The sequence below is a fragment of the Chanodichthys erythropterus genome, chromosome 20 (assembly GCF_024489055.1).
Source record: "Chanodichthys erythropterus isolate Z2021 chromosome 20, ASM2448905v1, whole genome shotgun sequence".
NCBI classification, from domain to species: domain Eukaryota; kingdom Metazoa; phylum Chordata; class Actinopteri; order Cypriniformes; family Xenocyprididae; genus Chanodichthys; species Chanodichthys erythropterus.
The window spans coordinates 38474150-38618328 of record NC_090240.1 but is presented as its reverse complement, the minus strand read 5'-3'; the positions used below and the strand labels follow the sequence as shown (position 1 = coordinate 38618328).

The 144179-nt window shown below is 37.9% G+C and overlaps 9 protein-coding genes and 1 long non-coding RNA gene across 19 annotated transcripts; 5 read left to right on the top strand and 5 right to left on the bottom strand.

The window, feature by feature from the left end:
- Positions 1–6512: 6512 nt before the first annotated feature.
- On the bottom strand, positions 6513–6956 carry LOC137009600 (uncharacterized). Its single transcript, XR_010892932.1, has 3 exons — positions 6863–6956; positions 6730–6789; positions 6513–6634 (listed from the first exon to the last, which is right to left on the bottom strand). It is a non-coding gene; the product is annotated as an uncharacterized lncRNA (long non-coding RNA).
- Positions 6957–7293: 337 nt separating this feature from the next.
- LOC137008829 (uncharacterized) lies at positions 7294–15994 on the top strand. The gene is made up of 2 exons (XM_067370546.1): positions 7294–15894; positions 15981–15994. Exons 1-2 carry the CDS (start codon positions 10281–10283, stop codon positions 15992–15994), a joined length of 5628 nt encoding a protein of 1875 aa, XP_067226647.1. The 5' UTR covers positions 7294–10280.
- Positions 15995–16004: 10 nt separating this feature from the next.
- On the top strand, positions 16005–21133 carry LOC137009597 (zonadhesin-like). The gene is made up of 2 exons (XM_067371933.1): positions 16005–16465; positions 16748–21133. The coding sequence occupies exons 1-2, from the start codon at positions 16017–16019 to the stop codon at positions 18783–18785; spliced, it is 2487 nt and encodes an 828-aa protein (XP_067228034.1). The 5' UTR covers positions 16005–16016; the 3' UTR covers positions 18786–21133.
- Positions 21134–27026: 5893 nt separating this feature from the next.
- LOC137009765 (complement factor I-like) lies at positions 27027–37905 on the bottom strand. The gene is made up of 12 exons (XM_067372253.1): positions 37778–37905; positions 36231–36831; positions 35414–35564; positions 35141–35325; positions 32317–32424; positions 32054–32164; positions 31324–31380; positions 30566–30705; positions 29413–29516; positions 29052–29332; positions 27708–27809; positions 27027–27362 (listed from the first exon to the last, which is right to left on the bottom strand). The coding sequence occupies exons 1-12, from the start codon at positions 37826–37828 to the stop codon at positions 27145–27147; spliced, it is 2109 nt and encodes a 702-aa protein (XP_067228354.1). The 5' UTR covers positions 37829–37905; the 3' UTR covers positions 27027–27144.
- Positions 37906–46190: 8285 nt separating this feature from the next.
- On the bottom strand, positions 46191–56327 carry LOC137009766 (complement factor I-like). Of its 2 annotated transcripts, XM_067372255.1 has the most exons (13): positions 56102–56261; positions 55316–55631; positions 54474–54624; positions 54201–54385; positions 53718–53825; positions 53370–53480; positions 52885–52941; positions 52122–52261; positions 48554–48657; positions 48193–48473; positions 47637–47738; positions 47269–47321; positions 46191–46229 (listed from the first exon to the last, which is right to left on the bottom strand). In XM_067372255.1, the coding sequence occupies exons 1-13, from the start codon at positions 56150–56152 to the stop codon at positions 46206–46208; spliced, it is 1683 nt and encodes a 560-aa protein (XP_067228356.1). In that variant the 5' UTR covers positions 56153–56261; the 3' UTR covers positions 46191–46205. The 2 variants fall into 2 exon arrangements, with proteins under 2 accessions (XP_067228356.1, XP_067228355.1); XM_067372254.1 differs by lacking the exon at positions 46191–46229 and having other exon boundaries at positions 46921–47321; positions 56102–56327.
- A 1224-nt stretch (positions 56328–57551) lies between these two features.
- On the bottom strand, positions 57552–75173 carry LOC137009762 (tetratricopeptide repeat protein 39B). Of its 3 annotated transcripts, XR_010892957.1 has the most exons (20): positions 74779–75160; positions 71692–71726; positions 71505–71609; positions 71282–71413; positions 71127–71203; positions 70965–71032; positions 68265–68329; positions 67658–67763; positions 67460–67525; positions 67279–67387; positions 65590–65657; positions 65436–65495; positions 65201–65362; positions 63757–63848; positions 63555–63675; positions 63335–63446; positions 62911–63028; positions 62693–62809; positions 59369–60514; positions 57556–57895 (listed from the first exon to the last, which is right to left on the bottom strand). XR_010892957.1 is itself a non-coding variant. In XM_067372250.1 (19 exons), exons 1-19 carry the CDS (start codon positions 74821–74823, stop codon positions 60418–60420), a joined length of 1755 nt encoding a protein of 584 aa, XP_067228351.1. In that variant the 5' UTR covers positions 74824–75160; the 3' UTR covers positions 57552–60417. The 3 variants fall into 3 exon arrangements, 1 of the variants encoding a protein (XP_067228351.1); XM_067372250.1 differs by having other exon boundaries at positions 57552–60514; XR_010892958.1 differs by lacking the exons at positions 57556–57895; positions 59369–60514; positions 62693–62809 and having other exon boundaries at positions 63233–63446; positions 74779–75173.
- Positions 75174–76719: 1546 nt separating this feature from the next.
- psip1b (PC4 and SFRS1 interacting protein 1b) lies at positions 76720–90475 on the bottom strand. Of its 3 annotated transcripts, none has more exons than XM_067372246.1 (16): positions 90386–90475; positions 89928–90020; positions 89779–89840; positions 88359–88497; positions 85956–86432; positions 85672–85867; positions 83808–83906; positions 82614–82712; positions 81405–81607; positions 81085–81323; positions 79960–79997; positions 79791–79870; positions 79610–79711; positions 79369–79540; positions 77732–77801; positions 76720–77598 (listed from the first exon to the last, which is right to left on the bottom strand). In XM_067372246.1, exons 1-16 carry the CDS (start codon positions 90464–90466, stop codon positions 77574–77576), a joined length of 2175 nt encoding a protein of 724 aa, XP_067228347.1. In that variant the 5' UTR covers positions 90467–90475; the 3' UTR covers positions 76720–77573. The 3 variants fall into 3 exon arrangements, with proteins under 3 accessions (XP_067228347.1, XP_067228348.1, XP_067228349.1); XM_067372247.1 differs by having other exon boundaries at positions 90283–90425; XM_067372248.1 differs by lacking the exon at positions 90386–90475 and adding an exon at positions 89134–89223 and having other exon boundaries at positions 89928–90005.
- Positions 90476–90855: 380 nt separating this feature from the next.
- LOC137009759 (coiled-coil domain-containing protein 171) lies at positions 90856–106747 on the top strand. Of its 3 annotated transcripts, none has more exons than XM_067372245.1 (24): positions 90856–90990; positions 91390–91541; positions 94889–95039; positions 95358–95532; positions 95928–96118; positions 96195–96341; positions 96564–96656; positions 96750–96910; positions 97887–98067; positions 98280–98391; positions 98694–98767; positions 100252–100341; positions 100502–100660; positions 101621–101788; positions 101863–102006; positions 102098–102617; positions 102728–102900; positions 103202–103336; positions 103483–103668; positions 103904–104049; positions 104193–104238; positions 104330–104455; positions 104705–104833; positions 106344–106747. In XM_067372245.1, the coding sequence occupies exons 2-24, from the start codon at positions 91420–91422 to the stop codon at positions 106464–106466; spliced, it is 3552 nt and encodes a 1183-aa protein (XP_067228346.1). In that variant the 5' UTR covers positions 90856–90990; positions 91390–91419; the 3' UTR covers positions 106467–106747. The 3 variants fall into 3 exon arrangements, with proteins under 3 accessions (XP_067228346.1, XP_067228345.1, XP_067228344.1); XM_067372244.1 differs by having other exon boundaries at positions 94874–95039; positions 102734–102900; XM_067372243.1 differs by having other exon boundaries at positions 94874–95039.
- Positions 106748–113203: 6456 nt separating this feature from the next.
- LOC137009763 (zinc finger protein basonuclin-2) lies at positions 113204–118958 on the top strand. Its single transcript, XM_067372251.1, has 5 exons — positions 113204–113404; positions 113674–113736; positions 114522–114624; positions 114769–115004; positions 117660–118958. The coding sequence occupies exons 1-5, from the start codon at positions 113372–113374 to the stop codon at positions 118803–118805; spliced, it is 1581 nt and encodes a 526-aa protein (XP_067228352.1). The 5' UTR covers positions 113204–113371; the 3' UTR covers positions 118806–118958.
- Positions 118959–119239: 281 nt separating this feature from the next.
- si:ch73-168d20.1 (NLR family CARD domain-containing protein 3) lies at positions 119240–137217 on the top strand. 3 transcript variants are annotated; one of them, XM_067372242.1, is made up of 17 exons: positions 119240–119330; positions 122779–122861; positions 124154–124252; positions 124974–125034; positions 125779–125983; positions 126457–128179; positions 128589–128762; positions 129400–129573; positions 129718–129891; positions 131573–131746; positions 132652–132825; positions 132953–133126; positions 133641–133814; positions 134481–134654; positions 134757–134930; positions 135173–135346; positions 136072–137217. In XM_067372242.1, the coding sequence occupies exons 2-17, from the start codon at positions 122824–122826 to the stop codon at positions 136199–136201; spliced, it is 3996 nt and encodes a 1331-aa protein (XP_067228343.1). In that variant the 5' UTR covers positions 119240–119330; positions 122779–122823; the 3' UTR covers positions 136202–137217. The 3 variants fall into 3 exon arrangements, 2 of the variants coding, with proteins under 2 accessions (XP_067228343.1, XP_067228342.1); XM_067372241.1 differs by having other exon boundaries at positions 124968–125034; XR_010892956.1 differs by lacking the exons at positions 135173–135346; positions 136072–137217 and having other exon boundaries at positions 124968–125034; positions 133641–133795; positions 134757–134896.
- Positions 137218–144179: the final 6962 nt, after the last annotated feature.

Genomic DNA, 144179 nt, shown 5'->3' with positions numbered 1-144179 from the left:
CTACGAATTACTTGAGGCATTAAACCCATCTCTACTTGCATTGCTGATATTGGGGAGGATCTAAACGCTCCACAACAAATTCGCATTGCTTGAGACTGAATTGCCTCTAGTTTTACAAGTTGTGTTTTGGATGCAGTGCAATATACCATACTGCCATAATCTATTGCCGATCTTATTAGAGCACAATATATTATTTTAAGGGACTGGCGACATGCTCCCCAATCAACTCCTGCTAAACACCTCATAATATTTAATGCTTTTTTGCATTTGTCAATCAGTTTCTGTATATGTGTACTAAAATTCAATTTCAAATCCATCCATATACCTAAAAACCTCACAACTGCTGTTTGTTTCACTTCTTGTCCATACAATTTAATGTTAATTGTAGGGTTACTTTTCCTTTTTGCAAAACAAATTACCTGGGTTTTATCTACTGAAAACCGAAACCCCCATTCATTTGCCCAGTTTTCTACCATTTCAACGGCATTCTGCAAACATTTTTCCACATACTTTACATTACGCCCTCTTTTCCACAGTGCTCCATCATCTGCATATAAGGATCTTCCAATGCCCCTATCTACCTTTGTAAAGATGTCATTAATCATAATGTTAAACAGAATTGGACTGCTAACGCTTCCCTGAGGTGTACCATTGTCTATTGTGTGTATCTGGGAAAAAGCAGTACTTACTCTTACTTGTATAGTTCTGTTAAACAAGAAATCCCTGATCCAGTTATACATTCTTCCTTTAATCTCCATTTTTTCTAACTTAATTAAAAGTCCCTCTTTCCACATCATGTCGTATGCCTTTTCGACATCAAAAAATACCCCAACTAAAGCTTCCTTATTTACCTGAGCCTTTCTTATTTCAGATTCCAGGCACAGTACTGAGTCCATTGTATTACGTCCTTTCCTAAATCCACTTTGATAAGGTGATAAAATATTATCCCTTTCAATGACATACACTAGTCTACTCATAACCATACGCTCCATTATTTTGCATAAATTAGACGTTAAAGCTATAGGTCTAATAGTTATTTGGCTGTGTATGATCCTTGCCTGGTTTTGGAATTGGCACTATGACCCCATGTTTCCAGTCATTTGGTAACTTTCCTGACTCCCAAACCTTATTAAAAAGCCTCAAAATTGGCTCTAATGCTGTCTCTGATAAATGTTTTACCATCTCATAACAAATGTCATCTCTGCCTGGAGATGTTTGCTTAACCCCTGCAAGCGCTTTTTTCACTTCATACATGGTAAATTCTGAATCCAACGTACTACCCGAAAGTCCTTTTTCCTCCAATAAATGAGGATATTTACTTAATATCTGGTCCCTAGCTTTCCTCACATCCTCTGATAAATTTGAATTACTATGAACTTTAACGAATGTTTCTGCAAACACCTCTGCTTTACCGCTTTCAGATAAAATTTGTCTATTATTATATTCTAATACAGGTATGTTGTAATCTCTTTGTATCCCGCCCATCTTTCGTATCATATTCCATAACTCACTTATTTCAATGTCTTCCCCTATTCTATTACAAAATTCCCTCCAATAATTTCTTTTAGACGTCCTAATAACTCTTCTCACTATAGCTTGTGCCCTTTTATAACTAACTAAATCATTAAAGTTAAGTGACCTTCTTACCCTCTTGAGTGCTTTATTTCTCCTTTTTATTGCCTCATTACATTCCTCATTCCACCACGGCATAGCTTTCCTCCTGCTGCCTGCCTTCCTCTTACCTATTATTTCTTCAGCTGTACTCTGAAGAACTTTGCATATTTCATTATTAAAAACATCTACATCTTCTATACATTCACTTATTTCCTTCATTTTGCTTTCACATAACTCCTTATACTTATCCCAGTCCGCTGACTTGAACCTCCACCTAAGCATTCTTTCCCCCACTCTTTGTTCTATATCTACTCCAACTTTGCTGCAAATAGGAAAATGATCACTTCCTATTGTACTTTGTTTTAGTACCTTCCATTCACATTTACTCGCTAAGCTTTCAGATACTATTGTCAAGTCTAATGCTGAATGCCTTCCCTTATACAAATCAATTCTAGTATGACTTCCATCATTAATGCACACTAATCTTCCCCAATCTAGCATATCTTCGATGATCTCACCATTATAATCTGTTTTTGCGCTTCCCCATATTGAACTGTGAGCGTTAAAATCACCACACCACACCGTTTTTTTGATTTCCATTTCCTCCTATACTTTCTAGAATATCCTTGCTTAACCTATCACATGGATTGTAAAAATTAATTATTCTAATACACCGTGATCCTTCCCATATTTCCACCACCACAACTTCTATTTCCCTATCTACCTCAACTGTTTTGTACCCAATTCCTTGTTTTATAAAAGTAGCTACTCCACCTCCATTCCCTTGATGTCTATCCCTCCGAATAGTAATATAACCCTGTATTAGAAAGTTATATTGTGATTTAAGCCAAGTTTCCTGAATACATATAATATCTGGACCCTTCTCTTGGTTTGCTATAAATTTCTTAAACTCCTGTCCATTTGCTATCAAACTTCTTGCATTCCATTGCAAGATAGATAACACCATTAAGATCCACCACATGTTATCTGACTACTGTTTGGCTATTTAATGTTGGAATCTTGAGCCTTTCATTTATCATGTCAACAGTAACATTCCCCAGATCCAAGTACTTTTCTGCGGCTCTGACAATGATTTTGATTCTTTCAGTCCTGCTTTCAGTTTGAGCTGAACAGTTCACTACTTCAGCAATAAATGCTACAAATGCCACCTTATCATCCACTACTACCTTTTCATCTCTTTGCTCTTCCCTCTGTTGTTTTGAATGAATTTCTTCCTTCCTAGTTTCATTTGTTTTAGGAATCTGGTTTACTTTCTTCAATGCCTCAGCGTATGTTATCCCTTCTGTCATTCTAACATTCTGAGCCTTGACTGCTTTTTTCCGTATCTGACAACCACCGTATCCTGCACTATGTTCCCCACCACAGTTGCAGCATTTAGGATTTACACCTTGCCCACACTTGCCGTACTCATGTTCGCCTCCACACCGCGCACATCTCTGTTTACCTCTGCATACTGCCGCTACGTGACCGAATTTTTGACACTTATAACATCTTAGCGGTGGAGGAACGTATGGTCTTACCGCATATCTTACAAATCCTAAATAAACTTTCTCTGGCATTTTATTTTCATCAAAATGTATCATTACTGAGAGGCTGTCTATCTTTTCGTTATTTCTAACACACTTGAGCCGTCTGACAAACTTTACCGCTGCTCCTGTGATATTCTTTTTAATCTTCTCCTCCGTGACATCTGTCGGAATCCCTGATACAACACCTCTAACCCAATTCTTTTCGTCTGGTATCGAGCATATCACCTTATGTCCAATCATAGATTTTATACCCAGAGCTGATTTTTGCTGCCTACTGTCTTTACAAAACAGCATCAGATTGCCATCCCTCAAAGTCTTAATGCTTTCGACCGTCCCTATCGTTTCTTTCAATGTTTTCGTCAGCTTCAACGGATTAATCACATTTACTGAATCAACAAACTTCAACAGTACCTTATACTCTTCTTTCCTTCTTCTAGCCTGGAGATTTCCTTTCTCACTGCCCGAGTCCCAGTTTTTCTTTCTTTTCCGATTTTCTACTACACTCCACTTACTACTTTCATTCTCGCCGCCTCCACTATCCACATCCTCCATTTCCGGATCACTTTCGGAATCTACGCTACTTCCTTCCATCAGCGCTCCAGTCACAATCCAGCTGTCGCCCTTCCACAAACTCCCCTGAGAAGCACCTCGTTGCAACAACTCCCCCCACGGTAGTCACCCAAGCTAAAGTTCAAACCCAACCAGGTCTTTTAAAGCCAAACAGAAAACTATTTGTACCACCTGGATGACTCGTTAGTGAGCAACAAAATCTGATTGGTCACAGACCAGGTTGAAGAGACATTTGAATAGACCTTTTTCACAAGAATCGGAAATCACGTGACGACGGGTAAAGTTAGTTCCGCTACGGCTATTAGATTGATATGCTTTTTCTCAAATATCGCTTCTTACCTTTTCTGTTTTCCAACCTGCTGTTGTATAATCTACAAAGAAATTATTTTCTACTGGTTTTTAGCTTATACGGCCACTCAGACCGTTGCTCGTATTTACCGGCAGGTGGATTTATATTACCAGCTGTCTTACAGTAAAGGCTGCAAAGCTACTCATTCAGCAATTTCCACGATCGTATCACGTACTACGAACATTATTTATATAATTAATTAATAAAAAAAAATAAAAAAAATCCCAATAGGCTATACTTCAGTGGGGGATATAAAGTCGAGATACATAATATTGTCGTTTAATATGTTTTAAAAATATATAGCATGTAATCTCATATGGCATCACATCCCACATTCAAGCATATGTTATAATTAATCATTTTAATCGATCAGGATTAAACTAAGACATCATTAATTTCCAACACCACACTGTACAACTATCAGTCTTTGCATTAATGTTGCAACAGCACAATACTGTGCATAATACACACTTTATGATGATGACGACAGGAAAATACGAGTGAGAGACTGAAGTGTTTATATCCAGAAATATCAGGGTGCGAGCGGTCCTGTTTCATGAATCAGAGGATCAGGCTTGTGTGATAAGGGAGCTGCCATCTGATCATTTCCCCAGCACGTCGCTAAAAACAATCTATATAGCCTACATCCCAATGTGCATATCCAACCTAAACAGTACTGAATATTACTAATGTCACATAGACTACTATTTAGGATGGATATGCACGTTGAGAAGCAGGCACTGTCTTTAAAGCACATGGAGCGCGATAATGCACAGCCGCGCCAAACAGACACGAATAATTTAACCAGTTTAACCGCTATCACTTTGAATTATTTATTAAATGTAGCTCTTAATGAGAGCTCTGTAGTCTCACCAATAATTCACCAAGAACGTTCAAACATTTTCATGGCATTTAATTCGTAAAACGACTTTGATTCCCGAGCTGGTTCTGAACAAGGCTATCTATCACTGCAACCGGAAAAACTTTTACACAGCGAGGGCCATTCCGGAAGCCAAAAACCCGGAAGTGTGAAAAAGGTCTATTCAATAAGTTTAACCACTCAACATATTTTTTCGCATTACTTGTGCTGCTCGTGTGTTGTTTAATATAGATTTGTGTGTACGATTTTAAACTGATTCTGCCAGTGTAAACTTAAACATTTACACATATTTGGAAATTGTATAGACTACACTGCATATATTAAATGGGCTTTTAATGCATTCATACTGAAATAAATAAGCACAAGTAATATAATGAATTCCAAGGATGAAGTAGTAAATTTAAAATATACTCAAATTTAATATTAGATACACTACAACTTCAGGATATTAAATAATGTATTTTTTTAAATATACTTTCAGTGCATTGTTTACAATGATCATTTTCAGCACAGTTAAAATATACCTCAAATATATTTTTATAAAGTGCAAATACATACTTTTAAAAAATAACCTGAACTTAAAATTTTAGAAAAATACACCTTTAGAAAATATACTAAAGAACAATTATTTTAAAGTGTTAAAAGTTGTATTGTGAAAAATATGATACTAATATACTTTATTTAACGGTCGTACATTTTTTGTATGTATATTTGCAGTGTATTATAGAAAAAGGGAATATATTTAAAATACGATAAAGTATACTTTCTCACTAGAGCAGTCACCTCAAGCTTGTTTAGTTAACTTAATATTCAGTATTTTTGATCTGCATTTACACCAGTGTATGAGAACTAAACGATGACACTTTTCTCCAGCGCTGCTATATAGATAAACTAAAATGACTTTTACAATCAATACTGAAGTTAATCCGGACAATGAATGTTTTCTTCTAGAGCTGCACAGACAAAGTTCCCGTTATCACTGTAAAGCAGCTCTGGCAACCTGCATTCTTAAAAGGTGTTTTTTTTTTAAGCAAACCTAAAAGATGGAGTTAACAAAAACCAAGCAACCCATTAAAAAAAAGGAAGTGGTTTTATTTTGTTACAAAGAGATCTTGACTTGTGCCAAAAGTCAAAGAGAACCAGACAATTCTTCAGCATCGTCCTCGCTGAAGGGGAGTTTGACAGAACCAGACCAGTCAGCATCGTCCTCGCTGAAGGTGGCGTTGACTGAACCGGACCCCTTAGCGTTACCCTGGCTGAAGGTGGCGTTGACAGAACCGGACCCCTTAGCGTCACCCTGGCTCAAGGTGGTGTTGACTGAACCGGACCCCTTAGCGTCACCCTGGCTCAAGGTGGCGTTGACAGAACCGGACCCCTCAGGGTCATCCTGGCTGGAGGTGGTGTTGACTGAACCGGACCCCTTAGTGTCACCCTGGCTCAAGGTGGCGTTGACTGAACCGGACCCCTTAGCGTCACCCTGGCTCAAGGTGGTGTTGACAGAACCGGACCCCTCAGGGTCATCCTGGCTGGAGGTGGCGTTGACTGAACCGGACCCCTTAGCGTCACCCTGGCTCAAGGTGGTGTTGACAGAACTGGACCCCTCAGTGTCACCCTGGCTGAAGTTGCTATGCAGGTGGACTGAGTTAGAACTGGATACACCACCCACATTGTCTACAGAGAGAGAAAGGAGTTATTGTTATGAGAAAGTCATTACTTTAGTACAACAAGGGTATTTTACATTAAGAATCAACAAGAAGTCTACAAACCTTTTTGTCCATCACTCCAAGAAGAATTTAAGGATCCACCTTCAACTGGGGAGCTGAATACTGAGAAACACATAGACATTAAAATACACAAATAAGTAAACTTACTGAAACCAGACAAAAAAAGTAAACTTACCATGCCATACCAATTGGTGATAAAGAAGCACCAAAACAGTAATTTTAATCAAACCCATTCTATACTGCAAACCAAGCCACTAAGAACACCAACCTAACCAAGCAAGCTAAAGTTTAAACCCAACCAGGTCTTTTAAAGCCAAACAGAAAACTGTTTGTACCACCTGGATGACTCATTAATCTGCTAATTAATTAATCAATTCATTAATTAATTAATCACTCAGCACACAAGCTGATGTTATATCTCCCATAGAACTAATGGGTACTGAACAAAAGTAAGATAAGGGATTAAGCTGGGATTTTCCAGTTATCCTGGCTGAATTTAGCCCTGACTCAGTTGCATGAAAGTAGGTTTTTACAGTCACTCCATAGTCTCCTGTAAATATGTTGCATCATTTTAATTATCCTGGATTAAAATACTAGATATGCTGTCATTCATCTAATTATGGTTACTGTTATAATGAAGACTGCTCTTCATATCGCTGTCAGAGGTTTGATATATTGCAGTATGTTTTGATTTAATAAAGAATGTCACTCTTTCATGTATACATGCATTTTATTTTGCATTAGTAGTATTTTATCTTCTCAAATTCTAGTTCCAGTTCACTGGATCAATAACTAGATAGTGTATTGGACATTCACGAGAAAGGTAGGAGACCACAATGTTTTTGGAATTTTATTTTAATTCACTTGTCAGCTTGGAGCTTTAAGGCTGGTTCACACTGTGTGATTTTGGCCAAGATTTGGTCGTCTGAGACAAATTTTGCAAATCCTAAAAGATTCCTATAATCCTAGCCTAAAATCTGTTGTCTTTGATCGCTAGTTTGACATGTTCACCGACCGCCGGTTAATGACCGTTGCGATCAAATTTTACCTCAGACGAAATTCTGGCAGTGTCAGAAGATTTGGCGCACAATCCTCCAGTGTGACTTCTCCTACGACGAACGTCAAATTTTCTTCTTTTTTCAAGACAAGCCGTGATCAAAATTAATGATAGAGATGTCGTTGTTAGCCACCATTTCAGTCCCGCGTGTAATGCAGCTCACTGTCAACGAATGTGTATGTTTTGATGATGTAAAACTCCGGACAAGTTTTCATGTGAGCGTCCGTTTTTAACGCGTTTTGACTGTCGTGCAGTCTGACATAATGACAACTGAGATCCCACAGTGTGACATGAGGATCATGTTCGTACAGTCTGACAAGTAACCATCGCAAAGGACTATTATAAATCGCGCAGTGTGAACCCGGCTTTAGAGAGAAAAATTACAATCATTTATACATTGTGTTACAGTCATCCAGGCTTTCTATTAAATGTTCACAGTTTTTGTTAGTTAGTCAAAGAACAACACCATCATGTCAAATGTAGTACATTTAAGAATGGACTGTATATTCATATTATATCTGCAAAAAATATGGAAAAGCTCTGTTGCAATTTATATATGAGAAATATTTTGGGTTGCACAGATTTAGTTTATGAAACATGAAAACAAAGAAAGAAAGAAAAAAACAACAGAAAAAGTAATCCGCACAAACAAATGCAACGTTCAAGGTCCAAACTACTTTACTGAAGATTAACATAGAAAGTGACAACAAAATACACTGATTTTACACAAGAACAAAGAGCAAATGTTTAGATCTATCTTCGCTATAACTAGCATGGCATTTACATGCTGACATTGATAGATTTGGTGCGGTTTACCAGGGTGCTTTAACATAACTTCCAAAACACAATGACAAATGACAAAAAAAACATAAAATTACATATTCATCAATAACACCCCTAAATAGTTTGAAGGAATTGTTCAAAACAGGACACTTCTGAACAGTCACATCCATCTGAAAAACATACACTTATAACTGCAAGGACTTCAGAAGACGCTATCTGGATCAACATGCATTCCCAAATTTCTATATATCCTAATTATTGTTAAAATGTAATTCATTTTCCCAGGAGCTTGTTGCTTCTACCTTCAGTTAAACAGTCAGTTAAACTGTTTGTAAATTAATTGCCTAAATTATTACATTATTTGCTCACTGCATTCTTTAAATTGTAATGTTGACATGCATTCTCTGTAAAGCTGCTTTGAAACGATATGTATTGTGAAAAGCGCTATACAAATAAATGTGAATTGAATAACTTATTTAGATTCCTTTTAATCCTGTATATCTGTCAAAACTGTATTTGTAAACTGAATATCACAAGTGGTAAACAGAGTAAAGCAAAATCCATCAGCTGCATACGTTTAAACTGTGTGTTAATGATGAAACAACGTCACAATTGTTCGTTAATGGGGAGCCCAGGTGATGCAAATCAGTGCCAATGCTCGTTTTTAAAATGCCTGGTTGCACTTTCAAACTGAATGGTTGAACCTGTGGCCAAAATGTTTTCTTTTAAACTCATTATTTTATTGTATCTGTATCATTCATGTAGTGAAGGTAGTTTGATATGTTTAACATTGTGATGGGAAACCGAGGCTTTCTGAAGCGTTTGAGGCTTTCATCAAATTACACCGAAAAATGGTTTATTACTCGAAGCTTTTAACAGTGCACATTAGCGACATCTGGTGGTCAGACTTGTTTTCTTCACCATATCTAAATCATCGCGCAGCAGATCTGTGGTTTAAAAAAAGCATGTGACCAAATGAAACGTCGGAAGTCTGACATACGTAATCACTCTTGTCTTGGATCAATACATTTCTGTCTAATCTGATCTAATCTCGTCTAAATTAATTTGACAATGAGACCACAACTCGTGTCATTTGAAGCCTGGTCAACGGATTCACAAATTGATCTATAATATAATTGACGTGAGTAGTTGAAAAAATATTTTGGTTGAGCTGTTTAACCCTTATGTTCTGTACGGGGTCTCTGAGACCCCAGCAATAAAACACGATTAAATGCATTTTCTATTTATGCATCAGGTTAAGCGCCCTTTTTTTTTTTTTTTTTTTTTTCAAAACGGCTGTCTAGACTTTCCCATGCTGCATGATGTTCGAAGCTTCAAACATCATCAATCACTTGGTATTGTCATTTCGACACAAACATTGGTACAGTGTGTGATACAATAGTGCTTTAAAAACTGTGTGGAAGCATTGGAGCCCCGGTATAAACCGTCCCATCACTAGTTTAACATGACATTTTAATATATGGGTATTAAAATTAGTTTCTCTTGTTAATGGCAAGTTTTTCTCTTTTTCTTTTTTTTTTTTTTTTTTTTTTTTCCTTCAGTTTTCTGTTCCCCAATCGAACGTGATTTGCATGTGTCTGACTGGAGTGATGCTGGGAATGTACTACAAGAAAACAAAGGTTTGGTTGAAAATTATCTATATTAATTAGCATAAAGATGTATGAACTTGCATGCTAAAGTTTTTAACTACCATGTTGTATTGAAATTGAAGACCATCTAATTCCACAGTAGTATGTTGCCATCTGTTAAATTTAAGTTTATTCAAATGCTCTTTTTAGGACATACTGAACATGATGACAACTCAAACCATTTTGAGAAGTCTAATTCTGAAATGGAGAAACCAAGTTTTAACTCCTCTGAGAAGTCCAGCTCTAACCTTGAGAAATCTAGTGCTCCCATGGAACCTGGATTCTCTCCATCTGAGAAGTCTAGCTCTCACCCTGAGAAACCCAGTACACCCATGGAACCCAGTTTATCCCTCCCTCCTGAGAAACCCAGTTCTAAACCTGAGAAACCTAGTGCTCCTATGAATCTCCGTTCATCCCTCCCTTCTGAGGAACCCAGTTCTAAACCTGAAACACCTAGTGCTCCTATGAATCACAGTTCATCCCTCCCTTCTGAGAAACCCAGTTCTAAACCTGAGAAACCTAGTGCTCCAGTGGAACCTGGTTCCCCTCAATCTGAGAAGTCTACCTCTCACCCTGAGAAACCCAGTTCTAACCCTGAAATACCTAGTGCTCCTATGAATCGCAGTTCATCCCTCCCTTCTGAGGAACCCAGATCTAAACCTGAAACACCTAGTGCTCCTATGGAATCTGGTTCCCCTCAATCTGAGAAGTCTAGCTCTCACCCTGAGAAACCTAGTTCTAACCCTGAGAAACCTAGTGCTCCTATGAATCACAGTTCATCCCTCCCTTCTGAGAAACCCAGTTCTAAACCTGAGAAACCCAGTACACCTATGGAACCCAGTTTATCCCTCCCTTCTGAGAAACCCAGTTCTAACCCTGAGAAACCTAGTGCTCCTATGAGTCTCAGTTCACCCCTCCCTTCTGAGAAACCCAGTTCTAAACCTGAGAAACCTAGTGCTCCAATGGAATCTGGTTCCCCTCAATCTGAGAAGTCTACCTCTCACCCTGAGAAACCCAGTTCTAACCCTGAAACACCTAGTGCTCCTATGAATCGCAGTTCATCCCTCCCTTCTGAGAAACCCAGTTCTAAACCTGAGAAACCCAGTACATCTATGGAACCCAGTTCATCCCTCCCTTCTGAGAAACCCAGTTCTAAACCTGAGAAACCCAGTACAACTATGGAACCCAGTTTATCCCTCCCTTCTGAGAAACCCAGTTCTAACCCTGAGAAACCTAGTGCTCCTATGAATCTCAGTTCACCCCTCCCTTCTGAGAAACCCAGTTCTAAACCTGAGAAACCTAGTGCTCCAATGGAATCTGGTTCCCCTCAATCTCAGAAGTCTAGCGCTCACCCTGAGAAACCCAGTTCTAAACCTGAGAAACCCAGTACACCTATGGAACCCAGTTTATCCCTCCCTTCTGAGAAACCCAGTTCTAAACCTGAGAAACCTAGTGCTCCTATGAATCTCAGTTCATCCTTCCCTTCTGAGGAACCAAGTTCTAAACCTGCAAAACCCAGTTCTAAACCTGAGACACCTAGTGCTCCTATGAATCTCAGTTCATCCCTCCCTTCTGAGAAACCCAGTTCTATACCTGAGACACCTAGTGCTCCTATGAATCTCAGTTCATCCTTCCCTTCTGAGGAACCAAGTTCTAAACCTGCAAAACCCAGTTCTAAACCTGAGAAACCCAGTACATCTATGGAACCCAGTTCATCCCTCCCTTCTGAGGAACCCAGATCTAAACCTGAAACACCTAGTGCTCCTATGGAATCTGGTTCCCCTCAATCTGAGAAGTCTAGCTCTCACCCTGAGAAACCCAGTTCTAACCCTGAGAAACCCAGTGCTCCTATGAATCTCAGTTCATCCCTCCCTTCTGAGAAACCCAGTTCTAAACCTGAGAAACCCAGTACACCTATGGAATCCAGTTTATCCCTCCCTTCTGAGAAACCCAGTTCTAAACCTGAGAAACCTAGTGTTCCTATGAATCTCAGTTCATCCCTCCCTTCTGAGGAACCCAGTTCTAAACCTGAAACACCTAGTGCTCCTATGAATCACAGTTCATCCCTCCCTTCTGAGAAACCCAGTTCTAAACCTGAGAAACCCAGTACAACTATGGAACCCAGTTTATCCCTCCCTTCTGAGAATCCCAGTTCTAACCCTGAGAAACCTAGTGCTCCTATGAATCTCAGTTCACCCCTCCCTTCTGAGAAACCCAGTTCTAAACCTGAGAAACCTAGTGCTCCAATGGAATCTGGTTCCCCTCAATCTGAGAAGTCTACCTCTCACCCTGAGAAACCCAGTTCTAACCCTGAAACACCTAGTGCTCCTATGAATCACAGTTCATCCCTCCCTTCTGAGAAACCCAGTTCTAAACCTGAGAAACCCAGTACATCTATGGAACCCAGTTCATCCCTCCCTTCTGAGGAACCCAGTTCTAAACCTGAGACACCTAGTGCTCCTATGAATGTCAGTTCATCCCTCCCTTCTGAGAAACCCAGTTCTAAACCTGAGAAACCCAGTACACCTATGGAACCCAGTTCATCCCTCCCTTCTGAGGTACTCCGTTCTAAACCTGAGACACCTAGTGCTCCTATGAATCTCAGTTCATCCCTCCCTTCTGAGAAACCCAGTTCTAAACCTGAGAAACCTAGTGCTCCTATGAATCTCAGTTCATCCCTCCCTTCTGAGGAACCCAGTTCTAAACCTGAAACACCTAGTGCTCCTATGAATCTCAGTTCATCCCTCCCTTCTGAGAAACCCAGTTCTAAACCTGAGAAACCTAGTGCTCCTATGAATCTCAGTTCATCCCTCCCTTCTGAGAAACCCAGTTCTAAACCTGAGAAACCCAGTACACCTATTGAACCCAGTTCATCCCTCCCTTCTGAGGAACCCAGATCTAAACCTGAAACACCTAGTGCTCCTATGGAACCTGGTTCCCCTCAATCTGAGAAGTCTACCTCTCACCCTGAGAAACCCAGTTCTAACCCTGAAACACCTAGTGCTCCTATGAATCGCAGTTCATCCCTCCCTTCTGAGAAACCCAGTTCTAAACCTGAGAAACCCAGTACACCTATGGAACCCAGTTCATCCCTCCCTTCTGAGGAACCCAGATCTAAACCTGAAACACCTAGTGCTCCTATGGAATCTGGTTCCCCTCAATCTGAGAAGTCTAGCTCTCACCCTGAGAAACCCAGTTCTAAACCTGAAAAACCCAGTACACCTATGGAACCCAGTTTATCCCTCCCTTCTGAGAAACCCAGTTCTAAACCTGAGAAACCTAGTGCTCCTATGAATCTCAGTTCATCCCTCCCTTCTGAGAAACCCAGTTCTATACCTGAGACACCTAGTGCTCCTATGAATCTCAGTTCATCCTTCCCTTCTGAGGAACCAAGTTCTAAACCTGCAAAACCCAGTTCTAAACCTGAGACACCTAGTGCTCCTATGAATCTCAGTTCATCCCTCCCTTCTGAGAAACCCAGTTCTAAACCTGAGACACCTAGTGCTCCTATGAATCTCAGTTCATCCCTCCCTTCTGAGAAACCCAGTTCTAAACCTGAGAAACCTAGTGCTCCAATGGAATCTGGTTCCCCTCAATCTGAGAAGTCTAGCTCACACCCTGAGAAACCCAGTTCTAACCCTGAGAAACCTAGTGCTCCTATGAATCTCAGTTCATCCCTCCCTTCTGAGGAACCCAGTTCTAAACCTGAGAAACCCAGTACACCTATGGAACCCAGTTCATCCCTCCCTTCTGAGGAACCCAGATCTAAACCTGAAACACCTAGTGCTCCTATGAATCTCAGTTCATCCTTCCCTTCTGAGAATCCCAGTTCTAACCCTGAGAAACCTAGTGCTCCTATGAATCTCAGTTCATCCCTCCCTTCTGAGAATCCCAGTTCTAACCCTGAGAAACCCAGTACACCTATGGAACCCAGTTTATCCCTCCCTTCTGAGAATCCCAGTTCTAACCCTGAGAAACCTAGTGCTCCTATGAATCTCAGTTCATCCTTCCCTTCTGAGGAACCAAGTTCTAAACCTGCAAAACCCAGTTCTAAACCTGAAACACCTAGTGCTCCTATGAATCACAGTTCATCCCTCCCTTCTGAGAAACCCAGTTCTAAACCTGAGAAACCCAGTACAACTATGGAACCCAGTTTATCCCTCCCTTCTGAGAATCCCAGTTCTAACCCTGAGAAACCTAGTGCTCCTATGAATCTCAGTTCACCCCTCCCTTCTGAGAAACCCAGTTCTAAACCTGAGAAACCTAGTGCTCCAATGGAATCTGGTTCCCCTCAATCTGAGAAGTCTACCTCTCACCCTGAGAAACCCAGTTCTAACCCTGAAACACCTAGTGCTCCTATGAATCACAGTTCATCCCTCCCTTCTGAGAAACCCAGTTCTAAACCTGAGAAACCCAGTACATCTATGGAACCCAGTTCATCCCTCCCTTCTGAGGAACCCAGTTCTAAACCTGAGACACCTAGTGCTCCTATGAATCTCAGTTCATCCCTCCCTTCTGAGAAACCCAGTTCTAAACCTGAGAAACCTAGTGCTCCAATGGAATCTGGTTCCCCTCAATCTGAGAAGTCTAGCTCACACCCTGAGAAACCCAGTTCTAACCCTGAGAAACCTAGTGCTCCTATGAATCTCAGTTCATCCCTCCCTTCTGAGGAACCCAGTTCTAAACCTGAGAAACCTAGTGCTCCTATGAATCTCAGTTCATTCCTCCCTTCTGAGGAACCAAGTTCTAAACCTGCAAAACCCAGTTCTAAACTTGAGACACCTAGTGCTCCTATGAATCTCAGTTCATCCCTCCCTTCTGAGAAACCCAGTTCTAAACCTGAGAAACCTAGTGCTCCTATGAATCTCAGTTCATCCCTCCCTTCTGAGAAACCCAGTTCTAAACCTGAAACACCTAGTGCTCCTATGAATCGCAGTTCATCCCTCCCTTCTGAGAAACCCAGTTCTAAACCTGAGAAACCCAGTACACCTATGGAACCCAGTTCATCCCTCCCTTCTGAGGAACCCAGATCTAAACCTGAAACACCTAGTGCTCCTATGGAATCTGGTTCCCCTCAATCTGAGAAGTCTAGCTCTCACCCTGAGAAACCCAGTTCTAAACCTGAGAAACCCAGTACACCTATGGAACCCAGTTTATCCCTCCCTTCTGAGAATCCCAGTTCTAACCCTGAGAAACCTAGTGCTCCTATGAATCTCAGTTCATCCTTCCCTTCTGAGGAACCAAGTTCTAAACCTGCAAAACCCAGTTCTAAACCTGAGACACCTAGTGCTCCTATGAATCTCAGTTCATCCCTCCCTTCTGAGAAACCCAGTTCTAAACCTGAGAAACCTAGTGCTCCAATGGAATCTGGTTCCCCTCAATCTGAGAAGTCTAGCTCACACCCTGAGAAACCCAGTTCTAACCCTGAGAAACCTAGTGCTCCTATGAATCTCAGTTCATCCCTCCCTTCTGAGAAACCCAGTTCTAAACCTGAGAAACCTAGTGCTCCTATGAATCTCAGTTCATCCCTCCCTTCTGAGAAACCCAGTTCTAAACCTGAGAAACCTAGTGCTCCTATGAATCTCAGTTCATCCCTCCCTTCTGAGAAACCCAGTTCTAAACCTGAGAAACCTAGTGCTCCTATGAATCTCAGTTCATCCCTCCCTTCTGAGAAACCCAGTTCTAAACCTGAGAAACCTAGTGCTCCTATGAATCTCAGTTCATCCCTCCCTTCTGAGAAACCCAGTTCTAAACCTGAGAAACCTAGTGCTCCTATGAATCTCAGTTCATCCCTCCCTTCTGAGAAACCCAGTTCTAAACCTGAGAAACCTAGTGCTCCTATGAATCTCAGTTCATCCCTCCCTTCTGAGAAACCCTGTTCTAAACCTGAGAAACCTAGTGCTCCAGTGGAACCTGGTTCCTCTCCATCTGTGAAGTGTTGCTCTTGTCCTTCTGAGAAACCCTGTTCTAAACCTGAGAAACCTAGTGCTCCAGTGGAACCTGGTTCCTCTCCATCTGAGAAATCTAGCTCTCGCCCTGAGGAACCCAGTTCTAAACCTGAGAAACCTAGTGCTCCCATGAAACCTGGTTCCTTTCCATCTGTGAAGTGTAGCTCTTGTCCTTCTGAGAAACCCTGTTCTAAACCTGAGAAACCTAGTGCTCCAGTGGAACCTGGTTCCTCTCCATCTGTGAAGTGTAGCTCTTGTCCTTCTGAGAAACCCAGTTCTAAACCTGAGAAACCTACTGTTCATATGAAACCCAGTTCATTCATCCCTTCTGAGAAACCCAGGTTGAAACCTGAGAAACCTAGTGCTCCTATGAATCTCAGTTCATTCATCCCTTCTGAGAAACCCAGTTCTAAACCTGAGAAACCCAGTACACCTATGGAACCCAGTTTATCCCTCCCTTCTGAGAAACCCAGTTCTAAACCTGAGAAACCTAGTGCTCCTATGGAACCCAGTTCATCCCTCCCTTCTGAGGAACCCAGATCTAAACCTGAAACACCTAGTGCTCCTATGGAATCTGGTTCCCCTCAATCTGAGAAGTCTAGCTCTCACCCTGAGAAACCCAGTTCTAAACCTGAGAAACCCAGTACACCTATGGAACCCAGTTTATCCCTCCCTTCTGAGAAACCCAGTTCTAAACCTGAGAAACCTAGTGCTCCTATGAATCTCAGTTCATCCCTCCCTTCTGAGAAACCCAGTTCTAAACCTGAGACACCTAGTGCTCCAGTGGAACCTGGTTCCTCTCCATCTGAAAAATCTAGCTCTCGCCCTGAGGAACCCAGTTCTAAACCTGAGAAATCTAGTGCTCCAATGAAACCTGGTTCCTTTCCATCTGTGAAGTGTAGCTCTTGTCCTTCTGAGAAACCCAGTTCTAAACCTGAGAAACCTACTGTTCATATGAAACCCAGTTCATCCCTGCCTTCTGAGGAACCCAGTTCTAAACATGAGAAACACAGTTCTAAACCTGAGAAACCTAGTGCTCCAATGGAACCTGTTTCTTCTCCATCTGAGAAGTCTAGCTCTCACCCTGAGAAACCCAGTTCTAAACACGAGAAACCTAGTGCTCCCATGGAACCTGGTTCCTCTCCATCTAAGAAGTCCAGTGATAAACCTGAAACCTCAAGTGCTCTTCCAGTGAAAACAAGTATTTTTTTCTCAAAGCCATGTTCTAATTCTGAGAAACCTAGTGTTGCTATGGAACCCAGTTCATCCATCCCTTCTGAGAAACCCAGTTCTAAACCTAAGAAACCTAATGCTCCAATGGAACCTGGTTCCTCTCCATCTGTAAGGTGTAGCTCTTGTCCTTCTGAGAAACCCTGTTCTAAACCTGAGAAACCTAGTGCTGCCATAGAACTTGGTTCCTCTCCATCTGAGAAGTCTAGCTCTCACCCTGAGAAACCCAGTTCTAAACCTGAGAAACCTAGTGCTCCAATGGAATCTGGTTCCCGTCCATCTGTGAAGTGTAGCTCTTGTTGTTCTGAGAAACCCTGTTCTCAGCCTGAGAAACCTAGTGCTCCAATGGAACCTGGTTCCTCTCCATCTGAGAAATCTAGCTCTCACCCTGAGAAACCCAGTTCTAAACCTGAGAAACCTACTGTTCATATGGAACCCAGTTCATCCCTGCCTTCTGAGGAACCCAGTTCTAAACATAAGAAACCCAATTCTAAACCTGTGAAACCTAGTGCTCCAATGGAACCTAGTTCCTCTCCATCTAAGAAGTCCAGTGATAAACATGAAACCTCAAGTTCTCTTCCAGTGAAAACAAGTATTTTTTTCTCAAAGCCATGTTCTAACTCCAAGAAACCTAGTGTTGCTATGGAATCCAGTTCATCCCTCTCTTCTGAGAAACCCAATTCTAAACCTGAGAAACCTAGTACTCTTATGGAACCCAGTTCATTCATCCCTTCTGAGAAACCCTGTTCTAAACCTGAGAAGGATGAGGGTGCTGCTATGAAACACAGTTCTTCTCTTCCATCTGACAAATCTAATTCTCTACCCTCTAAGAAATTGACTTCTAAATTGGAGACACCCAAGTCTATAGCCACAGTGAAATCCAGCGTTCTTGATAAATGCAACACTTCTGTGAATGCCAGTTCTTTCTTTCCCTCTGAGAAGTCTTTGTCTCTTCCAAGAATTTCAGTGAACTTCAGTTGTAAACATAAAAAACCCTCTGGGCTAATGGAATGCAACACTTTCACCTTCTCTAAGAAGCCAAGCTTAAAAAATGAGAAACCTAGTGCTTCTCCTTGTAAGAAATCCTATCTTGAACCAGAGTTATCTGTGAAATCCTCTGGGAAAACTGTTTTTAGATCAAGGCCCGTTAAGGAGTTCAGTTCAAGCAGGAAATCTCTTTTTTTGCCCTCTGAGAGAGGTTCGTATTTTGAATCCAGTTCTGTCTTCTCCAAAACCTCAAATTCTGTTCTCTCTGGGGAAGTCAATTTTAGATCTTCAAAGTTATCTGATTCTTTGCCATCTAGGAGTGCTTTACTACTGGAGGATTCCAATTCTCTTACCTTACATAGCACACTCCTCCTTGAAGAAACCAAATCTCCTTGTGGTTCAAGACTATCTGTAAAATCCAGTTCTTCCTGTTCACCCACATGATTCTGGAAGAACAAACCACTTGTGTTGGTCATCAAATGTGACTTTGCCTAATTTTTGAATGCCACCATAAATAAAAGTTTTTTTTCTTTTTTTTTTTTTTCTGGAAAGTTTCATTGTGATTGATCCTTTTCTGTGTTCAAGACATAAAATCAATAGTATGATAAATTTTTAAAAATGTAGCAGTGAATTCTATGGTTGGCTGCGCAATTGTCTTGATTGGCCATAATATCTCCAGGTTGCTGCTAATGAACATGCTTCTCAGTGTGCATCCTCATTAAAATGATCATCAGAGCATACCACTTCAAGTAAATTAACTAGGATGAACTGATTAAAAAAAAAAATGCTACTTTAAAAGATGTGAAAATGTATCTGAAATAATCCAGGATATTTTCTGATATAATGTAAACTCTAATGTCTAGCCTGAAAAAAGACATTTGCATTTCCATTAATTTATCCTATTGTATAGCTGTACAATTAATCATTAAAAGATTGTGATCTTGATTCAAATACCCAAGTGATCTTTTACTGAAATGAAACCCTCCATTGACGATCCATACAAATGAGACAAGATCACTTTATATAATGAACAGATTGAATTTAGGCTTTTATTCATATATAAACATTTATCAACACGCACATCTGATAAGGTAAATGAAAGCTCAAGCATGAGAACCAATGACGTTCATTCTCATGTTACGCAGCACGTTTGAGCTTCAGGAATGGATTTGTTCTCACGCTTCAAGCAGGTTCAGTTGAGCTGTTCAGATGAGATTAATAATACTATATAAAATAATGTAATATTGTTGCAGTCTAGCTACACTAGTGTTTGAAATATGTAGAAATAGTAAATGACTACAAAACTAGTGAATTTGTAAGTTAGGGGAAAAAATAGGCTTGAAGTGTTTTTTTTCTTTTAAGTTTCCAAGCATTTGGTTAAACACACGTTTCATTTGCAAGAAAATAACAGAATCTAATTTTTGCAAATTAAAACATTTATATGTAGTTTCAAATCTGATTCTGGTTGTACCTAGGATATCTAAGTCCACTAAAGGAGGGAGAGTGTTTTCACATTTGGCTCCGAAACTCTGGAATAGCCTTCCTGATAATGTTAGGGGCTCAGACTCGCTCACCCAGTTTAAATCTAGATTAAAGACGCATCTCTTTAGCCAAGCTTTCACATAATGCATCTCATACCAGATCAATTGCACATGACTATCTTTGCTTAATGTTATGAACAGCAGCTACGCTAATTATTCTCCATTTGCTTTTCTGTTTTACCTCGGGACACCCGCCCTGAGGCGACTAGAGAGTACATCAGCTTCAGTTTGGATCCAGCCTCTTTAAGAAGACCTCAGATGACCAACACCAGTGAAGAGATGGCGCCAACTCCTGCGAGGACTTCAGGAGACGCAATCATCTAGATCAACATTCACATTGCCCAATTTCTATATTGTAATCCTATTGTTAATGAAATTCATTTTTCCAGGAGTTCATTGCTTCTACCTTCAGTTAAACTGCTAACAGTGATTGTAAATTAATTGCCTAAATTATTACATTATTTGCTAACTGCATTCTTTAAATTGTAATGTTGACATGCATTCTCTGTAAAGCTGCTTTGAAATGATATGTATCGTGAAAAGCGCTATACAAATAAATGTGAATTGAAATGTATTGATTTGGAAATTCACCTCAGAAATGCAAAAAAACATTGTTTTTTTTTGTGTTCTGCTCCAAGTTTACTTGTCACTTGTATAGTATGTATAGCTATGTAGTTTTGGTGCCCCCCAGTGGCAGTTCTCCAGAAAAATAAGTGACGACATTTCTCATGCAGTCAGCTCCTCAATCTTCAGATACCATTCTTTGTTTTGCGTTTGTAAAAGCATCATCTGTAAGTTAATTCTTCTTTACATAATACTTGATGATACATATTTCCATATATTTGTGATAAGTTTATTCAGAGCTTTGATTTAATGTAATTTTTGTGATGATAGCCTTTAGCTATTAGCCTAGCCTTTGTTTGACAGCACTCAATGTGTTAATTTCAATCTACTATGATAAGATAACTTCTGTATGAGTCGATATTTGTATTTGTTGCCAATTTCTTGGTCATCTGATAATCCCATTTAAGTAAATTGATGACATTGATTTAATTTGGGCTATTTTCAGATATACTTACATGAATGCTCTTTCGTCATTGGTTTATTTTCCTGATTGTTGTTTATTTGCTGTTTTTGCAGTTTTACTCTTAATTCATAATGTACCTGGCATCTTATTAAACGTGAAAGACTAAGATGAATCCTGACTCGTCTGTACTTTATGGATGGAGTTTGGCTGGCTGTTAAATTGCATTGGTAGATGCAAGGAGAACAGTACAGTAAAAAGATGATAATCCTACATGCAAATCAAGTTACATGGCAGAAGATCGTAGTCACATTTGTACAATGAATCACGACAAGAAGCTTACAGCCTCTGCAGAGGAAACCATGAGCACAGTAGACCGAGCATCCAAGGCGGGCTCAAAACGCTCCCATTCATCACGATCATCACGATCGTCACAATTCTCACGATCATCGCAGTCATCAAGAATGTCAGCTAGCATGGCAGCAGCCACTGCACGAGCTCAAGCAGAAGCAGCACGAACTCATGTATTGTTTGTAAAGAAAGAGAATGCAATCAAACTTTACAAGATTAAATTAGAAATGTCCCACAAACTGGACAAAGCCAAAATGGAGGCAGATTTGGAGGTGCTCCAACATGAAAAAGAACAAGCTGCTGCTCTGGCCCAGGCAGAAGTGTTAGAAGCAGCTGTGGCAGCAATTGAGGGTAGTATTTCAAGTGCTAGCTTTTCTGTGTTTTCACATAGCAAAGTGGAGCGCACCAAAGACTATGTTGAAACGCAAAGTGGGGTGGACCTAAATAGGCCAAAAGAAAAAGACATTCAGAATTCAAATTACAGTAACAAGCTGTACTCTGGGACCTCAGACCCCAACTGTTCTTAATAAGGACTTTATCAAGTTAAGAGAGTTAGGTGATCTCCTGACTGAACTACAGGCGGCTAAGCAAGATGGCTATCTGCCTGGCCTAACATATCTGGATACTGCTAGAGGAATAAATCCCATAGTGGAAAAGCTACCATACTTCCTTCAAGAGAAATGGCTCTCTCATGGCATGAAATATAAAGAACAGTATAATGCCACCTTTCCTCCTTTCTGGTATTTTGTTAACTTCGTCTGTTATGAGGCAAAGGCCAGAAACGATCCAAGCTTCACAATTGCTGGTCCTCCTAAAAGTGACAAAATTCTTGAGCAAACAAACACAGAGGATGCCCATTTCTGTTCATAAAATTGACATCTCTCAAAGGACCTACCCCAGTAAGGACTTGAGCACCAGTGATGAAAACCCTAAGATCTGCCCGATACATAATAAACCACATCCACTGAAAAAGTGTCGTGATTTTCAAATGAAGACAATGGAGGAACGAAAGGCCTATTTGAAGGAACATGGTATCTGTTTTCGATGTTGTGCCTCTTCTTCCCACATCGCACGCAATTGCAGAGTTGTAGTGAAGTGTACGGAATGTGACAGTGAAGACCACACCACTGCTCTCCACCCAGGACCAGCACCATGGGTCTCCAAAAGCTCAGTCATCTCTTCAGATCATGGCGGGGAGGAAGAACGTTCATCGCCTCCTGTGAACAGTGCCTGTACTAAAGTCTGTGGGGAAGGTTTGCCAGCTAAATCTTTTTCTAAGATATGCTTAGTTAGAGTGTATCCTAAGGGCAGTCCAGAAGCTGCTGTCAAAATGTATGCGATGCTCGATGACCAGAGCAACTGGTCATTAGTAAGATCAGAGTTTTTTGAGTTTTTCTGCATAAATAGTCAGGCTTCTCCATATCTCCTCAAAACTTGCGCTGGAACTATTGAAGCTTCTGGACCGAGAGCCGATGGATTTCAGATAGAGCCTGTTAGTGGTAATATTAGCCTGGCACTACCTACTCTAATCGAGTGCAACAATATTCCAGATAACAGGGCAGAAATACCTACTCCAGAGGTCACTCGAAATCATCCTCATCTTAGAAGAATAGCCTTTGAGATTCCAGAAATGGATGATAGTGCCCAGATCCTCATGCTGTTGGGTCGTGACGCTCTGAGAGTCCATAAGGTGAGACACCAGATAAACGGGCCTCATAATGCTCCTTTTGCGATTGAAACTGATTTAGGCTGGCTTATAATCGGAGATGTATGCTTGGGTAATTCTCACAAGCCAAGTGTGTTGAGTTACAAGACACATGTGCTGGATAATGGTAGAACCTCATACTTTCCCCCATGTCAAAGTCACATCAACTTCAAGGATAGCTTAAGTCTCACAGCTGAAGTACAAGGTATCCCTCATATGTACAAGGGTGCATGTGCATTCAGAGAAAATTACCTAGGCTGTTCAGTGTTCAAATGCACAAGGGATGACAACAAACCTGCTCTGTCTGTTGAGGATCATCTCTTCCTGGAGGTCATGGACAACAAGTTTTTTAGAGATAGTGACAATAGCTGGGTGGGTCCTCTCCCCTTCAGACACCCTAGACCTCTTCTTCCCAATAACAGAGAGCTTGCTCTTACTCGACTCTACTCTCTTCGCCGAGCCTTGCTGAAAAGCCCAGAGATGAATCAGCAGTTCACAGACTTCATGCAAAGGCTGTTTGAAAATGATCATGCAGAGTATGCTGCTCCCTTAGGCATTGACCAGGAACGCTGGTATTTACCGTTCTTTGGGGTTTATCAACCAAAAAAGCCCAACCAAATTAGAGTGGTGTTTGATTCCAGCGCTCAATATCAGGGTCTCTCACTGAATAGCGTCCTTTTAACAGGACCAGATTTAAACAACAGCTTGTTAGGTGTGCTGATTCGGTTCAGAAAGGAGCCTGTTGCTGTGACTGCCGATATACAGCAAATGTTTCACAGTGAGAGAGGACCACAGAGATTATTTGAGGTTCCTGTGGTTCCGTGACCATGATCTTGAAAAGGATGTGATTGAATGTAGGATGAAAGTCCATGTGTTCGGAAATAGCCCCTCCCCAGCAGTGGTGATTTACGGACTTCATCGGGCTGCCAAAGAAGGAGAGCTTATGCATGGAACCGACACCTACAACTTTGTGGAGATTTTTTCCCTGGCAGAATCGAATCTAAGGCTCCACAAGATAATGTCAAACAGCCCATTAGTTTTGGCAGCCTTTCCTCCTGAAGACTCCGCTAAAGGTGTCAAAGACCTTGATTTCGGAGATGAAACCATACCAGCTCAACGTAGTCTCGGCTTGCACTGGGAAATATCAACAGACACCTTTACATTCCACTCACCAGATAACAGCAATCCTCTGACTTGTTGTGGCATTCTCTCCACTGTTAACAGCTTGTATGACCCTTTGGGCTTTGCAGCGCCTGTCACAATTCATGGAAGATTCTTGTTAAGAGAGCTATCAAAGGGAATAGAAAACTGGGATGAGGCCCTCCCTGAAGAGAAATGCAGGGAGTGGGAAATGTGGAGAAATTCATTGCAAGACCTGGAAAGAATTCATGTTCAAAGGACATATAGCTTGAAGTCACTCTCAAAGGCAAAATGTACGGAGCTGTGCATATTTTAAGATGCCTCCTTCAAGGCTATTGGAGCGGTAGCATATCTTAAGACAATCCATGAAGATGGACAAATCAACATTGGTTTCGTCTTGGGTAAAGCTAAATTGACACCTCCAGAAGAACCTACAATTTCTAGATTAGCAGCTGTGTTAGCTGTCGAGATATCAGATCTAATCTTGGATGAGATTGATTTCAAACCAGACTCTGTGAAGTTTTTCTGCGACAGCAAAGTCGTATTGGGTTACATACACAATGAAAGTAGGAGGTACTATGTGTATGTGCACAATCGTGTTCAAAGATACAATCCCGCCGACTGCTCATCCAGGTCTGTTCTCTTCTTACGGACTCCATGTGGTTGACAGGACAAGACTTTCTTTATAGACCTTCAGAAAGTGAGCTAGCCTCGCAAGAGACCTTTGAGCTGGTGAATCCAGAGACGGATTCAGAGGTTCGTCCTTTACTTCAAGTGAGCACTGCTGTCACTAGTATCATTGAGAAATCACTTAACCCAGAACGCTTTGACCGCTTTTCAACATGGAAGTCACTGATGAGAGGAGTGACATGCTTGATCCATGTTGCCAGTTCCTTTCACTCTGAGTCTGAAGGACAGACATGCACAAATATAGGTTGGCATAAGTGTCATCAGCCTTACTGCCTGAGTGAGTTAGCCCAAGCCAAAAAGGTCATTCTTCTTTCTGTCCAAAAGTCTGTTTTTCCTGAAGAGTACAGTGCTCTTACGAGACATGTTGAAATCTCTCAGAACAGTCCTCTAATCAAGTTGAATCCTGTTATGGGCGAAGATGGACTAATCAGAGTTAGTAGTCGTCTAACACATGCACCTGTGGTCAGTGATGAGAGAAATCCCATTGTCTTGCCTGGACGACATCATATCTCCACCTTATTAATTCGTCACTTCCATGATCAAGTGAAGCATCAGGGCCGCCTTGTCACCGAAGGAGCTTTGCGCACTGCAGGATACTGGCTAATTAATGGAAAGAGATCTATTAGTAGTGTCATACATAAGTGTGTTGTATGCAGGAAGTTACGTGGGAGTACAGAAATTCAAAAAATGGCTGACCTTCCAGAGGAGCGTCTCAGTACATCCCCACCTTTCACTTATGTTGGCTTGGATGTGTTTGGTCCTTACCCAGTTTCAGCTCGTCGTACAAGAGGAGGTCACGCAGAGAGCAAGCGCTGGGCCATTCTCTTCACTTATATGTCCACACTGTTCACATAGAGATAATTGAATCCCTTGATACCTCCAGCTGTATAAACGCACTACAGAGATTTTTTGCCATTAGAATGCCATCTTGGGAGCGTTTGATAGGTGTAGTAAAAAGGATTCTGGACTCAATGTTGCGGCAGTACGAATCTCGACCCCTTTCACATGAAGTTCTATGCACTTTCATGGCTGAAATTTCTGTGATAATTAATGCAAGGCCCTTAGTTCCAATCTCCTCAGACCCTGACTCACCTCTTATACTAACTCCTGCCATGCTTCTGACTCAGAAGGTTGGTGTTCCTCCATCTCCTGGAAACTTCTCAGGTAGTGACGTTCAGGCAACAGTGGAAGCAGGTGCAGAGCCTCGCTGACAACTTTTGGTATCGCTGGAGGCGCGAATATCTCCCAACACTACAAAGTCGCCGCAAGTGGAAAAGTACTCAACCTGACATTAAAGAAAGCGATCTTGTACTTCTAAAAGACAATCAGAGCCCTCGTAACACGTGGCCTAGGGCTCTTGTGTCCAAAGTCTTTCCAAGCACTGATGGGAGAGAAAGTTCAGTTGAAAGTTACAAAAAGTGGATCTGGAAAGGATGTAAAGTATCTTAGACCAATTACAGAGGTTATTCTTCTGTTGTCTAACGAAAATTAATACTTAAATAAGACATCCTTAGGATGTCTGGCGGGGAGGGTTCTGCTCCAAGTTTACTTGTCACTTGTATAGTATGTATAGCTATGTAGTTTTGGTGCCCCCCAGTGGCAGTTCTCCAGAAAAATAAGTGACGACATTTCTCATGCAGTCAGCTCCTCAATCTTCAGATACCATTCTTTGTTTTGCGTTTGTAAAAGCATCATCTGTAAGTTAATTCTTCTTTACATAATACTTGATGATACATATTTCCATATATTTGTGATAAGTTTATTCAGAGCTTTGATTTAATGTAATTTTTGTGATGATAGCCTTTAGCTATTAGCCTAGCCTTTGTTTGACAGCACTCAATGTGTTAATTTCAATCTACTATGATAAGATAACTTCTGTATGAGTCGATATTTGTATTTGTTGCCAATTTCTTGGTCATCTGATAATCCCATTTAAGTAAATTGATGACATTGATTTAATTTGGGCTATTTTCAGATATACTTACATGAATGCTCTTTCGTCATTGGTTAATTTTCCTGATTGTTGTTTATTTGCTGTTTTTGCAGTTTTACTCTTAATTCATAATGTACCTGGCATCTTATTAAACGTGAAAGACTAAGATGAATCCTGACTCGTCTGTACTTTATGGATGGAGTTTGGCTGGCTGTTAAATTGCATTGGTAGATGCAAGGAGAACAGTACATTTAGTTTTTTTTAAATACAACAAACTACGAAATAAAGGGGAAAAAAGAGACAGAACTGAGCTTTTAAATTGCCTGATAAATGTATAATCAGCATTTTAATAGCAACAACAAACAAAGGTTCAAAAGCACGTATAGTAACATCAGTCAGCAAATGTTAACAAATTAATTTTACTGGTTATATTTGGTTACAGCCGCCCAGCCTGTGTTGAAGCGGATCCAGTCGAAATAATGTGCTACTTTAGTGTAGACACCAGGATAATTGGCTTGGCCACATTTATCACCCCAGCTGACTATTCCCCACACATACGACACGCCAGACGCATCTTTACACACCAGCGGCCCTCCGGAGTCACCCTGACACGAGTCCACCTTCCCCTCCAGGTCACCTGACATAGAGCACAGCCAATGAGAAGAGTCACCAAGCACATCCTACAAGGCTTAAACATTAATTACAGGAATACAGGCCAACAGTACAATCTTTAAAATCTTGTAAAATCTTTATGAAATGCTTTGCTACTTATCTACTCATTTACACTGAAAAAAATATTGCTTTGCAACATTTTCGCTCAGAAATTGCTAGCAAATTTGACATAAAATTGCAAAGAATTTCCTGATAAGGAATCTTGTATTTTCACAATGATTCTGATAGCATGTGAAGGCAGCATTATATGTTGCGTATGATCAAACATTTTAGTGTGTAGTCAAACACAAACACACACACACACACATACCTGCACACTCCATTCCAGGGAGGAAACGGTCCTTGTAATAATTCTTGCAGTCACTAATAATCGTCACATTTGCCCATTTTAGAGTTGACTGTGACATCCCCGCTTCAAACAAACAGACAGAGACAATAAAACTCCAACCGTAACCCCACTGGAGTAAAAGAACTCAATCTAAAAGCCTGTTCACATCAATAATGATAACTCTATCAGCATCCAAATGGGACAACACCATTCTGATTATTGTAAGTGTTAACCTCTACCCAGGTCCTACTCGCCTCGCTCTGTGCGAGCCTCGAACCTGGGTTTCTGGCGTGGGAATCAGACTCTAAGAAGTAGGCTAAAGGCTGCAACTTCTAGTGTAAGTTGCTAGAGCACCTCTTGAGATCAGAGGAGTGAGGTTTACTCGCACAGCGGGTACTAGCCGGCCTCTGTTACACTCACCCCCTTAAACTTCACTCCCATCTGGGTCATGGCACCAATATAGCCCCTCTAGTTCGCACCTGCCCGCTTCAAGCGGAACACAAACCCGGGCCCGGCGTGCATGGAAGTCGGACGCTCTAACAAAGATGCTAAAGGCTGCAACCTCTAGCGTCAGCCGCTTGAGCACAGCGGGTACTAGCCGGCCTCCGTTACATAAGCATGGTGCAGTTTTTCGTCTTTTGCTTTAAATGATCAAGCTCTTTAAAGCAGAATGGATTCTGATTGGCCATCAGTGTTTTTATCAGTCATAAGCTGGAAACAAATAGTTCTAAAAGACTGAAAGTGCTATCATTCCTCTGTGTCGTTATCGTTGTAGTAGTGGTGTGGACTCTGCTATGCTTTTATATTTAGACAGATTTTTTGAACTATTATCATTATCGTCCTTGGTGTGAACAGGCCTTAAAGTCACCATGAAATCTTTTTTATTATTATTAAACACAGCAGTGCTTGCAAAAGACATGACTTGCATATGAAATCAAGTTTTTTCTCTCTCTTTGATCACTTCATGTGTGAATATAGGAATGCGAATCAGGTACTGGAAAGAAACATAATTTATTAAAACTAAACCTATAAAATGATCCCGTGATGGAACCCATTAAGGGTTTTATATATGAAATGCCTGATGGAGCCCTTTAAGGTAGCGATGCACTGATGTATTTTTTTCACTAAAAGCCATTGGCTGATTGTCCTGTCAATCATCAAACGTGTTGGACTGTGACTAATACTGTCTTTGAAAAAAATCTCTTGTGTGTTGAATTTAGAGCTGTCAAAGTTAAATATTGAGTAGTAGAGTAATTGGCTATTGGAGAAATACAGCATCTGTGCATCTCTAACTTTAAGGTTCCCTAGAGAAGCTTAAAGCCGAACCTCTGTCGCGGCCCCAGCCGGAGATGGTGCAGGTGTCGTTGGGCTGGAACTGTTGGGTGGACCAGGGCACGCAGACGGATCGGACAGCGGGGTTGTCCTGCATGCACTTGTCCGAAAGATTCAGCTCCTCTAGCTGCACCAAAGCGATGTCGTTGGCATAGGTTTGTGGGTCATATTCATGATGGATGATGATTTTCTTCACTGGGATGCTGTCGGTCGTCGACTGCTTGCGATGCTTCTTCCAGAGGGAGAACTTGATCCGGTAGGACTTTGGTTTGGGCCTACAGACATGCATATTCACAACTGTTTCTCAGTAGCTGTTCTGGTCAGGCTGATCAAAATGTGTGCTGATTGGTTGTACCTGACGCAGTGGGCGGCGGTCAAAACCCAGCAGCCACCCAGATACGCCCCTCCGCAGTGGATTGAGCCTTCGTCCTGTATGGCCACCTGCCACTGTATCTGAGTCTGCAGGGGCAAAGGTCACATACAGAGGTCAAACCAAAACAAAGAGGCATTTTACATTTCATTATGTGCTGCCTAGTGAAATTTTGTCAGTTTACTACATTGTTGACATTGTTCCAGCTAACAGGTGACATTCTCATTCTCCTAGTATTTGTTTAAAGATCAGGCATAACATTATGACCACATTCCTAATATTGTGTTGGTCCCAAAACAGCGCTGACCCGTGGAGGCATGGACTCCTCTAGACCCCTGAAGGTGTGCTGTGGGATCTGCACCAAGATGTTAGCAGCAGATCCTTTAAGTCCTGTAAGTTGTGAGGTGGAGCCTCCATGGATCGGACTTGTTTGTTCAGCACATCCCACAGATGCTCGATTGGATTGAGATCAGGGGAATTTGGAGGTGAAGTCAACACCTCAAACTCGTTGTTGTGCTCCTCAAACCATTCCTGAACCATTTTTGCTTTGTGTCAGGAGCATTATCCTGCTGAAAGAGGCCACAGCCACCAGGGAATACCGTTTCCATGAAAGGCTGTACATGGTCTGCAACATTGCTTAGGTAGGTGGTACGTGTCACAGTAACATCCACATGGATGGCAGAAATAATGTTTTTGTGCTTATGTTTTGAGAACATTATTAAAGACCAGATAAGTTTGAACGAATGTTCTATTAATGTTACTGGAAGAACGTTTGTTCATAACTTTGAGAGAACCTTGCCAGAACGTTCTATGAGAACATTAGTTGGGTCAACATGTGTTCAGTTGTAAAACCATTTTAAAACCTAATGAAACAGATTTGTGTCACTTTGCACCAAAACAGATTGTATATATCTTTATATGTGGATGGTTACGTGTTTGCATAGTATATAAAACACTCCTCAATCATGATCAGAAGCTTGTCTGCTTTATCAACCAGATTCAAGTTTAAGTTCTTTGGCAGTCTGGTGTCTTGCATCTCTTTTTGAAGGAAGAGATTGGCTAGAAGGCGGGAACCACAATATATATCATCATATTGCCCTGCCCTGGTGTTTCTGAAGTTTGCTTTTTTAATACTGACCGGTAAGGCCTCCTCTCCTCCTACTAAACGTTTCCTGCGTGAATGGGAAGTCGTATCGTCCTTTTGTTTGTACTCATACTCCATATTGGGAATGCCACACTCCAGCTGGCTCTCGGTAGATGAACGTATTATTCTGATCTCTGGAACAATGTGACATAGCAGATGTGTTGATTCAGCCGTGTGAATCCTGTGGAGACACTCCAGACACAAACTACAACTGCTAAACATTTGACATTTGCCCAGCTAACAAAAATATGTTCTAATAACGTTTCCATTAAGTTACGAAAAATGTTATTTCTGAATGTTCCCTGAACTTTGAAAATGTCCAGTTTTTTAAATGTTTTAAAATCCTTTTTTTTCTTTTCTTGATAATATGAACGTTAAGGGAACATTCCATTATATCATTCTTCAAACATTGTTACTTTTGAATATTCTCTGAACGTTTTGAAACAAGTATTAACAATTAAAAAAACGTTAGATGAACATCCAACTAAAACATTTCAGGAAAAAATGCTCAATTAATGATTTATAAATAATGTTTTGTGCCAATGTTTTGAGAGCATTATTTAAGACCAGATAACTTTGAACTAACGTTCTATTAATGTTACTGAAGAACGTTTGTTCATAACTTTGAGAGAACCTTGCCAGAACGTTCCCTGTTATCTGTGAGATCAGATCATGAAGAGTCTCTTCTAGAGGTTTTTGTTTGCTGAAGTGTCAGACGTTGGATGTTCAGCTTCATTTCAGTGTGTTCTTACCAGACACTGGATCAGAAAACAAGTCTGTCTGATTTTTCTCTACTGGTTTGACGTTTTCTGAAACACAAAGAAAAGAAAAGGCAGTTATTCTGTTACAAAAATGCTTCTAACATGTTTGAAGTCTGCAAGTATGACTGACTGAACCTTCATTGGTTGGGATTCCTATGGAAGCTTGTTTTGTCCACGGAATAAAAAATAAAAAAGGTGAGATATAAATTCACATTTGCAAGAAGAAAGTCTGAATTTTGAGATAAAAAGTCTTAATTACCTTTTTTATTCTTTTATTCAGTTTCCATAAGATTCCAGCAACACAGAACCACATGAACCAATTTGCAAACTGCTGAATTCATAACAAAGAACCACCAGATAGCGCAAAGAGAAATTAGTTGCGGTGCTCAATGAAGGTCAAATAAGTAGAAGCATTTTGTAAAATATATCTCAATCAGAGACACATTCAGATGGGTTTTGATTTCTCAGAGGATGGCAGGGCTGAAAAACAGTAAGTCATTTGAACCATAATTGCTCATATATTACTAATAAATCGAACTGTGTGAAGAAAACACAGATGTGGTTTGAATGTTTTGAAATGTTGCAATTGAATTCACAAAGTGTTCTCGCCTCAGGCAATCTAGTCCTGTCTGAGTAGGACTTTTGATGACTCTGAAGATGAAAATAAATCAGACACTGTTTCTGGAACTGATTCCAGCAGTAATGAAATAAATTCACTGACCATCCAGTTCATCTTCTCCTCCCAGACAGTCCCTGATTCCATCTCGGACGGCGTGACGAGGAATACAGACGTCCGACTTACAGTGGAACGCTTCGCTTTCTTTATTACAGCCTTCACACAACAGAAACGGTAATATTAGGATAGTCATGGGTTTGATACTGTGTTTTAAGACAATACATAAGGTATTCGAACAACAGATGGATTGTGGAAAACAGGAAGAGGAATGATGATGTCACAGACAGAGGCAGGAAGTAGAGACTCACTTTGGCAGCACATCTCGTCACTGTTGTCTCCACAGTCATCAACACCATCGCAGGGTTTTCCTTTGCTTAAACACTTCCCGTTCACACAGAGGAACTTCTTACATTCGCCTACACAGAGAGTGTGTGTGACGTGTCAGCAGATTATAACTCAACGTGAATTTACATGAAACGATACCTTTTGTTCTATTGGGGTAAATCATGCAGTAACATGGTTGCACAGAAAATAATGCTTACCTTTTCAATAAAAATAAAAAAACTCTGCTGACGATGCAAATTAAGTCACTTTTATGTTAAATAATAGTTAGATAATAACTATGGAAGCTTGTTTTCACCATGGAATAATTTTTTTTTAAAGGAAATTCATACTTTATAACTCATAATTGCAAGTTTATATCTCAAAATTCTGAGAAAAAAAGTGGCTTTATTTTTTGCACTTCTGAGATTATAACTTGCAGCTGTGACATAATTTTGAGTTTTAAACATTGCAATTGTGAGAAAAACATTTTTTCTGTGTTGGAAATAAGCTTCCATATAGATAACGTTTTGGTTACTAATGTAACTTTGCTTCCCTGAGATAATGGGAATGAGCATTGCACCTGTTTTTGATGACGCTATGGGGAAACTCTGATTCTCTAAATACTGAAGCCTGATTGGATCACGTCTGTGCACCTGCACTGACAAATGGTATTTTAGCCCACCAAAACGGGCAGAGCCGACTGCCTATACAAGTCCAGCTGGATGCCATATCCTCAGAATCTTTCAACTGAAGAGCAGCAAGCGGCAACACATGCATGAGCATAGTAGCATGACAAGCTACGCAATGCTCGTTTCCGCTGTCTCAAGGAGCTGAGGTTACATTAGTGTAACTGGTCCTACTCAACCCGCTCTGAGCGGGACTCAAACCGGCATCTCCAGGGTGGGATGTGGGTGCACTAACAAGGACACTAAAGACCGTAGCCAATAGCATCAGCCGCTAGCATCAGCCGCTAGCGTCAGTCGCTAGCGCACCACTCAAGGCCAAGGGAGTGAGGTTTACACGCACCTCTTACTGGCCTACGTCCATTACACTCACCCCCCTAAAGCCCCGGGTATACTTCACTTTCCACGCCCGGATGTGTCTCGCGCGCAGTCGCGCATCTTTCAAAGTATACTAAACCACGGATGTACGCGGTTGACCGAGTTCGACACATGCACAGTACAATTTTTTTCTATAATTTTACCAGTCATTGTGCATCCAAAATAGTGCATCCACCATTGCAACATAGTTCAGAAGATACACCAAGAGAACAGGAATCAAAAACAATGGAGAAAGCATGCTTCTGAGTTTACTCGTCTTGTTTTTGAATCGCTCTTTACACACTCTTCTTTGACGACTGCACATTGCTCAAAATTTGGGCTTCATGCGAATGGGGTGTGCGGCCGGCCGCAAGCCCTCCGCATAATAAAAATGACATCATGCGGACGCGGACGACCAAAGTATAACCGGGGCTTAAACCTCACTCCCATCCGGGTCACGGCACCAAATGCAATCGGTCCTACTTGACCTGCTCTGAGCGGGACTCAAACCGGTGTCTCCAGGGTGGGAGGTGTGTGCGGTAACAATGACACTTAAGACCGCAGCCACTAGCGTGCCTCTTGAGTCCAGGGGAGTGAGTTTTACACGCACAGCTCTTACTAGCCTAAGTCCGATACACTAGTAACTGGAACATTCCCTTTCAATATGGTTCTCTCGCATTGCGCTATGGGGAACAAATCCAATGGCGCCATGCTACGAATGAAGAATAAAAACTCGGGACTTCAAGGCTGGAGATCTGTGAGGCATGGTACTTTAATTGGACAGGACCCTTCAGGGGCCAGGGACTAGTTTTAAACAGACAAAAGCCGTACTTGTAAAGCAGGGACGTCTAGGTTATAAAACCTGGCAAAGGTGGACGGTGAGGACCAGTCGGCTGCTGCACAGATGCCACCAATGGACACCTCACTTTACCATGCCCAGGAGGAGGCTATTCCCCTGGTGGAGTGGCCCTTCACTCCTACAGGACACTGCAAGCCTATGCAACTATAGGCCAGTGCTATTGCGTCCACTAGCCAGTGAGATTCTCTGCTTCAGGACTGACAGAGCGAAGCACTCAAACAGCTGCTCTGATTGCTGGAACTGGCTAGAGCACTCAATATGTTAGGGTTTGGGTTAGGGTTAGACCCCTTGGGTCTGTAGCCTCGTCTTGGTTTAAAGACGACTTCACTGTCACTGGGTACAAACTCAAGACAAGACGCGCTCACTAGCCTGACTGATCCTAGTGTGCGCCGGATGGCCGAAGGGGAGAAGCACCGAGCAGTGCCACTAATCCGCTGCTGAGGCTTGTTCTCACGGCGAGCAGGAAGGCTTCTTTTCTTCTTTTGATTCAGCGAGGAGATCATCTTTGCACTTGAAGGAGAAAGATTCTGATGATATGGCATCGAGCGCAAATTATATAGGCAGTCGGCTCCACCCATTTTGGCAGGCTGAAATTCCATTCGTCTGTTCAGGTGCACAGATGTGATCCAGTCAGGTTTCAGCATTCAGAGAAACTTAACTGAACTTGTGCCTCTTCTAAAAAATTATGGGACACCAAAGTGGCAAAAGTCTTCATTTTCTTTAAACAAAATATCTTATTTTGTACAATTTCAAGAAAATGAAAAGAATAAAAGATATTATAGTTTGCTTGAAGAAAACAAAGAACACTATTGTGAAATATTTGTGTGAAGTGCCAAATGCACTCGCTCATTAAGTACGATGTTAATTTTCTTAAGATAAAACGATGAGTACATCTAGAGGAAAAAGCACCTTTGGGTTCGTTATAACACTTTGCGATGGCCACAGTGTTATTTGTGATTGGCTGGGGATTATAGATGGTGCACTCCGCCAATGAGAGCTCAGATCCCGTGCAGCGAACACTCATACACTCCGTTGGCCATTCAGGATCTTTGTCAAGAAACTTTTTTTTAGTCACTGCCGCTGCTGCTGCTCCTCTGAGACAAAGACAAAGCAGGAAAAGCAATCAGTACATGCTGAGTCGAGAGGAAGGCTTGTGTGTAGTGATGTGTTGGGTGTGTTTACCTGGCGACGTTCAGAGGGTTTTGACAAACAACATTAGCTGCAGCCATATTCCAGTCCCTGCCACATACAAACGTTTTTCCCAACCTTGAGTTTATCATGACCACTTTATAAGAGCCAGAGTCCTTCAGAGTTGCTTCCACCTTCTCTTCCGCTGGACACAAACATGTGCAAACAAACAGGTGAGGACTTTATAATCACACACCAAATCACCTGACATTTTTTTAGTTGTCAGAAATACTGTGCTAGGAAATTGTGTGATTATTTGTAATTTATGGACATGAACATGCCTGCAAAGTTTCAACTCTCTGTGACTGTGTAATGTGCATACAAAATTTCTATTATTATTGTGATGTTAGCAGGGCAGTTTGACTTGTAAATTTAATATATAAAGGCAGCTGCAAATATTTTAAATTTTACATGATTTTTTATTTGTTGTTTTTCATAGTGCCATTTTTGAGGAATGGTATTAAATCCAATTAGGATCAATTTGACCTGGAAAATACCAATTGTACCCACAAGTTTAACATAATACAAGTGTTAAAATAATTATCCCATTTAGATCTGATCAAGCTGATGTCAAAAGAGAGCCTAAAAAAAATGTTTTACTCTCCATTCAAGTTCTTGAAAGCATTTAGGCTTTGATACAGTAAATGTTTTTCTAAAGAACCTAGAGACCAATGGATTGATCTGAAGAACCTATGAAGAAACGTTTGTTTAACTCCAAAGAACAAGCAACTACACAGTAAAAACGGTTCTTCCTCCATTCAGTTCAGTCATGTTTTGCACATTCAAAGAAGATTCAGGATGAAGTCCTCACCTCTGCAGGTTGTGCTCATGTGAGAAAAAATGGGCCTGTTGGATCTGCAGGAGATGGCTTTGGCCTGACACATGGAGTAATACTCAGGTCCGTCCAGCGTACATGCGCGGTAATCCTGCCGTGGACACTTGTACGGCATCTTACAGACGCACTGTCCCGCGATACATCGCCTCCATGGTGGACAGAACACTTTCGCACAAGACAGCCGTGTGTAATTCTGATGCAGACATTGGGGGATGACCAAGGAATCACCAGCAGGTTCCTTTGAGGCTTTGGGTTCTTCTGTTTTTTTGGCAGTTTTGGGTTTTGGTGTTGCCAATGGTACATCATGTGACTCTAGTTCAGGCTTTGATGATTCCTTTGTTGACTGTGATTCCAAGTCTGATTCTGGATCTGAATTTGTTACCCCATCAAAAATGGCATCAGTTTGTTCCTCTGTCTTTTCATCTGTGTGTTTTTCTAGGATTGGATCCGGTTTGTCTTTTGAGTCAGTTTTCTCCACCATAACTTGTTTTTGCTCTAAGTTTGGATCATTTATTTGCACGTTATGTTGTAGGATTCGGTGTTGGTGTGCGTCGGGCTCTGATTGTTCCTCCAGAGTCTAATAAGATAAAATAAACTTTAATTAAATGTCAAACGTACATCAATCTATTAACTATGGAAGCTTGTTTTTGCCACAGAATAAAAAAGGTAATTGCGACTTTTTATCTCACAATTCAGACTTTTTTTCTCAGAGTTTTTACATCATAATTGTAATTTATAAAAAAACATCATAATTTCAAATTCACATATCGCAGTTTTGACATTTTCTCAGAATCATAAGAAAAATGTCAGAATTGAGAGATAGAGTGGCATTTACCTTTTTTATTCTGTGGTGGAAACCATCTTCCATAATTAACATATTAATGTAATTGAATAAATAATAACAGTAATGTGCCATCAATCTGAATGATGTTAACACTATTAATACTGTAGGAAAATGAACATGACAGAAAAGATTAAATCGATTAAAAGAAGATTAAAAGAGTAAAAACAGCATGAGATTAATTTGTCTGCTAGTAGTTTGATAAATCACATTTGAAACAAACAGCAGAAGTAAAGAAAAAAGCAGATGAAATAAGAACATAAGAAGGTGAGCTGAATTTCATCAGAGTGAGAGTTGCAAAATACAACATTCTGCAACAGTTTAGCAACATGTTGATGAAACAGATAAAAACATCCATCCTGAAAACAAAACTCTGATGCTGAATGTTTTCTTACAAATGTGAATCACACCGTCACATACAATTAAAAAAAAAAGGAAAATACTTTTATCATGGATCTTCTGTTATGAATCTAACATTTCTATTATATAATTTTTTTTTTTTTTTTCAGTATTATAACATGAAGAGTGTCATTTCTGCTCTAGGGTTAGGGTTAGCAACTCCAAATACGTAAAATAATGACTGTTTTTGCACAAGACATTACAGAAGCACACTTGATTGAATTCTCATTATTTTTTGTTTTAAAATTGATTTCATATGATGGGACGAAAGAAAGAAACTTACGGCGGTCTGGAAGAGAAGACACATGAAGATAAAAACAACGAGGACCCTCATGACTCCTGCAGCTGTTTCTCTGTTCTGCTCTTTGTCCCGTCAGATCAGCAGACGCACTTCCATCAAATCAATAACCGCTGTCAATAGAAGCCTGACATCAGACTGAATCAGACAGTGAAGGAGGAGGAAAACACCAGTGGGAGGAGAAACACAGCTGCTTCTGCCCGGAAAGGTCACAGCTGTAGGTTTATTGACACTTCAATGATGTGTAAATGTTATATGGGTCAATGCCATGACATGCATATTTTTGTGTCAAAGTGCATTATTTCCTTTTAAAAGAATTTGATAAATTCATGATGTATCACTTCATGTTTTAAAACCTATTTAGATTAAATAAATTTTCAGAACATTCAAAAAATAAATATTATTTTATGTTTTGGCATCTTAAACCCTCAAAATGTCAGGTGGCACAACCATCTGCACAAATGCACAGACTAAGAAAACTACTTAAAATGGGGTTTTAATAATAAGAAATTTAAAATAAATAAAATTGCATAATTTTATGCTAGAAACCTTTTATATAACCAAATTCTACAAATATCAATCGTTTTAAAGCTGTTGAGATAATTGAAAAACATTTGTCTGGTAATTTGTATATTCTCAAATGTCAGGGTGGCACAACTGCAAACATGGGTCTTTTATTATGGATTGACAATGTAATAATAACAGTAAGTATTATAAGTAATTATAATTATAATTAATAAAAACAGCTACTTTCAAGTATGGGTAGTTTGGTGCACTTTCCATGTCAGGTGGTGCAGCCGAAGTAAAACTAAGAAAATACCATTTTATCATAAACTTTTTTATTGTATTTAAAAATTTTATGTATGAACTTGTTAGCATAGGCAAACGCTAATACAGGCATCCAAGTAGAAGCCTGTTTGATGTAAAATTAGTTGCAAAAGTCAGGTGGTGCAACCAGGAAGTCAGGTGGTTCAGCTGCACTGAATGTCCCTATATGAAATAAAAAACATTATTTAAGCTAAATAAACAATAAATTTAAGCTAGGAATGTCTATTATTATCCAATGTAAAAAGTATATGTACACAAAAAGTCACTTGATTTGTATTTTATTTTTATACGTAATTGATATGAAAAAATCCAATATTCAGCGTATTCCTTGTCATTATTAATGTTGTCAGGTGGCACAACTGATATTCATCAGGTGGTGCAACCGTATAAATTCTTGATTTAAACCAACAAATAATAGGTCAAAATGAACAAATGTCTGAAAACTAGATTGTGAATAGCTAGTGAATTGAATGCATTTACAGTTATACTTTACTTTACAGTAACCTGTCATGTGCATGTCACTGAATATATCATGTTGAATGAGGAACATTCATCGATTGCACAATGATATTATTTGCACATAAATGCAAAAGTATTTCTCAATCTAAACCACCAAAATTAACATAAAAGAAGTTTCATTAAAAAAATGTGCAGAACTTATCAGAAACCTGAGGTTTATTAGTACAGTAAATAAACATTCATTGAGTTCGTTTAATTATTAACTCAACTATTATTATTAACTAGAGTCTCAAACAAAACGTACACCTCTGGACTGAGCGGATATCAAAGTACAGTAAGAATTTAAACCGTATTAAAACAGCTAAATTGTGTATTCAAAGAGTCAGAAATAACATGAAACTTTGATTCATAGACAGATGTTTGTTAATTACATGAATGTTAATGATTGAATTTCAGATTGTGTTTCCCAAAATTAACATCAGCCTCAATCCAGCAAATTTCTTTAACAAAGTTTTACACATCAGATCTTCATAATGCATAATGAATCTTACATATGCTAAATTAATACATAAATGTTTCCAACCACTGCAATGGAAACAAGCTTAATATAAAACTAACCCACCAAAATTGGTGATTATTTTTTACTGATTTTACTACAAAAAAAAAAAAAACTTTGTCCTAAACCACTAAATATTTTGTAGTGCATTTTTATAATAATTAAATAAAAAAATTTTTTTACCTATATTGTGATAGCAGCTTGATAAAAGGTATTAACTAAAGGTTTATTCCACATGTAAAAATGACAAAACTTGTAAGCAATGACATTGTCATATTCTTACATTTAAGTTGTGCAAATGAACAGAAAAAAAGAAATATGAACACACTGGTGCAGAAAAACGTTTCTTTTGAAATTAAACATTAAAAACTGCAGGCACTGTAAACAGCAGGAACAAAAGACACTGGAGAGGAATCACACTAAAAAACACCGATCAGACCAAAATACTGCTTAAAAGAGCAAATAAAACTCTACGAGAAACAATTAACAGCATTCTAATCCTGCCAGAATGATCTTGTGTCCAAACACAACCATGATCGCAAGTCATGTGAGCTGAAACCACAAACAGACCTACAAATGGTCCGACGCCAATAAACAGATAATATATTTATAAATCGATACTGTTTGATTAGAATGATTGATTGTGTAAGTGTAAATATGTAGTTATGTAAGCTCTTTGGTAATTAACACGCAGGTTCCCAACTAACAAAATAATAACGTTTTACTAACGTTTCCATTAAGTTATGAAAACATTAATCAATTCAGTTTTTGAACAATTCTATACAGCCCTATATTCATTTAACCCTTCCGAACTTAACTCTTTTTTTCATTACAATACCCCAAATTCACAAAGTGCTTTACAATAAAAAAAACAAATAAGATAAATAAACACAAATGTACTCTACAAAACATATGAAAACCCTTTTGTTTCCATTGTTTCATGTTCCATTGTTTTATGAATACCAGTACAAGGTGCTCCCCTTCAGGCTATCCCTGTCACACCACGTCTTTACGAAGGTCATAGGTTCACATCAACTCTCTTGAAGACTGGCCTATTCAGGCCAACTCGAGATCAGCTGTTCGAACACAGGGACCTGGTGCTCAGACACCTCAGCCATCTAGGGCTTCAGGCCAACTGGGAAATGACTCTCCCCGATCCCTTTTCTCAGTATGGAGTTATGATTTCAGAGGCTCCTGGGGCATATGGCATCTGCAGTCATGCTCCTCATATTGCTTCATATGAGATCACTTCAGCAATGGCTACACGACCGAGTCCCGAGATGGGCATGGCACTGTGGCACGCTCCAGGTGACCATCACTCTGCCTTGCTGCCAAGCTTTCAGCTCATGGTCAGACCTTGCTATTCTATGGGCCAGGTGCCCATAGAACAAGTGTCCAGGCATGTTGTTGTTGCTGGTTTCGACTGTTGCCACTCGACACATCCCACTGATAGTTGTTCTACTCCCTGACCAAAGGGACCCTCAGTACAGACGCACTGGCACACAACTGGCCCCGGGGTCTACACAAGTATGCATTTCCACCAGTGAGCCTACTCGCACAGACCCTGTGCAAGGTCCCTGGCAGATTCCCTTGAGGAAATACCTTCTTTCTCAGGGACTGGGCACCATATGGCACCTGCCTCCAGATCTCTGGAACCTCCACGTGTGGTCTCTGGATGGGACCACTTGGTGGACATGATCACTTTAGCTAGAGTCCCCTCTACGAGGCATGCTTATGCTTTGAAGTGGGACCTGTTTGTCCTTCAAGATGGGTTTGAGCAAAGGCTTTCTCCCTCCACCCTGAAAGTGTATGTTGCAGCTATCATCACACATCCTGACATAAACACGATCTGATCATCAGATTCCTGAGAGGTGTGGAGAGAGTTTGCCTTATTCCCTCTCTTGGGACTTCTCTCTGGTCCTGACCAGTAATAATACAAATATTATTAATAAAAATAATAAACTAAATTAGACTAAAATCAATATCAAAAAATCAAAATAGATTTACCAACTGACCCAGGTATCACGCCAAGTAAACTCCTGAGGCTCAATTAATTTCTTTCCTCTATTTCAGTTGACGCCACTGTAATGTAACATATTAAAGTAACACGTTCTTTGTTGCCCATAACGTGGATGAGTTTGAAACACTGTCACAGTCACCAGCACAGTCACCAGCTCAGTACCTATCTGCACTACATTTCCCTCCTGATCCACACCTGCACCCAGTCAGCCATCATCACACCTACCACAGATCATCACCTGAGTTCGGATCACCTGCACCTGTGCACCCTCATCAACACTGCCTTCATATGCCACCATTCCCTTCTGGGCAGCAGCGAAGGATACACCTCGGTCACATTTGGAGTGTCCTACTTTTCTGAAATTATACAGCCTCAATGATGTATGCAGCCTTCGAATGCGAAATGAGACACAGCTACTGTCTAGTCTTGTCAACAACAAGCTCCACAACCCTACCCATTAGACTCACCTGAGTAACCTACCTGCTGTTCCAGATCTGTCTTCTGTCATCTGTCTTTTGTTCCCTTCGTCATCCCTGGATCCTCTGCTCAGCCACACCACCACCACTGCACATGCAGAAGAGTCACTGTATTCACCAGCTAAGTCTTCGATCAACACTCATCCAAGTCTCATATCCTTACACGTTTGCATTCCTGCTCTGCTTAACCCATTACCCACAATCAGGGCCGGCTCTAGCCCTTTGGTTGCCCTAGGCGAGATTGCCCTAGCCCCCCTCCCCCCAAAGGACAAATACTATACACCAACTACAAGCATAGATAAATGCAACATAAAGTTACAAATAAAATATGAGTTCTAACTGTAGTATTAATCCGTGTACAGAAATGTAATAATTAAATATAAAATGAAACTGTTCACTGTGTAAATGTAATGTAATATAGATTAATCTTTGTTAAAGCTGTGTTTTGTTGTTTGACATGACAGACAACCGCAGGTATTTTTAGGTTGCTGTCACTTTAAGAGTAAGACTCCATGCACGCGCACATCCAATATTTAACCGCTAGTTCAAGGTGATGATGCACAATACTAAGCACATTTATTTCATTTAACACCTTAATAGCTGAGATGAGAAGATTTACCTCTATACTGGGTTTTCCTTTTATCTTTCTCCGTTTTCGTCCCTGTGCACCGGAGGGTTTATTAGACCGCTTCATTTTCTTCATCAACTGCGCACCTAACGTAACGTAACGGCGACCCTAGAGGGCGCCCGCGCCCCCAACATATTTGTCGCCCTAGGCAACCGCCTAGTTCGCCTATAGCAATCGCCGGCCCTGCCCACAATAAAGCCTTGTTGTTTGTACTTGCCTCGTCTGTTTTCTTCTGTTTATGACAGAAGACCAGACCTCAAAAAGAAAAGGAAGGATGAGCTGAGAACTTGCTGGCAGATCGTGGCGGTGTCCCGAGTCCACTCCAGTGTCGGCTCCAGCCCCTGAGTCCACTCCAGTGTCGGCTCCAGTCCCTAAGCTAGCTCCAGTCCCAGAACTCAGCCCAGTGCTAGCTCTGATCCCAGAGAGCATTGCCCCTATTGCTCCTATTTTAGCAACTAAAACTAGAATAATTCGCCGCTATAGGAGAGGAAGAATTATCTAAACTTATCAAATCATCAAAATCAACGACATGTATGTTAGACCCAATGCCGACTAAACTACTGAAATAAATGCTTCCAGTGGTTGAAGGTCCACTTCTTGATATAATTAATTCATTTTTAACACTAGGATACGTGCCAAAAACCTTTAAGCAGGCTATTATTAAACCTCTTATTAAAAAACCTCAACTAGATCCGAGAGATTTAGTAAATTACAGGCCAATATCGAATCTACCTTTTCTGTCAAAGATACTAGAAAAGGCAGTTTCAACACAACTGTGTTCCTTTTTAGAAAGAAATGGAATCTGTGAGGAATTCCAGTCAGGATTTAGACCATACCATAGTACTGAAACTGCTCTCGTTAGAGTTACAAACGATCTACTCCTATCATCCGATCGTGGCTGTATTTCTCTATTAGTGTTATTAGATCTCAGTGCTGCTTTTGACACTATCGATCACAACATTCTTTTAAAAAGACTTGAAAACTATATTGGCATTAGTGGAATTGCTTTGGCATGGTTCAAATCGTACTTATCTGACCGTTATCAGTCTGTAGTAGTTAATGAAGAGATGTTGTATTGATCACAGGTTAAATATGGGGTACCACAAGGCTCAGTATTAGGACCATTGCTTTTCACTCTGTACATGTTGCCCTTAGGAGAGATAATTAGGAAGCATGGTGTTAGTTTTCACTGCTACGCTGACGATACTCAGCTCTATATTTCCTCGCGCCCTGACGAAAACTACAAATTCACAAAACTAACAGAATGCATAGCTGACAATAAAAACTGGATGACAAGAAATTTCTTATTATTAAATTCAGAAAAAACTGATATCCTAATCTTTGGACCAAAAACTTCCTCACGAAAAAACCTTGAATACTCTCTAACACTTGACGGGTGCTCCATTAAATCTTCGTCCTCAGTTAGGAACCTGGGTGTGCTCTTTGATACCAATCTTTCATTTGAAAGTCATGTTTCTAGTATCTGTAAAACCGCCTTCTTCCATCTAAAAAATATATCTAAATTACGGCATATGCTCTCAATGACAAATGCGGAACAGTTGGTTCATGCATTCATGACCTCAAGACTAGATTACTGTAACGCTCTACTGGGTGGTTGTTCTGCTCGGCTTTTAAACAGACTACCGTTGGTCCAAAATGCGGCAGCTAGAGTTCTTACTAGAACCAGAAAGTATGACCATATTCGCCCAGTTCGGTCAACATTACATTGGCTCCCTATTAAACATCGTATAGATTTTAAAATCTTGCTACTTACTTATAAAGCTCTAAATGATTTAGCTCCCCAGTACCTAAGTGAGCTCTTAATGCATTATAGTCCTTCACGTTTATTGCGATCTCAGAATTTAGGCCAGTTGATAATACCCAGAATATCAAAATCAACTGAAGGCGGCAGATCCTTTTTCTAGTTAGCACCTAAACTCTGGAACAATCTTCCTAGCATTGTTCGGGAAGCAGACACACTCTGTCAGTTTAAATCTAGACTAAAAACACATCTCTTTGCTCTTGCATACACATAACACATTATCAATACATTAACATTTTTCAAATCCGTTAAAGGATTGTTACGCTGCAATATTTAGGTCGGCCGGAACCGAGAACATTTCCTATAACACTAGATATACCTGTACATCAGAATAAGAATGGCATCTACGCTAATATCTGTCTCTCTGCTTATCCTGAGGTTTGCCGGGTGCTGGATCCAGGCCGTATCCAGATCAGATGGAGAACCTGTGTCTGGACCTGACTACAACGTAGCCCAGGAGACAATGGGCCTACAGACCCAGTTCTGGCTGCATCTATAATTCAGATTTTTAATCCCCGTATCCGCTTGCACATATTTATATATAATCTATTTTTAATCTCTATAATAAAAATGTATAATTCAGATTTTGATCTCCATATCCATTTACATATATTATATATATCTTCCAAGGGTTTTTTTCCCTCCTAGGACTTTTTTCCCAGTGCTAGCACGCTGGGTTTTTCTCCTAGGGGGTTTTTTCCACCCCTGGGAGTCAGCCGACATTGGCTTAATGTAGCACCATCTTGTATATGTTACATATTACCACGCTTGTTTGTACAGTTTATTTTTAACCACTTCACTTTTTTCTGTGCTTCTAATATGTAAAGCTGCTTTGAAACAATTACCAATTGTAAAAGCGCTATATAAATAAATTTGACTAGACTTGACTAGCATTGGTGTGTGTCTGGGCCATACAGACTGTGGCTCCAGCCCATGAACCCACCTTAGAGTTATCTTCACCCCACGAGCCCACTATAGAGTCCTTTCCAGCCCAGAAACCCAGAGCTCTTCCAAATAAATTTTTTGGCTATCCGTCTGGGCTACATCGGCAAAGCTAAGAAGGCACCTGCACCGCTATGGGCTCCTGAGTCACCTGCACCCCCATGGACCCCAAAACCGCCTGCACCACCATGGCTTCCTGAACTGCCAGCTCCACCCTGGCCCCCTGAACTTTCGGCACCACCCTGGTTCTCTGAACTACCCGTACCATCCTGAAGATGACCTGCCCTCATCAGCCTGGTTACCTGTCACGACTCCAGGACGTCTTTCCTCCCTCCTTGGTTGAGCTATCTACAGCTTGTGGACATGCCGACTGGGAGGGGGGAGTACTGTCATAGTCAACAGCACAGTCACAAGCTCAGTACCCATCTGCACTACATTTCTCAGCATCCCTCCTGATCCACACCTGCACCCAGTCAGCCATTATCACATCTGCCACAAATCATCACCTGCACCTGTGCACCCTCATCAACACTGCCTTTATATGCCACCGTTCTCTTCTCCTCACTGTCTGGTCTCATCAACGACAAGCTTCACAACCCTACCCTTTAGACTCATCTGAGTAACTTACTTGCTGTTCCTGATCTGTCTTCTGTTCCCTTCGTTATCTCCCGGAATCCTCTGCTTAGCCACACCACCACCACAACACCTGCACAAGAGACACTGTATTCACCAGCCAAGTCTTCAATCAACACTCATATCCTTACCTGTTTGCATTCCCACTCTGCTTAGCCCATTACCCACAATAAAGCCTTGTTGTTTGCATCACCTCATCTGTCCTTTTCTGTTTAACACACTGCTACTTTTACATGTATACTGATTACAAGAATATATTCCAGTCTATAATTTAAATTCAGCCAAAATCTTTATATCTTCTGTATCTGATTTTTAGAATGACATGAAGGTGAGTAGTTTTTATTTTTGATAGAACAATCCCATTCAATTTGATGAAGACAAGTCACATAGGTTGCAAATGAGATTAATAATACTATATACAATAATATTAGAATATTGTAAAATGTATTCTGGCCATCTCATCATCAAAAGAATGAACAGCACCAAGCAAACTTTTGTGCCTGGGTGGCAACTGATTCTTCTTGAAAATGTAATTTTATTTTTATAGAATTCTCAATGTTTGAAATATGTAGAAACAGTAAATGACTACAAAACTACACTAATTTTATCAGTGTATAAGAAGTTTGGCTTGAAGTGGCTTTTTAAGTTTTTTTTTTTTCAAGCAGAAGGTTATAAAACAGGTTTTATATGAACATGTTTGCATTGGCAAAAAAAAAAAAAAAAAAAAAGACAGAATCCAGTTTTTGCAAATCTAAACAACATTTATATGTGGTTTAAAATCTGATTTGGAAATTCACATCAGAAATTCAACATAAAACAATTTAATTTCTCAAAAGCACAACAAACTAGGAAACACATGGAAACAAAGAGACAGGACTGAGCAACAACAAACAAAGGTTCAAAAGCACATATAGTAACATCAGTCGGCAAATGTTAACCGATTCATTTTACTGGTTATATTTGGCTACAGCCGCCCAGCCTGTGTTGAAGCGGATCCAGTCAAAATAATGTGCTACTTTAGTGTAGATGCCAGGATAGTTGGGTTCACCACATTTATCATCCCAGCTCACTATTCCCCACACATACGACACGCCAGACGCATCTTTACACACCAGTGGCCCTCCGGAGTCACCCTGACACGAGTCCACCTTCCCCTCCAGGTCACCTGACATGGAGCACAACCAATGAGAGAACAGGAACAGTTGAAAGAAGAGTCACCAAGTACATGCTACTGTTCCGTTAATTAAACAGATGCTAAAACATTAATTACAAAAGTACTGCTCATTTACACATGAGATATAAAACATAAAACTAGCTTTCACTCAGAAATTTCTAGTAAATTTATTTTTGAAAAATCGTTCACATCCAGTTTCATGAAGAGCAAACTTGTATTTATGATGATTCTAAAAGCAGGTGAAGGCAGCATTATATGTTGCGTATGATCAAACATTTTAGTGTTTAGTCAAACACACACACATACCTGCACACTCCATTCCAGGGAGGAAACGGTCCTTGTAATAATTCTCGCAGTTACCAATAATCGTCACATTTGCCCATTTTAGAGTCACTGATGATATTCCCGCTTCAGACAAACAGACATAGAGACAATATGTTTTTATGTCTTTCAATGTTTTTATCATTCATCAACTAGAAAAAAGAAATGCTCTGAAAGTGATTCCAATGATTATGCCTCTGCCGTTATCATTATAATTGTGGTGTGGACTCTGATATTCTTTTATATTTAAAACGATTTTTAGAACAGCATCTTTATCAATATCATCCTTGGTGTGAACGGGCTTTAAAGTCACCATGAAACCCACCCCCCTTTTCTAGCATATAGCAGAGTTTTTTTTCCTATTGATAAAGTCTGTTTATGATGTTTAAAATTTAAATAAAATTAAAAACAAAAACAAAAAAATGAATTAATTAAAACTAAATCTATAAAATGATCCCATGATGGGAACCCCTGAAAGGTTCTATTTATGAAGCGCCTGACGGAACCCTTTAAGGTTCCCTAGAGAAGCTTAAAGCCGAACCTCTGTCGCGGCCCCAGCCGGAGATGGTGCAGGTGTCGTTGGGCTGGAACTGTTGGGTGGACCAGGGCACGCAGACGGATCGGACAGCGGGGTTGTCCTGCATGCACTTGTCCGAAAGACCCAGCTCCTCTAGCTGCACCAAAGCGATGTCGTTGGCGTAGGTTTGTGGGTTAAATTCATGATGGATGATGATGTTCTTCACTTGGAGGTTGTCGGTCGTCGACTGCTTACGATGCTTCTTCCAGAGGGAGATCTTGATCCGGTAGGACTTTGGTTTGTGCCTACAGACACGCAAATGCACAGCTGTTTCTCAGTAGCTGTTCTGTACAGGTTTATCCAAATGTGTGCTGATTGGTTGTACCTGACGCAGTGGGCGGCGGTCAAAACCCAGCAGCCACCCAGATACGCCCCTCCGCAGTGGATTGAGCCTCCATACTGAATGGCCACCTGCCACTGTATCTGAGTCTGTAGGGGCAAAGGTCACACACAGAGGTCAAACCAAAACAGGTATTCTGAGGTATTTTTCATTTTATTATGTGCTGCCTAGTGAAATTGTTGAACTACATTGTTGACATTGTACGAGCTAACAGGGAACATTCTCAGAACATTCTAGGAATTATGAACAAACTTTCTCCCAAAAACATTATTTAAACATTTTTCAAGGATTTTTTTTTGTAATGTTTATAATTGTTACTTTTGAATGTTCTCTGAATATTTAAATGTTTTAAAAACAGACATTTTTAAAACATTTAAAAAACTGGACATTTTAAACCTTTATAGAGAATTCGAAAACAATGAATTGCATACTACAAAACTTGTTTCCAGCATTGTTTGTTCCCAATAAATCTGTCCCAAATGCTCCAAAACCAGTAACTGGCACAATGATTCAATAAATAATCCACAGAAAGTTTGTATATAATCCACAGGTTTGAACAGTTCCAGGTAAGGAAAGTTCAGACAAAATAATCCAATGGCATTTCCCACGTGCATTACGTGGTTGAACTGCAAACAGTTTAACAGAGGAACTTGTCTCAAGACCTCGTTTGGCACACGCTTAATTAAAAATAAGGCTCAGAGGTACAGCAGAAAAACACAACTTCCCCATCAGTAGCCTAATAATGGATGAAAACAGTAGGCTCAACTCAAACACCCTCATTTCATACAACCCCTTTCTGTAATTTCACTTCCTATCTGCTTATCGGCATCCTCACCCTCATACCTGAGGACGTTGCTCCATAGTGTTGAGGAGAACTACAGTAACAATAAATTAAACCTAGAACTGTCTCTATAACCGGCCCGCTCAAGCTCGGGAATTCCAGCCAGAAGATTGGGTCTAATTCTAAATTCCTGGCATCCTGGCAAGGACCCTACACCATAGTTGAGCAGGTTGGGCTAGGGATGTATAGTGTCCACCAGCCGGGATGGAGGAGTGGAGAACAAATGTACAACATCAACCTGTTGAAAAAGTGGACAGCAACTCGAGAACATCTGGCTGCTTTCTGGCAAACTGAGGATTTGGGACCACAATTGTCAGGCACTCAGAGGACAGAGCTTGAATCCCTGGTTGGACAGTTCGGAGATGTGTTTTCAGAATTACCCGAGCGGACCAACTTAATTTAGCAGGAAATCCACACTCCCCCTGGAATAATTGTCTGGCAGCAGCCCTTCAGAGTCCCAGAGGCTCGTTGGCAGGCTATTGAGGAAGAAGTCTAGTGAATGTTGAAATTGGTGGTCATTTAAGCATCACAGAGCCTATGGCCAGCCGGTCACAAAGCATGATGGAACCTTCCTTTCCTGAAATGATTTTCGGAAAGTCATTGAAGTCTTCTTCTTCGACAGCTACCACATGCTTACACACCTAGACGATGTGGTCATTCACTCGGACCAATGGGAGGACCACATGGACCACCTCCAGAAAGTTCTGTCAGAGCTGCAACAAGCTGGGCTCACCGCCAACCCCAAAAATATCCCCTCGGGCTATCCGGAGGCACGGTACCTGGGGTTCCGGATTGGATGTGGTCTGATCATGCCCCAGGAACAAAAGGAGAAGGCCTTTCGCTCATATGTTCAGCCCACAACAAAGTCCCAGGTATGTGCCCTCATGGGTTTGGCAGGCTACTACCGATGTACCGAATAGCTTGCTCCTTGACAGACCTGACCAAGAAATTGCAGCCCAAGAGACTAGAATGGAGATTAGATGGTGAAGCAGCCTTCCAAGCATTAAAGTCAGTGTTGGTCTCTTCTCCGGTCCTTCATGCCCCTGATTTGAACTGCCCTTTCACACTCCAGACAGATGCTTCCGACTCTGGGCTGGAAGCTGTCCTGTCCCAGATTCAGCATAGAGAAGAACACCCGGTTGTGTACATTAGCCAGAAGCTTACTCCTGCCAAAACCAAGTATGCCACAGTGGAAAGGTAGCCAGGTACCAAGTATGACCCGTAGGGACGGAGCTTTACTCTGGTGACTGACCATGCTCTGTTGCAATGGATGGCCTGGGCAAAGGATACGAATGCTAGGGTTACTCGCTGGTTCTTTGTCCTCCAAGACTTCCACTTCAAGGTGCAGCATCAGGACACGTGGAAATGCAGATGGATTGTTAAGGATGTGGGCACCTTAAAAGAATGTGACCACCTTAAGATATTCTTTTATGTTCAATAACCACATTGGATCATTCAAAACAGTCAATGAATTGCTACAAAATGCTACAAAAACCTGTTTCCAGCAATGTTTGTCTGTCAACAATAAATCTGTGCCAAACACTCCAAAACCAGTAACCGGCACAATGAGTCCGTCAATAAATAATCCACAGAAAGTCTGTATATAATCCACAGGTTTGAACAGTTCCAGGCAAGGAAAATTCTGATGAAATAATCCAATGGCATCTCCCACAAACATTATATGTCATCAGCACATATTAGACTCTTTATATAGACAGACATCAGTCACGGAGCATTGCATACAAAGAGCAGCCACCTTTTACAATTCCTACCGAATCAAAACAACAGGCTTATACTACGTTCATGACATAACAACCGTAATTAAGAGATGGCAACTCGTCAACGTTCTAACCGGAGCCGTTCATGTTTTCAGACTCTGAATTATGTGTTTCCATGTCACCAGTATCGACATCAAAAGTTAATCTGCAGCAGCCAGGTACAAGCTCTCCGAGTTGTTTACGCTCATTATTATTGTAAAGTTATGTGCTTTGAGACATGAGATAGTTCAGCGCCGTCTCTTGTGATGCTTTGCCGAGAGCAGCTGTGTGTGTGTGCATTATGCTGCGTCACGGAGGCTTGGCTTTGGGCCGGCGATTTGCAGGGAAGGTGGGATCATATGCTTTCAATGCTAGCAGGCTAATGTTAGCATTTCCCAGATCACCTGCTGCACCTTTAAGCTATGAAAGCATTATTTCTCAATGTTCAAATGTCCAGTTTTTTAAAAATGCTTTTAAAAACATTTGTTTAGGTTATGAACATTAATGGATCATTCCACTTTGTAAAAATCATGGAACATTACTTTTGAATGTTTTCTGTACATTCTAATCAATAGTACTAGAATCTTACTGTAACTGCATCTTATATTTACATTTACAATGTACATCAAACTGTCAAGTGTACATAAAACTCTGAAGTGAATTTTAAATCTATATAAGAAATGTGACATATTTGCAGACATGCATTTTAAAATTCAGCAACTTTATATTTAAACATTTTATTTTCTGTATTTCTTTGTAGAAAACCATAACACTCCTCAATCATGATCAGAAGCTTGTATGCTTTATCAACCAGATTAAAGTTTTTGTTCTTTGGCAGTCTGGTGTCTTGCATCTCTTTTTGAAGGAAGAGATTGGCTAGAAGGCGGGAACCACAATATATATCATCATATTGCCCTGCCCTGGTGTTTCTGAAGTTTGCTTTTTTAATACTGACCGGTAAGGCCTCCTCTCCTCCTACTATGCGTTTCCTGCGTGAATGGGAAGTCCTAACATCCTCTTGTTTGTACTCATACTCCATATTGGGAATGCCACACTCCAGCTGGCTCTCGGTAGATGAACGTATTCTTCTGATCTCTGGAACAATGTGACATAGCAGATGTGTTGATTCAGCCGTGTGAATCCTGTGGAGACACTCCAGACACAAACTACAACTGCTAAACATTTGACATTTGCCCAGCTAACAAAAATAAAGAATGTTTTGCTAACATTCTTATTAAACGTTATTTCAGAATGTTCACTGAACTTTTTTAAAATTTCCAGTTTTTAAATGTTTAAAAATAGTTTATTTTTTTTTCTTGATAATGCGAACGTTAAGGGAACATTTCATTCTTCAAACATTATGTTACTTTTGAATATTCTCTGAACGTTTTGAAACAAGTAGTAACATTTAAAAAAATATTAAATGAACATCCAACTAAAACATTTCAGGAAAAAACGCTCAATTAATGATTTATAAATAATGTTTTGTGCTAACGTTTTGAGAGCATTATTTAAGACCAGATAATTTTGAACTAACGTTCTATTAATGTTACAGAAGAACGTTTGTTCATAACTTTGAGAGAACCTTGCCAGAACGTTCCCTGTTATCTGTGAAATCAGAATCTGTATGATTAATTCACAAAGAGTCTCTTCTAGAGGTTTTTGTTTGCTGAAATGTCAGACATCAGATGTTCAGCTTCATTTGAGTTTGTTCTCACCAGACACTGGATCAGAAAACAAATCTTGCCGATTATTCTCTACTGGTTTGTCGTTTTCTGAAACACAAAGAAAAGAACAGGCAGTAAATTCATTACAAAGAACCACCAGATAGCGCAAAGAGAAATTAGTTGCGTTGCTCAATGAAGGTCAAATAAGTAGAAGCATTTTGTAAAATATATCTCAATCACAGACACATTCAGATGGGTTTTGATTTCTCAGAGGATGGCAGGGCTGAAAAACAGTAAGTCATTTGAACCATAATTGCTCATATATTACTAATAAATCGAACTGTGTGAAGAAAACACAGATGTGGTTTGAATGTTTTGAAATGTTGCAATTGAATTCACAAAGTGTTCTCGCCTCAGGCAATCTAGTCCTGTCTGAGTAGGACTTTTGATGACTCTGAAGATGAAAATAAATCAGAGACTGTTTCTGGAACTGATTCCTGAAGCAGTTTAAGCAGTAATGAAATAAATTCACTGACCATCCAGTTCATCTTCTCCTCCCAGACAGTCCCTGATTCCATCTCGGACGGCGTGACGAGGAATACAGACGTCCGACTTACAGTGGAACGCTTCGCTTTCTTTATTACAGCCTTCACACAACAGAAACGGTAATATTAGGATAGTCATGGGTTTGATACTGTGTTTTAAGACAATACATAAGGTATTCTTAGATTTTGATTATTATGAACACAATTACAAATGTAATGCACTTCATTAAAAAATAAATAGCACTTTATTTATTTAGAAACGGCGAACAACAGATGGATTGTGGAAAACAGGAAGAGGAATGATGATGTCACAGACAGAGGCAGGAAGTAGAGACTCACTTTGGCAGCACATCTCGTCACTGTTGTCTCCACAGTCATCAACACCATCGCAGGGTTTTCCTTTGCTTAAACACTTCCCGTTCACACAGAGGAACTTCTTACATTCGCCTACACAGAGAGTGTGTGTGACGTGTCAGCAGATTATAACTCAACGTGAATTTACATGAAACGATACCTTTTGTTCTATTGGGGTAAATCATGCAGTAACATGGTTGCACAGAAAATAACTGAAAAAAGATGCATATTAAGTCAATTTAATGTTAGATAATAGAAAGATAATTATGGAAGCCAATGGTTTCCTTGGCTTCTAGTACTAGCAGCAGGGTGGGTTTAAGCAAAAGACATTTGGTCTTATCAGGTTGCTGGATGGCTGAGGCTTGTTCTCACGGTAAGGATTTTTTCTCTGACAATATGGCATCCAGCGTGACTTATGTAGATAGGCAGTCGTAATATATTTCTTCAGATAAAATGAGGAAAAAGCACCTTTGGGTTCGTTATAACACTTTGCGATGGCCACAGTGTTATTTGTGATTGGCTGGGGATTATAGATGGTGCACTCCGCCAATGAGAGCTCAGATCCCGTGCAGCGAACACTCATACACTCCGTTGGCCATTCAGGATCTTTGTCAAGAAACTTTTTTTTAGTCACTGCCGCTGCTGCTGCTCCTCTGAGACAAAGACAAAGCAGGAAAAGCAATCAGTACATGTTGAGTCGAGAGGAAGGCTTGTGTGTAGTGATGTGTTGGGTGTGTTTACCTGGCGACGTTCAGAGGGTTTTGACAAACAACATTAGCTGCAGCCATATTCCAGTCCCTGCCACATACAAACGTTTTTCCCAACCTTGAGTTTATCATGACCACTTTATAAGAGCCAGCGTCCTTCAGAGTTGCTTCCACCCTCTCTCCCGCTGGACACAAACATGTGCAAACAAACAGGTGAGGACTTTATAATCACACACCAAATCACTCGACACTTACATTATGACACACCTGACATATTTTTGAGTTGTCAGAAATACTGTGTTAGGATGTTTTTCTTAAAATTGTGCGACTGTTTGTCATTTAGGGTCATGAACACGCCTGCAAAGTTTCAAGTTTGATGTGACTGTGTAATGTGCGTACGATATTCATATCATGATTGTGCTCATCGATCATCGTATATTTAATATTTAAAGGCAACTTCTACAGACCCAAAATAAAAACTCCAAAATATGTATTTTGTCATGTCAGTTTTGCCCTCTGAGGGCATTTATTTCTATTTAAAGTAATTTATGCTGTGTTAAAGGCATACATTTTTATCAGTTTATGCATGTAAATTTTGCTGGGAATAAGTTTGACGTTCATCTAACGTTTTTAAATGCTGCTGCTTGTTTTAGAACGTTCATTCAAAAGTAACGTTCCCATGTTTGCAAAATGTTTTCTTAACGCTCACATAACCAAGATAAAAGCGTTTTTAAAATATATATATAAAAAATTGGATGTTTTGAGCATTCAAAGAACATTCAGAATTAATGTTTTCATAAATTTGTTTTTAGAACATATTTTGTTAGCTGGAGATTTCTTGTTTTCATGCACATTAATCAAGGAATAAGTCCTCACCTCTGCAGACTGTGCTGATGTGAGAGAACACAGGCCTGTTGGATCTGCAGGAGATGGCTTTGGCCTGACACATGGAGTAATACTCAGGTCCGTCCAGCGTACATGCGTGGTAATCCTGCCGTGGACACTTGTACGGCATCTTACAGACGCACTGTCCCGCGATACATCGCCTCCATGGTGGACAGAACACTTTCGCACAAGACAGCCGTGTGTAATTCTGATGCAGACATTGGGGGATGACCGAGGAATCACCATCATGTTCCTTTGAGGCTTTGGGTTCTTCTGTTTTTGGTGTTGCCAATGGCACGTCTGTTGGCTGTGAACATGACAGAAAAGATTAAATCAATTAAAAGAAGATTAAAAGAGTAAAAACAGTATGAGATTAATTTGTCTGCTAGTAGTTTGATAAATCACATTTGAAACAAACAAAATATGAAAATAAGGTGAGCTGAATTTCATCAAAGAAAAATACGAAATACAACATATTTTTCAATAATTGATGAAACAGATAAAAGCGTCCACCCTGAAAATAAAACTCTGATGCTGAATGTTTTATTACAAATGTGAATCACACCATCACATACAATTAAAAATAACATGAAATTACTTTAATCTTTTGTTAATATTTTTATTATATAAAACATTTTTAATCAGTATTATAATATGAAGACTGTAATTTCTGCTCTAGGGTTAGGGTTAGCAACTCCAAATACATTTTTGGGAAAATAATGACTGTTTTCGCACAAGACATTACAGAAGCACACTTGATTGAACTGTCAAACTCACGGCGGTCTGGAAGAGGAGACACGTGAAGATAAAAACAGCGAGGACCCTCATGACTCCTGCAGCCGTTTCTCTGTTCTGCTCTTTGTCCCGTCAGATCAGCAGACGCACTTCCATCACAGAGTCGGACAAATCATTAACCGCTTCCAATACAAGCCAGACATCAGACTGAATCAAATCCCGGAAAGGTCTATTGGTTTATTGACACTTCTAATCTACTATTTCAGTTGTATCCGACTCTTGGTGATTCTATGACCATCTCTCACTATATGCAAGAGACCGTCCATGTATTTTCTTGGCCTGGTTGTCAGCTCTTTCCCCAATCCTCCTTATTACATTGGGACTTCCACACAAACACATACTCACATCTACGACCAATTTGGCATGTCCAATCCACCTAACCTGTCATATGTTGTGTTGAACGAGGAACATTCGTCGATTGCACAATGATGTTATTTGCACATAAATGCAACAGTTCTCAATCTAAACCACCAGAAGTAACAGAGGTACGCATGTATTTTACATTTTAATAAAAATAAGCGCAAAACTTATCAGAAACCTGAGGTTTAGTAGGACAGTAAATAAACATTCATTGAGTTTGATTAATTATTAACTTGCATTTCAATCAGAGTCTCAAACAAAACGTACACCTCTGGACTGAGCGGATATCAAAGTATAGTAAGAATTTAATTTTTATCAAAACAGCTAAACTGTGTATTCAAAGAGTCAGAAATAAATTTAATTCAATTTCAGATGTTGCAGTCTGTAACTTGGTTAAAAATGATCCAAAATCAATTTTTGAGCAAGTACATAACCAGCTAGTGTTCAAAACTATCTCCTTACCTTGGCCCGATTCACAGCGATAGGAGGGGTACTGGTGGGTTTCTGCGGGAAATTTGAGCATGTTGCCTTTTGCATCATTACGTCACGTCTGTTTACATAAAGAACGAGTCCCAGCTAGTAGCTATATCATGTGAGGATGGTGCATCATTTATAGCCTTTTCTCACAGCAGCTGCAATAATTAAACTTATCAGTTTGATGGCGGATTTTATGGTATGACAATTAACGTTAGATTAGTCTGAAATTGAAATCTACAGGTAACGCTAATACACAATAAATACATGTAGTTACGCAATGCTGATGCTGTTAACATTAACAATTTGAGAACATAATAATTTGCATGGTTTGATGTTCTATGAGCTAAGCGAATCTTAGATTGAATCACCAATGGTAGCGCGGTTTTCCGGTGAAAATTCTTATTTTGGTCAAACTTCCAAGACGTAGAATCTGTGATTTTGAAGTACAGTATCCACACCGGTGTGTGACCGACACCAAACATCAGATTCATCCACGCCGGGGAACTGTGCCGACGCACAACCCACATAAAGATGATGATTCCGCAAATAACTGTAACTGCAGGTTTGAAACAGAGATGGTGACAAAGAGGCAAAACTTACAGACTGCAGCTTTAATGACATGAACATAATTGACTGAATTTTCAACTTAAATATTTTGTAGTGCATTTTTATAATAATTAAATTTAATAATATGAATTTTTTACTATTGTGAGGATCTACTTTTCTGACGGCAGCTTGATAAAGGTATTAACTAAAGGTTCCACATGTAAAAATGCCAAAACGCTGCCATTTGTAAGCAATGTCATATTCTTATATTTAAGTTGTGCAAATGACCAGAACAAAAGAAAGATGAACACACTGGTGCAGAAAAACTTTCTTTTGAAATGAAACATTAAAAACTCCAGGCACTGGAGCAGAAGACACTGGAGAGGAATCACCCTAAAAAACACAGATCAGACCAAATACAGCTTATAAGAGCAAATAAAACTCTACGAGAAACAAATAACAGCATTCTAATGACCCATCTGTCCAAACACAACCATGATCGCAAGTCATGTGAGCTGAAACCACAAACAGACCTACAAATGATCCAACGCCAATAAACAGATAATATATTTATAAATCTATACGTTTGATTAGAATGATTGATTATGTAAGTGTAAATATGTAGTTATGTAAAATATGGTAATTTACATGCAGGTTATTTCTGGTTATGTGAACATTAAGAGAAACGTTCCATTTTATATTTCTTTCTAAACGTTCTCTAAATGTCAAACAAATATTAAAATGTAAAAAATGTTTTTAAATGTTCTAAAACATTTAAGAAAAGAAAAAATAAAAATCAATGAATGATGTATAAATAACGTTTTTGTGCTAACTTTTTGAAAACATGAAAACAACATTTTGAAAACATTATTAAAGAGCAGATAACTTTGAACAAGCGTTTTATTGACATTTCTGGAAGAACGTTCGTTCATAACTTTGAGAGAACCTTGCCAGAACGTTCCCTGTTCGCTGAATTATTACTTATTTCGCTTAATAAATTTGGTCAAACGGCTAAAGATTGTTTACATTATAAATTTGTTAAATAATATTTCACCTAGTTGATTCAAGATATATTCTCTGCAATTTAGCTTCTCAAGTAAATGTTTAAATATGTTTAGATATTGTCAGATATCAGGCAAACGAGACTTTATTGCAGTGTAACGCCGTTTCTCTCTTGACAAGTTCTTGTTTAATGAGAATTCACGAGCATTAATGATTTTAAACAGTAAGTGAATGTTTTAGTTTTAGGTTACTAATGAAAATCAGCACAAATGTAAAGATTCACACTGCCGCAGGAAGACGATACCACATGAAAAAATACTATAGTATTTACTATAGTAGTATATTTTAGAATATTTACAACACTTTGTTAATGAATGGTACAGCAAACTATAGAGAACTGATAAACTGTAATAAATACTGTAGTATACTTTAGTTCTTACTACAGTAAACTGTAGTGTAGCCTACTATAATATATCACATAGTTGTAGAAAACTTAATACAGTATTGGGTAAAGTAATTTGTTTATATTACCATAACAAATTAATTCAAGTACTTATGGTTCAAAAACACTATTTTCTATAAATTAGCCTATAGTATTTTTTAATTTCTGATTTCAGGCAGAATATCGCGATGCAGTCAGTCACATTATATGCAAATTTACTTCAGAATTATGCAATGCGGAAAAATAGATAAATATCACGATTTTAAACAACGTGATTTCAATTTTAATCGCGATTTTGAAGCAATAATTCCTCACACACATATAAGATGGTGCCGGCGGAACTATTTTAACCGCACAAACGGGTTCTGCATGAATGAACGGCCATTTTGTTTTTGCCGCAATGAGTTTGTCTTGCAAATTACCTGCTCTGATACTCTCTCCTGTATCCAGAATATTCCCAAACCACGATTGTTGTTTATTCAAATCCGTATCCTGCCCTGAATTCATCTCGCCTGTTTTTATGTCTTCTTCCCACATTGTAACAGTAAACTACATTTGGCGCGCTGCATTCTGATTGGCTCTGAAGAATCTTTCAGCGCTTTGGAAATCGCGCATGCTCACATCATGATTTTATTACGATTCCGATAAATCGCACAGCCCTGCGAATTATAAAAGAAACAAAAAAACAATTATGCTTGTAAAATGGGATAAACTGTATTTGATTTTTATACAACTTATTTGGTATTAAATATTAAAACAAGAATATGCATGCACAAAAAAAAAAAAAAAACGCTACATCTGATCAACCCCTAAAAACATGAAGAAATAAATCTGTCTTAGAATTACATCAATTTAAAGTAAACAACAAAACCCCATTCTAGAAAAGAATACAATAATTATTGTACAATATATTATATTTCTCAGCATGATTGTTGGCTGTTTATTATTGCTTTCAAATGAATTTCTTGAATTGCTTGGAGCATCAAACAAATATAAACATGTAATCAACTCAATAATATATTAGAGTCTTATTGCAGCGCTCTGAATGATAGGCGACAGTGGACAGGCCATGCAGAAACACACCAGAAATACACTGCTAAAGACACATGGTGAAACACACACAAACAGAGGCACACACTGTAAGACACACAAGCGGACACAAACATATTTGGTCTTTAAAGTAAACCGTTACATTCATTAAAGCAGCTGTTTTCTGATTGTTCAACCATTCGACTGGCTGAATAAACGTACGCCTCTGTGTTTCAAAGGATGAGACACACTATCTGCTCAGGTTTGAGGTACACGTATGGTAGTTTGATTGACAGATGACTTTGGTTTGAAATGGTCAGTGAAAGCGTTTCTAGATGTGGCTACGGCCGCGCTGCAGGTGCTCGGATACTTTGGTGCTTCAATGACGGTCGTGATGTGCTTGTTGCTTTCATGTCACGCTGGTGTTGAATGTTGTCCTTCATCATGGCGAGTTTGTCGGAGAACCCTTCAGACTGCTGAGAGCCGCGTGGATGCGGAAGTGAAGTCGAGACTCCATAGAATAGTCTTTATAATTCAACCTGCAAACACAAACATTGTCAACTCCTCCGACATTCATTTATTTGCTAAGAATCAATTTAATCATTACACGACCTAAACCTTTACCATTTTCCACCACAGTAAAGATGACATCACAGTATAGTAATTCTGCCTCAGAAACTACAATTCAAATCATTTATTTATTTATTGCTTAATTTACTATTAATTAAATTTGTTTAACTCACATCAGACTCTTTGACAAGCTGCTTCTTTCACTTGTGACAAACATATCATATTTATATTGTTATATATTATATATATATATATATATATTTTTATATATTGTTGCTTTCTGAGAAATGTTTACACTCACTTACAAAACCAACTGACATTTAAATCTGTTAACGGAACGAAACCGAGTGACATTTAAGTCTCGTAATAGAACGAAACTGAGCGACATTTAAATCTCTTAATGTAACAAAACTGTGTGACATTTAAATTTCGCAATAGAATGAAACCGAGCGAAATTTAAATCTCGTAATAGAACGAAAGCAAGCGACATTTAAATCTCGTAATCGAACAAAACCGAGCGACATTTAAATCTCGTAATAGAACGAATGCGAGCAACATTTAAATCTCGTAATAGAACAAAACCGAGCGACATTTAAATCTAGTAACAGAACAAAAGCGAGCAACATTTAAATCTAGTAATAGAACGAAACCGAGCGACATTTAAATCTAGTAATAGAACGAAAGCGAGCGACATTTAAATCTCGTAATAGAACAAAACCGAGCGACATTTAAATTTCGCAATAGAACAAAACCGAGCGACATTTAAATCTAGTAACAGAACGAAAGCGAGCGACATTTAAATCTAGTAATAGAACAAAAGCGAGCAACATTTAAATCTCGCAACAGAACAAAACCGAGCAACATTTAAATCTAGTAATAGAACAAAACCGAGCGACATTTAAATCTCGTAATAGAACGAAAGCGAGCGACATTTAAATCTCGTAATAGAACAAAACCGAGCGACATTTAAATTTCATAACAGAATGAAACCGAGCGACATTTAAATCTAGTAACAGAACGTAACCGAGCGACATTTAAATCTAGTAATAGAACGAAACCGAGCGACATTTTAAATCTAGTAACAGAATGAAACCGAGCGAAATTTAAATCTTGTAACAGAACAAAACTGAGCGACATTTAAATCTCGTAATAGAACGAAAGCGAGCGACATTTAAATCTCGTAATCGAACAAAACCGAGCGACATTTAAATCTCGTAATAGAACGAATGCGAGCAACATTTAAATCTCGTAATAGAACAAAACCGAGCGACATTTAAATCTAGTAACAGAACAAAAGCGAGCAACATTTAAATCTAGTAATAGAACGAAACCGAGCGACATTTAAATCTAGTAATAGAACGAAAGCGAGCGACATTTAAATCTCGTAATAGAACAAAACCGAGCGACATTTAAATTTCGCAATAGAACAAAACCGAGCGACATTTAAATCTAGTAACAGAACGAAAGCGAGCGACATTTAAATCTAGTAATAGAACAAAAGCGAGCAACATTTAAATCTCGCAACAGAACAAAACCGAGCAACATTTAAATCTAGTAATAGAACAAAACCGAGCGACATTTAAATCTCGTAATAGAACGAAAGCGAGCGACATTTAAATCTCGTAATAGAACAAAACCGAGCGACATTTAAATCTCATAACAGAATGAAACCGAGCAATATTTAAATCTCGTAACAGAACGTAACCGAGCGACATTTAAATCTCGTAACAGAACGAAACCGAGCGACATTTAAATCTTGTAACAGAACGAAACCGAGCAACATTTAAATCTCGTAATAGAACGAAACCGAGCGACATTTAAATCTCGTAACAGAACGAAACCGAGGCACATTTAAATCTCGTAATAGAATGAAACCAAGCAACATTTATCTCGTAATAGAATGAAACCGGGCGAAATTTTAATCTTGTAATAGAACGAAAGCAAGTGACATTTAAATCTCTTAACGTAACAAAACTGAGCGACATTTAAATCTTGTAATAGAAAAGTTGTTAAATCTTTAACCCTTAAGTTGACATTTACTTCAGAGCCCAAGGACTTGATTAGCTTAATGAGGCGTGTTTAATTAGTGCTGAAGCTAAACTCTGCAGACTGTGACCCTCCAGGTTTGCATATGGAGCCCAACTCACTTGGCATCCTCGATGAAGCGCGTGGCTTTGATGAAATCGCCCTGCTGCTTGTACAGTAGACCCAGCTCATACAGGGTGAAGGGGATCAGATAGTGATCGTAACGGATGCGCTTCTCACTGCAAACACACAGTTACCTCGAGTCATCATCAAAACACTGCAAACGCTCTTCCTCATTATATAAGAAAGTGAAATAATGTGTGTGTGATTGTGTGTTTACCTGCTGATCACCTGTGTGAAGCACAGCTCGGCCTGCAGTAACCTGCCCAAATTCTTCAAACACAAACCCTTCAACATCTGCACCAGACACTGATCATCAGGGTGAAACTCAGACGGGTCTGAAACGTGCACACACACACACACACACACACACACACACACTTGTGTCTCGTGGGAACTTTGCATAAAGGAAGTAGGTTTGATGTTGACATTGATGGGGACATTTAAGCACTTTGACTGCAATTCCATGTCATCTAATGTATTCATTTAACCCACTCCTGACATATGTAAACCAACAACATTACATAAACAATCATACATACACAACCACAATCTTTATCATGAAAGTAAATGGCAATTCGATTTTTTCCTCAAACGCAGTTCTCACTCGAGAAGGCTCATAAACGGCTCAAATAATGTCTCACTGGGATCGCTGCGCAGCTGCTCTTCCGCTCTCTCGATGGTGACCAGTAAGCTCTCAGTGTAATCCGCACGTTTCCCAACGATGGTGAAGCCGTTCCACACGTACATCATTTCCTGTGTGAAGAACCACAGACCCATGACTTCCTCCTCTCTTAATTTACATGTGTTTTTTGTAGCATGTGTGTGTGTGTGTGTGTGTGTGTGAGAGAGAGAGAGACGTACCAGAGCAGGAATCACCAGTTTGACAGGCACGGCTGACGAGTATCTCCGGGATTTCCTCACTGCAAACTTCTCCGTAGGGATGGACTTCCCGGCCAGACGCTGCTTCAGTCCCTCCACCTGCCTGCGGCACACCAGAGAGAGCCGCGGACCATCAGCCTCAGCAAACGCAGGAGGAATCTCACGAGAGACGCGCCAGACTCACCTGAACAACTCCACGACACTCTCTCCGGTCGTCTTCACGTCCGGCTCGGACATCATGCTCAGGATAGCAGCTTTCTGATACACGTAGATGGCCTGAGAGAGGAGAAACAGCTGCTCATCATACTGTACGCGCTCAAAATACCTTCGAAATCTCACCTGTTACCATCAATGACTTAAAAAACAGGGTCATTTTGTTAATGTCTTTGTTTTTTAATTGTTGCGGTTCAATGTTACAATATTATATATGTAGACTGAAAATCACAGGAAAAATAGCAAACAGATCAAAACAGTACTACAAAAAATTATGAAAATTACAAAATTTATAAAAACACATGATAAATAAAACTGTATTTAACAAATTACATTTTAGGGCACTATGAAATTTGTTTTTTTCTTCTAGATTCTGTTTTATTTATTATTTTATTATAATTTTTTTATTATAAGGTTTAATTAAATTGCAATAATCAAACAGTCTGTCTAAATCATAAAACTTCAGTAGTTTAACTACACAAAAATGTTATTCAAGACAAACTTTGAAGGTGGCTTGAGAAAGCCTGACCAGAAATTTGAAAAAGTTTTAAAAGCTTGAAGATTTTATTTTATTTTGAAGGTTTACTTACATTTTAATAATCAAAGAGCATGTCTAATCAATAAAACTTCAAATTAATCAATCCCTATGAAATGTTTTATTTTTATTCAGAAATTTGGTGTTTTAATTTTTCTGGATTTATGATTTAAGGCAAATTTATATTTATAAACTGTGGTAATCAAAGGAATGCATACATAAATAATTTAATTAAACTTTTAAAATGTAAATCAAACAATTCCTTTTGTTTTTTGGCATACAAAACGACGCACAAGAGAGGTTTACCGGTAAAATCAACAAAAACATCTGTTTTCTCTGTGAAATCACAGAAATCTTGATATTTCACCCAGAAATGAACATCCTCATCATCATTTACTCAAATTAAGCTAATTTAACAAATATTTCAGCATTTTCTAATTGTATTTATTTATCTAGTCTTCATTTTCACAAAATGTGAATATTCTGTAGTACAACTGTTTTGTTATTTTATGTTGGTGCTTTTGGAAATTGATCTTTATATCCATAATTAGGCTTATTATTTTGTATTCTAGAATCATTTTGAAGCAAAGTACTGTATGTGCTTCCTGCTCATTTTTTATTTATTAATTCATATCGAGGTGTAGTTATAGTTAAGGTGTTTGTTTGGGAATTACTGCGAAACTTTGGGAGTGTCTATATAGATATACAATACAGATCTTTTGAAGCAGATTCATAGTATTAAATGGAAAATAACAGCGTCGATGTTCATCATTTATGAAACAATTTCCATTTCAGCTGTAATGCAGTCATTATTCAGATCAATTCAGCTCAAGTTTTGTTCTCGTCAGTGCAGTGTCGTGTGTGTGTGTGTGTGTGTTACTTTAGACCAGCGGCTCTCTCGGCACAGCAGGTCGGCGTATCGGTACGCTTCCATCCACTGCTGCTGGAACGAGTGACACCACATCAGCTCCCAGTAGCACAGATGATGGACCTGACGCCACTGCTGCTGGGTCGCGATACACTCCTGAAACTTCACCGCTGCCTGAGAGATTCACAGCCGTTACAGCACAAGACACGGCTACACACACGTGCGGACCGCAGCTAAACCCCCTCACCTTCTCAAAGTTTCCCCTCAGTAAGGCGATCCGAGCCGAGTAAAACAGGATGATGGAGCCCTGGGAACAAACACAGCTTTCAATAGAATCAGGACTGCTAAAGTCACCATGTGACAGTGTGTAACAAGTGTGTGTGTGTGTGTGTGTGTCTCACTCGAGGAAATCTCTCTATGTACGGCTCCAGCAGAGCCTCGGCCTCCACCAGGTTCCCCTCACCAGTGCCTGAAACACAATAAACACTCAGTATTACGACACAAACAGCAGGAAAACTTCACAACAAACACAAACATAACGTGAAGCAGAAGTGAAGTCTGGAATACAGTACGTGATTTCTGCTCTGATTTAGTTATTATAGATATATAGTATAAACCATAAAAAATGTTCGTTACTTGACATAAAATAAACATTAACTGAAATGTATATATACAGTACCAAGATAACTAAATCTAATACTGAAAAAACTACATATACAAAAACAAAACAAAACAAACAAACACACAAAAAAACAACAACAACAACAAAGAAATTAAGACAATACTAAAGCCATGAATATTATTATTGTAATTTTGTATCGTTATCATATTATTTATAATTAATAAAATAAAATAAACAATAATAAATTATTTAAAATATAGTTAAATCAGGGTTATTATCATCAACTAAAACTAATCCTTCTAATTAAAATTAAGCTGAAATAAAATAAAATATAAATATTAGTTGAAAAACAAACTAAAATTAGAAATGTTGACTTGGAAATAAACTGAAATAAGTCTGAAATTATTAAAGCACTAAAATTATTACCTGGAAATAAATAAATAAATGAAACCTTAATAACAATTTTAAAAACGACAAAAGCACATAATGAAATGACTAAAAATTAAACTAAAATTAACATAAAAAAACAAAACTATTAAATAAAAGCTAGTTCAAAATATGAATAAAACTAAAATAGCACTTAAATTATTTATTTTTTGTCAAAGACTTAGTAATTTTCCTGTGTTTTTGTTTATATATATATATATATAATAAAATCATCAATTAAAATAAAATTAAACCATTGGTCAAAATTGGGCATTGAACTAAAACTGAAAAAAAAAAAAAAAAAAAAAAAAAAATACTTATCTAAAAAAACGATCAAACAAAAAACAACTGATTTATTGTTTGAAATGAAAGAAATTAAGACAATACTAAAGCCATGAATATTATTATTGTAATTTCACAGTTGTATCGTTATCATATTATTTATGATGAATAAAATAAAACAAACAATAACACATTATTCAAAACATATATAAATCAGGGTAATTATCGTCAACTAAAACTAAACCTTTTAATTAAAATATAATATAAATATTAGTTGAAAAACTTAAACTAAACAAAAGTTAGAAATGTAAACTGAAATAAACTGAAAAAAGTTTAAGTTGAAGGACAGAAATTATTAACTGGAAAAAAATTAAAAAATAAAAATAAATTAAACCTTAATAACAATATTTAAAAAACCTGACAAAAGCACATAACGAAATGACTAAAAATGAAACTAAAATTAACATAAAATACTAAAACTATAAAAATAAAAATAAAATAGCACTTAAATATTTTTTATTTTTTTTTGTCAAAGTTTAGTAATTTTCCTGTGTTTTTGTTTATTTATATATATTTATATCAATATTTATATATAAATATAAATAAATAATTAAACCATTGGTCAAAATTGGGCATTTGACTTCAAGTCTATGATTCCATTCAGTTCATCCAGAGGATTTCAAACATGTCTGATATTTTGATATTTCAGATCGCATGTCCAGTTCTCCTGGTCAGGTGTGTTTGTGTGTCCAGTGGTTACCCAGTATGAGAGAGACGTAAGTGTGGTAGAAGAGCAGCGTCAGGACACACAGGATTGATCTGAGACTGTGACTGCCGGCGCCGTCCCGCAGCTGCGACAGACCGAACTCCTGCAGGACAGACACCGTTAGTTCAACTCATTCAGTCTGAAAAGCTTCATTTCCCCAGCAGCAGTTACTCACTCGATTCCCTGAGAAGCCGATGAACTCCAGCAGTCGAAGGATTCGTGCAGGTAGTAAAGACAGCATCTGACACACACACAGTTAAAGCTTCAGCTCAAGATCCATTCATCTGCTGCATTTCACTTTTCAGTTGGTTTCTATCAGTTATTACATCAGTCTAATTTAACCACATGCACACTTCCTGTCTCATTGACTGACCAGGTTGAAGGAGCCAATCCCCAGCTTGACTCCGCCCTCAAACTGTCTGAAGGCCTCGCTGTCTCCGCCCACTCCCTGAGACATGTTCAACACATTCTGGCAGTCCCTAAACACACACACACACACACACACACACACACACACACACACACACACACACACACACACACACACACACACACACACACACACACACACACACACACACACACACACACACACACACACACACACACACACACACACACACACACACACACACACACACACTTCAGCTAGAGAACAATAATAATAAATAATAATAATAATAATAATAATAATAATAATAATAATAATAATAATATCAATATATATAATGTGTATGTTCAAATATATTTTATCTCGATTATTACTAAATTGAGTTTTTTGTTGTTCACAAAACATAATATAAAAAATATAATTATACAATAATCAATTATTATACTATATTATATATTATATTAAAATATTACAAAATATAATTTTCATTTATTTCATTTATTTATATTATAAATACAATATTTTTACAGATATTATACAGTAGATTAAATCATATTTTTTGAATATGAATTCTTGATTTCAGACTCACTTGTAGATTTGATAACTTGTGCGTACTTTGATTCCTCCTTTAATAAAACTGATCATGTTTTCATCCTGAAATAAACACAAAGCAGTGATGAATGAGAATGTATTTATTTATTTTTCATAATTAATATTATAAAAACTTGTTGTTTCCACCACAGAATGAAAAACCTAAAAAGCTCAAATCTCAAAATACTGTGTAAAGTTGTACAACTAGATCTCTTTTATTGAATCCAGAAGGGTTTAATTATATTTTTCTACATATAAAGGTATTTTAAAGATTGTGAAGTGTCAAAAGGTCATTCGGTTTAACCGTCCAAAGGCCAATACAGCCATTTCATTTGTGATTAAAATATCTTAAAATGAAATACATGTATATATTTTTTATTCTGGCATAATTCTACAAACCTGATTCCAATAAAGTTGGGACACTGTACAAATTGTGAATAAAAAAGGAATGCAATCATTTATAAATCTCATAAACGTATATTTTATTCACAATAGAATATAGATAACATATCAAATGTTGAAAGTGAGACATTTTGAAATGTCATGCCAAATATTGGCTCATTTTGGATTTCATGAGAGCTACACAATCCAAAAAAGTTGGGACAGGTAGCAATAAGAGGCCGGAAAAGTTAAATGTACATATAAGGAACAGCTGGAGGAATTTGCAACTTATTAGATCAATTGGCAACATGATTGGGTATAAAAAGAGCCTCTCAGTGTCTCTCAGAAGTCAAGATGGGCAGAGGATCACCAATTCCCCCAATGCTGCGGCCAAAAATAGTGGAGCAATATCAGAAAGGAGTTTCTCAGAGAAAAATTGCAAAGAGTTTGAAGTTATCATCATCTACAGTGCATAATATCATCCAAAGATTCAGAGAATCTGGAACAATCTCTGTGCGTAAGGATCAAGGCCGGAAAACCATACTGGATGCCCGTGATCTTCGGGCCCTTAGACGGCACTGCATCACATACAGGAATGCTACTGTAATGGAAATCACAACATGGGCTCAGGAATACTTCCACAAAACATTGTCGGTGAACACAATCCACCGTGCCATTCGCCGCTGCCGGCTAAAACTCTATAGGTCAAAAAAGAAGCCATATCTAAACATGATCCAGAAGCACAGGCGTTTTCTCTGGGCCAATGCTCATTTAAAATGGACTGTGGCAAAGTGGAAAACTGTTCTGTGGTCAGACGAATCAAAATTTGAAGTTCTTTTTGGAAAACTGGGACGCCATGTCATCCGGACTAAAGAGGACAAGGACAACCCAAGTTGTTATCAGCGCTCAGTTCAGAAGCCTGCATCTCTGATGGTATGGGGTTGCATGAGTGCGTGTGGCATGGGCAGCTTACACATCTGGAAAGGCACCATCAATGCTGAAAGGTATATCCAAGTTCTAGAACAACATATGCTCCCATCCAGACGTCGTCTCTTTCAGGGAAGACCTTGCATTTTCCATCATGACAATGCCAGACCACATACTGCATCAATTACAACATCATGGCTGCGTAGAAGAAGGATCCGGGTACTGAAATGGCCAGCCTGCAGTCCAGATCTTTCACCCATAGAAAACATTTGGTGCATCATAAAGAGGAAGATGCGACAAAGAAGATCTAAGACAGTTGAGCAACTAGAAGCCTGTATTAGACAAGAATGGGACAACATTCCTATTCCTAAACTTGAGCAACTTGTCTCCTCAGTCCCCAGACGTTTGCAGACTGTTATAAAGAAGAGGGGATGCCACACAGTGGGAAACATGGCCTTATCCCAACTTTTTTGAGATGTGTTGATGCCATGAAATTTAAAATCAACTTATTTTTCCCTTAAAATGACACATTTTCTCAGTTTAAACATTTGATATGTCATCTATGTTGAATTCTGAATAAAATATTGAAATTTGAAACTTCCACATCATTGCATTCTGTTTTATTCACAATTTGTACAGTGTCGCAACTTTACTGGAATCAGGTTTGTATATCATCATATATCAACATAGTGCAAAATGATATTAAAATTGTGTAGAAGTCGTTGCTTTGTTATGAGAAAGAATGTGCGGAAAAATGAATTTCATTGTCATTCGGAGTAACCGATATAAAGGGACATTTTGGATCAGGTCATGTGGTCATTATCATGTGACATCATTCAGACCACATGGTCATGAAGCAAAGTAACTAACTCTCTCTTAACTATTTGATAAATTCATGTTTTCTCTTGTTCATACGCATGTCCGAAACATCAGGTCATTCGGTGCAGCCGCTATAAAACATGGAAAATGTTGAAATATTTTAAAAACTTGTTAAAAAGCCTGTTAGCATTGTTTGAAAACATCGTCATTTGGTATAACCGAAATTTTGGGTAAATCAAATTACTTTTTTGGTGACAAATTTTTCCATCTTGTAAAAAAAAAAGAAAAAAAAAAGAAATCAGTGTTAATTGATTATAAAAACCACATAATCTCCTTGTTAACACTTAATAAAACTTCTAAATTAATTAACCTCCATTATGTTTTTAAAAGCCTCATTCGTCAATGACCCATTTTATCGGTCTGTGTAACGAGTCTGTGTTTTTGCTGCTGTGACGTTCATTTCCCTTCTGGCATTACTAAAGTAGCATCATATCATGTAAATAACACTGTTGCCAAGTTATTAGTCAAGCCGGTGTAGACGCACTGGACCGGAGTGAAACGGTTCACTGACCTGTACAAATGTTAGTGTGGCTTTCTGCAGCAAACATTCAGCATAGCAGATCTCCGCATGCATCTCCTCTGCACACACACACACACACACACACGAGTAAGATCTCTACACAAACACATTCAGACATGTTACTAACGCTCAGTGTCTCAATCACACGGTTACCCTCTTTCAGGCTGTCTGACGGCTGTTTGGACATCAGGCTGGATATGGAGCCCACCATTGAGTTTCGTTTCCTGAACCTGCAGACAGACGGGAACAAGTCAGAACTGTCCAGAAGCGTCAGCTTCAGTGATGATGAACTCATGCTTGAGCCGCACCTCTGGCAGGTCTGTAAGGCGTCTTTGATGGTCGCCATACCAGTCTGGATGTCTTTGTGCTCGAACGTCATGGTGGCCTGCATCGCCAGAATACTGCTGTAGCCCAACGCGTGATACATGCTGTCCTTAGACCTACAAGTAAAAGCCTTTCAGTGTCACTGTACAAACTTCCACCTTCAGCTTGAGGTTCATGTGTTTTTGCTCAGAAAAGTCAGCGGTGTACCAGGGTTTGAGGAGGTCCAGGGCTTCAGAGAACTTGTTGTTGAGGACGAGGTTGAGGGCCATGGTGCACTCCTCTATAGACGTGCGCAGGTCCATCTTAGATGCCCTGAACACACACAGATTTTATTCTGATACATAAATATGATCAATGATCCTGACTGTGAGGGAGGAGCTGATGTGATACTCACACTGGGATGCGATCGAAAGCATCTTCAAAACAGTCCTGAAACAAACGAACAGATAATGACCATAATGACACATGAACAGCAGCTGCAGTGCAGAAACACTCGACATACATGAGCTTCTCTCTGCGCTCAGATCAGATGTTCCACTAACACGACTGTCTCTATTTATAGATGTCGTTATGTAACTCAGTTTGGACCGTCGCTGTCTGACACACAGACCTGATGCCTTCATCACAATATCTTGACTTACAGTTGCATTTTGTGCAGATAAATCCATCTTCATTACTGTATTCAGATAATGTTTGTGTACTTCTAGAAACAACAGCTGCATAATGCATTAGGCCTCATGTTAGAGTGTGTAACAGTGACATTTACTGTCATGAATATTTAACTAAATCTGTCAAAGTGCAAAGGAAATAGACAGCACTGAAAAAACAACAAACATTCATTAATGAAAGAACCGGAAACACTCATCTAAATGAACTAACAATTAAAAATACTTTTAAAGGGGAACTATAACGCCTCTTTCTCAAGATGTAATATCAGTCTCTGGTGTCTCCAGAATGTGTCTGTGAAGTTTCAGCTCAAAATCCCCCACAGATCATTTATTATAGCTTGTCAAATTTGCCTCTATTTGGGTGTGAGCAAAAACACGCCGTTTTTGTGTGTGTCCCTTTAAATGCAAATGAGCTCCGCTTTCCAGAAGAGGGCGGAGCTTTAACAGCTCAACAACAACAAAGCTGGAGAATCTCACACAGCCAAAATGAGGAAAGTGTTCAGCCTTACATTGTTCAAACCGGAGTCGACACTGATGGAGAGACTCAGGAAGAAGTTACAACTTTTAGACGTTTCTGAATGGTTAGTGGATAAATTGATGTAGTTGCTGTGGAGTTGATTCAACTCATCCACTAGCATGTGCCGTCATGTTCATCTTTTGTGTTGAATTGACCCTCGTTTGTGAAGCAGTCCGGCGTAAAATGACGGCATGAACAACAACACTCGACTACAACAACTCTTCCTCTTCTCTAAAGCAGCCCAACATGGCCCCGCCCCCTTTGTTGAGTGTTCTCTGGAGTACGTCACAATATTCCTCATTTACATAATTAATGCGCAGAATAAAGGGGCGGGGCCTGGTTGAGTTAGTTAGTAGTGTGTTGAAACTGCCGGTTATGGTAAGGGGAGGGACATTTCCCAAACACCAATCACAACACACTGCTGCAGCCAACCAATCGGAGCGCATTGTGCTTTTTAGAAGGCGGGGCTTCATAGAGACAGGAAGTAAACAGAGCATAAATTAGGAAAAAACAACTTTACGGATGTGACTGGTCTGAAAGTGGCACATAAGAAAGTTTTGGAATATTTTTCCTCTTCCTAAATTTGTCACTACCGAAACACAATAATAAATCATTTAATCAGAAGAGTCACATTGACCTATTAAGATTTTGTTTACATTTACCTTGGAAATATGTATTTTGCTATTATTTAAAGAAAGTTTTCACAGATAAATCAATAATAATTACAATTTTATCAATATTTCAAGTGTAATTTATGAGATTTGTTGTATTTTGAATCCGATCTTTCTTTGTAAAAGTCATAAAGTTTATCAAACTGATTTCAAAGTGAAGGATTCATTAGTTTGAATAAACATTGAATCAAACACTATAATAACATCTGAGCTGATCATTCAATATACTTTATTTCTGACAAAACATCTCATGATGCAGTTTCAGTAGTGACAGTAATGTGTTGGTAGTGACCGCATCACATGACACAATTTAACTCACACACTTAAACACTAATGATTTGCATAACTGTACTAAAATTGTGTTTACTTCCCCCAAATAAATGATTATGAGTTCCTTTTATCACTACCAGAACATTTCTGAAGTGTGTTAAAATCACTCAAACACACACTGTTCCGGTAGTGACGTGAACATGAGAGACACTTTTTACATAAAGATTCATGATATAACAATAGAAATATATAAAAATAAAAAATATTGCTGATAAAACAACAATGGAAAAAATGCATAAATTATTTCAACATCATTTTCACAAGTTGAAATTTATGGGTCAGGGTTCAGGACAGACTCCTCCCAACTGAAAGTAGCCAATAAATGATGCTTTTATATATATTAATCTTACTGATATTGTAAATATTATTGTGTGATTCAACATATAATAGAAGAATCTTAGTAAACATCTACAATTTGAATACTTAAATGCTTTTTAAACGTGTTTTTAGTTGTGGGGCAGCAGTAGAATGGCCCATAAATGCTCTTAATCATGTTTAGTGTGTGTGTGTGTGTGTGTGTGTGTGTGTGTGTGTGTGTGTGTGTGTAGTGTTGTAATAGTGTAAGTGGATTACACTCTTTAGGCTACAGATCACCAGCTCTCTCACACACACACACACACACATTTCTCAGTCAACACGCAGTAATATCTGTGTTTCCGATCAAGCACACATTCTGCAGTGGAAAAAACAGTGACAGTAACTGGATCTGCGCACACACACACACACACACACACTGCTTAGGGTGTTTATCAATAAATAACCATCACACACACACACACACACACACACACACACACACACACACACACACACACACACACACACAGCATGCTTTAAAAGCCTTTCAACAGATGATCTCTTCAGACCAGTTGTGTGTGTGTGTGTTTCAGGATAAGTGCGGTCTGAAGCACCTGGTTGCCATGGAAACGTTTCCATCAGATGACATTATTTTATAAGAAATGACATGCTGCGACATGTCATGCACATATCACGCATTCGCATGTCATGGTGATCACGTGACTGCTCATATACATACAATGGTCATGGTAACGACGCTTCGCGTGAATGTACTGCAGGCGTAACCTTTATGACGTCACGGCCGTTGCATAATTACGCCAATGAAAGACGTTTACCTGAACAAACCGAACCGAGTGTTTAAATCAGAGACATTTAGACAAACACACGCGCCCTATCGAGCTGTCAGTGTCGGAGTTCCCTGAGTAGCAGAAGCGGTTCATCGCTGGTCAGGGTTCGGAAGCACAGCCGGTGTTTGCGGTCAGATATCCGACACTCACCTCCTCCGGTTCCGCGCCGTCTGCTCCGGTACCGACCCGAGCCATGGCGCTGTAATTCCCTGAGATCGCGCGGAACGTTAGCTCACATTAACAGTCAGACATCTGGATCCGTCCGTGTGACTCGGTCGGTTCAGCCTCTCGGTACGGACGCCGAATATCGTCGGAGGTATGACGTTCGGTTAGCGGACACTCCCACCGAGCGATGCGTGCGTCACGCAGGGCAGTTAATTACAAACGTGTAAAAAATCACCATGGTAACGGTCGTAAAAATACTATAGTTACTGCAGTTATTGTTGCCGTGAAACGTCCTGTTTTTGTTTGGTCTCCTCAAAGTTCGCTGAATGACCGGTCTACTATGAGGAAACCGTGGCTTATGAATATTAATAGTCCTGGTAACCTTCCGCCTGAATTAATATTCATGAGCCGCGCCTCGTGCACAGCAGGCTTCGCTGGCGCTCACACTCCACCGCCAATCGCGTCGCGCCACGGATTAATAATTCATGAGCTGATCTCCGCCATAGTATGATTCCGTGTCGGAACTCACTCACTCAGTTACCGGAACGCGGGAAAGAGTGACACATTCACTAAAACTCATAAACACACGCAATTAATGTTGATACAAATTATATATAAATTATTTATAATTATATATGGGCCATTATACAGAATTGAGTTGAAAATTTGTCTTTTTCTCCACAAATTTTGTATGTTTGCAAATTGTATAATAAGATACACATTTCTAGTAATTGTACAGTTAAGTCTCATATTATATTTTCAGAAAGTTTTGGAATATTTTTCCTCTGCCTAAATTTGTTACTACCGAAACACAATAATAGATCATTTAATAAGAAGAGTCACATTGACCTATTGAGATTTTGTTTTCATTCACCTTGTAAATATATATTTTTTGCTATTTTATTAAAAAATGTTTTCACAGGTAAAACAATAACAATTTTATCAATATTTCAAGTGTAATTTATGAGATTTGTTGTATTTTGAATCCGATCTTTCTTTGTAAAAGTCATAAAGTTTATTAAACTGATTTCAAAGTGAAGGATTCATTAGTTTGAATAAACATTGAATCAAACACTATAATAACATCTGAGCTGATCATTCAATATACTTTATTTCTGACAAAACATCCCATGATGCAGTTTCAGTAGTGACAGTAATGTGTTGGTAGTGACCGCATCACATGACACAATTTAACTCACATACTAAAACATATTAAAACACTAATGATTTGCATAACTGCACTAAAATTGTGTTTACTTCCCCCAAATAAATGATTATGAGTTCCTTTTGTCACTACCAGAACAATGATGTCACTACCGGAACTTCACCACATGTTTCGGTAATGACAATTTCAGACACTTGAGCCGCTCAAAGATGATAATCATCATATGGTTAGCACAGATTAACACTAAATTTTATCAAATAACACTTAAAAAAAATAAAAATAAAAAAATAATTATGTCACAAACTAAACTTTACGTTTTAATCGTGACCGTTGACATTAAAATGTGAGACATATTTACATAAAGTTTGATGATTTAAAAAAAAAAAAATAACTTCACTTTAAAAAACAAAATCAAAAACATTTTTAAAAACAACAAAATCATTTCATTTCCACAAGCTGAAATCTGGGGGTTAGAGATCAGGACAGACTCCTCCCAACTGAAAGTACCCAATAAATTATGATTTCCTATATATTAATCTTACTGATATTTTGAATTTTATTGTGGGATTCAACATATAATAGAAGCAGTGCCCCATAAACACATTGGAAATGAATTATCGATCGTTTCAATCAAATCCGAAGACAGCAAATCAGACGAAATCAAAACACAAGAAGCACCAAAAAGTATTGAAGATCAGTTTAATGTGATCAAGATCATATTGACTGTAACATCAACACAGGAAGCACATGCAAGTGCTTTATAATACAAATCTAGGGGCGTGTGAGCAGGACAGATAATGCTAGAAAGTGTTACGGCTAAATGTTTTCACGACGCAGACAGCGTCTGTTAGCACCGGATTCAGATCAGATCGTGTGTGAACGAGTCCAGATCAGACTCAAAGTGTTACTGTACACTATGAAGATGACGATGATGATATAGCTGCCCTGTGTACACACACACACACACAACTGAACATTTTAATGCTTAATGTCTCACAAACGTCCATCTGAAGTGTTCGAGAAACTCTTTAAAAGATTATGAGACGTGTCCGACTAGATTTGCTGAGTTTTCAGACACTGCTTAGTCAAATCACTTTAATTGTAGTGTCACAATGATTGTAAAACACACAGCTAAAGTCTGATGAAGCTTCATAAGTGATTTAATGCTGTGATAAAGGGGAAGGCGCATAAATCTGGATCCTGTCAGTCACTTTCACACACTTCAGATCAGAGATCACACGACATCAGACCTCAAAACCAGCATCTGAATGTGTGAAATCAAAGCTAAAGGTGTTTGTGAACTGACAGGATAAACAAACGTGAGGAATATCAGTTATTAGTGTGTCTCTCTCTCTTTTCCTGAAGAACGACACCGTCTTCATCGCATTAGGATCAATCTATGACATGAGAAGCAAAAGACCTGAAAGCATCAGCGTGAGGATTTCAGACTGAGCTCTTGAAACTCTGACGGCGAGGGGAACGTGTGATTTACACCAGCTCTTCACCTCAGCGCCAATAAATAACTGCAACGGTGATCGGATAAAACTCTCTCTCTCTCCTGATTCCGGAATAACAACACAAACAAGGTTAAAAAGACTCCGGCGGTTTCCTCAGGTCAGCTCCTGTCCTCGACGGCTGCGCTGAAAACAGAACCACTGTCATCAGAAACAGAAGATAGTTCTAATAAACCTGAAACGAGCAGCAGCGAGACTTAACGTGAGGTCAGCTCAGATGCTGTGCGTGTAATATGATGTCATGATGATGATGTCATACCTGCGAGGCACGTGTTCAGTGGTTTGAGGCGCTTGTTTCGTATCTTGAGTCTCTCCCGCCGGACTGATAACTGAACAGAGATAGACACTGGGTTATTCCTGTAAACATTCATCCCTCTTAAATGACTATAAATGAATAATGTTAAAATAATCAAACTTAATTACAATTACAATTCTTATTCGTGCAATGTATAAAAAGCGGACAGAATCAAGTCGTAAAGATGGAATTTGCTGTATAACACGGAACGTCAACGAAACCGGCAAATTTTGGATGAATGAATCAAAAGTAGGACTGCACACTTAAACATATTACTGTAAATAAATATAATAAATTAAGTTGTTAAAGCTTCAATTGGTTAGACATGCTTTTTGATTAAGGTTTTATAAACCATTAAAATAGAAAAATGAAAATGTAAAACAGAATTTGGGAAAAATAAAACAGAATTTAAAATAAATAAATAAAACGATTCATAGGGTCCTAAAATGTATTTATTACACTAACTTTTTACTATTGAATTTTAACTTTTAATAAACTGTATAAGTTTCATGATTTCAATTAGACATGCTTTTTGATGACTTTCATTAAATTTGAGTAGTAAACAGAAAAAGTAGTAAACAGAAATTTTTTTTGTTTTTGGAATAAATAAAATTGATTTTTTGAAAAATATTTCATAGAACCCTAAATAAAACTTACACTTTTAATAAATTGTAGTTAAATTGTATAATTTTTATGATTTCAATTAATTAGACATGCTTTTAATTACTACAATTTAACTGTAGACCAGAAAAATTTAAAATAATTTAAAAAAGGGAAATGGAATTTGGGGGAAAAAATAAAACGCATTAAAATGGCTTTAATAACAAAAATTCATGCGTTTTATTATAAAAAATTATATATATATATTTTTTTTTAAAAGAGCAAACTGTTCTTGAAAGTTCTGGAATCACACAATGAATCATGGTTAATTGAAAGTGCAACTATAACGCCTCTTTCTCAAGATGTAATATCAGTCTCTGGTGTCTCCAGAATGTGTGTGTGAAGCTTCAGATCAAAATCCCCCACAGATCATTTATTATAGCTTGTCAAATTTGCCCCTATTTGGGCGTGAGCAAAAACACGCCGTTTTTGTGTGTGTCCCTTTAAATGCAAATGAGCTGCTGCTCCAGAAGAGGGCGGAGCTTTAACAGCTCAACAACAACAAAGCTGGAGAATCTCACGCAGCCAAAATGAGGAAAGTGTTCAGCCTTACATTGTTCAAACCGGAGTCGACACTGATGGAGAGACTCAGGAAGAAGTTACAACTTTTAGACGTTTCTGAATGGTTAGTGGATAAATTGATGTAGTTGCTGTGGAGTTGATCAACTCATCCACTAGCATGTGCCGTCATGTTCATCTTTTGTGTTGAATTGAGCCTTTAATATATCAAAGGTGTTAATAAAAATGTTTGAAAACAAGCAGTTTTGCGTTGGTATGCTGATCGGTATGAACACGAAACATGGATTAGAGAGGAAATGATTGTATTCTGTGAGCAGAGAGATGATAAATCAGGTCCATTATGCAGTTACTGACCAAATCACGGTCAAGTATCCCAGAGAGCCGTGTAATAACCCACAGCACGAGGCTTCCAGGAACATTACCTGATCCGGCGTCAGTCTGCCGCTCGTCGCTCTCTCTCTCCTGCTGCAGCGAGTCGATGTACTCCTGACTCAGAGGCTCGTCTGCGTCTCCGATGAGGTAGATGTTCTTGAAGCGATGATACAACATGGAGGCTTTAAACATGATCGCCTCGCTGCCACGAAACCACCGCATCTGACGGCACAAACACGCGTCATGCCTGCTCTTGTGTTGAGGCGGCTGAACTATAGTGAGTGAACATACCTTTCTGAGCGTGTCGATGAGCTCGCTGTGGTTCTGGATGTTTCGAGACGAGACGGGGACGGTGCTCAACTCGTCCAGAGCCAACAAACACTTACTGACATCCTGAGAGAGACACGGACGTTAATGACGGTGAATTCAAAATAAAACGATCAATATATAAATGATGTGAAACGGTTCATACTGGATTGTCGAGCGTCATTGAGATTCTGATGTCACCGTGCAGCCGGTAGAGCAGAGAATCTGTGACGGACAGAGAAGGAGCTGAAACACACACACACACACACACAGTTAGAGATCCACACACACACACTCGTGTCGATACAGGTGTTTCAGTGTGATGTGTGTCTCACCTTTGCGCTCTTCCTCTCTGCTGGTGTTGTTCTGCTGTCTGTAGAAACACACACTCAGTTAATGAACCAGATGTGAAGCGATAAAAACGTCTTTTCCTCGTTAATCAGAGTTTTAGTCCTAACCATGTCTGCATGTGCACTGCACTCAATCAAATCAACCCACAATCACAGCCAATCAGAAGAGAGTGTGGGCGGAGTCTCCCAACCAAATCAATCCCCCCCAAAAAATCACAGCCAATCAGAAGAGCATGTGGGCGGAGACTCTCGTAACTAAATCAATCAAAAATCGCAGCCAATCAGAAGAGCATGTGGGCGGAGACTCTCGTAACTAAATCAATCAAAAATCACAGCCAATCAGAAGAGCGTGTGGGCGGAGTATCGTAACTAAATCAATCAAAAATCACAGCCAATCAGAAGAGCGTGTGGGCGGAGTATCGTAACTAAAGCAATCAAAAATCACAGCCAATCAGAAGAGCGTGTGGGTGGAGTATCGTAACTAAAGCAATCAAAAATCACAGCCAATCAGAAGAGCGTGTGGGTGGAGTATCGTAACTAAAGCAATCAAAAATCACAGCCAATCAGAAGAGCGTGTGGGTGGAGTATCGTAACTAAAGCAATCAAAAATCACAGCCAATCAGAAGAGCGTGTGGGTGGAGTCTCGTAACTAAATCAATCAAAAATCACAGCCAATCAGAAGAGCGTGTGGGTGGAGTCTCTGCAGACGCACGGCACTCAAAACCGCATCAATCAAAAATCACAGCCAATCAGAAGAGAGTGGGCGGAGTCTCTGCACTCAAAACCGCATCAATCAAAAATCACAGCCAATCAGAAGAGAGTGGGCGGAGTCTCTGCACTCAAAACCGCAATCAATCAAAAATCACTCTGATTAACATGGAAAACAGCTTTTATCAAATTGTTAGAAAGATTACTCTTACTCTATATTTATAGCTATTGTTATAGTTGTGGTGTGGACTATTTTCTCAGAGTTAGATCGGTTATCAAAACTTATTAGTTAAAATTAGTTAATACGTTATTAAAACATAATAGTTATTCTCGGGCTTTAGTCTCGACACAGCTTCAGGATTAGACTCCCGTGCTTCTGCATTCTGATTCGATCTCACTCACTCCGCGTTCCTGCTGTCACGTTCTCCGTTCTGCTCCGTTTCTTTCTTCTCGCCCTCGGCCGGTTTGACGGGGCTGCGGTTCTCGCTCCTGACGCCGCGGCTCCTCTCGGGCCGTTTCTGCGGCTCCTCGTGTTGAGCGGTTTGTTCGGTGGCGGACTGTGCCTTTCCCCTAGTGGACGTGACCAATCCCTGCAGGGACTTCAGCACACTCTGCCTCTTCTCCGCCGGGATCTTACTCCTCTACGAGAGAGACACACAGAGAGACGTCAGCTCGCTCCTGCTCCGTACGGCTCCTCCTCCAGCGCTCCCGTCCGCTCTCACCTCTTCACCTCTCGGATGTTTCTCCTCTTTTGTCTCATCCTGCTTTTCGGAGACACTCAGAACGTCACTCTTCACCTCCTCGGGTTTATTCGCCGCCTGTGTCTGTCCATCCTTATCTTGTGCTTTTATCTTCTTGACCTCGTTCTTCTCCGGTTCTTCAGGGACAGACGTCTGCTCTTCTGTGGGCCGCTTCCTCTTTGAGCCTGTAAATTGACCAGATTAGAAGCTCTTTATGGGAATAATAACCATTGAGATTATAATGAACACATGAAATGACATCCACAACTTTTTATTTAAATTCTGCAATGTGACTTATTTGGGAAAAAATAAAATCGAATTGGGATAAGGATTGCAGCATGGATTTATTTGTATGCACAAGCATAATTTTGTTCATTTTTAAGCACATCTTTCATAGAGCAGCTTTAAAATAACAATAAGACCAGGATTGTCTATTAACTCTTTCCTCGCCAATGATGGACATTTCTGGCAATCCGATTACATTTTTCAAATTTTTTAGTTTTTTCATTTTAATAATTGTTAATATTTAATTTTGTTAAATTAATACTGGACTGAAAATATAATAATAACACATTTTATTTAGGGATACAAATAGTAATATAACAAAAGCAATATACTTCTGTTTTAATTCACTTTTACGTGTTAAACTGATTTTATGATTTCAAAAAGCAATGAAATCTAAATCTTTACTTTTGTCTCGTAAACTTTGTAAAAACGGATTTAAGACACATTAAAGCTAACTAGTTTGACAAACTCTGGTGTTGGATTGACAAAGTCTTGCCTTAAAGTCTGAAATAACTGAAAAGTTACGAAAGTTTGACGTTTTTTAGTAATTAACATGTTCTAGCACATTGATAACATGTTTTAGCAAGTTGCTAGCACAAATTAACACATTGTTGACATGTTTTAACAGGTTTTAATGTTGCAGACAAGTTTCTAACACAAATGACCAGCTTGCATGATTAAGTTGCTAGCATGTTTCTATCTTGATTTAACACACTGCTAGCATGTTTTAACATGTTTCTAGCACGATTTAACATATTGCTAACATGACAACACATTGCTAACACGTTTAACATTTTGCTAACATGATTTAACGTGTTGTTGGTATGTTTCTTACATGCTTTATCACATTGCTAACACATTTTAAAATGTTGCTAATATGATTTAGCATGTTTCTGGGTAGATCACCTGCTGGGCCGGAGGGGGCGGAGCTGCTCGTCACTGGAAGAGAAACAGGCTTGTCAGGGACAGACGTCTGCTCTTCTGTGGGCCGCTTCCTCTTTGAGCCTGTAAATTGACCAGATTAGAAGCTCTTTATAGTAATAATGACCATCGAGATTATAATGAACACATGAAACGACATCCACAACTTTTTATTTTAATTTTGCAATGTGACTTAAAATTTAGGAAAAAATAAAATCGAATCAGGATAAGGCAAGAATATGAATTGTAACATTTTTTGTAATTTTGTTCATTTTTAAGCACATCTTTCATAGAGCAGCTTTAAAATAACTATAAGACCAGGAATGTCTATTAACTCTTTCCTCGCCAATGATGGACATTTCTGGCAATCCGATTACATTTTTCAAATTTTTAGTTTTTTCATTTTAATAATTGTTAATATTTAATTTTGTTAAATTAATACTAGACTGAAAATATAATAATAATAAAAATAATAACGCATTTTATTTAGGGATACAAACAGTAATATAACAAAAGCAATATACTTCTGTTTTAATTCACTTTCACGCATTAAACCAATTTTATGATTTTTAAAAAGCAAGGAGTGAAAATTAAATCTAAATCTTTACTGTTGTAAAAAATTTTTGTACATTTTTTTTGCAATTGTTGTCGTAAACTTTGTAAAAATTTAAAACGTTTTTAAGACACTTTAATGCTAGCTAGTTTGATGACAAACTTTGGTGTTGGATTGACAAAGTCTTGTCTGAAAGTCTGAAATAACTGAAAAGTTACGAAAGTTTGACGTTTTTTAGTCAATGTTATTAACATGTTCTAGCACATTGCTAACATGTTTTAGCAAGGTGCTAGCACAAATTAACACATTGTTGACATGTTTTAACCAGTTTTTAACATGTTTTAACAGGATTTAATGTTGCAGACAAGTTTCTAACACAAATGAACAGCTTGCATGATTAAGTTGCTAGCATGTTTCTATCATGATTTAACACACTGCTAGCATGTTTTAACATGTTTCTAGCACGATTTAACATATTGGTAACATGACAACACATTGCTAACACGTTTAACATTTTGCTAACATGATTTAACGTGTTGTTAGTATGTTTCTTACATGCTTTATCACATTGCTAACACATTTTAAAATGTTGCTAATATGATTTAGCATGTTTCTGGGTAGATCACCTGCTGGGCCGGAGGGGGCGGAGCTGCTCGTCACTGGAAGAGAAACAGGCTTGTCAGGGACAGACGTCTGCTCTTCTGTGGGCCGCTTCCTCTTTGAGCCTGTAAATTCACCAGATTAGAAGCTCTTTATAGTAATAATGACCATCGAGATTATAATGAACACATGAAACGACATCCACAACTTTTCATGACACTAAACCGGCATTTCAATTTCGAAAAGCAAGGAGTGAAAATTAAATCGCTGTGTCGTAAACTTGGTAAAAGTGGATTTAAGACACTTTAAAGCTAACTAGACGAGTAAAGTTTGATGACAAACTCTGGTGTTGTATTGACAAAGTCTTGTCTGAAAGTTTGAAATAACTTTGAAAAGTTGACGATTTTAAGTCAATAAAATGTTAACATGTTTTAGCAAGTTGTTAGCACAATTGAACACATTGCTAACATTTTAACATGTTGCTAAAATGATTTAACATGTTTTTAGCATGTTTCTAACATGACGTAACATTGCTAAAGGCTGATTTATACTGCATCTTACCTATGCCATAGCCTCTGCGGCGGTTTTCAAATATACTTCTGCATCAACGCGCAATAAATGCAGGAAGAGGTTCTAACAGACCAATCAGAGCGTTTGTGGCCCATGTAAAATTGACACGTTAATTTTTGAAGAGGTGCATGTCAGGCTACGCGTGCTACACAGCGTATGATGTAGCTACACTGTATTTTCGTCACAGAAGTATAAATCAGCCTTAACGCATTTTAACATGTCGTTAGCATGATTTACCATGTTGTTACCATGTTTCTAACATGATTTAACTATTTCCTAACATGTTTTAACATGGTGCTAACATGAATTAGCATGTTTTCTAACATGATTTAACTCACTGCTAACATGTTTTAACATGGTGCTAACATGAATTAGCATGTTTCTAACATGATTTTACTCTTTGCTAACATGTTTTAACATGGTGCGAACATGATTTAACATGTTTCTAACATGACTTCTCTTTACTAACATGTTTTAACATGGTGCGAACATGAATTAGCATGTTTTCTAACATGATTTAACTCGTTTGCTAACATGTTTTAACATGCTGCTAACATGAATTAGCATGTTTCTAACATGATTTAACTCATTGCTAACATGTTTTAACATGCTGCTAACATGAATTAGCATGTTTCTAAAATGATTTAACTCATTGCTAACATGTTTTAACATGGTGCTAACATGAATTAGCAGGTTTTCTAACATGATTTAACTCATTGCTAACATGTTTTAACATGGTGCTAACATGAATTAGCATGTTTCTAACATGATTTTACTCTTTGCTAACATGTTTTAACATGGTGCGAACATGATTTAACATGTTTCTAACATGATTTATCTCTTTGCTAACATGTTTTAACATGGTGCGAACATGAATTAGCATGTTTTCTAACATGATTTAACTCGTTTGCTAACATGTTTTAACATGCTGCTAACATGAATTAGCATGTTTCTAACATGATTTAACTCATTGCTAACATGTTTTAACATGGTGCTAACATGAATTAGCAGGTTTTCTAACATGATTTAACTCTTTGCTAACATGATTTAACTCTTTGCCAACATGGTGCTAACATGAATTAACATGTTTCTAATATGATTTAACTCTTTGCTAACATATTTTAACAAGTTGCTAACACAAACTGACACATTGTTGACCTGATTTAACATGTTGCAGACAAGTTTCTAACATGAATTAACACTGTTAGCATGTTTTAACATGCTGCTTGCATGATTTAGTACATCGTTTCTATCATGATTTAGCACACTGCTAACAAGCACACTGCTATCACTGTTTCTGCATGTTTCTAGCTAGATCACCTGCTGGGATGGAGGGGGCGGAGCTGCTCGTCACTGGAAGAGAAACAGGTGTGTCTTTCTTCAGAGTTCCTTCCTGTCTTCCATCAGAGGCGGTGTGCGAGCGCTTGTGTTTCAGCGCGGGCGTCCTGAGCGGCGCGGCAGTGACGTCATCTGTGGTCTGGGTCAGATCTGCAGTAGAGCGCGTGATCCTCAAGGGCTGAACGGTTTCAATACAACACACAACATCAGCAACTCACATTCTGACATAAACCAGCTCAGATGTGACGGATAACGGCATCACAAACCTTTCGGTGACTGTTAGCATCCATCCGTTTCTTCGCAGTTGAAACAATCTTTCTATTCAGTACGTGTTTTCTGCGAGCGGAAAGCGTCTTTGCCGCAGTGGCTCGTCTCGTTAAAATTATCTTCCTGGACGGCAGCATCCTCCTTCCTGCCGCGACCGTCTTGAGCGACGTCACTCTCCTCGCAGGCGCAACTTCAGTCGTGCGTCTTTCGTCAGGCGTGACGATCTTCGCCGTTGAATCCCTGGAGCGCGTCGACCTGGTTTCGGTTGTTTTATCATCCGTCGACTTGACAGGTTCAGACTTTGTTTTGCTTGGAGTTTCTCTCCCACGTTGCGTCGCTACTTTCAAATCGCTCTTCGACACTGAATCTTTACGCGGTCCAGTCTGGTTCTTGGCTTCGCTCTGATTTTCTGCTTTCTTCTTCCTGTCTTTCAGTTTCGGTCGACTCTCTGAGAGTCGTTTCACCAGCGCTACTTTCTGTCAGAAACACAAAGCCCATCATGCGTTACAGCGCTTTTCTAAAGAACCGTTCACACCAACGACGATAGCTTTATTTGCGTCCACACCAGCGGACGACATCGTTCTGTTTATTTTAAGCACTGCAGGTTTGGCGTCTGTCGCTTTAAATACTCGAGCTTTTAAAGCAGGATGGATTCTGATTGGCTGTCAATGTTTGTGTCATACATCAGCTGGAAAAAAATAATTCTACGGGCTCATTCACACAGAATGCGTCTTTGCGTCTAAAAACGTGAGACACAGCGCTCAGGAATGGTTTAAAAAGAAAGCGCAGTGCACAACGCGAGGGTAACGGTCATAACGGTCATACATGTCTGTCTGACACGCGTTTACATAAAAAAAAAACAATGGAAAAGTACCGCATTGGAATAGAAAAACACGTTCTGTGTGAACGGCCCCTTAATCATTCTCTGTGTCGTTATAGTTGTGGTGTGGATTCTGCTATTCTGTCTATTTAGAAGCAATCTCTTTAGCGCTAAAGTTTAAAGCGATATCTTTAGTTCTACAGTTTAAAGTGATATCTTTAACGCTAGAGTTTAAAGCTATATCTTTAGCGCTACAGTTTAAAGCTATATCTTTAGCGCTACAGTTTAAAGCTTTATCTTTAGCGCTACAGTTTAAAGCTATATCTTTAGCGCTACAGTTTAAAGCTATATCTTTAGCGCTACAGTTTAAAGCTATATCTTTAGCGCTACAGTTTAAAGCTATATCTTTAGCGCTACAGTTCAAAGCGATCTCTTTAGCGCTACAGTTTAAAGCGATCTCTTTAGCGCTACAGTTTAAAGCGATCTCTTTAGCGCTACAGTTTAAAGCGATCTCTTTAGCGCTACAGTTTAAAGCGATCTCTTTAGCGCTACAGTTTAAAGCGATCTCTTTAGCGCTACAGTTCAAAGCGATCTCTTTAGCGCTACAGTTTAAAGCTATATCTTTAGCGCTACAGTTTAAAGCGATCTCTTTAGCGCTACAGTTTAAAGCGATCTCTTTAGCGCTACAGTTTAAAGCTATATCTTTAGCGCTACAGTTCATAGCGATATCTTTAGCGCTACAGTTTAAAGCGATATCTTTAGCGCTACAGTTTAAAGCGATCTCTTTAGCGCTACAGTTTAAAGCTATATCTTTAACGCTACAGTTCAAAGCGATATCTTTAGCGCTAGTTTAAAGCGATCTCTTTAGCGCTACAGTTTAAAGCGATCTCTTTAGCGCTACAGTTTAAAGCTATATCTTTAGCGCTACAGTTCATAGCGATATCTTTAGCGCTACAGTTTAAAGCGATATCTTTAGCGCTACAGTTTAAAGCGATCTCTTTAGCGCTACAGTTTAAAGCTATATCTTTAGCGCTACAGTTCAAAGCGATATCTTTAGCGCTACAGTTTAAAGCAATCTCTTTAGCGCTACAGTTTAAAGCGATCTCTTTAGCGCTACAGTTTAAAGCTATATCTTTAGCGCTACAGTTCATAGCGATATCTTTAGCGCTACAGTTTAAAGCGATATCTTTAGCGCTACAGTTTAAAGCGATCTCTTTAGCGCTACAGTTTAAAGCTATATCTTTAACGCTACAGTTCAAAGCTATATCTTTAGCGCTACAGTTCAAAGCGATATCTTTAGCGCTACAGTTCAAAGCGATATCTTTAGCGCTACAGTTTAAAGCGATCTCTTTAGCGCTACAGTTTAAAGCGATATCTTTAGCGCTACAGTTTAAAGCGATATCTTTAGCGCTACAGTTTAAAGCGATATCTTTAGCGCTACAGTTCAAAGCGATATCTTTAGCGCTATAGTTTAAAGCGATATCTTTAGCGCTACAGTTTAAAGCTATATCTTTAGCGTTATAGTTTAAAGCAGTATCATTAGCACTATAGTTATCGGGCCGTAACAGCGAAAATCACTGACCTTTTGACCCCTGAGGCCCACGCCCGGGTCGTTCTCAATCTCCCACATGCCCTCCTCGAACCCTCCTCGTTTGATGGGCCGGCCGAACCTCTCTTTGTTTGGCCAGTAGGGGACTATGTCTTTGGGGAAGAGAAATGTTCTGGAATAGGAGAGATGTTCAGAACACAATGCTGGTGATTACTAGATAGCAAGTGACAATGATAAATGTTTCAAACGCGTGATCGGTATCCAGATTTACGCAAAAATCTATTATTGAAAAAGACATTTAAGATACCATATATATGTGCTTTTCTTGGGAATATATCCTAATATATTCTCTATATCCTAAACTATGACATACTAAATCAAAACTAAGGCATAAAAAGTCAAAATTATATGACACACCAAGTCATAAATATGAGATAAAGTCAAAATGGTATAACACCTAAGTAGGGCTGGACCATTATGACCTAAAATCAAAACCTCGATTAATTGAACATTTTACTTAAATTACAACTAATGAACGATTATTTTGTTTCTTTTTTTCTGCCCTCACAGTTCACTTACACGGTTTGTACTGTAAATATGCTCGACTATTAAACGTGGGATATTTTTTCCTAATGAAAGAGTGATCTGTTGTAACAGTTCACTTTCAGCAGTTATTTTAAATATGGTTTGTAACATTTCTTAAAGATTTCTGCTCGTCTGGTCTAAGATCTCTTGAATGTCCAAACTGGCAAGCCCTAAGACACATACAATTGACAAAGTTTAGCGAAAGCTCTCACTGAGGGCTCACCGCTCGCATGCCGTCTGTGTGTGTTGACTCGCCGTTCGTCTCCGTGTTGCTTCCATGCCACTGACTGGACGGAGTCATGTGACTAATACACTGTAGCATGTTTTTAAGGGGAAAGTATTAACAGTATTAAAAAACCGAAATAACCGACATGGGATAATTACGTCGGTTAGAAGTTCTGAATTTTCGGTTTTGATTACTTTGATGAACCGTTTATTCTCGTCTCTTCATAACATTAAGGTTGAACCACTGCAGTCATATACACATTTTAACAATTCTTTAGTACCTTTCTGGACATTGAAAGTGTTGATTATATTGCTGTCTATGGATGAGTCTCTCGGATTTCATCACAAATATCTTAATTTGTGTTCTGAAGATGAACGAAGGTCTTACGGGTGTGGAACAACATGAAGGTGAGTAATACATGACAGAAATTTAATTTTTGGGTGAACTAACCCTTTAAGATGAACAGTTGTATACATAGATATATATTTCTGCTTTATAGTTAGAGCCTCAAGGTTTCTCTGTATAAAAACGCTCATATATACGCTGAGAGTAGTATGACACATAGCATATCTTTGGTTTAATGAAGGATGTGTGTTTTGTTTTGGTCGCTTCATCATGTATGTTTGATTTGAGTTCACTTACGTTGAGTGTGTTCCATAAAAGAAGATGGGGATCTTATTTTTCGGGGCTTTTCCTTCACCAATCTGAGTGACAGACAAATCAACACACAAACAGTCAGATTTCAGTTGACCTCATGTACAATATGCCTCATATCTGCTGTATAAACTCACTCTGGCAGGCCAGAAAGGATAACCCTTCATCTTAGCAAACACTATATCGCCTGGAATAAAATCGTCTGTGTTCTGATCAGATGTCATCTTCATCTGAGAAAAAAAAGGGTTAATTAATACAAATAACACTCAGCATGTGTTACCAACACACAAAACAACAAACAAAACACTTTATCAGCAGAGACAACTATTACATGCATTAAATTAGCCTTATGGCTATGAATTTGCCTTTTTAAAACAATATTATGACTTTATTATTATTAATTTATTGCTACAGACACTGAAGTAAATAAAATGATAGCCGTGTTTAGCTAGCTTAGGCTAACACAAGCCCATTGTTTGTTTATGAACTCACCTTCACTCCCTTCTGCATATCTACTTATTAAAAAAACTATCTTAGAAACACTTTTACTTAAAAACAAAACGTAAAATACGCTAATAATTAAAAATATTCTCACGAGATGAATGAAAGGACATGGAGACTCGCGAGAGTGTGCGTCTCCCCACCGGTGGAATGGTTCAGTCCGCGTCCCGCTCATCAGCGCGCATGAGGAATGTACCACTACTCACAGGGAGAGGGGAGGGTTGGGTTTATAATTATTCTAAATTTAATTAATAACATGGATTTATTCACAGTGTTAAGACGAATAACTACATATTTTTTGTTATTTAATCACGAAATAATTTAAAAAGAATTTCGCGGATTGAAAACTAAATTTCGTTACTGTTCGTCATCATCGGTCGTTAAAGAGTTAAAATTCCGCGACAGGAAGCGGCAAAATAAAGATGTTTAAAATATTTTAAAGCTTTATTTATTCATTAAAAAAAAAAAAAACGTAAGTATAATCAAAAAGTAAAACGCGAGCGATAGGTGTTTTGATGAATATTTCGCGGTGTTTTTCGTTTATCGTTGTTGTCATGGTGAGGAGGAAAATGGCGTCAGATTCAAACAGACACTGAGGAGTGTTTACAACTACAACTACACGGATTTAAACATTTTAATGTCGTTTCACTGCAATAATTCACCAGTCAAGGACAGACGAGCGTAACAGGCATGCTAATGGTGGGCTGGTGTTTAGATTTAATGTTGTTATTTTGAATTGACCATTGATCGGTTTTTGAAACAAACACGTGAATTTAATTTAGTTTGATTTGAGTTTTTACTGTGTATCATATAATTCATGTATTATATTTATAAATTACGTGTATATAAACTGTAGTTTTTGTCAAATTGTCGTCTGGAGCTATATTTAAGAGCATCTCTAAACCGGTTTTCTTTGTTATATTTATATATAAAATTCTGTTATTGTTTCATAATTGTACTTCTTTATGTTTCTCCTTCTCTTGGTCTTTATAGGAACTTTGTAAATCCACCTAAAACATGAATGTATTTTCTCATTGACATTCTCATTTTAAGCTATATTTGTTTATGATAAAGTGCTTATACAGTATTTTGTGACAGATCTCAGACCTGTAAGGACACGTTGAGGTCATGCCCTCTGACCTCCGTCCACGCCATGGCAGTCGAGCCAAACGTAAAGACTCCAGCCGCCCTGATTCCACCCTGCGGGCGTCTCACCCGTCCGCACTGACCCCACAGGAGGAGATCAACAGGTTTGTTTCTAACATGTTGTGTGTGTGTGTGTGTGTGTGTGTGTGTGTGTGTGTGTGGAAGCCAAAGACTGAAAATAATGTCATTAATTACTCACCCTCATGTCGTTCCACAACCGTAAGACCTTCGTTCATCTTCAGAACACAAATTAAGATATTTTTGATGAAATCCGATGGCTCAGTGAGGCCTGCATAGGGAGCAATGACATTTCCTCTCTCAAGATCCTTCAGGAAGCTTCAGAGTGTTATGAATCTTTTGTGTCGAATCAGCGGTTCGGAGCGCCAAAGTCATGTGATTTCAGCAGTTTGGCGGTTTGACACACGATCCGAATCATGATTCGAGTTGTTATTTATTTATTTTTTTTTGGTGCACCAAAAATATTCTCGTTGCTTTATAATATTATTATAAAATAATAATAACCATTAAATATGTTTTTAGTAAATAGGTTGTTTGCAATCAAGTGGTTCTGGTGACACGCGAAATTCCGGTGGAGGGCAAGCAGTGAAAATTAGAATGGAAGAGATGGGGAAAAGTCCTTTCTTTGCTGGTTTAGAAAGGTATAAACAGAAAATCACAACATATGTCCTTATGCTATGAAGAGGAGCGACTTTTCCGCTGAATTAAAAGACTTTCCTGCCATCGAGGAGGCAGATATAGAGGATGTGAAGCTGCCGTCACGTCTGGGTTTGTTTATATCGCGCTGCCTTTCTACTAGTGAAATTAGAGCAGTATTTTGAATTTCTGTCGTGATTGTGAAAAATGTCGCCATTGTAGGTCATTTATGCTGAATCGGTAATTGTAATAGGAACTCTCGTTCGTGGAAAAAAAGGACGGTAATACATTTTCGCCTTGGTTGAGAAGGTGAGGGAAGACGACTAGCAAATGTAATAATGTCACTAAGTAAACCCACTGTCTTTCACTCAGAATAATCACATACTTTGCTGAGTTTTGTATTTGGTTTGTGTGTAATAATTAACATTATGTTTTAGAGTATGATTACTCGGCTTGTGAATGATTGTAACTTGCACACAGCCAATTCAAAACTGTTCACGAGCTCCTATGGGTTTGATTTTGGTTGTCATTGGTTGAAATAAATACAAAAATACAGCTTGTCTGTGTCTGAACGTGACCCTCCGATTCTCCTCCGTGGTCATATGGGAAAGTGAATATTTACAAAAACAACATTTAAACTAGTTACATTTCCACGCTTCCAACAAATAAATGGATCGACTTCTGCCAGCTTGTTGAACACAATTATTTTATTTGGACATTTTCTACCATACGATGGCTGATCGAAGCAGCAGCGCGTGACACTGTTCTCATGGTAACCAGATCAACATTGTGAACAGAATACCACAAAACTGAAGTGAAAATACCAAATTATAATGAAATAGGATACAATCTTCTCCTCCCTGCAAACAATAGCATGAAGGTGAATATTTAACCAAGTCAAAAAGGTAAGCAAGTATCCATATTCATTTACGTTAAGTATCAGCAGACGCAAAACGCTATAAAAGGCGACAACTTTTAAAATTAAAAAACGGTATAAGTTATGTAAACGATATAAACACCTTCTGGGTTCTCGATTTTATCGATTTGAGCAAACATAAACGACGCAAAACATGCAAATTTTGAGTTTTTGATAGGATTCCTATATAGAAACATCACTCCCTGCCCTCCAGACTCATTCGCGCTGCTGCTGTGACGTCATGTGCAAACAACCTATTAATGGATCTTGAGAGAGGAAATGTCATTGTTGGCTATGCAGGCCTCACTGAGCCATCGGATTTCATCAAAAATATCTTAATTTGTGTTCTGAAGATGAACGAAGGTCTTATGGGTGTGGAACGACATTGGGGTGAATAATTAATGACAGAGTTTTCATTTTTGGGTGAACTAACCCTTTAAGTCCGAACTTTTACTTGGTATGTCATAATTTTGACTTTTTTAAGGTAATAATTATGACAATAATTTTGTGACATGACATAATTATGACAAAACTTTTTGTCATAATTTCGACTGTCATTATTTTTTACTTTTTGTCATGATTTCTTTTTTTGTTTTTTGTACCTTTAACTTAGTATGTTATCATTTTGACATTTTGTCAATTTCGGCTTAGTATGTCAGTTTTAACTGTCATAATTTAAACTCTTTGTCATAATTTTGAGTTTGTGTCATAATTTCGATTTAGTATGTCATTATTTTCTTTGTCAATTTAGAATTTCTGTCATAATTTTGACATTTTGTCAATTTCAGCTTAGTATGTCATTATTTTCTACTTTTCGTCAGAATTTTCATCTTTGTCATAATTTGACTTTTTGTCACAATTACGACTTATGTCACAATTTTAACTAAGAATGTCATAATTTTGACTTTGTAATAATTTTGAGTTTTTATCATAATTTTGATTTAGTATGTAATTTTCTTCTTTTATTTTTATTTAAACTTTTTGTCAGAAATTTTACTCATAATTTTGACTTTTTATACCATATAACTTTTATAGCATTATTTTCTACTTTTTGTCTGAATAGTTTTTTTTTTTTTGCCACAATTTCGACTTTTTGTCACAATTAAATTTAACTTAGTATGTCATTATTTTGACATTTTGTCAATTTCGGCTTAGTATGTTGGTTTTGACTGTCATAATTTCTACTTTTTGTCAGAATTTTATTTTTTTGTCAGTTTTTACTGTCAGAATATTCAACTGTCACAATTTGACTTTTCATCAAAATTTAACTTAGTATGTCATAATTTTGACATTTTGTCAATTTCGCCTTAGTATGTCAGTTTTGACTTTGACTGAATTTCAACTTTTTGTTATAATTTCAATTTAGTATGTCATTATTTTGTACTTTTTATCAGAATTTTCATCTTTTTGTCATAATTTTGACTGTAATAATTTTGGCTTAGTATGTTGGTTTTTGACAGTTATAATTTCAACTTTTTGTCAGAATTTTTGTTATAATTTTTATTTAGTATGTCATTATTTTCTACTTTTTGTCAGAATTTCATTTTTTTTGTTGTTGTTGTTGTTGTCAATTTCATCTTTTTGTTAGAATTTTCATCTTTTTGTCATAATTTCACTTTTTATCACAATTATGACTTGTTGTCATTTTCGGCTTAGTATGTCAACTTCAAATTAGTATGTCATTATTTTCTTTTTTTTGTCAGAATTTTAACTTAGTATGTCATAATTTTGAATTTTACTCAATAATTCTGAAGTTCTGTGCTGTGGTTTTGATTTAGTATGTCATAATTTCATTACAGTTTACCAGAGCATGATTATAGTTCTTTTGTGGTGTAAATGGGCCTTGGTATGTATGTGTCCTCACAGCGCTGTGTTTTACAGGCTCAGAGACGTGACTGATGGGCTGCAGAGAGACAGACGGGGCGGTGAGAGAGAGACGAGTGATGATTTCACTCTCGCGGCTGAGCTGAGGTGGAAAATCAACCAGCTGGAAAAGGACAAACTGGATTTCACTTCCAAACACAATGAAGAGGTACAAACAAACACCTGCTGCTCTGCCTCTGACAGATGTGATCAGGGCACTGCATGTAATACTGTATCCCACAATGCACTTGACCATCCACTTTCAGTGTGACGAATTCTTTAAAAGTCATATCAACCACAATTTTTTCACAATTTACAGTTATATACTTCTCATTATATTACATCTTTATTCATCTTTACGCTGAATTTTGAGCAGGCACAGAGCAGCCTTAGCTTAGCCTTTGCTGAATTAAACATGACATAATAATGTGATTTCAGTGCAGAAATGAGTTTTGTAATGCGCTCTTGTCATGTCATATCCCTGCAGGTGTCGCAGTATGAGGCACAGGTTGCCCGGTTACGGGCGCAGGTGGAGCGCGGAGAGGCGCAGCGGCAGACGCTGGAGTACGATGTTGCCGTGGTGAGGAGAGATGCAGCAGCGGAGAGGAGAAACGCAGAGGAGAAGATGAAGGAGCTGAGGAAACACAATCACAGGCTGGATGGTGTGTGTTTGTGTGTGTGTGTCAAGTCACTAATCTGCAGAGTGTCTGCTGAGACAGACCTCATCTCTGTATTCCAAAGCATTCATGAAATACAACCATTTCATTTCACACCTATGATCAAAAACAGGGGTGATAGTTAATAATAATAATAATAATAATAATCCTTACATTTTATATAGCGCTTTTCTGGGCACTCAAAGCGCTTTACATATTGAAGGGGGAATCTCCTCAACCACCACCAATGACAGGTTAACAGGTTAACAATGCCACGATAATAAAAACTAAATATTTTGGTTGGTCGCTTGAGACGCACCTCATCAGAGCGATGAGAGTACTCATTGTTTGTGTGGAAATAACCATCGTATGATCCTGACAGCGAGTGTGTGTGTGTGTAGTCCTCAGCTCAGAGCTGCGTCAGAGAGCATCAGATCTACAGAGATCTTTAGAGATAACGCAGCAGGCACGTGAGGATGACCTGCAGGGCCTCCAGACGGAGCTGCACGAGAGAGACCGTCTGCTGCTGATCACAAATGCTGAGAATGACCAGCTGCAGGCCGAAAAGAGACAACTAGAGGCACTGATACAGGTCTGTCCATGCGTCTGTCTGTCATTTATCATCTATAGACACTGTTTTTGACTGTTGACTGTTTTTGTGTTAACAGGAGCAGAACGACACTCTACATAAACTGAAATGTGAAATGGAGAGAATGAAGAGAGGCGGAGAGAAAGATGCAGAGAAACTGAAACACAAATCAGCAGAGCTGAACCGCAGCACAGAGAGAGAACAGAGACTACGCTCTGATCTGGAGGTCAGCATCATAATTTTAGTAACATGAGTCTCACGATTTTTATGGTCTAATCTGCTATCTGGTGCAGTAAATCATGGCACTCGCTAAATATATATATTATATATATATATATATACATACATACAGTTAATATGAGAGTTTTGTGCCTGATTTTGACAGATGCATGATCGTGTGTGTAAGTGCATTAATTGTGTGTGTGTGTGTGTGTGTGTGTGTGTGCAGTCAGCTCTGCAGAAGGTGAAGGATCTGGAGCAGAGCGTGGAGTCTGAACGCACCGCACATCTGCAGTCTAAATTCAGCTCTGAGATCATCCAGGTAACACACGTGTGTTTATGATTGAACACATGCAGTTACGCTGGAGCAGTGTCGCGCTCATTCATCTGTGTATGTGTGTGTGTGTGTGTGCAGATGAGGATGAGAGATCTGGAAGACGCTCTGGAGGTGGAGAAGAAAGGTCACGCTGAGGTCACAGCCAGTCTAGAGCTCTGGAAGCAGAAGTTTGAGGAGGTGGAGCTGTTGAACGCTCACGAGAGAGACAAATCACATGACATGTGCCAGAAACTCGCTCAGTAAGATCAAACATCCCCAGGTTTATTCCAGGTTTTGTCATTGGAACTTTATGGCTAGAGCACGGTTATTATCGCTAACTAAAACTACTAAAAACATTTGAAACGATTTAAATAAAATATAAATATTAGTTGAAAAACTTATTAGAAATTAAAAATAAACTCAAGTAAATTTATTAACTAGAAATAAATAAAAACTAAAACTGAAATAAAAATATATTAAACCTAAACAACAATATTTAAAAAACACAAGACTAATAAAATGACAAAACATAAATGAAACTAAACATAACATGAAAAACTAACATTTAAAAATATTAATAAAACTTATATAAAAACTAATTAATTAAATAATTAATTCATTTTGCATTATTAAAGCATTTGGAGATGCAAGTACATTTAAGCACTTAGGAAATCTTTAAAGGCTGTATGTTTATAAATTAGTTTTTTCCTCCACTTCAGCAGCACTTACAAACACCAAAATTTAGAGTTTTATTCCTGACTATATTCTGAAGGTTTTTACTGAGGGGTTTGTTCATATATCATTCACACTCATTTATATAACATTTTATTTCTTAAAATATGGTGAATTTTTTTTTTTTTTTTTTTTTCGGATGTTGACAGCAATTTTTGAATTATAATGTGATAAAAAGAGAAATCCAAAATTTCCTCTTTAAAAGCCTTTAACTCTAATATGTCCACAAAATCAAACAAGAATTTTAACCAGGATTTTGTTGAATTTTTTGTTAAAATTTTTTATTATTTTTTTTTTTTGCATTATTAAAGCATTTGGAGATGCAAGTGCATTTGAGCATTTAGGTAATTGTCTGGGAACAACAGCATGATAAAGATGCGGTACATAGATTCTTATTTGTTAGCTTTATTATTGAGTATTGTAAAGAATGATAAGTGTTTTTTCTTCCAATCTGTTTTTATGTTGTTCCATGTATTTGGACTCACATGTACGTGATGTGTTCAGGTTGGAGAAGGACTTCTTAACCATGAAAACTGATCTGATTGGTCAGCTGGATCATGAGAAGGCTGCATCTGCTGAGCTGATTGGTCAGTTAGAGCAAGAAAGGGTGGAGTCAGTTAAGCTGTCAGTCAAACTGCAGGAGCAGGAGAAAGTGTGGACAGAGAGACAACATGAACACAGCCGGGTAAACACTCTGATGTCTCTTACCCATGCCAATATATTTTATATCATTTATGTTGCCACACTGGCCGTTCTCTCACGTCTCTTACATCGGTGATGTTCCAAGTGTCATTTTCGCAGTTTGATTTAATGTTATACTGCAGTTTCACATAAATTACCCCCACATTTAGCAAAGTGAGGCTTGTTCATTCTGAACACTGTTTGTGTGTGCTGTAGGTGCAGGAGGCTCTTGTCTGCACGCAGGAGTCATATGACAGTCTGCTGTGCGATATTGATCAGGTGCTACAGCAGTATCAGCAGCAGGGGGCGACACACACACACAACACAGGTCAGTGAAAAAAGAGATCCTCAGACAGGTGAGAAAAAGTTACATAACACATTACTTTCCGTACAAGGTAACTATATAACTTAGTTATTTTTAGGGAGTAACACAATTTTTAATGTATTACTTTTAAAAGCAACTTTCCCAACATTGATTAACACAGGTTTTTTTCCCTGTTTATTACTGTGAATCTGGTTTAAAGCAATCTGTATTGTAAAAAGTGCTTTATAAAATAAATGTAGCTTGACTTGAAGGCATTTTACACGTGTGTATGTGTGTGTGTGTTTGTGTGTGTGTTTGCTTTTTAGGGGAAGGATGTAAACACGATGCATCTGCTCTAATGGACATTTTGCGGCAAACGCTACACTACTACAACACACAGGTACAACCTACACACATGCAAAATATACTTTAAGGTGTTGTGCTAATGCAAATAATACTGCATATTTTGAAGCACTAAAGGGATTAATCAAGCACATTTTGATAGATTTTGCTGGATTTTTTTCCTTGAACACAATGCATGAGCTCATGAACTTTATTTGGCTGTTCTTGAGCTCACACATAAATAATGCAAACATTTTAATGTGAACTGATTAGTGTTTTCCACTGATGGAATAGAATAGGGCATATATGATGAGTCTTTGGCAACTTTAATTAATAAAATATAAATATTAGCTCCTTCAGAAACACATATAGCAAAGTTCACTTCCCTTATAAAACTATAAGTACAGACACCAAAATGATAGATCAGTATCAGTATTAGTAATTACTACAACAACACAAAATCTGTGGTTGATTTGATACATTTATTGGCTGAATGAGGCATTTCGCTTTTACTGAACAAACAAATTCAAATGGACAAAGCAAATAAATGTATTAGTGATTATTAATTTATATTATATAGTATAAATGTATAAAATGTTTTTATTAAAAGCTGCTTTGAATCGTGTATTGCAAAAAGTACTATACAGATAAATTTGACTATTAATTAGTTGAGAGAAAATCTGAAGGCATCATGTTGCCTTTAGTTTTTAAATTTTCTTAAGGCAAGATGCATTGGATTTTCAAAAAATGTTTCAGACTAGTGGAGAGAAAACATCCAAAATTCACTTTTTAGTGTTTATTTTATTGCACTTTATTCAATTTCAATACATATCTTTAAAGGCTGTATGTTTATAAATGAGTTTTTTCCTCCAGTTCAGCAGCACTTACAAACACCAAAATTTACAGTTTTATTCCCAACTATATTCTGAAGGTTTTTACTGTAGGGTTTGTTCATATATCATTCACACTCATTTATATAACATTTTATTTTTTGACAACAATTTTTGATTTATGGAGTGATAAAAAGAGAAATCCAAAATTTCCTCTTTAAAACCTTTAACTCTAGTATGTTCACAAAATCAAACAAGAACCAGGATTTATCCAATGTTCAGATTTATGTTCTGGAAATGTATGCAAATAAGTGCATATGAAGAGTTTCGTTGCAAAATTAGATAAATCCATTTTTTTAATTTTTCAAAAATCTTGTTTTTTGGTTGTGCATTCCAATTAATATCAATTCAACTGCAGTTGGTTTGTTTTGATTTAAACCTTCATAACTTAAAAAATACAGCTAAGTAGCACCATAAAACAAAATAATAACATGATAACATAATAATAAACATGTTTTGACAAAATGTTAAAAACGGATTTATCTCGTTTTGCAACGAAACTCTTCATATTTAATTAGAAAATGTGTCATTTGCATTTTAAACAACATTTCCGAAAATTTGTAATACAATATTTTTTGGCTATTCACCTGTAGTGTCTTGCTTTAAGAATTCTTTTTTTACCGTGTGTAATTTGTGAATGTTGGATTTGTAGTTGCAGGACTCTGTGATTGTGATGCAGAAGTTGAATGACGAGGTCAGGCAGAAGGATGAAACGATCACTGATCTCCAGAGGAACATCCAGGTGTGTGTTTGTCACTGTTCTACCGATTAACTTGGATGATTCGGGATCTGGACGACTGGATGCTTTGTATTGTAACTAGATGCAGGTGTCCTGAAGGAAACATCAGAGCGACGCAGAGTTCAGTTTCAGATGAAATGATCGTCTTTCTGTCTGTCTGCAGGAGTGTGAGGCTCGCGGTGTGTGTGTGAGTGAAGAGGTGAAGCGTCTGCGTGCATGTGTCGCAGACGCTGCAGCTGAACTGCGCAGACTCACACAGCAACACACACAAATACACACACAGATGAACACACTGCGACAGCAGCATCACAAAGACTGCCAGGTACCAAAGCTAAAAGCATAAGAAAACAGTTTTGTTACTTGAATGAAATACATTTTAACTGAAATATCAAATCTTAGACCTTTTTTATTTCACCTAGTTGCCAAGGCCACATTTCTCATTTTCTTTTTTATTTTAACTTGAAGTACTAAAATAACGAAAACTAAAACTGAAATAAAAATGAATGAAAACTATATAAACATAATTTTAAAAACAAAAACTAATGAAAATAACAAAAACAAAACAAAATGACTAAAAACTTAACCAAAATTAAAATTGAATGTATAAAAAATAAAAACTAATTCATAGCTGAAAACTATTAATGAAAACAATAATTGTGTAGCAATGAATAATGACAGAAATACTATTAAATATTAATAAAAACTACAGCTAAAATGTAAATGGAATATATTTAAATAAAAGCTAAGTCATAATTCAAAATATTTATTAAATCTATAATAGTCTATTAGTGAAAGTAAAATAACACTGCCAGAAACATAATGACAAAAACACACAAAATTACTCAAATTAAAACAGAAAATATAAAAAATGACTAATTCAAAATATTAATAAAAACTACAACTAAACCCTTAGCTAAAATTAAAATGAAAATAGAATATAATATAAAATTAATTCAGATTCATACTTTAAAATATTTATTAAATCTATAATAGTACTGTATATCGGTGATAATAGGATAACCCTGCCAGAAACATAATGACAAACACACAACAAAATTGCAAAAAATAACTAAAATTAAGGTGGAATATATACAAATTACTAAAATATTAATAAAAACTTTAATAGTATATCAGTGATACTAAAATAGCACTGCCAGATTCACACACTTACACTCAGTGTTCGTTTCCTGATCTTCATGAAATACTTTGCTTGATCTTGATTTAATGGTTTAACAAAATGTTTAATAATTTTATTAGTAATTGTATTTTTATTACTGTTTAGGAGAAACTGGCATTCCTGCACACGCTCTATCAGCGTCTGATCGCCGGGTGTGTGCTGGTGACGCCGCCGCACAGCATGCTGGGTAGCTTCTCATGGACGGAGCTTAGTGCGTTGGTGCAGGAACACGTGGACACGCTGACCTCTGACCTCTCCGCAGCCAATCAGAAGGTGAGAAGGGGCTTGTGGGAAAGATACGCTGTAGATGTGCAGTTCCGGAGTTTGAGAGGTTGTTTGTGCGTCAGGTGTCGTGTCTGGAGGGGAAATCGGCAGCACTGGATAGTGTGAACGCACAGCTGAGACAGAGAGAGGAGAGCTGGGTCAAACAGAGAGAAGATCTCAACACACACTACACACACCTCAACCACCAGCTGCAGCTGAAAATACAGGTACACACACACACAAACACACACGTCACTGATTTACGACTCTACTACAACAGGTTTTCCTGCTTGAATGTTGATTATTTTATCTTTGCAGGATCTCAGTAGGCAGCTGGAGCAGTCCGAGGGCCGTGTCCACTCTCTGGAGCGCACTCGGGCCGAGCAGGAACAGGAAGTGATGCGTCTGCAGTGTCTGTGGGCGGCGTGCGGTTTGCTAGCGGGGTGCGTGCGCGCGCTGCGGAGGCAGGTGTGTTTGCTGGCTTGGCAGAAGGCTGTGCTGCAGGAGCGCATGAGTGACGCGGACGCCTTGAAGACGGAGGTCAGCAAGCTGCTGCACGCGCTCGGCGAGGGCGGGGTCAAAGGTCACGCCAGGTTCCGGCGTTGTGCGATCGCAGTGCTGGCGGCGGGGCGTCTGCGCACTCTGGGACGGAGCTCCGCCGTGATGTTCAGGGTGTCCGTGGGCTCCGGGCCGCAGGTGTGCGTGAGTGAGGTGAAGCTCAGAGAGGAAGAGGAGGAAGAAAACGGCAGCAGGGTGATGAAGACGCTCAGGTCCACTGCGCTGCTCCGGCTCGTGCACACGTGCATGGAGGAAGTCCAGGGGGAAATGAGCAGAACTGGTGAGAAACGCACACGGACAGCACTAGTGTTATTATAGTTAATTGATATAAATAAGTTTGTAGCTTGAAATTAAATTACTGCTCTAATGCTGGTCATGTGACTGTGCCAGATGCAGCTGGTGTGATGTCAGCGGCTCAGAGCGGGTGCAGGAAGTTGTTGGAGCGGCTGCTGTCAGACGTGGACTCTCAGTGCTGTGGGCATTATGGGAAGGACTCGTTGGCACGGCGACTGCGTGACGGACTCCACGCGCAGCACACTAAACACAGCTACTGCAACAGCAAGGTACACACGTGAAGCTTGTCTTTTCTTCTCTATTGTGTCGTATATCCGAGTGAAACAAGAACAAGTGTAGGGCGGGGCTTCATTCTGTCTGTGGGGAATTGATTGGATGGTTGTGGTTTGCTATTGGTGGATCTCCTGTGAGTGACAGGTTGCCCCACCCTCATCATCAGAGAAGAGAAGAGATGCTGCAAGAGGAAGATATTCTGATTCAAGATTACCAGAACATGAATTTAACACAATAATGATGAATCATTTAGAATAAACACTGCAATAAGAATGGTTAATTTTGGGGGGTGTGCAGATGATGATGGCGTCTCTTCAGAAGCACATCCTGGAGTTCACGCAGCGTCTGCATTCGGCGGAGGTGGAGCGGAGGAACCTGCGGCTGGAGCTGTCGCACATCAAGCGCACAAACACCAGCAGAGACACACACACCGTGAGTCAGGCTTTTTAACGTTAGATTTGTAACTTGTAGCTGTGCAAAAACAGTCCGTTATTCTGCTTGATTTTGCAACCTGGTATTTATTATCATATTTTCTTTATCATATCATAAACTTTTTTTGGTCTGTGTGTGTGTGTCAGGCGTGTGCTCCCCTCCAGCAGTTCGAGCGAGTGTGTGAGGAGCTCAGCAGTGCCCTACAGAGGGAGCAGCGCGCTCAGGTTCTGCTGCACGATCAGGCCTCTCAGCTGCAGCAGCTGGGCCTCAGCATGGAGCTGCACACGGGGGAAGAGCTGGAGAAGGACCGCACACTCGCACAGGCTGTGCAGGTACACACACACACACACACACACTCTGAGAATGGACCCACATTTCCACTGACCATAATAAACACAAATAAACAGTGCAGCAGCCTCAAAACACATTTTTGCGCTGATCTTCCACTGTTTTTCTTTGTAAACATGCACTGACAGTTATCAGATGTGACGCTGAGATGTTATAGATAATCAGATCCATAGCAGAAGTGAGGAAGAGGAATGATCCGGACTCTCATTGTCTCGTCAGAGTTTGTCAGACGCCAAGATGGAGTTGAGGAGGAAGGATCAGTCGCTGCGCTCACTGGGAAAACAGCTCAGCCAATCACAGCAGGAGAACAAACAGCTGCAGCAAAACATCATCAGCGCAGAGAACGCACTGTACACGGCGGCAAAGTAATACACACTCTCTCTCACACACACGCACACACACACACACACACACAGTCACTCTACAGCTGATTTAATCATAACATTCTGTGTTTTACTGTATATTCCGTTTTTATGATTTTCACAGATTTTTCTGCATGTGTTTCTAGGAATAGAGAGTCTCTGATGAGCTACATGAAGTCTGTGGAGAAAGAGGCGAGAACACACACACACACACACACTAAAAACATCAGCTGAACCACGGATCAGTTCCCTGTTGCTTCATGTTGTCTCTTTCTGTTTTCAGATGAACGTCATTCTGTCCAAAAAAGCCCCATCACAGGATGATTTCACCCTACAGCTCTACAGAATGACCCTCATACCCTCAGACTCACAAAGCATCATGGGAAACCCAGAGAGAGAGGCATGCCAGGTACAAACTCTTACAAAAAAATCATATACTTCAAGTCGAGTCAGCTTTATTTCTGCAGCGCTTCATGCAGTACAGATCGTTTCAGAGCAGCTTCACTGTAACTTAGTTTACTTTGAACACTTGTGTATACTTCCTGACATCATAAAACGGTCACATACTCCCTTTCCAGAGCCAAAAGTGAAATGGGAGTTGTAAGTGATGTCCCATGTTGCATTTACACAGTGAAGAAGTAATGTGTGTGTGTTGTAGCGTTTGGTGATGCGTTTCCTGGAGCTGAATCAGCTGGCGTGCTCTAAAATACCATCCCAGGAGAGACGGATCTCATCATACGAGTCTCACATCCCCACGCTGAAGGACGCCTGCCTGCGGGACAAACCGGTAAGAGTGATGAAAATGCTATTTCTGAATCTTCTGAAGGTTTTTTTTGTTTTAAAAATGTTTTTTCTTGGTTATACGAACGTTAAGGGAACATTTTGCAAACATGTTACTTTTGAATGTTCTCTGAACATTAGATTTAAAAACTAAAACTTTTCAGAAAAAACTATTCCATGAATGATGTATAAATAACATTTTGGGAACATTATTAAAGACCAGATAACTTTGAACGAATGTTCTATTAATGTTACTGGAAGAACGTTTGTTCATACCTTGGAGAGAACCTTGTCAGAACATTAAAGTTCTGAGAACGTCCCCTGTTTGCTGGGTAAGTAAATGTTTTAGGATTTCAGAGTGTACTTCTACATTCCACAAAAACACACCGTTCCTCATTATTTCAAAATGAAGAAATCGACACGTGATAGCAGTGAACTGATTCTTTTCAATGAACCTGTTCTGAATCTCAAATCACACTGAATGATTCATGCACTGCAAAAAATGTTGTTCTTACTTAGAATTTTGTCTTGTTTTCAGTCCAAATATCTAAAAATTCTTAGATCAAGAAGCATTTTCTTGACAAGTAAAAATTATTTTCTTGTTCAGTTTTTCCTTAAAACAAGCAATAATCTTAATTCAAACTGAAAACAAGATTATATAGTTTATTTTTGGTTTGAAATACGATTATTTTGCTTGCGTCACTGGCAGATTGTGCTTGTTTTAAGGAAAAACTCACTCAATTTTCTCACTCAAAAAAAACAACAAAAAAACTCACTTTTCCTGAAAACAAGAAAATATTTTTTACTTGTCAAGAAAATGCTTCTTGATTCAAGAACTTTCAGATATTTTGACTAGAAACAAGATAGAAACTCTAAGTAAGAACAGCATTTTTTGCAGTGTGAGAATTGAACTGATCCGATTGCAGTCAACAACTCTCTGATTCAATGATCCGGTCGGAGCGAGTCTGACTCGAATGAGCCGAGAACTGGATGATCGTCAGAGCTTGAATGCGCATGACTAAGAGTTACTGATGCTGAATTATAGTGTTGATTATTGTAAATGAAAATCATATTTAGGTCAGTGGTGTGTACTTCGTTACATATTAAAATACATTTTTCAAGTTTGTGAACTATATTGGATTATTTTTATTCCTCACGACATTCCAAAGGATAATGTTCTACTTTTTACTTCTGTACTTTTAAAAACACATCGTTTCTCGTCATCAACACCCGCTCTGAGACTCGATAGCGGCGTCTGATTCATGAACGAGCTGATCCTGTTCGCAAATCGCACTGGACGGTTGTTAGTCAGACCGATTCACCTGCAGTCAGCTGATTCAGTGATCCAGTCAGAGCGAATCTTCATGTGTGACTCAGTGAGCGGAGAACTGCTGAATGTGTGTGCGACTGTTACTTATGCTGATTTATGTCACGACTGTAAAAGAGCCGTATTGTGTGAAAGCCTTGAATCTGGTCATGAACACATCTGCATGTCTCTCTGTGTGTTTGTTTGGCAGTTTTCGTCCTGTGAGCCGCCAGCAGAGGTGGATTATGGGACGTGTCTGTCGGACGCTGCGGTCGCACTGAAAGGTTCCTCCAGAAACACACTCTCAGATCGCACAAGAGAGAGAAAACACTGACGAACTGAGCTCTGTTCACACTCTTTATGATGTTTGACTTCGGTTTCCCTGTGGATGATGTTTATTAGTCACACTGTTTACTAGTGTAATTAAATCTGCAGTGATTTACTGATGCGAATGTCTCTCGCACTCATTTACACTAAACATCACGGTGGGGTAAGATGGGACGCACCCTAAATCAGACAAAGTCTGCAGTATTTTTGACTTTCTAAATATACAGTACTGTCAGAAGCTTTGAATAATTAAGATTTATTTCATTGAAATAGTAAAGTGAATTTATTCCTGTGATCAAAGCTGAATTTTCAGCATCATTACTCCAGTCTTCAGTGTCACATGATCCTTCAGAAATCATGATTTGCTGCTCAACAAACATTTATGATTATTATCAGTGTTGAAAACAGTCATATTTTTGTGGAAACTTTTATGATACATTTTATTTTTCAGGATTCTTTGAATAGAAAGTTAAAAAGAACAGCGTTTATTTGAAATAGAATCTTTTGTAACATTATAAATGCCTTTACTGTCACTTTTGATCAATTCAGTGCGTCCTTGATGAATAAAATTAATTTCTTTTAAAAAAATTACAACTTTTGAATGGTAGTTTATATACATGGATAAATAGTTCACAGTAAGATCAATAACATGCATTTAGAAAATAGATGAGGTGAATTTTAATTTCATGCTGACTTAATTTGCATGTCAGAGTAAATGTTGTGCATTTTCTACAATTTTCTAAATTAGTTTTATGTAAAAGCAAATTTATCCAGGACTGAAAATAATATGGAAGCTTGAATAAAATAAAAAAGGCAATTGCAAGCTTATACCTCACAATTGTAAGGAAAAAAAAATAAGAATTGCATGATAAAAATTACCTTTATTTTTATTTCATGGCGGAAACAAGCCTATATATATATAAATATATTAAATTACAATATTAGTTTCTTCAAAAGAGTGAGAACATCAAACTTCAACATATATTTACACTAAATACAACAAATAAAGCCTAAAAAACAAATTTATAATTAAATTGGTCAACAGCAATATTTATTAGTTTCATAATATTAGTTTCCTTGTACATTTAGTTTAGTTACTTGTCTTTTTTTTCTGATAAAAGCTGAAAATCTGGTTATTTCGTACGTCTGGTGGTTCTTTAACACTGATTCTCTGAATAAGTCACAGTGACACTGGATGTGTTTGTTTAATCCTCCTCTCGTCTGAGAAAATCCTCTTTCCAGCCGCCGTCCAGAGATGAAGAGAGACGTAAATCTGTTCTGACCGCCTCCTTCCTCCAGTTCATGGATGATCAGACTGTCATTGGGTCAGAAGTTGACAGGTCGAGCTGCTCAGACGGACACATGACTGTAGAATCGGACTGTGTGAATGATGGTCATTGATCGTCAGGCGCTCATAAGGAAACTTCAGCTGCTTCAGACTCAAACTCAGAGACTCAAAGCGTTTCGCTGAAGCATCAGTTCGTGAGACACGAGGACGATCAGACTGAGGTTCTGTCGCGTCAGCAGCAGCTCCACCGTCTCTGGAGGAAAGTCCTTTATACTCCGTCATATCAGTGGAACGAACGCTACTGCATAATTCATAAAGTACACTGTGACCAAAAAGCACCATAAAAGTATCATAACATGTCACTATATTCCAAGTTATTTGATGGTTTTGAGTAAGAAACAGACGAAATGTAAAAAATTTGAAGAAAGCAAGTGGCAGATTGTAAAATTCTTCATCAAGAACACATTAAATCGATCAGAAGTGACATTTATAATGTTAAAAAGATTCTATTTCAAATAAATGCTGTTCTTTTGAACTTCCTATACATTAATGAATCCTGAAAAAATACAAACATTTGGCGGTTTCCACAGAAATATAAATCGGTGAAAACAGTTTTCAACACTGATAATAATCATAAATGTTTCTTGAGCAGCAGATCATCATATTAGAATGATTTCTGAAGGATCATGTGACACTGAAGACTGGAGTAATGATGCTGAAAATTCAGCTTTGATCAAAGAAATAAATTACACTTTACTATATATTCACATAGAAAACAGCTGATTTACACACTGGAGATTTTCACTGTATTTACTGTATTTTTGATCAAATAAATGCAGCTTTGGTGAGCAGAAGAGACTCTTTCAGAAACATTAAATGTTAAACGATAGTGTGTGTTACATTTACTGCTGGGTTGAAATTGGACAAACCCAGTGGTTGGGTTAAATGTTTGATCAGCCTGCTGGTCAGTTTTATTTCACTCAACTATTGTTTAAAAATGACTATATGTCTGTATTAACCCAAAATATGTTGGAAATTAAAAAAATTGCAATAAGCAATTGAATAAATATTTATTGTTTAATTATTATTAATTAAACTTATTGATAAATGTTCATTTATTAAACCTATTAATGTTAATTTCCAACATATTTTGGGTTCATTTTAAGCAAGAAATACAGTAATTTTTAAACAATAGTTGCGTTAAATAAAACTACCCAGCAGACTGAGCAAACATTTAACTCTCATTTAACTGCTGGGTTTGTCCATTTTCAACCCAAATTGGGGCGTGTGTGTGTGTGTGTGTGTGTGTGTAAATACTGTAAACTCTCTCTTCTGGTCACTGGTGTCTTTAAGAGGATCATGTGGCCGTAGAAACTAACAAAAGAGTTCAGAGCAGCTTTAATCTCACGTCTGATTAAAAGCAGTTTCACAAACACCCTGTCAGCCGTTTCTGCTGTAACGACACATCTCTGTGCTTAAAGTCCCTTCGTTCCGTCATTATGATACATGAGCGTTTACATTCACTGCTGACGCTCATTACAGTCTGATTAACTCCAGTCAGTTTATGGCTGATGATGTCGGCGGGCTGCTTTTCTTGCTCGACGCTGAAAAGTGGAAGATGCTCAAGCTTAAATCATTGCTTTTATTTCTCTAAACCTTTAGTCGTAATGTTGGTCACACAGTAAAAGTGTTTGTCAGCATGTTTGAGTATTTACCCGCCTAACAAAAATATGTTCTGCTAAAGTTATGAAAACCTCATTTCCGAATGTTGTTCAAAATGTCATTTTTTTTTATGTGTTACGCAAACGTTACAGAAAACCTACACTCTAAAAAATAACTAAAAAAAACAAAAAATTTACACAGTAAAATACTGTTTTCCACTGAAACAGTAATATAATATTTGGGTAATATTTGTCATTTTTGAGAAAGCATCCTATAGGTTATTTTCTTGGAAACGACAAATAATACCCAGAATGCATTGTAATATACAGAAGTAATATATTGTAAAAACAATGCATTCTGGGTAATATTTGTCATTTTTGAGAAAGCATCCTATAGGTTATTTTCTTGGAAACGACAAATAATACCCAGAATGCATTGTAATATACAGAAGTAATATATTGTAAAAACAATGCATTCTGGGTAATATTTGTCATTTTAAGAAAAGAGGCCTATAGCCTACTTTCCTTAAATGACAAATAATATTACCCAGAATGCATTGTTTTTACGGTATATTATTTTAGTGGAAAACTGTATTTTTTTTTTTTTTTTTTTGTGTAAATTTTAGTTAATTTTTAGGGAACATTCCATTTTATCATTCTTCAAACATGATGGGAACGTTACTTTTGAATGTTCTCTGAACGTTCTGAAATGAGAAGTTAGTAACGTTTAAAAAACATTAGACAAACGTTACAAACGTTTCAGAAAATACCTTCTATGAACGATGTATAAATAATGTTTTCGTGCTGACGTTTTGAGAACATTAATAAAGACCAGATTACTTTGAACAAACGTTTTATTAACGTTACTCGAATGTTTGTTTGTAATTTAGAGAGAACGTTCTGTAAATGTTCCTGTACTTTTATAAGTGATCATCAGAAATGGATGAAAGCAACAATCACGGTAAGTTTTCTACTATCGCCACTCACATTTACTTCAGAAAGTCTAGTTAGGAAATGAAATAACCGGAATGTTTTTTCCTCCTCCACACAACCTCATCAGGGAACTTCTGAAAGTGATTTGAGTTTTAATTATGACAGAGATCATCCGTCAGACTTGTGCGGTGAGTTTCTGCCTCCTCCTCGAGTCTGTGTGTGTGTTTGTCCCCCTTTATATCGCCAATGTGCCAAGTTGGATCGACCACAAAGAGACGGAGCGGGTCTGATCACACGTTCACATCTCAATGTGGGACAGCAGAAAGTGGCATCAGAGGGAAAGAGGATTAAAGTAGGTTTTTCTCCTCCTCCTCTCTTCCTCTTTCTCTTCCTCATGGGTGTGTGTTTTTTTGGCAGGGTCACCTGAGTCCTCCGATTGGCCGCGGCTAGCAGGTAGCGAAGTTTGCCGGATAGAAGGCGCGCTCGAGACGCTTTGATGCCGTCCCCAGTTACTTAAACACAACAACCTTCATTAATTCACAACGACGGTCCCATCAGGTTCATTAACAGCGGCACAGACACTCACCGGCTCCGTTATTAAGTATTAATCCTCGTGTTTCTAGGTGTTGGATTCAGGCTCTTCCGCTGCCAAAGGCCTGGTTTACACGCCGTTGCGGGATTGATGCCGCCGGTTTGTCCCTCCGGACTGGAATATTCTGATCCTGGAGCAGTTTTGTCTTGTTTTCTTCCGTTTGCAGGATTTGCTCAGGAACGGCTGCATGTAGATCAGCTATAGTCCAGCTAATATGTGCTTAGAACGTTTGGTAAAATTGGCATTAAGTTATGAAAACGTTTTTTCTGAACGTTCAGAGAACATTCCATCTATTCTTCAAACATTATGGGAACATTACTTTTGAATTTTCTCTGAAAAAATGTTTCAGAAAAAATAAATAAATAAAGTTTTTGTGCTTATGTTTTGAGAACATTATTAAAGACCAGATAACTCTGAACGAACGTTCTGTTAACGTTACTGGAAGAACGTTTGTTCATAACTTTGAGAGAACATTGCCAGAACGTTCCCTTAGTTCACTTAGTTTTAAATATCACTTATTGAGAATATTAAACAAAACATAAAAATTATATAAAATTATATAATAAAAATTTAACATCATCTTAATTTTACTTTTTTATGATTTAATTAATTATTAGTTTTCATCAACTCACAACCCCCATGTCGTTTCTGGATTCTGATTGGCTGTTGGTGTTTTTATCAGATACCAGTTGAAAAAAAAATCGTGATATCGTTAAGTCATTTATCATTAAATATTTTTTTTTTTTGTTGAATTTTACAAAAATTTACAAACAAACACGGCATATATTAAATCACTAAAACTCAATATTTTTTACAAAAATAAAATAGATGTATGAAAACTTTCTCAAATTGTTCTTATTTTATTTTACTTAAATCATCTTAAGGGCCTTCTTGTCTTTACCAAGTTTCATAGATTCCACATCTGAGCTTAAATTTAAAACTTTTACACTTGAAAGAAATTAACAACAAAATCTATATCTTTGTTTACCAAAAAATCTACCCAGAAAGGTTGCACAAATTAACAAAGAAAAAATCATAATTCTTGATATGTTTCACAAAATACACAATTATTCTCATCAAAATGTTAAAAATGGGTTTATTGGATAATTGTTGTTTATTGAATGCTTTAAAAATTTACAAACAAGCACGGCATATATTAAATCACTAAAATACAATTGTTTTACAAAAATAAAATAGATATATAAAAACTAAAAAGAAAAAGGCTTTCTCAAATTAGTTTATACTTTTCCAAAAGTGAAATCATCTTAAGGGCTTTCTTATCTTTACCAAGTTTCATAGATTTGCTCCTCATTCTCCATCAGTTGGGCTTAAATTAAATTAATAAAAAAAAAAAAAAAAATTAACAACAAAATCTATATCTTTGTTTACCAAAAAAAATCTCTCCAAAAGGTTGCACAAATTAACAAAGAAAAAATCTAAATTTTCGTTATGTTTCACAAAATAACAATAATTCACATCAAAATGTTAAGATTCACATCTTAAAAATGTGTTTATTGGAAAAATCATACAAAACATGTGAAGTCATTATAGTTGTGGATTTTGCTATTTTCTTAGAGTTGAATGATTCTTAAAACTTTACAGTTGAACAGACCTTAATTATTATTTTTCACCACACATTTCTGCATTTAATTCAGCTCAAAGACTCAATCAAACCTTGTTTTACTAGTTTCATTGTTGAATAAAACTTTACAATAAAGTTTAATTTGTAGTTGACTACACAAGTTAACATGAACTAATAATGATCAATATTTCTACAGCATTAACATATAGTCAACATATAGTAAAATACTTTTAAGATTAAAAGTTAACGTTAACAAACGAGACCATTTTTTGTTTTTGTAAACCTCATATTTTAAACAGGATTTAATAACACTTTTAAAATCCTGTTACGATGTTCACAATTCAAAAGCAGACTGAATGACATCATTCTATTATTTGCATATCGCATTGTGATTGCTTTGTTTTCTTGCATATATTTGCATTTATATTGACCTTTGCAGAGAACTTCAACACAAAACTAGAACACCGTCTTAGAAACTGTGAGATTTCCTCCAGGAGACGCTCCTCTAGAGTTGTATGAAGGTTTAGTCTCTCTCTGTAATGTATATGAGGGTGTTAAAATGCTGATCAGCACATCTGGAATCTTTCAGACGTGTTTCGGAGCAGTTTCAGCCCTCAGCTCTTTCCCAGTTTCTCAGTGTGTGTTTTACTAACACCAGTTTCACATCCTCCCATCTCTCTCTGTCTCTTCAAGACAAAGGAAAGCTCTCATCCAATCAGACGCGGCCGCTCTACTGTTCTCATTAAGAGTGGGCGGAGTCTTGCGGTGAGAGAGGGAGTGATTAGGAGTCTTTATATTCACTTGGGTCAGAACTTCAGCGGACGACTCCGGATCCAGACCGGAGCAGAGCACCGGCATGGGGACGTGGACACACACACTCCACCAGGAGGTATCGCATATGTACACAACACTAGATCATATCTTTTGAGAAATACGATCTCTAGAAATTTTTGAAAAAGATGGTCTGTCATGTGCCTGTTTAAGATGAATCTCGTTGGATTGTAAATGTAACTGTGATTAAAGTAGAACATGATCCATGAACTTTAGTTTAATTTGTTCACTCAATTTTATTGTCATTTATTGGAGTTTAAGTCCACGTTTGTCTTAATGTTTCCAGCATTGGTGTTTATTAGTATTCAGAGATGATGTGTTTGACAGACGGACGGTGACGAGTCTCTTCTGAAGAGCGATGAACGGACCGCATCTGTGAAGCTGAAGGAGGTACGGATGGACAGAAACGAGGCTAAACTTGTGCTTTATCTGACTGCTGTTAAAGCTTGTGCTCGCACTCCTTCAAATTCAAATTATTTGAGTGTTTTTTGCTGGTTATTACGATTGAAATCTTTCTGCATTTGAAACAGATTTCAGTGTAAAACTTTGGTCATTTATCTCATCCGTCACAACATGAAATAAATAGTTGATATAAACATTTAAAATAAATAATTTATTCAAATTAAACTAAATTACTCAGGAGTTATTGTAATTTATCATTATTTTTAATCATTAAAATGATTATAATTTTATTATTATTTTCTTGAAATAGATTCAGACTTTGATTAATCATTTTAAAGTGACTCTTTTGTCTCTAGATTTCATCCGTCTGGTTTATTTACTTTACGTTTTTGTTATTTTTAATACTTAAAGACGAATGTGGAAACTTCTGAAGTATTTTGTACTTTAATTTTTCACTTTGAGATCATAAAAATCATTTAAAGTCAGGATGAAAGATCGCCTTTTCTTCTCTACTGTGTCGTATATCCGAATGAAACGCTTCTCAAACAAGAACAAATGTAGGGCGGGGCTTGATTCTGTCTGTGGGGAATTGATTGGATGGTTGTGGTTTGCTATTGGTGGATCTCATGTGAGTGACAGGTTGCCCCGCCCTCGTCATCAGAGAAGAGAAGAGATGCTGCAGGAGGAAGATATTCTGATTCAAGATTATAAAATCAATAATGAAAAAAATCCATTTTGATTTCATTGTGACTTTGGGTGTAATTTTTCCGCAGGTGGTTGGTTGCACACACCCAGACTGTCACTGTGAGTGTTTCCTGCCAGGACGACGTCAGATCAGGTCATGTGATCGCTGTGGTCATGGCTGGGTCGCCCACGGTATGAAACATGTTTGTCGTGTGAGATTTAAAAAAACTTGATTCCCCTCATAAGTGATGTGTTAGTGTGTGTGTGTGTGTGTGTGTGTGTGTGTGTGTGTGTGTGTGTGTGTGTGTGTGTGTGTGTGTGTGTGATGCTGTGCAGCTGTGGGGAAGGTGTGTGGTCCGGCGGTCCGGTGTTCGGGGCAGGTGGAGATCGTCCAGAGTCACGTGGTGTTTGACATCAGCAGTCTGATCCTGTACGGGACGCAGGCGCTTCCTGTCCGGATGAAGATCCTGCTGGATCGGTTGTTCAGTGTCCTCACACACACACAGGTGCTCAACATCATACACACTCTCGGCTGGACGCTGCGTGACTATGTGAGAGGATACATGCTGCAGGTGAACACACACACACACACACACACACACACACACACACACACATTCACTCACTCACTCACACACACACACACACAGTCATACACACTCAGACACACTCACACACAGGCACACAAATTGAACAGAATTTATTTAAATTAAACAGAATTGATTTAAATTAAACAGAATTGATTTAAATTGAACAGAATTGACTTAAATTGAACAGAATTGATTTAAATTGAACAGAATTGACTTAAATTAAACAGAATGGAGCAGAATTTATTAACATTTAACAGAATTGAACATAATTGATTTAAATTAAACAGAATTGATTTAAATTGAACAGAATTGAACAGAATTGATTTAAATTGAACAGAATTGTACAGAATTGATTTAAATTGAACAGAATTGAACATAATTTATTTAAATTGAACAGAATTGATTAGAATTTAACAGAATTGAACAGAATTGATTTAAATTGAACAGAATTGAACAGAATTTATTAGAATTTATTTAAATTGAACAGAATTTATTAGAATTTCGTTAAATTGAACAGAATTGTTTTAAATTGAACAGAATTTATTTAAATTGAACAGCATTGAACAGAATTGAGCAGACTTTATTAAAATTTAACAGAATTAATTTAAATTGAGCAGAATTGATTTAAATTGAACAGAATTGAACAGAATTGTTTTAAATTGAACAGAATTTATTTAAATTGAACAGCATTGAACAGAATTGAGCAGAATTTATTAAAATTTAACAGAATTAATTTAAATTGAGCAGAATTGAACATAATTGATTTAAATTGAACAGAATTGAAGAGAAATGATTTAAATTGAACAGAATTTATTTAAATTGAACAGAATTGTACAGAATTGATTTAAATTGAACAGAATTGAACATAATTTATTTAAATTGAACAGAATTGATTAGAATTTAACAGAATTGAACAGAATTGATTTAAATTGAACAGAATTGAACAGAATTTATTAGAATTTATTTAAATTAAACAGAATTGATTTAAATTGAACAGAATTTAGCAGAATTGATTTAAATTAAACAGAATTGATTTAAATTGAACAGAATTGAACATAATTGATTTAAATTGAACAGAATTTAGCAGAATTTATTTAAATTGAACAGAATTGATTTAAATTGAACAGAATTGAACAGAATTTATTTAAATTGAACAGAATTTATTAGAATTTCGTTAAATTGAACAGAATTGTTTTAAATTGAACAGAATTTATTTAAATTGAACAGCATTGAACAGAATTGAGCAGAATTTATTAAAATTTAACAGAATTAATTTAAATTGAGCAGAATTGATTTAAATTGAACAGAATTGAACAGAATTTATTTAAATTGAACAGAATTTATTAGAATTTCGTTAAATTGAACAGAATTGTTTTAAATTGAACAGAATTTATTTAAATTGAACAGCATTGAACAGAATGGAGCAGAATTTATTAACATTTAACAGAATTGAACATAATTGATTTAAATTAAACAGAATTGATTTAAATTGAACAGAATTGAACAGAATTGATTTAAATTGAACAGAATTGTACAGAATTGATTTAAATTGAACAGAATTGAACATAATTTATTTAAATTGAACAGAATTGATTAGAATTTAACAGAATTGAACAGAATTGATTTAAATTGAACAGAATTGAACAGAATTTATTAGAATTTATTTAAATTGAACAGAATTTATTAGAATTTCGTTAAATTGAACAGAATTGTTTTAAATTGAACAGAATTTATTTAAATTGAACAGCATTGAACAGAATTGAGCAGAATTTATTAAAATTTAACAGAATTAATTTAAATTGAGCAGAATTGATTTAAATTGAACAGAATTGAACAGAATTGTTTTAAATTGAACAGAATTTATTTAAATTGAACAGCATTGAACAGAATTGAGCAGAATTTATTAAAATTTAACAGAATTAATTTAAATTGAGCAGAATTGAACATAATTGATTTAAATTGAACAGAATTGAAGAGAAATGATTTAAATTGAACAGAATTTATTTAAATTGAACAGAATTGTACAGAATTGATTTAAATTGAACAGAATTGAACATAATTTATTTAAATTGAACAGAATTGATTAGAATTTAACAGAATTTAACAGAATTGATTTAAATTGAACAGAATTGAACAGAATTTATTAGAATTTATTTAAATTAAACAGAATTGATTTAAATTGAACAGAATTTAGCAGAATTGATTTAAATTAAACAGAATTGATTTAAATTGAACAGAATTGAACATAATTGATTTAAATTGAACAGAATTTAGCAGAATTTATTTAAATTGAACAGAATTGATTTAAATTGAACAGAATTGAACAGAATTTATTTAAATTGAACAGAATTTATTAGAATTTCGTTAAATTGAACAGAATTGTTTTAAATTGAACAGAATTTATTTAAATTGAACAGCATTGAACAGAATTGAGCAGAATTTATTAAAATTTAACAGAATTAATTTAAATTGAGCAGAATTGAACATAATTGATTTAAATTGAACAGAATTGAAGAGAAATGATTTAAATTGAACAGAATTTATTTAAATTGAACAGAATTGTACATATGAGGGTGAGTAAATGACAGCAGAATGTTCATGTTTGGGTGAACTATCCCTTTAAATCCAATCCTTTAGGACTCCATGGGGAAGGTCCTGGATCGCTGGGTCACCATGACCCCGGAGGACGAGGTCGTGACCTTGCGGCAGTTTCTGCGTTTTGGCGAAACGAAATCCATCGTGGAGCTTATGTCTGAGGAGATCCGCCCAGAGACGGCGTTCAGAGCCGACGTCCGTCACAGTCCCAGAGAGACGCTGCAGCACTTTGAGAATCTGCCGGGAGGAACTCTAGCATTCCTGCAGCCCTTTCACTACATCAGTCCGTCCCCGTTCCCTCCCTCACCGGCTCTGGTGCCTCATCCCGCCACGCAGAAACTGCAGCGGCTGAGCCAACAGAACCACGGCGAGACGAGACCCAGAAACCCAAGAGGAACGTTGTTCCTACGAAAACACGACGAGCAGCGTCTCCGTCCTCCGACCGCAGATTCCTCGGGAGCACACGAGCGCCGGCACGGATCGTCCTCGAGTAAAGGCCGCGTGAGCTGCGACGCCTGCGCCAAGACATTCTACGATAAAGGAACGCTGAAGATCCACTTCAACGCCGTGCACCTGAAGATCAAGCACCGCTGCACTATCGCCGGCTGCAACATGATGTTCAGCTCCCTGCGCAGCCGCAACCGGCACAGCGCAAACCCCAACCCGCGCCTGCATGCCGCGCTCCAGCACGCCGCCCGTAGATTCACCGCTCAACCTCGCCGGACGCCGCTGCCCGTTTCCATGGCAACCAACAACACTGACCATCGGAAAGACCTTCCAGCCGGCTGTGAAGCTCACGGTATCTCAGGAGGCGGAGCTACAGCCAATCAGAGCGGCCTCGGTGACGTGATCGACGTGACGCCTAAGAAGAAGTCACGGAAGTCCAGCACGCCGCTGAAGCTCAAGCGAGAGATTCGCAGTGAGGGTGATGATCACATCACGACTGTTCACGACGGTCTCCATGGCAACAAGCATCATATATTCATCACCCATACGCAATACAAACACCTCGATAAGACGGTGTACGGTTATCATAGCAACGTGGAAGAGAGAAGTGATTGGATGACTGGAGAGATTTCAAGAGTGGACGACGAATGGAAAGGAAGATTTCGACCTCTACTAAAGGTCAAAGAGGAGCTGGGTGGCCCCACCTGTGACTGTAGAGGTCATCGCCATAGCAACCTGTGACAATGTGAAATCAAATCTGACTCTGTGTTCCTGCTTTTATTGTGAGCGATTCATCAGTGCGCTGTTGTTACTATTAAAAAAATTAATTGTGTTTGTCAACTTGAAACAACATATAATAACTTTATTTTACCTTATTATATTACATGTTTCAACAATGATGTAAAAAGAAAAGAAAAAAACTTCTTTCTCAAAATCGACCCCGAAACTTTAAGAATTCTGTTGTAGGACCAGAACAAGTGGAACCAATCTTTTTCAACTGATAACCATTCAAAAGTTATGTATGAATTTATTAATTGAGTTTAAAAACATAACAACTAGACTTAATTTTATTACGATGATTCCGTTTGAAGTGTTTATTATTTATATAAACAATTATTTTACCACTGGAAGCTTACATGTTGTTTCACAATAATACGCACGAGCGCCAGTGTTTCCTGTCTGCGTAAGAACGAAAGTGAAACTGATGCATCAGGAAGGATCCATAGAATGTGAGGAATATAAGTCACACTAAGAGAGGAAAATCGAGTAAGTATCAAGGTCACTCCATACTTCTGGTCATTTGATCTCGAATTAAATATATGAATTATAATATTGGTCTTAATGAGAGGCTCCATTTTCTCAATCTTTCGTGACAGCCCGCTGAAAACTGGTGGTTTGTTGTTGTTTGTTTTACTGTGGCCAAATATTACATGATTACGTTGGAGGTTTTTCAGACAGTTCATTTTAAAGATTTGGAATCGGACGAATCCGTTCTTTAAAAAAGTTAAAACATGTTCTCATAAGGACTCCATAATATAAGATTGTCATTTAACGGCATAATGAACTTGTGGCCACAAAATAACGTTACACCGTGTCCTGACCAACCGCGACGGTTATTATATTCTATTTCTCTGTGACGTCGCGGCTGGAACACAAGAATGAAGAATGGCAATGATAATATCAGGTACTGTTTATGTGCTTTATTTAATGTTAAAAGCATCTGACGTGTGTTTGAATATCACTCTGCTCCCAGCTTTTTAGCTGCAATGAAAACAACAATTCTCCTCACTAGGGTATACAATTCATGATATAGTTAAAGGGTTAGTTCACCCAAAAAAGAAAATAATGTCATTTATTACTCTCCCTCATGTCGTTCCACACCCGTAAAACCATCTTCAGAACACAAATTAAGATATTTTTGATGAAATCCGATGGCTCAGTGAGACCTGCATAGCCAGCTTTAGAGTAGTGTGGTAAGAGACAACGTTATCGAGAAATCCGGCCCTGGACGTTTTGTATATTAAGAGAACATTCAGAAATAATGCTTTCATAACTTAATGGGAACTTTAGCTCATCTGGCCATGGCAAATGTAAGTAAACCATATCATTTGGGAAAAGAAACTTTGTAACCATAAATTTATGGTTACAAAACCTTGTAAACCATAATTTACCCAACATATGGCTGATAAATCTGGTGCTATTCTGTTTATACCACTCCATACGCAGGTGCTGGTCATATAATTAGAATATCATCAAAAAGTTGATTTATTTCACTAATTCTATTCAAAAAGTGAAACTTGTATATTATATTCATTCATTACACACAGACTGATATATTTCAAATGTTATTTCTTTTCATTTTGATGATTATAACTGACAACTAAGGAAAATCCCAAATTCAGTATCTCAGAAAATTAGAATATTACTTAAGACCAATACAAAGAAAGGATTTTTAGAAATCTTGGCCAACTGAACAGTATGAACATGAAAAGTATGTGCATGTGCAGCACTCAATACTTAGTTGGGGCTCCTTTTGCCTGAATTACTGCAGCAATGTAGCGTGGCATGGAGTCGATCAGTCTGTGGCACTGCTCAGGTGTTATGAGAGCCCAGGTTGCTCTGATAGTGGCCTTCAGCTCTTCTGCATTGTTGGGTCTGGCATATCGCATCTTCCTCTTCACAATACCCCATAGATTTTCTATGGGGTTAAAGTCAGGCGAGTTTGCTGGCCAATTAAGAACAGGGATACCATGGTCCTTAAACCAGGTACTGGTAGCTCTGGCACTGTGTGCAGGTGCCAAGTCCTGTTGGAAAATGAAATCTGCATCTCCATAAAGTTGGTCAGCAGCAGGAAGCATGAAGTGCTCTAAAACTTCCTGGTGTACGACTGCGTTGACCTTGGACCTCAGAAAACACAGTGGACCAACACCAGGAGATGACATGGCACCCCAAACCATCACTGACTGTGGAAACTTTACACTGGACCTCAAGCAATGTGGATTGTGTGCCTCTCCTCACTTCCTCCAGACTCTGGGACCCTGATTTCCAAAGGAAATGCAAAATTTACTTTCACTTTTTTCAGAGAACATAACTTTGGACCACTCAGCAGCAGTCCAGTCCTTTTTGTCTTTAGCCCAGGCGAGACGCTTCTGATGTTGTCAGTTGTTCAAGAGTGGCTTGACACAAGGAATGCGACAGCTGAAACCCATGTCTTGCATACGTCTGTGCGTGGTGGTTCTTGAAGCACTGACTCCAGCTGCAGTCCACTCTTTGTGAATCTCCCCCACTTTTTTGAATGGGTTTTGTTTCACAATCCTCTCCAGGGTGCGGTTATCCCTATTGCTTGTACACTTTTTTTCTACCACATCTTTTCCTTCCCTTCGCCTCTCTAATAATGTGCTTGGACACAGAGCTCTGTGAACAGCCAGCCTCTTTTGCAATGACCTTTTGTGTCTTGCCCTCCTTGTGCAAGGTGTCAATGGTCGTCTTTTGGACAACTGTCAAGTCAGCAGTCTTCCCCATGATTGTGTAGCCTACAGAACTAGACTGAGAGACCATTTAAAGGCCTTTGCAGGTGTTTTGAGTTAATTAGCTGATTAGAGTTTGGCACCAGGTGTCTTCAATATTGAACCTTTTCACAATATTCTAATTTTCTGAGATACTGAATTTGGGATTTTCCTTAGTTGTCAGTTATAATCATTAAAATGAAAAGAAATAAACATTTGAAATATATCAGTCTGTGTGTAATGAATGAATATAATATATAAGTTTCACTTTTTGAATGGAATTAGTGAAATAAATCAACTTTTTGATGATATTCTAATTATATGACCAGCACCTGTATGTCAACCTGAGTTTGTTCTCCAGCTGCTGAGACAGAGAAATGTTTGTCAAAGGAATCATTTCTGATGTCTGTTAGTTTGTTCATATGTATGCAGAACAGTCTAGATGGAATCATGGATTCCAGAAAGAGGTGACAACAAGCAATCACAAAACATAATTTTAACTTCAAATGAATGCCTACATACTGAGAGATTGATTAGTATTTAAAGTCTGACTTTATACTTATTTACAATTAACAACATTTACTATTAAATCAACATGTTAAAGGTGCTGTAAATGATTTCTCTCCATCGTCTGAGCGAGTGTGTGACTTTATTGGGCAGAAAGTGTGTGTATTTCATTGGCCATTGTCATAAATCCAAGAACAGCTAACATTAACTTTACTATTATGTATTAATTAATTTCCAAATGTTCATTAACATTACAATAACAGTACTGGACATGAGTGTGTGTCAAACATGACAAAACTACAGTGCTCCAGTTATCATAAACAAAGCTGACGACACCCAATACATTTTTATTTTATTTTCACTTTACAGTCAGGTTTCATTTGTTAACATTAGTTAACTGCACTAGTTAACATGAAATAACACTGAACAATACTTTGGTTTCGATCAACCTTTTTGACTCAAAACTAAAGCCCCTCATTGTCAAAGACAGTAGTTGATAGTTTGTAAAGAAAAAGCTGCTTTTTTTCAAATAATTAAATAAAATACTTATAAATAATATAAAATATTGTTTGGACTTTTTGCTACCCATGAATTTACATAATATTTTGAATCATTCATGAATACAGTTTTTTAAAGTTATGTTTTACTCACAAATAGCCACAGTATTAAACTGCCATTGTTTTTTTTGGATGCTTTAAAAGGAGATCTGATTGGACCTTCAGTCCAGCTGTGGGTCCAACGCATCAATGGATCCTCCACCTAAATTCAGTTCTGCTAAACGGAGGTGAGGAACATCACACTGTTATTGCCTGCTGTATTCTATATGAATATGACAAGACATGTCAGTATAGACTATTGGAGGCTTAGTAACATAAATACTACTCTACGGTTATGTATTTCAGACAGTTATGTATTTCCTTACATTCAGTGCAAAGTGACTTACAACTGAGTAAACTCCCACATAACTCAAGATTTTATAAATAGAATAATGAAATTATAAAATAATGGCATAAATACGTGTTAGTTCACTCTAAAATGAAAATTATGTCATTAATTACTCACCCTCATGTCGTTCCAAACCCATAAGACCTCCGTTCATCTTCAGAACACAGTTTAAGATATTTTAGATTTAGTCTGAGAGCTTTCTGTCCCTCCATTGAAAATGTTTGTACGGTAGACTGTCCATGTCCAGAAAGGTAATAAAAACATCATCAAAGTAGTCCATGTGACATCAGTGGGTTAGTTAGAAGTTTTTGAAGCATTGAAAATACATTTTGGTCCAAAAATAACAAAAACTACGACTTTATTCAGCATTGTCTTCTCTTCCGGGTCTGTTGTCAATCCGGGTTCACGATTTGCAGTGACGCTGCTGACGTGTTATCTAGTGCGCCAGAGCTTCGTTTACAGTCTGAGGGAGACGCACGCTGTATTCAAGCTATTCTACATTGTTTGTATTTTGGTATTGCTATATTTTTTAAAATGTTGCGTAAGTGTGCATGTCGCGGATGTCCTAATCGCCAAAAACAACCATGGCAACGTAAAAGTGCATTACCCACACCGATAGATGAAAGGATTCAATGAAATCAGTTCAATGGAAAGGATTCCGTAAGAGAATACAATGCTGAATAAAGTCATAGTTTTTGTTATTTTTTGGACCAAAATGTATTTTCGATGCTTCAAAAACTTCTAACTAACCCACTGATGTCACATGGACTACTTTGATGATGTTTTTATCACCTTTCTGGACATGGACAGTATACCGTACATACATTTTCAATGGAGAGACAGAAAGCCCTCGGACTAAATCTAAAATATCTTAAACTGTGTTCTGAAGATGAACGGAGGTCTTACGGGTTTGGATCGACATGAGGGGGAGTCATTAATGACATAATTTTATTTTTGGGTGAACTAACCCAAATAAGATGAGATTTAAAATTCCTTTTCAATATTTATGGCAAAATGAAACTAGACTCATTCAACTCATGGTACCTGCTCAGTTTTTGCATTTAGATATCTGCCATTTGTGCTCATTGCAGCGTTTGACTTATTTACTGTTTGTTGGATTCTTTTTAAAAGGAGATCCGTTTCGCCTTCACCTGAGCCCAGCTGTGTGTCTCACGTGTCAATGGATCCTCCGCCTAAATTCAGTTTGGGAGGTTCTTCTGCTAAACTGAGGTGATATTAGTAACTATCAGATGATATTAGTGACTATTTAAAGAGCACCTATTTTTCTTTTCCCATGTACATCTTTCTTTATTGTATAATGTTCCTGTTCCAAAGTCCCTCCAGTGGGAGTTCTTCTCTATATCAGTGTTACTGTTTCTGAACTCCTCCATTGTAATCTTGAGTTTTCTTCCGGGAACGAACAAATTACAATATTCCTCATTTAAATAATTCACATGCAGAATAAAGGGGCGGGGCCTGGTTGGGTTAGTTAGTAGTGTGTTGAAACTGGCAGTTGTGGTAAAGGACAGGATATTTACCAATCACACTGGTCACACTTGACCAATCACAACACACTTCTCCAGCCGACCAATCAGAGCAAACTGAGCTTTTCAGAAGGAGGGGCTTCATAGAGACAGGAACTAAACAGAGCGTTACTGACAGACTGGGAAGAGAGGAGCTGCAACAATGAATATGAGGAAACTAATCAACATTCAAGCAAGAAAACCTGTTCTAGTAGAGCCCAAAAACAACATCAAGTGTTTATCAAGGGCATAATAGGTCCTCTTTAAATTATACTATAATCGGTCGACATTGTGGCCTCATTTTTTCAGTGATTATATCAAGGGCTTGTAATGTTATTCATGTACTTGATACTGAAGAATGGACACAGTCAGTGTATTTACTGTCACGTATTGTATGCTTGAGTAAATATTTACATGTTCAGCTACAGTAAAAAACAGGAGGGATCAATATCCTCAAATGGCAAGATGTCACTGGATGCCATCTTCAGGGTGAGTTTTATTTGAGTTTTTAGTCAAATACTATAGGAATTATAGGCCTCTTGACTGAACATTTCCCGGCATTCCCACTGTTTACATTAGGACTGCGTGATTAATCAAAATAAAATAAAATTGCAATGTAGCTTAGTGCAATTATAATATTTCAAATGATGTGATTTAATTTAATAAATTTGTGTTGAGTATGTTTTAAAGCTGATTTATACTTCTGCATCGAGTGTACGTATCCTGACGTGCACGTCTCAAAAAATTTAACTCATCAATTATATGTGGACTGCAAGTGCTCAGGTCAAAAAACTGGTACGGAGCAAGCAGAGAAGAGTGAGCTTTTTAAACTTCCATAGGTATGAAAAACGCTCAGTTTCAGGGGACATGCAGCGTCAAACTGCAGCAGAAGTCGTTGCCTATTTGCCACCATCACTGCTAAAGCTTCTCTGACAATGTACATGACAACGATGCAGACGAATAAATGAAAACCGACGCATAGCCTAAAGGGCAGAGGCTCTGCCGTAGGTCCGATGCAGAGGTATAAATCAGCCTTAAATAGTGTAGTGCATCACTGTGCAGAACCTTTTTGGCATAAAAGAGTTCTTTAAAATTGAGTCAAGAACCCTATAGAGTTCTATATAGAACCACACTGAACCTTTTTTCTAAGAGTGTGGTTTAGATATATATATTTAAAGTATGTTATTCAGAAGTGCTTAATATTTGAATAGTCACTGTGATTTCCGATTTCAGGAGCTTGAGGACACAAACATCTCTTTGATGAAGAAAGAGCTGAGAAGGTTCAAGGAACTGCTGAGGCCAGATTTCCAGGCATGCTCTGTGAGAGAGGAGGAGGATGATGAGGGTCAGAGCCGAGTGAGCGAGGGAGTTCTAAAGATCTCACTTCATGTCCTGCGGAAGATGAACCAGACGGACCTCGCTAACACACTACAGACCAGTATGAGTCCCATTTGAAACTATCTTTGTGCTGAGGCATGTAGTAGATTGTGTGCGACATGTTTTTCCGCAAAGTTTTGATCATTTAGTATGAGCTTTGTAGGGTTAAACTTTTGAGTAATTTTTTTCACAGTTTCATAATGCATTTTTTTTCTGTTCATTTAAAGGTGCAGTGTGTAAATTTTAGTGGCATCTAGCAGTGAGGTTGCGAATTGCATTGTAGAGAAGCTACAGTGTCCAACACAGGACAAATGTCATCGTCTGAGACAGCAAAGAGTAGCTAGTCAATCAAACCCACTCTGTAGAGCAGTTTGATCTTTATTTAGGGGCTACTGTAGAAACATGCTGGCACAAAATGGTGACTTGACATGCAAGGGGACCCGTGGTGTAACATTTACACATTGCAACTCTAATGGTATACATATAGCAATTTCAGATTTCAACAAAAAACATTGATTCTTTTGCATATTGCAGAGCTGATCTCAGTGAGTCAGCAACAACTGAAATCCAGACTGAAACAGAAATTTCAGAGAATCAGCGAAGGAGTCTGCAATGGAGGGAACGCGACACTTCTGAACGAGATCTACATAGAAATTTACATGACAGAGGGTGGGACTGGAGACGTCAACAACGAGCATGAGGTGAGACAGATCGAGACCTCATCATCCAGAGGCCTAGATACACCGATCAGATGTAATGACATCTTCAAACCCTTACCTGGACGAGACAAAGCAATCAGGACAGTTCTAACCAAAGGAGTTGCTGGAATTGGAAAAACCGCTTCTGTGCAGAAGTTCGTCCTGGACTGGGCTGAAGGAAAAGCCAATCACGATGTTCACTTCATATTTCCTCTTCCTTTCCGTGACCTGAATTTGATGAAGGAGAAGCGGATGAGTCTGATGGAGCTTCTTCGCTATTTTTTCGCAGAACTGAAACCAATAGAATATAATGACTTCAAAACAATCTTCATCTTTGACGGTCTGGATGAGTGGCGTCTTCCTCTGGATTTCCAGAATAATGAGATTTTGTGGGATGTGAACATATCAGCTTCAGTGGACGTGCTGCTGACTAACCTCATTAGAGGAAACCTGCTTCCTTCTGCTCACCTCTGGATCACCACACGACCAGCTGCAGCCAATCAGATCTCTTCAGAGTGTGTCGACCAGGTCACAGAGGTCCGAGGGTTCAGAGACCCTCAGAAGGCTGAGTATTTTCGGAAAAGGATAAAAGATCAGCGTATGGCTAGTAGGATCATTGCACATGTCCAATCTTTGAGAAGCCTGCACGTCATGTGTCACATCCCAGTGTTTTGCTGGATTTCTGCCACTGTTCTGGAGAAGATTGGTGAAGCAGATGGTGCAGAGATTCCCAAGACTCTCACTCAAATGTTCACACACCTGCTGATCGTCCAGACCAAACTGAAGACCCAGAAATATGATGGGAAATGTGATCTTCAGGAGATCAGAAAGAGCATCCTGTCACTTGGGAAACTAGCTTTTGAACAACTGGAAAAGGGGAACCTGATCTTCTACGAGGATGATCTGAGAAAGTGTGGCATTGATGTCCAAGAAGCATCTGTGTACTCTGGTGTTTGTACCCAGATATTCAGAGAGGAGTTTGGACTGCAGTTGGAGAAGGTTTTTAGCTTCATTCATCTGAGCGTTCAAGAGTTTCTCGCTGCCTTGTATAAGTTCCTATCCTTTGCTCAGGACAATAATGAGTGCTCAATTACAGATTTTATGAAGAGCGAAGTGGACAGGGCCTTGCAGAGCAAGAACGGACACCTAGATCTCTTCCTCCGCTTCCTTCTGGGACTTTCGCTGGAGTCCAATCAGACTCTCCTGCGGGGATTATTCACACCTAGAGGAAGCTCCAGTTGTACACGGGAAATGGTTGATTACATTAAGAGTAAAATCAGAGAGAATCCTTCCCTGGAGACGTCCATCAATCTGTTTCACTGTCTGAACGAGCTGAATGATCATTCCCTGCTGCATGAGGTCCAGATGTACCTGAGCCGCAGTACAGGTGCCCATCGCCTCTGTGGAGTCAAGCTCTCTCCGGCCCAGTGGACGGCGCTGGTGTTTGTACTGCTGAACTCAACAGAGGACCTGAATGAGTTTAAACTGAGGGAATATGATCTATCAGAGGAGTGTCTTCTGAGGCTTCTGCCGGTGGTCAAAGCTTCCAGAAAAGCAGAGTGAGTATATTGTAGTATTTAGTTGCTTGTATAAAGAAATAAAAAGTACAGAACGACACTTAATCAAATTCATCAACAGTTTTGGTGGGAAAAATGTGGACTGCTCACTAGAGTCACACAAAATGGTGTCAGCTAGCTGACACAATTTTAAATAATTTGGGAACAAATGATCTGTTTACAAAGAAAGTATTTGACACAGATTTGATCAAAACATTTGGATTAAACTTTTTGCTATTGTTCCCACCTTTTCTCACATTTATTTATTAAGCACAGGTTTAAATAGTCTGAGGGTCAGAAAGTAGGGTCATATTCAAGGATTATATGAACTGGTTAAAGTTAGTGTCTTTGCAAATCTATACTGTTTGCTGTTATTGGAGATAACAGTACAGAAATGTTCTTTCTCTCCCAGTCTGAGGGGTTGTAATATTACAGATCAAATCTGTTCAGCCCTGGCGTTTGTGCTCAGCTCAAACTCTTCACGTCTGAAAGAGCTGGACCTCAGTGACAACAACTTCCAGGTCTCAGGAGTACAGCTTTTCTCTGCTGGACTGAAGAGTCCTCACTGTAAACTGGAGATATTGAAGTAAGATCGATTGTATAAGTATGTTTGACAGTTTGCATCTGTGCGGATGCCTTTTTTAATAGAGTGCAAAAGTTGGGTTCCAGAAGTAAAATCTCATTAATTTTCTCCATAAGGAAGCTAATTTTAATGATAACTTATAAACTGTTCAAGTTAAATCTACTGTGAGCTACGTTACCTATGATACAGATTCAAGACAAGCACAACATGTCAAAAGATATTGTTAGCTCTGCCCATTCCCATGAAGCATTGTGAGCAATGTAATCGAGACAGTCTTTCAAGTACTTTTTTTTTTGTTATAAATCAAATTTTGTAATATTTTGATTCTGCTCTTAGCTGGTTGATTTGGTTCATGGCTTATAATGGTTTTAATGAAGAATATTTCAAATCCCTATGGGAAAAATTAATTAAAAAATATTTTAATTATAGTATAATTTGAATGAATATTATAATTATTATAAATATTATAATTCTGGAACCAGTGGTGCTGAAAAAGTGTGCAACACTGATGCTCTCTATTGCGAAGTGTGTTTCAATCCAGCTTTATTACATTTCTTTAATCTCTGAATGTTTTTATGTTCTGATATTACGTGTGTGCTAAATATAAATAATTTGAAATTTAATACAAATGTTTCTGCAGATTGTGTAACTGCAATATTCGAGAGGACAGTTGTGCTGCTCTGGTTTCAGGTCTGATATCAAACCCATCACATCTGAGAGAAATCAGTCTGAACTCTAATAAACCAGGATATTCAGCAATGAAGCTTTTGTCTATTCTACTGGAAGATCCACATTGTAAATTAGAGAAACTACAGTGAGTAATTTAGGATATGTTAAGTAATTTTTCATACATTATTTCGCAAAAAATCGTTGCATTCACATTTTAAGCAATACAGTTTAATTAATGTGTGTGTGTTGAGCCGTACATGTAAGCACAGAGCGTTTCTTCTCTCTGTAGGCTGTATAACTGCAGTATTGGAGAGGAAGGTTGTGCTGCTCTGGCTTTAGCGCTGATATCAAACCCTTCACATCTGAGAGAATTTAATCTGAACAATAATGATCCAGGAGATTCAGGAGTGAAGCTTCTCGGTGATCTACTGAAGGACCCACACTGTAAACTAGAGAAACTACAGTAAGTGATACTGTACAGTGAGTGATATTTCATCATTAGAGCTAACAATGTTAACTCATTATTTTAAGCAAATGTGTTTAAAATGAGGCAATAAAATTTTTTATATATAATTTTTTTTTTTTTTTTTTTCATTGCCCTAAACTCTGCAGGACATTGAACATAATTTTAGTGTCATTGTTACACCATATCCTAACAGGATGTGAAAAGATTTGTCGACACCAGACGTGACACGACTTTGAGACATTACATAATCCAAAATCACAGCCAATCAGAAGAGCATGTGGGTTGAGTCTCTTTGCAAACACACTGCATTCAAAACCAAATAAATTAAATTTCACAGCCAGTCAGAAGAGTGTGGGGGGGACGAGTCTCTCTGCAAGTGCACAGCACTCGCAACCACATCACTCCGAAATCACAGCCCATCAAAAAGCATGTTGGCAGAGTCTCTCTGCAGGTGCACTGTAACTCGCAACCAAATCAATCCAAAATCACAGCCAATCAGAAGAGCATGTGGGCGGAGTCTCTATGCGCACTGCACTCACAAACAAATGGATAAACACAATCAAATTCATAAATATCTCACTATTTTAACATTTACTAATACATTTTTTTAAATTAAAAGTTGTATTTGTTAATATTAAGTAATGCATTGTGAACTAAAATAAACAAACGATTAACAATTATATTTTTACTCGTTAAAATTAACAAAGATTAATTATAGAATTATATTTTAGAATTATATTGTTCATTGTTAGTTATGCATTAACTAATGTTAAAGGGTTCCCAGGTGAAAAAAAGGTAAAGTGCTCTATTTTCGCGCACTAATTTTGTACTTAATATACTAAACATTCTTCTTAAATACTTCTTAAGGTAATCTTAAGAACATCTAAGTGTACTCAACTGTGCTATTTTGAGACACAATGAAATATGAACTAAAATGTGCTTTTAATATACTATCGCTGTATTTAAAAAATATATTTAGTTACCACTTGTAGTACATTATGGGTTCAAATGTACTATAAGTAGTATCTAAATATATTTTTTAAATACAGAGATAGTATATTAAAAGCACATTTAAGTTCATATTTCATGGTGTCTCAATAACACAGTTGAGTACACTAAAGTGATCTTAAGATTATCTTAAGAAGTATTTAAGAAGAATTTTTGGTATATTAAGTACAAAATTAGTGCTCGAAAATAGAGCACTTTAAGTACATAATAGAAATGTACATTTTTTCACCTGGGTTAGTTCACCAAAAATTTAATTTCTGTCATTAAGTACTTACCTTCATGTCGTCCCAAACCCGTAAGACCTTCATTCATCTTTCAAATTTCATTTTTGTGTGAACTAACCCTTTAATTTGTTGTTGTTTTGTTTTATCCTGGTTATGGTTATAGTTGTAGTTAACAATAATAACACTTCACCAGAGGGAAGATATATAATAGATATGATAAACATGTTTGTTAATCAGTATCTAACTCGTTGACTCTCAGTCATAATACAATCTTTTAATCATAAACCATTCATATACTTATTATGAATGGAAAATTAATGCTTATGTGTTGTTACTTGATGAGAAGAAAAATAATTGTCATTTTGTCATCAGGAAAATGTTTGTTCCTGGTGCAAATGTCGGCAAGAGCCTCAAGTATGAGGTGTTTTTTCTTTTTCTGTCTGCAGGCTTGATGACTGCAGTATTGGAGAGGAATGTTTTACAGCTTTGCTTTTAGGTCTGAGATCAAACCCCTCACATATTAGAGAACTCAATCTGAGCAGGAACAAACCAGGAGATTCAGGAGTGAAGCATTTGTCTGATCTACTGAAGGACCCACACTGTAAACTGGAAATACTACAGTGAGTGATGTTTCATATTAAGGGCTGCAAAATGCATAGCATTGCTAACATTAGTTAAAGAAATATATTTGAACTAGATGTGTAAGCTGGTGTTTCTGGTAGCCCATAAATATGAATGTTGGAGTGAATGTTTCTTTCCAAGTACTTTAGTTAAGGTACTGTTAACAACAGCCCACATTTCTAAATGTTCAACTGGTCTCTTAAGTCACTTGTCTGTTAATTTTCAGAATCAGAATATGAGTGTTGAGCTGTTGGCAGGTTTGGTTGGACTAAAGCAAACTCTGGTGCAATTGCTATGTTAGTGCGGTTCATTTAAATAAGCGTGAATGCTGCCATCCGAACTTTGGTATGCACCAAACAAGCGGATTGAGACCACTGAAAATGTGGGTCTCGGTCCACTTCCAAATGTACTCTGGTGCTGGTCAACTAAAATATGAATGCAACATGGACCACAGGCATCTAAATGGACCCACAGGACGTGATGTCACAAAATACAACCCTAAAAAGGACAGCATGCCCAAAATGTCCTGGTTCTTGTCATAGTCACATTGTTTCCCATTACAGTTTGGTACAGGTATTGGAAATGTGTCTCCTTGTAGCACATCTTAATTTGTGTGTGTAAAAGAGACAGTCCTGCTGTCGACTCTTCACAAGATCTCAGCTGGTAAAAATACCATTATATATACACAGATAAGCGTTTAGCCCAGCACACAGCATTGTTTCAGGTGTTTCATCACAAAATATATGTCATACAATGTTTTTTTGTTGTTGTTATTGTTTTATATCTTTAAGTTGGATGTTACAAATGACAGTGTAAATGCTAAGTGACCAAAAGTCCGGACCAAAAGATCCAAGAGAAGTGAACTACAAATGTAAACACACCCTGAGTGTGTTTTTCTCCTCAGGTTGGAGTGCTGCAGTATTGGAGAGGAAGGTTGTGCTGCCCTGGTATTAGGCCTGTTATCAAACCCATCACATGTTAAAGAACTCAATCTGAACTACAATGAACCAGGAGATTTAGGAGTGAAGCTTCTGTCTTTTCTACTGAAAGACCCACAATGTAAACTGGAGAAACTAGAGTGAGTGATGATAGTTATTAATTTTATCAAATCAGTTACTTACATTTTTAAATGTTTCATTCTTCATTTTATATTAAATGTAGAATTTGTGTTGAGCAGTAAATTTTAGTCATTCTCTTCTCTGCAGGCTGAAATACGATAGCATTGGAGATGAAGGATGTGCTGCTCTGGCTTCATCTCTTATATCAAACCCATCACATCTGAGAGAACTCAATCTGAGTTGGAATAAACTGGGATATTCAGCAGTGAAGCTTCTGTCTGATCTACTGAAGGACACACACTGTGAACTGGAGAAACTACAGTAAGTGATATCTTCAGTATAATTTATATATATGTTTTTTCATATTTTTGTATATATTTAAGGTAACACTTTATGTCGATAGAAGTAACTTTGCAACTATATGTCAACTTATTCTACTAACGTTAACCCTAACGGAACAGTCTAATAATACTCTGAGAGTTAGTTGACATGTAGTTGCAAAGTTACTTATTTTTAGTAGAATGTCTAAAGTGGACTACTGAAATAAAGTCTAACCATATTTAATTCCAAACTTTCTTCTCTACAGTTTTTTTTTTCTTTTTTTTTTTTTTTTTACAATAACCATACATAAACCCCATAACACAATGTAAAATAATTTCAGTGGACTGATATTGTGGTTACTGTATGTTTGGTTCATCATCAACATCAGTATTTTGTAGGACTGCACAATTGCAATTATGTTGATAAATATTGCAACTCAAAGTAAGTTTTAGCTTTTAAAAATCACATTCTATCACATGTGTACATACACACTGAATGTCTTTTCTGTCTGTAGGCTGTATGACTGCAGTATCGGAGAGGAAGGTTGTGCTGCTCTGGCTTTAGCACTGATATCAAACCCTTCACATCTGAGAGAACTAAATCTGAACAACAACGAACCAGGAGATTCTGGAGTGAAGCTTCTCTCTGACCTACTGAAGGACCCAAACTGTAAACTGGAGAAACTACAGTGATTGATTTTTATTTTTTTATTTTTTTCCATAGAAATAATCAGTGTACCATACCAGCATCAGCAGGAAGTGTTTGTTTCAAACAAACATGTATATTTCAGTGGTTCTCAACCCAGGATGACTTAAACATATTTAAATTAATAAATGATTATCAGTATATTAAAATAACCTTACTCTAAGTTAAAATGCTAAAAAGACACAAAATCAAAAACTATTGTTTTTATTGAAGAACTTCAGTTCATCAGTTCTTAAAGCATCAATAAAAAATGAATCATGGTTATTAATTTGTCAATATTTTGAGTTTTAAATATTTTATTTTATTTGAATTTGGATTGCAGAGTTTCTAAGATATTATTTCCTTGTGACTCTTGTATCAGGACAACCAGATTAGATTTATCAATTTTTTTACTTTTTTGTCCTTGCATGACCGAAATACCTGTGTGAGAGGTGTTTCAAAGATGGTCACCAAGTGAAATGACTTACCTTAAAGGGACTTGTACTTGGTGCAGAACTGCCTGTATGACCGAACAGTGCATGTTTGGAGTCATTACTTTTGCAGTTCCTTTTAGTGCTGCAGAAAAGACAAACTGCAGGATTACAGTTCTGAATCTCATTGATCTTGTATTGAGCTTAAGCATGAGGAGAATTTCTCTTTCTCTTTGCAGGCTGGAATACTGCAGCATCGGTGAGGAAGGTTTCACTGCCCTGGTTTCAGGTCTGAAATTGAACCCGTCACATCTGAGACAACTCAATCTGAGCAGGAGTGAACCTGGAGACTTGGGAGTGAAGATGCTGTTTGATTTCCTGAAGGATCCACTGTGTAAACTTGAGAAACTACAGTGAGTAACATATCACAATTTTAAACAGATTTTCATACATAGTGTCACTCACTCTTGTTGATATGCATTAGTGTTGAGGTATTTTTCTCCTTCTCTCTGCAGGCTTGATGACTGCAGTATTAGTGAGAAAGGTTTTGCTGTTCTGGTTTCAGGTCTGAGATCAAACCCCTCACACATAAGAGAACTCAATATGAACTCTAATAATCCAGGGTTCTTAGGAGTAAAGCAACTCTATGACCTACTGGGAGATCAGCACTGTAAATTGGAGAAACTACAGTGAGTGATATTTCATGTCTCTAAACCCAGACAGACTTGTGTGGACCATACAGTTGGACAAAAATATCGCTGGATTATATAGCACAATTAATGTTCGGAAACTGATAATTTCTACTGACACACTAAAGCAAAAGTTATAACTGTCTAAAAACAATGCTGGTGAAAAATCTTAACATTAGCATTTGATGGAGGTATATTTATAATTTATGAGTGATCGGCTGTAAGTGTCTTTCTATCCTCAGGTTGGAGAGCTGTGGTATTGGCGAGGAAGGTTGTGCAGCTCTGGCTTTAGTGCTGATATCAAACCCTTCTCATCTGAGAGAACTCAATCTGAACTACAATGAACCAGGAGATTCAGGAGTGAAGCATTTGTCTGTTCTACTGAAGAACCCACGCTGTAAACTGGAGAAACTAGAGTGAGTGATATAGTATTATCACTATAATTATTGAATTAAATCAAGGCACAGTGGTACATTCAGCTAAACTTCTTTAGCTTGAATTTGAAGTAATTAAAAAGTGTCTGTCAAGGGGAGGCAGCAGCACACATGGACACTGCAGCTTATCTGCCTCCAGAAAGTGCTAAATATCTTCATTTGCTAAAACTCTGGACTTTATACAAACAACAAGATGCATACTTGAACTTTTTTGCACCACTACATTCCTGTTATGACCATTACTACTTAATATTACTACTATTAAGAACATTATCACTACAGATTTATTATTAAATATTTGTGCATCCCAATTTGCGTACTTATGCGGTATTCTATGATGTTTTTAAGTATAAATAGTGAGTAGTGTGTTCACACTGAAAATTTCAAAAAGAAAAAGTGCACTTTAAATACCTGGATGATGCACTAAATTAGTAGAAAAAAACAAAGTGTGGAATGTTGGACACTTCATGCACTCAACTGTCACAGCTTTAATTACATAGCGGAGGGGTAGGCGGTATCAGACTCTGCTGAATGACAAAATAACATTATAAAATGCACACACTACATGGATGAGTACATAGTACATAATGTATAAGTGCATAGTTTATAGTATGCCATTTGGGATGCAACTCATGTAAACCAGCCATATATTCTTACATTGCTCCTGCTGGATAAAGTGTTTTGAGTTTTTCTCTTTGTCTCTGCAGGTTGTCTCACTGCAATATTAGAGAGAGAGGATATGCTGCTCTGATTTCAGCTCTGAGTTCAAACCCATCACACCAGAGAGAACTCAATCTGAACTATAACCAGGACACTAACAGTGATGCCGCTCTCTGATCTACTGGATGCTCACTGTAAAGTCAAACTAATGTTTTCTTTTTTGTTTTAAGTAAATGTGTAAATGTGTAAATACAACCTACTTTCCAAAGATATAAGTTTTTCTGTTTCACTTAATTGAACAGTTAACAGGTTTTCATGTTTGTGGCTTAAGAATCTAATGTATATATTTTTTCATTAAAGGTCCCGTTTTTCGTGTTTTTTTGAAGCTTTGATTGTGTTTATAGTGCACAATATAACATGTGTTCATGTTTCGCGTGTAAAAAAAACGAAGTATTTTTCACATAATTTACTTATCTGTATAACGCTGTTTCCACTGTCATAAAAACGGGCTCCTTGTTCTATGAAGTCCCTCCTTCAGAAATACGTAACGGGTTCTGATTGTGCCAGCGGTTCCTGTGTTGTGATTCGACAGCAGCTTAGCGGAAAGGTCACGCCTCTTACCATAACATGGAGATGCATGTGCTCAGTGTTATTGTAAACATGTCTTTAATTTTACCCTATCAATTTGAGCCGGAATCAGACCCGGTGATTGGACTGCGGGATGAAAATAACAGCGTTTCGACGACATGGCGACAAACACACTCTACAAACGCAACTCTTGTGTATTCCTGTGGGGGGAGGTTAGTCAAAAAACTATTTTAGTGACGTCATTAAAGAAGGAAGTAGAGGGATGTAGTCCAAACTGGCCATTCGATGTAGGCGACTTCTGTTAAATAAAATATCTTGCTTGGCATTGAACTTTGAGCTTTAAAATTTTACAGATTTTATTTATACTCTAACAACAACATTACACACTAACTAAAGTTTGAAACATGGGATCACGAAGAACGAGACCTTTAAAATATGTATTTTACAAGCTTAAAAAGGGAATGTGTTTTACATATACTGTACCTCGAATTACACATTGTCAGTAATTACAATCAGTTAGTAATGATGAACATAGTGATTTATGTTTCAGGAGTCCAGCACTTGATCCATTTCGAAACAAACTTAAAAGTTAATAGACCCTTTTCACATTTTCGGGTTTCATCAAGTCATCATAGTTGGGTAAGGTCCGTGTACGTTTTGATAGTTTGTTTTCCAATTTGAAATGAAATACGCAGAAACGAGAAAACAGTCGTTTCCCGTTTTTTCATTTGTTAAAAAAAACGGAAAAACAAGATTTTGATTTTCACGGATAGAAAACGGAAACATGACTTAAAAACTCGTTTTCCACATGTGGGCGGTCATTACACGCCCCTTTCAGCCGATTGGTCTATCAAATCTGAGCCAATGACGTCATCTTCAGTTCATTCAACAAAATAAAAGTCCTCTGCTGCTATATCAGTAGATGTCATAAATCTGCTTTCTTCTGTGCAACCTAACGCGTATTTCACAGAAATATGTTTGCACAGATAAAAAAAGTTTAAAAAACTTACAGTAAATTTAATTAAGTCTGTTTTTAAGCTGTCATTGTGTTTTTAAAATGTAAATTCCTCTACATCTGTTACCAAGCGCATGACATCCTTTGGGCTACTACCACCGATCAATAGGCTATAATGATAGATATTCTCTATTATAGATCAGTGGCTACTGCACTCATCTTTTTTTTTCTTATTATTTTAATGTTTTGTTTACATTTTATACATTTAAATTCAATCATTTAGCAGACGCATTCCTTGCAGTAGACTATGCAGTCATATTAGAAAATAGGCTATCCACTAGGTGGCAACGGTATTACCATTGATCGGGGGGCTTTTTAGTTTTTCTTAGCTTATAAATGGCCATGCTGATTTTATCTCTTAAATTAAACACTTTTATGAACACAGTGAACATTATTATATGTCACAGTTTACTTGCTATCCTCACTTTTTCTGTCTTTCCTTTGCTTTTGAATGAATTAGCTATAAATGGCCCTGAACATTTTACTTTCAATTTCGATTTAACGGCTATTGGCGATTCTGCGTCAATTGCTTTAGTGGACAACAGCAAAACAAAAACTCTCGTATATTAAACATAGAACTTTTATTATCTTTGTAATTATTTTATTTTGTAAATATTCGTGGATTAAACAGCGGGAAAATTTACTGTATGCAGTTCTGTGGATGTTTTGAAAAACTTAAACTAAACGAAAATTATTGTTGCTTTGTCAATTTCTGTTTTTTCCCCCTGACTTTTTAACTGATGTGATCATCGTTTCATCAACCGACAATATTATATTAAATTAGAATTAAACAAAATTTGATAAATGTCTGTGAATCATTAAAAAAAATCCCAGGGGTTTAGTTTTAGCCTACATGAACAAATAGCAGAATAAACAGAACATGAGGATTCATCATCATCACGCACCTGCAGTGCTTCTGTGAATGGAGAACAAAGGATTGAATTATATAAAAGGAATAGCCTATGTCTATGCGCGAAATTTATTTCACTTAAGTAATTAACATTTTACCAAAATGAAAGGGGAAAAAACTGCGACAATATGAGTGTCGGTTCATTTTTGAGAAGTTCACAGAAAGGAAACCGAGACAGCAGAAAATTTCTTTGTTTATTTTACGAGCAATGTTTTGTTTTTATTGTGAGTGTACAAAAATAATAGGCCTATTTAACCCTTCACAGATTCGAATGGTGTTACATATATTTGACCATAAATGTCTGAGTATTTTAAGTTGTTTCCACTTTTAGGATAAGAAAATTCAAGTAAACGCGTCGGCGCATCACGCGCAACATCAGTTTTAGTAACTTGACATCACAGCCTGTAACTGTCAAAATAACATACATTCAACCAAATATATAAAAAGTTATACTGCTTATTTTAAGTAGTCTGTGTATGCTACAATAAAAGCGTTTAAATAATAAATATAGTTTAGCCTCCAAATCGTGAATATTGAAACATTTGGATTTGTGTCAAAGTAGTTATAACGCCGGTTTCTGTTTCAGTTCAGCTTTAAATGAATTCGTTTTGGCTTAACATATATTATTTTTGTCATAACTAAAATAGCTATGTAGCTGTAATTTTGATCTTTAATGTTTTATCTTTACATATTCCCTCAATCTTTCAACCAAAGTGTTATTAACATTAGCCTATATTCAGTAGGCAATGTTAGGCTAAATAAATAAAGAGAGATGAGCTATTGTTCGTTTTTCAAAATTGCTTACACTACTTATTTATTGTGATTTAGGCCTATTCTATTTATTCAGAATAGAATAAAATAAAAACTGTATTTATTTATTTATTTTTTTTAAATCTGTGCTTTTCATCCGCTCCTCTGTGTGGGTAGTGCAGTTTCACTATGCATATTAAACTACAAACAGCATTACAACAGTCTGTGTGCTGATTAACATTTCTGAAATAAATATTTCTGTGAAATACGCGTTAGGTTGCACAGAAGAAAGCCGATTTATGACATCTACTGATATAACGGCAGAGGACAGTTATTTTGTTGAACGAACTGAAGATGACGTCACTGGCTCAGATTTGATTGACCAATCGGCTGAAAGGGGCGTGTAATGACCGCCCACACGTGGAAAACGAGTTTTGAAGTCATGTTTCCATTTTCTATCCGTGACCCGAAAAAACGAAAATCGAGTCAAAATCTCGTTTTTCCGTTTTTTTTTTTTTAACAAACGAAAAAACGGGAAACGACCGTTTTCTCGTTTCTGCATATTTCATTTCAAATTGGAAAACAAACTATCAAAACGTACACAGACCGGGTAAAATATTATTGCGGTGAGAGAGACTTTATTAAAAAAAAAATTGGTTTCCATTTGCACAAATAGAGAAAGAAAAACTCCACTATAGTGTTTTTCACAACTTTCAAAAAGAGGAAAAAATGGAGAACGATTGAAAACGGCAGTCAGAAGAGAGAAAGATGTAATAATCAGTGTTGGGTACGTTACTTTAAAAAAGTAATTAGTTATAGTTACTAGTTCTCACAAATAGTAACGGAGTTAGTAACTGAGTTACATCATTAGAAAAGTAACTAATTACCAGGGAAAGTAACTATTGCGTTACTTATTTTTTTTTAAATATTTCAAATAACTTGAATGCCCCAATATTAAATATAAGTCTAAGAATTAAATTATTCTTGATCCGACTCGTGACTCATGATCCGCTCTTGCTCATGAAATTTCTCTGTACTGTACAATAGGTGTTGGTAGCCGTTACAGAAAATGTAGTTTTATATTTATGTTTAAATAGTCCTATGTTATGTTTTAAATTAATTTACTTGATTATGAAAAGTGAACAGCATGAGTAAGATGCATCATAAGATGTGCAATATATCGGGAGTCATGGAGTGGGTCAGACATGATTTTGACTACTTCATTAAGTTTTGTTTTCGAAGAAAGCCTTTCTTTAAAGTGAATTTCGTTTTGTAAAAATTGTATCTTAATTTTAATCAATGTTTCATCAACCAATTGCCTGGATTTAATAAATAAGAAGCAAATATAGCAGACAATATAATTATGGCAGGCGCAGGCGCGATCACTGGCACGTGACCTTGAGCGCGACTTATAGGCTAAATTAAAGAAACTCAGCGGCTGCTTGCCTCACATGCATGAGAAATATATCTATAGAAAGCCTGAAATATCTAAAAACGAAAAGAAATAGGCTACTTTATGTAGCCTAATCCGAATGAAATGTACATTCTCTCTCTAGGCACATCCAGTATCCGGAGATGATGAGAGTCAGCAATGTCAACTTCATCTTCGCACACATTCAGAAAACATTACTTTATTAATAAACAATTAAAATGTCTCCTTGCTGTTTTTGTCAGATTCATAATCATTAATTTTGCCAGTTCTTTGTGGCCAGCTTTATGCATGATTTATAGCCTATATTACGATCATTATTATGGTTTATTCTCTCCAGTATTTAAGAAATTAAATTAATATAAATGCGATTAGTCAACTAATGGCTTAAATGAATTACGTTTCTGGAGGTGCTGACAGATTGGAGTTGCTGTTTATCGCAGTAGATAGGACATTCAAACCAGAAAGACGCTTACATTTGACTAAAAGGATTTTGTCTTTATGCTCAACTAAAATGAAATAATGAGCATATTTCCACTTTGAGAAACTCGTCTTGTTCTCGCTTTGACTGGCTATGACTGCTGCACATACTTGAATAAACGGAAACATGCCCACAGTGCGTTTTCGTGTTTACAGTGGTTGGCATCCACCAATCCTACAAACATCTCTGCTGTAAACAGGTTAGGCTGTAGGCTACACACTTCAGCCAAAATTAATTAATTAAAAAAGTAACACACAACGCACCATATAGTAACGGAGTTAATTTATTTAAAAAGTAATGCGTTACAGTATTAGTTAATGTCAAAAGTAACCGCGTTACTGCCCAACACTGGTAATAATTACCAATTTTTTTTTGTAATTTACTGTAATAATGGTAATATAATACTTATTCAAAAAATGAAAATATAAAAAACTTAGCAGAATTTACGATATTGATGGCCGTTAAAACGCCTTATCATAGTCTGTGAAAAGGGTCTAAATGGTCTATATCAGGGGTGTCCAAAGTCCGGCCTGGGATGAATTTTATGATTTAATTTAGTTTAAAGCCAGTTGAAACAGCGCCAACTTAATCAACAACACTAACGTGCAAATCAGGAGAAACATTGAGCCCATCCAGTTAGAATACATTTCAACCAACAATTCGTCAACATTATCAAGGATTTACTGTGGTAACACTAACTGTAACCATGGTATTTTGTCATAAATGTAGGTTAATCTCTCATTTTATTTAATTTTTAATGTAGACGTATTAAATGAGTAGTAAAGGCCAAGTTACAGACTATTTTTGTCATAAACTTGCAGTTTTGTGCAATTTTATTTTAAATGTGTTAATAGACTAAATAACATAAAACCATTCTAGATATAGAAACAATATTTTTTTACTGTTTACCAGTGAGGTCCATGTGTGGTTTAACCTGTGGTGATCTAGAGTACTTGTTAATGTAAATAAAAATAGAGTTCTAATTCAGTAATAATATTTAATTCCACCCTTTAAAACAAAGTTAAAAGTTTTACAGATAATGTTTGTGTATTAAATTTACATCTGTGTCCTATCTCAAGCTCTACTGTCAGCTCAAGATTGTCAAATTGGTCATGTTTCCAAGAAACAAAACATGTAATATATATATATGAAGAGTTCATTTGCAAAAACCGATAAAGGCCATTTTTTTTAAAAAATGAACTAAGTGCTGTGCATTATTCTCCATATATAGCACGTTCTGTGCCCTAAATCCATTTTGTCAGAAGAGCCGGTTTTGCCCACTTTCAGGCATCGTAAGTTCACGTTTTACAGCAGAAGCCGACAAGCGCCCTTGTTTGTGTACAGACAGAAACCGATAAGTCCTTTTTAGCGAATCAGCGCGCAGTATTCAGGTCAGGTGACAAGGCTTCTAGTCACTTCAAAAAGACGCGCTAGCTGAGGGAAGTTTTATCAAAGCTCACTAAAAGTGATCGAAGATTTATGATTTCGACTCCTGTAAGTCCTTGTACACCATACACGACTTACATGCTGAAAAATTGGTTGTCCTTTTGCTTGTGTGTGTGTGTGTGCGCGCGTGCGTGTGTGGATGAGTGCGTGTGTGTGTACTTGTGTGCCGATCTCTGTGTGTGTGTGTGTGTGTGTGTGTGTGTGTGTGTGTTTGAGAGAGAGAGAGCGTGTGTGTGTGTGTGTGTGTGCCGATCTGTTTGTGTTTGTGTGTGTGTGTGTGTGTGCGTTTGTGTGCACATGTGTGTTTGAGAGTGTTTTAAATGCAATTACTTGGGTTTTGTTTAACTATGAAACATGAAATGTGGAGTTATCTGCTTTTGCCAAAAAACGACTGTTGGAGTTATCTGCTTTTGCTAAAAAACAAACTTTTAATATATATATAAAACATACTTTCAATGAATTTTAATTTTTTAATTTACATGTATTTTTTAGAGTTATCATTACTTAATCAAAACAGCCCAACTGCAGTTTGATTGTTATTACTTGGAATGCACAATAAAAAAAAACATGATTTGTGAGAATTCATAAAAATGGAGTTATCTGTTTTTGCAAATAAACTCTTCATATATATATATATATATATATATATATATATATATATATATATATATATATATATATATATATATATTGGTGTGTCCACAACATCGAATCTGCCTCCTTTTAAAAATGTTTGGTCACCCCTGGTCTATATACCGTTACATTTTGAAAAACAACACCTTACCGGGTGCGCGCGCACTCTCCACTGAGGTAAAATCCCGCCTGTTTTCTAACCGATGTCTTTAAAAAAGCGTTCGGATGTCAACATGATGATCAACTTTCAGAGAAGTTGCCTCAGCAAAACATAGTTTAGAACACTGAAACGTTCATTAAAATTTTCCAGCTGCATATTTTATCAGATAAATGAAAAATGACATCATGAATACACAGAAATAAATACTCCTGCTGCTCGCCGTCCACGTGATGACGTAAAGGCTGTGAGTGGGGAAAGAAGCACACACTCGACTCTTATGAACCCAACAGCACTTGTTCATATTCTTTGCGGCTGTTTCTGCAGTTTACGTCATTACACCAATAGGTGGCGCCCGAGTCCAATTAGTGTATTTTTGGTTATTAAAAGCATGTCGGTCTGATTACATTAAAAATCACGGCCGAAACACCACAAAAACACTTCTTTAGAAGAGTTTTACATTTATTTAATGTAGTTTCATGTTTTGTTGATTTTCAGGTATAAGATGACTAGATTTTCAAGGTAAAAGTTTAAACCCCACAGTACAGTTGAGTGCATACGTTTGCACCCTTTTCAGAATCTGCAACATCATGTTTAATAATAAAAATAAACGGATCATAAGAATCGCATGTTGTTGTGTTAATACTGCCCTGATGAAGCTATTTCACGTAACAGATTTCACAAGACACAATAATAACTGAATTGTATTTTAATTTTATTAATGTATTAGTAAATGTTTAAAATAA

Coding starts and splice junctions, on each gene's coding strand:
- LOC137009763 (XM_067372251.1), top strand. CDS start 113,372: ATGGGGACGTGGACACACACACTCCACCAGGAG. Junction 113,737..114,521: donor CATCTGTGAAGCTGAAGGAG/GTACGGATGGAC, acceptor ATTTTTCCGCAG/GTGGTTGGTTGCACACACCC. Junction 114,625..114,768: donor TCATGGCTGGGTCGCCCACG/GTATGAAACATG, acceptor GATGCTGTGCAG/CTGTGGGGAAGGTGTGTGGT.
- LOC137009597 (XM_067371933.1), top strand. CDS start 16,017: ATGAATCTCAGTTCATCCCTCCCTTCTGAGAAACCCTGTTCTAAACCT. Junction 16,466..16,747: donor ATCCCTTCTGAGAAACCCAG/GTTGAAACCTGA, acceptor TGAGAAACCCAG/TTCTAAACCTGAGAAACCCA.
- LOC137009759 (XM_067372243.1), top strand. CDS start 91,420: ATGCCCTCTGACCTCCGTCCACGCCATGGCAGTCGAGCCAAACGTAAA. Junction 96,119..96,194: donor AACTAGAGGCACTGATACAG/GTCTGTCCATGC, acceptor TTGTGTTAACAG/GAGCAGAACGACACTCTACA. Junction 104,456..104,704: donor CAGAGAGAGAGGCATGCCAG/GTACAAACTCTT, acceptor TGTGTGTTGTAG/CGTTTGGTGATGCGTTTCCT.
- LOC137009762 (XM_067372250.1), bottom strand. CDS start 74,823: ATGGCTCGGGTCGGTACCGGAGCAGACGGCGCGGAACCGGAGGAG. Junction 67,764..68,264: donor ACAAGTTATCAAATCTACAA/GTGAGTCTGAAA, acceptor GTGTGTGTTTAG/GGACTGCCAGAATGTGTTGA. Junction 65,496..65,589: donor ACATAGAGAGATTTCCTCGA/GTGAGACACACA, acceptor GTTTGTTCCCAG/GGCTCCATCATCCTGTTTTA.
- LOC137009766 (XM_067372254.1), bottom strand. CDS start 56,152: ATGAGGGTCCTCGCTGTTTTTATCTTCACGTGTCTCCTCTTCCAGACC. Junction 52,942..53,369: donor AGGAGAAGATGAACTGGATG/GTCAGTGAATTT, acceptor TTTGTGTTTCAG/AAAACGACAAACCAGTAGAG. Junction 47,739..48,192: donor CGGCTGGGGCCGCGACAGAG/GTTCGGCTTTAA, acceptor GTTTGTCTGAAG/CGGGAATATCATCAGTGACT.
- si:ch73-168d20.1 (XM_067372241.1), top strand. CDS start 122,824: ATGGATCCTCCACCTAAATTCAGTTCTGCTAAACGGAG. Junction 124,253..124,967: donor GGTTCTTCTGCTAAACTGAG/GTGATATTAGTA, acceptor TTACATGTTCAG/CTACAGTAAAAAACAGGAGG. Junction 133,127..133,640: donor TGTGAACTGGAGAAACTACA/GTAAGTGATATC, acceptor TTCTGTCTGTAG/GCTGTATGACTGCAGTATCG.
- LOC137008829 (XM_067370546.1), top strand. CDS start 10,281: ATGTTGCCATCTGTTAAATTTAAGTTTATTCAAATGCTCTTTTTAGGA.
- LOC137009765 (XM_067372253.1), bottom strand. CDS start 37,828: ATGAGGGTCCTCGTTGTTTTTATCTTCATGTGTCTTCTCTTCCAGACC. Junction 31,381..32,053: donor AGGAGAAGATGAACTGGATG/GTCAGTGAATTT, acceptor TTTGTGTTTCAG/AAAACGTCAAACCAGTAGAG. Junction 27,363..27,707: donor CCCTGGAATGGAGTGTGCAG/GTATGTGTGTGT, acceptor GCTCTATGTCAG/GTGACCTGGAGGGGAAGGTG.
- psip1b (XM_067372246.1), bottom strand. CDS start 90,466: ATGAGCGGGACGCGGACTGAACCATTCCACCGGTGGGGAGACGCACAC. Junction 82,713..83,807: donor CGCCCCCTCCGGCCCAGCAG/GTGATCTACCCA, acceptor GTCAATTTACAG/GCTCAAAGAGGAAGCGGCCC. Junction 79,712..79,790: donor CAATGACGCTCGACAATCCA/GTATGAACCGTT, acceptor TGTCTCTCTCAG/GATGTCAGTAAGTGTTTGTT.